General features: G+C 35.9%; 4 protein-coding genes across 13 annotated transcripts; all 4 read right to left on the bottom strand.

The window, feature by feature from the left end:
• Positions 1-7,878: 7,878 nt before the first annotated feature.
• Positions 7,879-11,643, bottom strand: LOC114267243 (uncharacterized). The gene is made up of 3 exons (XM_082890097.1): positions 9,671-11,643; positions 9,379-9,391; positions 7,879-9,193 (listed from the first exon to the last, which is right to left on the bottom strand). The coding sequence occupies exons 1-3, from the start codon at positions 11,557-11,559 to the stop codon at positions 8,339-8,341; spliced, it is 2,757 nt and encodes a 918-aa protein (XP_082746223.1). The 5' UTR covers positions 11,560-11,643; the 3' UTR covers positions 7,879-8,338.
• A 66,528-nt stretch (positions 11,644-78,171) lies between these two features.
• On the bottom strand, positions 78,172-81,539 carry LOC114305129 (uncharacterized). 2 transcript variants are annotated; one of them, XM_082891484.1, is made up of 2 exons: positions 81,259-81,539; positions 78,172-81,132 (listed from the first exon to the last, which is right to left on the bottom strand). In XM_082891484.1, exon 2 carries the CDS (start codon positions 80,717-80,719, stop codon positions 79,421-79,423), a length of 1,299 nt encoding a protein of 432 aa, XP_082747610.1. In that variant the 5' UTR covers positions 80,720-81,132; positions 81,259-81,539; the 3' UTR covers positions 78,172-79,420. The 2 variants fall into 2 exon arrangements, with proteins under 2 accessions (XP_082747610.1, XP_082747608.1); XM_082891482.1 differs by having other exon boundaries at positions 78,172-78,657; positions 79,399-81,538.
• A 5,855-nt stretch (positions 81,540-87,394) lies between these two features.
• Positions 87,395-107,235, bottom strand: LOC114286516 (uncharacterized). 3 transcript variants are annotated; one of them, XM_028229704.2, is made up of 7 exons: positions 106,802-107,235; positions 105,015-106,534; positions 90,639-90,761; positions 90,149-90,545; positions 89,344-89,444; positions 87,635-87,696; positions 87,395-87,475 (listed from the first exon to the last, which is right to left on the bottom strand). In XM_028229704.2, the coding sequence occupies exons 1-2, from the start codon at positions 106,878-106,880 to the stop codon at positions 105,033-105,035; spliced, it is 1,581 nt and encodes a 526-aa protein (XP_028085505.2). In that variant the 5' UTR covers positions 106,881-107,235; the 3' UTR covers positions 87,395-87,475; positions 87,635-87,696; positions 89,344-89,444; positions 90,149-90,545; positions 90,639-90,761; positions 105,015-105,032. The 3 variants fall into 3 exon arrangements, with proteins under 3 accessions (XP_028085505.2, XP_082747623.1, XP_028085504.2); XM_082891497.1 differs by having other exon boundaries at positions 90,149-90,264; positions 90,397-90,545; positions 105,015-107,233; XM_028229703.2 differs by having other exon boundaries at positions 105,015-107,233.
• A 3,623-nt stretch (positions 107,236-110,858) lies between these two features.
• Positions 110,859-130,322, bottom strand: LOC114262860 (uncharacterized). Of its 7 annotated transcripts, none has more exons than XM_082891501.1 (4): positions 130,155-130,322; positions 129,330-129,454; positions 127,419-128,999; positions 110,859-111,454 (listed from the first exon to the last, which is right to left on the bottom strand). In XM_082891501.1, exons 3-4 carry the CDS (start codon positions 128,246-128,248, stop codon positions 111,430-111,432), a joined length of 855 nt encoding a protein of 284 aa, XP_082747627.1. In that variant the 5' UTR covers positions 128,249-128,999; positions 129,330-129,454; positions 130,155-130,322; the 3' UTR covers positions 110,859-111,429. The 7 variants fall into 7 exon arrangements, 4 of the variants coding, with proteins under 4 accessions (XP_082747627.1, XP_082747628.1, XP_082747625.1 ...); XM_082891502.1 differs by having other exon boundaries at positions 127,380-128,999; positions 129,330-129,439; XM_082891499.1 differs by having other exon boundaries at positions 129,330-129,439.
• Between the last annotated feature and the right edge of the window lie 13,857 nt (positions 130,323-144,179).

Genomic DNA, 144,179 nt, shown 5'->3' with positions numbered 1-144,179 from the left:
CAAAAATGATATGCAAGCATACTAACAGAATTTCAGCAACAAAATATGGGGGAAAACAGTCCCGAAATGAAGCGAAATGACATGAAATGCAAGGAAATGCCCCGAAATGCAACATTAGGCACCCGAAATGGCCTATAGCTAAGCCAAACATGCACAATATGGACATGCAATGCAAAGACAGAAGCTAGACAGTCCCAAAATATGCACTTTCATAGTTATAAACATGGCCAAACAGCAAGTATAGGTATGGCAAAAATAGCATGCAAGAATAGGGGCCAAAAGAGGGGTAATGAAGCAAGTGGTATAAGAAAAACTCAAACTGAAAAATTTCCTTCTATAACATTGAAGATGAACCAAAAATATGAATATTTACAGTATATGGCAGACCTCAAATCAGTATACAAACATGCTAAAAATGTGATGCAAAACAAGGCTCAAAAGGTGCTATAACATGAAGTATATAAAATAATCACCAAACAGAAAAAAAGTGTGAATGAAACATGAAGTATAGGCCAAAATAAGACCACTCTCAGTTCGGACCAAGGTCCAAAAACAGAAGCAAAGAGGGCTAATAATTTATGCAAAAATTGGGCCAAATAGGAGATATAACTACAAGTGACATATGGAAACACCAAACAATGTTGAGCCCTTCTCCAATGTTGAAGAGGGGCTCAAAATATGCCTCATATCAGTTTACAACATGCTCGAAAATAAATTTCTCATGGGTCAAAAATAGCATGCAAAACTATGACATACAAGATGATCAATGAAGTAAGTGTATTATGGAGGGCTCAAACAGGGTTGAGCCCTTAATGAGAAGTGAAGATGAGCTCAAAATATGGCCCTTTTCAGTTAGGGCCGAAGCTTGAAACCAAAAAGAAATGAGGCTTAGAAATAGATCAAAGGAAAGGGTCAAAAGGATCAAAGTGTAACTTACCCTTGAAGATCCAAGCTTTTGTTGCTTCTTGGGTTGATTTGCAGCTTCTTTAGCCTTCAAGAATCCCTCCTAGCTGCTGGAAATGAGATGGTGGTGGTAGAGCTTGGTGGTGTAGAAGGAATGAAGGTTATGGACTTAGGGTTTTTTGAAGAATTGAAGAAGAAGACAATGGAGTTTAGGGTTTGTGCTTGGAGAGGAAATTTTCTAACCCCAAAGAAGAAGACCCTCAGCTGGTTATAAGGTCAAGAAAGGGGTGTAAAAGGGGGGTGAAATGGAGAGGAATTCTCTCTCCCAAAATATCCCCCGGATACAGAAAATATCTGGGGGATATTGCCCCACAGCTGGAAGGGGTACAGTGAGGAGAGCACGGCCGGCCGCTCACTTTTGCTGGAGGTGGCCGGCCGGCCACACCCCCTAGCCGGCCGGCTAGGGGTCAAAAGGGTCAACAAGCTTTTCTGGCCGGCCAGGTATTGGGGAGGTAGCCCTATGTGTGTACAACACAACCATGTAATTGAAATTCCAAGAAAGTGGGCCCAAGGGGTTCAACAATGGCTCGGAAAGAGGGGGTCAAAAGGGTCAAGTTGACTTACTGGCCGGCCATGAACTTTTAGGGGCCTCTCAGGTGTGTACATCACAGATATGTGGTTCAAAGTTCAAGAAAAAAGGTCCAAGGGGTTCAACATTAGCCCGGAAGAAAGGGGTCAAAAGGGTCAGGTGACCTTAATGGCCGGCCACCAACTTTTAGTGGCCTCCCAGATGTGTAGATCACAGATATGTGGTTGAAAGTTGGCAACGCTAGCTCTAAGGTATTCAACATTAGCCCGGAAGTGCGAAAAACGGGCACCGGGAGGCTCCGGAAGAGAAATAATTGGTTGCTGCAACAATTGCTGGCCTCCCACCCTTCAGTGACCTTCCCTGTGATAAAACAGAGGTACCTGCCAAAAGTGAGCGAAAACTGTTGCAAAACGAATGTTCCGGAGCCAAAACACGCAGTTCGGGGTCCCAGAAATGGGCTGTTAAGCACCGAAAATTGTATTTGACCTCGAAGTGGGTTTCTCAGCCCCCAGTGTCCCTCAAAATGGATGAAATAGGATGTATGCCAAAAATCAGAGCAATAGGAGATGGTTAAGCGGTCCCGAACCGAGGCACACGGCCTGACGGCTCCGAAAACCGGGAACCGGACTCCGAGATGGGAAAAATGGCCTACGGCCACCAAATGTAGCCTACGGACATTGAGAGATGGTCTACGAGACCTCTCCCTCCCTTCAGGAAAAGAAACAGAGAAAACCGAGTCTGGTTCGCAAACCGAGACAAGGCACAGAAAAGGGTTCGGGAGTCCGGAGGCAGGGCTCACGGCCGCGACTCTGAAACTTCTGAACAAGCACATTATGCAACATCACCAAGCGCTCAATCGGTGACGTCTGAGTCTTAAGGTCGGTCAAAAATGGGGTGTCTACAAGTGGTTGGCTGGATTAAACCAACTTTTAAGTATTCTTCAGCCGAGGTAGGGATCTCGGCTAAAGAATGGTTGGCTGGTATGGTTATAGTTAAAATGATATGACCGGGATAAAAGTATCTCGGCAACAAAAAGTACAAGCAAGAAGATCAACCGAAATAAGAGTTGAATAAAAAAAGCAGACTTCATTGAAAATTCAAAGCAAGTACAAAGGGTGGGGCCTCAGCCCGGTTACAATTTGTTTCCAAAAAAAAAGAAAGTACAGAATCAGTTGAACAGATCATCAAGATCAGCATCAATGTCAACATGAAGACCGGTTTCAGACGGTAGATCGGTCTCGGTTGGGAGCTCGGTGTCTATTGGAAGCACGGTTTCAGTCGTCAGGTCTTCAACCGTTGGCTCCAACCGAGCTGATTGATCGTTGGCTTGATCATCGACGACCGGGGTATTATTGGTCTCAGTGTCTCCATCATCATCTGAACCTTGTAGAAACTGTTATTGAACGGATGCAGCGTACTCCGCCAGTGAGCTCGGTATGAAGTACTGAGGAGGATTGTAGACCTCGGTCTCAGGTTCACAACCGAGCTGCACCACGGCTGCCCTCCAACCGCATTTAAAGAAAAGATCTTTAACGGCCTCACATTGTTGCATGTAGAGGGCCTCCCCCTCCTTGAAGCCTTCAGCATTTGCATCATTCACCTTCTTAGTTAGCTCGGCAATCTCTGCATTTTTCTTTCTTTCAAGCTTGACTAGCTCGCGAAGGTACTTGTCCTTCATCACGATCAGTGCCTTCTGTTTGTCAGCATTAGCCGAGATAACTAGTCCGGTTAGACGAGCTACCTCGGCCTCTAGCTCGGCTATCTTCTATTTGGATTCATTTAGTTCGGTGGTTTTTGCTTTAACTTCGGCCATGGCTTGCCTTGCTGTTTTACGAAGCTCCAACACACGCTTGTGCACAATTTGCCTATTTTGCATGGCCTGAAAAAGAATACAAAGAAACTAATGACAAAACCGAACAGAAAATTAGAAAAATTAGAGAGACAAGAGGAGCTACTGACCAGGATCATTGATTTTGTTGCCGACTGGATGGCCTTGAGCTCGGTCGAATGCTTGTGATGCTCCATGTCAGGAGGCAGACATACGCTCTTAGCCAGGTTGAAGGCCAGCATATGGTCTTTGTCAGCCACCACAGAGTCAGTATCACAAATAGCACGGTTTTGGAAAGTCATTCTTGGAGATCATTTGGAGGAGCTAGCTCGGTCGGCACACTCCGGTTGCGGACTTGGTAGAGGGCTTAGTGGAAGACTGACTTCATCTTCATCAGCAAGGCGTTGCTCGGTTTGGGTAGTCCGGGCGCGCTTGCTTGAGCGTGATGAAGAGGGTTGTTGAGATGGGAGGGCCACCACGGTTTCCTGAATTTGGTTCGGTGGTGGTACCTCGGCTCGGTTTATTTCGGTGAGAAGGGCCCTTACTCTGTTCCTTTTGGCCATCTCTTGTTCGGCAGTCAAAGGGACAAGATTGATCTGGGGCAAAGTGGGGTCCGGTTCAGGGGCGTCTTCTAGCAAAAAGTCCGTTACTCTGGCTTTGCGTCGGCTGCTATATCGGTATGTTGGCTCAAAATCCAGAAGCTTGGCCCAACTTCTTTCAGGGTATCGTAGTGCGGCACGAAGTGTGTCTAGGTTGGGGTAACTGTATAATGACTTAAGGTGGGCTGAATCTGCATAAAGAAGACAACTGTTAGTTCCGTTCAGAAATAGGAAACCGAAATAAAAGAGAAGCAGTCAAAGAAACCAAAGTAATTATACCGGGGGTTCCTTTCTTCCAATTTATACTACGGCCAGGGATCTGGGCTTGGTGATCTTCAAAATTTCCAGATACCCAGAAGAAGTCATCGTCGTTCAAGTCTTTATCCGGTGTGTCCTTTATTATTTTCTCTCGGCGGCGACGTATTCTAAGATAATAAACCCAGCCATCTTCTTTCGAGCCTATAGAGTATTAATGGAAGATCTCGGCTAGACCGAGGTTAATGCCAGCACGACGGTGTAGTTCGACTATACCATTTATTATACGGTATGAGTTTGTAGAAAGCTGGGTTGGGCATATTCTGGTTTGCCTAAGGAATTCACAAAGCAAGGGTTGGACAGGGAATCTTAGTCCGGTTTCTACTATGGACAGAAGGGTGAAGGGTACAAAACCTTGGTTCCCCCATGGAGTAATATCTTGCTTGGCTAAGGTGAGGTGGACATCGTCAGGGATGTTGTACTCCCTTCAGAATTTGGCCAAACCACCAGGTGTCTCTACTAAGAATCTATACTTCCCCATTTATGTCTCAAGTTATAAATAAATTAAAGCCGAGTGTTAGATCGGTCGAAGATTTATGCTGAGTAGCTCTGTTGAGCGCTCAAAGGAGTGCCTGGGCAACTTAAGTCTGCAAAAGTGAAAAAAAAAGAGAACAAAGGTGTTAAGCACAGACCGTTGGACCGTGCTAAAAAGAAATAAAGGCAAGATATATCAAGTCCTAGCCTGGCTATGTGAAACGTTACGTGTCTTAGCTCAGTTTGTGCAAAGCGCTTTGTTATCCCGGCTCAGCTCTGTGTCTGCAAGGAGAGAGAGAGAGTAATACTGTGTAGCAACTGAATACTTGCTTCTTTTGGTTTTGGTTTGATTTTTAAAAAAAAATTTCCACCTTCAAAAAATATAATATCATTTGAAATTATTATCCTTCTATATCCATTTCAGTTTGACCAATTTTTTCAAAAGCCAAATGTGCCTTCAATGTGTTCATCCTAATGTAATACTAAACCCTGATGGTGAATTTGTAGCTAAATGTGCAAATTTTCTTCCTAGTATAATGCAATATTTCTGCAGTTGATAAACCACCAATCCATGCCCTCCAATTACAGCAACAACACCACATGAACTAATAATCATCAGTCATCAGCACAAGAAAATATACATAGAATGTCAATAAATATCAACAGAATGATATGGAAATACCACAGCTTATGAATTCTTTAGAAGAACAGGAACAGTCGTAAATTCATCAGATTTTTGCTCTTGCCATTGAGTAATTCTAGCACCAAGGAATGTGAATGAGGAGAATCCAAAAATTGCAGTGAACTGAACCTTTAAAGGAGGAGAATCCAAAAATTTAAATGGCAATCATGTAAGCAAACAACTGTCATCCTAACAAGGCAATAGTTGTCTCACCCACTCCAGGCAAGACTATCAACTATTAAATTGCTTCATCTAGTCATGAATCCTTTTTTTTTCTTTCCATCTGGGACTAATGATGGCAACCTCATCTATCGATCTAGTGCTAGTATAGAGGTATATGCTACTTAGTGTAAAACCTATCAAGCTTTGTGCTAGTATAACAAAAGCCTCATGACCAACCACTATTGTAACCAATCCAACTTACTGGTACAGCAATTGTGTCTCCTCCAACGCATCATGCTAATATTCCAGAAACATTTAAGGGCAATGAATCAGATCTGGAGAACTATTTGATGCACATTGAACTAATAAAGCAATGTCTACAGACGTTACTAGTGATCATTTGTCTCAAATTCCCAAGGAAATGCCTACTAATACAGAACTTCAGTCCCCTGCACAAGAATCTACTAGAATCTGCAACATGTGAATTACAATTCTGCTAAGAGAGGTAGCAACGAGCCCATAAGAATCCAAAACATATGAGTAGCACTTTGCTAAGAGAGTTACCAACAAGTCCCGAATAATGAAAGAGAAGCATAAGCTCATGTGTATATAAGGGCTTAAGCCTCTCCCCTTCAGATTCATAGGATCTGACGCTGTCCTAAAAAATCCTAAGTATCTTATTCCTAAATATAGTGATCATGAGAATTGAGAAGAAATGCATATAAGCCTTTCAAATGGCCACATGTGTTAAAGGTGGCAAAAGCTAGGCTTTATGCCTCTTCGAGTCATTTACTGAAACAAAGCAATGGCTCTGTCTTCTAGTTCTTGCAAAGAGCAACTAATATTACAGCACTCGAGGATTTACACAAGGAATAATTCCATGAGCATTCTGGTGGTTAATATTTTAGCTTTGGTTTTTCATGTAAACATGATGATCATTCTCTAACCATTTAATTTTCACCAATTTATTAAGTTCATCCTAGTATAAGAGAAAAGGTATAATAAAGCCCAACCAATGTGGTTAATATTATACGCCGCCACTTTGTTTACCTTTTTTGTATTAGTATGGTATGCATTCAATAAAACATATTAAAGTTAGTTTTCCCATTGACAGGTAGTTTTGTGCATCATTCCAACTAAAACATATTAAAGTCAGTTTTCTGGAGTGCACACTTGGCTGCTGAGTTGGCTTAACATGCCAAGGTCTCACTTCAATAACAAATTCGTCAGAAATCTACACCAGTTTAGGCAAATATTATTGACTAGAACTTGGTTACAATCTCTACAGGGAAAAAAATAAAAATAAAAATAAAAACAGAAAAAAAACAACAGGTGATTTTATTATTAGATATGCCTCTAGTATGCCTACAATCAAAATGTCATTACTTTATATATATATATATATATTTATTTTTTTGTCCTGTTCTTGTACAAGTAGTAAATATTATTTGTCATCCTACAGGACCACAAAAAGAAAACAAATACCTGAACCTATCCTCTTTCTCTAGTGCAACATATAATGTAGGCTATTTTAAGGACATTACAATTATCTATTGAAGAATTAAGTGGAAGAAGTGATTTTTAGAGCTTGTCTTTGGTTGATCAACAGGGTCAGCCTGTACTTTATCTTCTTCCCATAGATTGCATTTGCTTCATTTTAATGAATTAAAGCTCATAATGAAAATTGTATAGCTCCTTACAGCTTTTGTGAAAAACAAGAGGTAAAATACCAAATCTGTACTTAGCTTAATAAATTCAAGCTATATATAACCGAAGCTTATCATAGTACCATATAACATTACTAGAACCCCTTAGTTGCAAACCAATCTTTCCTTCCAAAGAGTCCTTTATTGGTAACATCAAAATATGGGCTAATTAACCAAGCAAGCTACAAATCATTTTAAAAATACACTAGCAAAAAGGGTTCACTAAGTTATTTTAATCCATCTTAATCTGCATTCCATTAAAAAAGAGTGATATATGAAAAGAATTACAGATATAACTTTGAAAATGGTGACTAGCAAAAATGTATCCATGTTATAGAACTAAAGTAATTTAGGTCAAATACTTCTCAAGTTGGTTTTTCTGATTTGCACAGCGCAAAAAGAATTTAAAACCTGGTAGAAGGCAGGCTTTATGTATCCTTGAGTCATTTACTGAAACAAGACAATGGCTCTTTCTTCTATTTAAAGCAAAGAGCAACTAATGTAGCACTGTAGAAATTACACAAGGAACAATTCCACGATCAATCTTCTAGCTAATATAGATCAGTCCCAAACAAATTAATTTTTACCAATAATTTCATCCTAGTGTAAGAGAAAAGGCATAATAAAACACAACCAATGTCATTAATATCGTACCAGTCAGTGTACTGCATTTTTCATTAGTGCAGTACATACTGGTACAGGCAAGATGCAACATCCATACATATATTTAAAAGAGTTTCACCAAATAACAGACATTTTATGAGCATTAAAGGCTACACAATTTAGTATAATGTAGTTTTACCTTCACAGCTTAAGAAAAAAAAAAAAGGCCCAAATAGTACACATTAATGTGTGTTTGGGAGGAGAAAGATTAGGTACACACCTAACATTTGGCATAGTTCATAAAGGTTAAGAAATTTACTCAATATCTTGCATTCCATGACTATCTTTGGGCATGAACTTCTTTATCATTTCTTGGAGAGCAGGATCTTGTCCTTTAGTTGAGAGTATATCTACGATCAACAGAGAGTTGGATGCATTTCCTGAAAAAGCCCTTTGAACCATTTCCTCAACGAGTATTCATGCCTCATAGCACTTGTGTTGTCCAATAAATCCTCGGATAATAGTGTTGTAAGTGGCATCATTTGGCAAACAACCATTCTGCTCCATTTTAACAAACAACTCTTTGGCTTCATGCGGTAGGCCTTCTTCACAAAAACCTTGTATCATCGTAGTGTATGTCTTAACATCAAGTTGTAATCCCTTGGAAGAAAGGTTACTGAAAAGAGCCCTTGCAGTATAAAGTTTTTTATCCTTGCAAAATGCATCAATGAGAATACTGTACATAACAATATTAAGATCTAAACCATTCCTTTCCATCATATGGAATAATGACAATGCTTTGGAAATATTCTTGTTTCTGTACAGCCCATCCAACATGAAAGCATAAGTTTGAGAATTTGGAATTATGCCTGCAGCTTGCATATCATTAAAAAGTTCTTGAGCAGCTCCACATCTACCTGTTTGAAACAAACCCCGTAACATAGCACTGAAAGTTCCATTGTCGGGTTTCAACCCCCTTCGAGGCAATTCTCGAAAGAGATGCATGGCCTCATCTATTTTCATTTTCTTGCAATATCCATTGATTAGAATGGTATAGCTATAAACATTAGGGCGAAGGCCCCTCTCCACCATGGTATTCAACACTCTGATTGCTTCACCCATTTGGCCTTGCAAACAATATCCATCCATTAGACTACTGTATGTGACTACATCAGGATCCACACCTCTGTATATCATGACTTCAAGTACCCCCTCTGCCTCTTTCATCTTCCCTTTCTTGGTACATGCATCCAGCAACACACAATACGTATGAACATCCAGAGCAATACCATTATCCAACATTTCTCTGAACATTCCAGTAGCCTCCTTCCACTGGCCAAAATTACATAGGCAATGAATCAAAGAAGTATAAGTGACAACATCTAGGAAAATACCCTACTAATACCATAAATTCTCCTTTAGAGAACTAGTTGATGACCACATACCTAAGAAAGAAATCTCCAAAAGTACCACTGGCGGTCATTTATCCTAAATCCCTAAGAAATGACCACTTGTACATAATTCAGGGGACTGAAAAAGAATCTATTTGAATTGTAACATGTGAATTAAAATACTGCCGAGAGAGAGGTAACAAACAGTCTACAAGATTCTACAACATGTGAAAATAATATTGCAAAGTCATGCAACAACAAGTCCCAAATTATTGATGGAGAAGAAGTATAAACCCATGTCAATATATAACAAAAGGAAAAAAAAAAGGGAGCTTCACCTAATAATATATATTACAATATGTACGTAGCTTTACCTTCATAGTTTAAGCACTTTACTCAATCTCTTGCATTCCATGACTATTTGGGCATGAACTTCTTTATCACTTCTTGGAGAGCAGGATCTTGTCCTTTAGTTGAGATTATATCTATGACAAAGGAAGAATTGGATGCATCTGCTGAAAAACCCCTTTGAACCATTTCCTCAACCAGTATTAATGCCTCATAGCACTTTTGTTGTCCAATAAATCCTCGGATAATAGTGTTGTAAGTGACATTATTTGGCGAACAACCATTATGTTCCATTTTAACAAACAACTCTTTAGCTTCATGCAGTAGGCCTTCTTCACAAAAACCTTGTATCATCGTAGTGTATGTCTTAACATTGGGTTGTAATCCCTTGGAAGAAAGGTTATTGAAAAGGGCCCTTGCAATATCAAGCTTTTTATCCTTGCAAAATGCATCAATAAGAATATTGTACTCAACAATATCAAGATGTAAACTGCAGCTTTCCATCACGTGGAATAATGACAATGCTTTAGAAATATGCCCATTTTTGCACAACCCATCCAATAAGATACCATAAGTTTGAGAATTTGGAATTATGCTTGCAGCGTGCATATCATTAAAAAGTTTTTGAGCAGCTCCACATCTACCTATTTGAAACAAACCCCGTAACATAGCATTGAAAGTTGCATTGTCGGGTTTCAACCCCCTTCGAGGCAATTCTTGAAAGAGATGCATGGCCTTATCTATTTTCATTTTCTTGCAATATCCATTGATTAGAATGTTATAGCTAAAAACATTGGGGTGAAGGCCCCTCTCCACCATGGTATTCAACACTCTGATTGCTTTATCCATTTCGCCTTGCAAACAATATCCATCCATTAGACTACTGTATGTGACTACATCAGGATCCACACCTCTTTGTATCATGACTTCAATTACCCCCTCTGCCTCTTTCATCTTCCCTTCCTTGGTACATGCATCCAGCAACACATTATACATATGAACATTTGGAGCAATACCACTATCCAACATTTCTCTGAACAATCCAGAAGCCTCCTTCCACTGGCCAAAATTACATAGGCCATGAATCAAAGAAGTATAAGTGACAACATCTGGGAAAATACCCTTTTCATCCATTGTAGAAAAGAGTTTGAGAGCATCATCCACCATTCTATCCTTGCAAAGACTGTCAATGACCGTGGTATACACTACGACGTTAGGTTTACAACTTCCCTCTTCCATAATCCTAAGCAAACTAACAGCCCTGATAGTGTTCCCCGTTCTGCAGAGCCCATTGACAATGGTTCCATACATAACCACGTTGGGTTCAATTTCTCTACTTCTCATTAATTTCTTAAACAACTCCACAGCTTGAGGAGTTTTATCTTGCAAAATAAGTCCATTAATCAGAGTTGTGAAGGTAATTACATTGGGTGTATAGCCACGTTTGAAGAAGGTACCCAAAAGAGACAACCCAAAATCGATTCGATTAAGGTGGCAGTAACAATTAATAGCAATGTTGAAGGTGCAGATATTGACCTGAATGCCTTGGAACTGTTGCAACTTGTTATGAATAAGAGAAAGAGCAATGGCGTAATGACCCATTTTCAAAATAGAGCCTAAAGCTTTGTTGAATTGAGAAATTGGGGGCAAAGGTCGCATTCGGAGCATGCGATTGAAGGAAATTAAAGCAGAATGAAGATGATTGGGACCCAAATTGCATGGTTGTTTGGGTAAGGCTTCAGGTTTAGGTTCGCGTCCTTGAGGAGGAGAAGTAGGGTTTTTGGTGGAGTTAGAGAGAGAACGAATTAGAACAAATAAGAAACAAGAGGGATGATTAACTTGAACAAGTAGAGATGGAGATGGAGATTTGGAAGTACCTTTTAATAGCCAATGATTGTAGTAAGTTATTCTTGGTCCAATAATGGAAGAAATAGAAATTCTTCGTCTTCTGCTTGGCATCTTCTTCAAGCTCAGCTCTGTGCGTGTGCGAGGAGAGAGAGAGTAGTAGATACTGAACCGTGTAGCAAATGTATACTCGCTTCTTTCGGTTTTGGTTTGATAGAATTGGTTTTCTCAACAAAAAAAAAAAAAAAAAATTTAAAAAAAAATTATGAGTTTTATAAAAAATTTAAAAATTATTTCTACCTTAAAAAATATAATATCATATGAAATTTATGTATGCTTTTAAATTTTAAATTTTATAAAAATATTTCAAGAAAATATATTCTAAAAATTAAACCAAACAATAATATCATATCTATATAATAAAGCAAAACAGATTTTGAAAATATATAAAATGGTTCAGAAATACATTTCTTTTGAATGGCTGAGATCAATCCTAAAAATATATTAAGGGTGCAGATCAATTTGATTCCCGCTCAAACCCTCTCTGCTCTCTCTCTCTTCCACGTCTGCCCCAACACGTCTCTACAACTCTCTCTCTACACCTTCTCTCTCTCTCTCGCCACTGTCCCTCTTATCTCTCTCTCACTCTTTGTTCTTCTGCTTTAACAGAACGATCTCATCCACCCTCTTCCTCCTCAACGATAGGCGAAAGAGAAAGAGTAGCAGTAGCAGAGTCCCCAGTGGCCAATGATTCCCAACAAACAAGAAAGTTGAATCGAAAGCTAATCCGACGGCCGCACCATATGAGAAAAGTTCCCAATCCCAGACGAGAAGCTCTCTCTCTCCAAAACCCTTGCCATACTCGAAAGTAAAATCTTTCTTTCTCTCTCTCTCTCTCTCTCTGTATGTGTGTTTTGTGGATTGGATTATCATATTATATAACTCTCTCCGCAATTAATTAAGTTTTTTGGATTTGTAACAGAAGATTCAGATCTCGCTGCTGAAAAGAAATTAGCCGACCCAATTGACAGAGGTAATCTCTCTTTCTCTCTCTCTCTCTATTATATAGATATTGAGAGGGTAATTTATATGAAAATTGGGCCGAGCTGGGCCATTATGGGCCTCAGTGCGAAGGGCTGAGTAAAAAGGGCATAAAGTTGCTCCGGTCTTGAAGAGGCTTAAAGTTGCTCCGGTCTTGAAGAGGCTTAAAGTTACTCCGGTCCCAAGGGGGTTAGCTCGGTCACCATACTAAAAACTTATACCGGTTATGGCGCAGTATGGTTAGCTCGGTCTGAACCTTGCTAAAAGTTAGCTCGGTTTAGACTTACCACGGTTTGTACAGGAGGAACTGAGGTAAGGGCAGTAAAAGGACGAGCCGAACTAAGGATAGTTCGGTCTGTTCTACGGCTAAGCATAGCCGTGTGTACCTCGGCCACATTGGAGTCCGACCATGGTAAAACCATCTCACTTGGTTTAAACAGTGAGGGGGGTGTTGAAGGATAAGCATTATCTTTCAGGAGTATGAATCCTAGGAGGACTCTACATGGAGGAGTAAGAGTCCTACTTGGATTGTGCCACACGGAACCTATAAAAGCTCGCAAACATCACCTATGGAGAGGTAACACAACTTTGATTCCTAAATACACAGAGCTTTTGTCTACTTGTCTATTTTGCTGACTTAGGCATCGGAGAGGTTTCCGGCACACACCCGCCGGCTAGCTCACGTTTGTGTTTTCAGGGAGTAAAGCGACGACGTTTGGAAGAGCGCAGACTTGATCAACAGGATTATACAAGAAGATTTATTTCTTTCCCGTACAGATATATATGTACATATATAGATATATCTATGGAGTTTGGGTTTTGGGTTTGATTTTGATTTGATTGTTTTGGTTTCAAATTTTTTTTGAATGATGTTTGTGGCTAAGCGGCATAGCGGGTTCAATCGCCTCCAAACGAGCCATATAGATATACAATTCTGCCATGAACACCATTAATACAGATGATTTTCACAGAATGTCTCAAAATAGGACGGAGACCCACCTTTTGTCTCACATTTGTATCCAATTTTGTGAATTTTTCCTATGCACTTGGATTTATACGTGAGTGTTTGGTAAAAAAATTTCTGAGGCATGGTCTTTGGGTGTGTATTACCATATGTTACATTGTTCCTCAGTAGAGGAGGTCAGGGTTAGACTCTTCTCTCCCACATTGGGAGATGTTCATACATGTAATTTCTTTCTGATTTATAGAAAAAGTATCATTTTAAGAAACAAAAATTGCTCTTTTGATAACATCCTAACTTCATTTTATGCACATAGTTTTAAATTGTTGTTGAAGTGGAAGTAGATTCTAAAATTTCATTTGTAAAACAGGGGTGACAATTGACGGTCGATGCCTATTTAGAGCAGTAGCTCATGTGGCTTGCTTGGGAAATGAAGAAGCTGCTCCTGATGAGAATCATCAGAGAGAACTAGCTGATGTTCTAAAAGCTCAGGTAGGTTTTAAATACCATTACCAGCAAATTTTCTCATTTGTTTAGTGTCTTCTTTCAACAGATTGTGATTTTTAGGTTGTGGATGAACTCTTAACGAGGCGAAAAGAGACCGAATAGTGAGCTTTCTAATAAGTGTATAAGTAGTGTTATTGCACATAGTTAAATTGGAATGGAAGTGTTTATTCATTCTCTTCATGGGTTTTAGGTTTATTGAAGGAGATTTTGATGCATATATGGCACGAATTCGACAACCTTATGTATGAGGTGGAGAGCCTGAGTTGCTGATGGCATCCCATGTTCTCAAGTGAGTTCTATTCACTGTTTTAGTGAAGTATTTATGTTGTCAGTATAAAGCAATTTATGCTCAAAAAACAATATCATAGTGTTCATCAAAGTGTTTTTGCATATTGCCTCATATACAATGGTATTTATCTATTTATTAGTTTGACATAAGGGTTTATTTGCCTCATCAAAGTGTTTTTATATTAAATTGATAATCTATATAATAAGACAAAGGGGTTGGGATTACAATTATATTAAATTGATAATTGATAATTGTAATTGGTGCATGTAGCACCACCGTTGATAATTTATTAAATAGTGTTGGGATTACAATTATATTATAATCCCAATATTATTTACACCGTGCCTTCAGGCACAGGCATACGCTAGATTACTCTCAGACTGTTTAATCCAAAGGCCCAATTTTAGATTACTCTTTGCTCATATCAAATTTTGTACATTCTTTTAATTTTATTAGTTATGTCATGAATTGTAAACTCTTCTTAATTCCTCAATTTCACGTATACAATCTCATCCCTCAAAGCAAGAGAGAGAGAATTTTTCAATGTTGTCCATGAATTTTTAAATTAAGCTTTTGTGCCTAAGATTTGAAAGTTACAAAAACATGTTGTAGATTGAAATTGATGTGATAGCTGACCAGTAGATATTGGAACTTGCAAGTATATTTGTTTGGTTTCTGGTTTTCAATTTCCTTCGGTCGTTGTTGTATTCGGTCGAACTCGCACTCGCAAGGTAATTTCAACATTCTCTCCTCTCCTCCTTCGAACTCGACTGTTGTATGGCTAATGGTTATTTTTGTTTTTGGCTGGGTTTGTTTGTGACGTAACAAGCATCTTTTATGGTTGTTTAAATTCAACTCAACCAAGAGATCATCAGTTACACTTTGGGGAGAATCAGTGGTCGTCACAAATCTAAGAAGTGCGACTCTACCATTTGGCATTGCATTACACCACTATGCCTTTTCCCAATTTAACCTCTCAGGTTCGTTTTATTTAATCTACTATATTGTGCCATCTTTTATTTATTTTGAATCCTTCAATGGCTCACTCTCTGTTTCAGCTGTTTTTTACATTGTAGGAGATAGAGGTTTATTTATTTTTTATTTTTTTTAATTAAGGTGTGAATTGTTTTGTTAATGTAATGTAAATAGAAAGGAGGGTTTCTTAAGTCAGAGATTGTCATTTCTTTTTGGTAATAAGGGTATACTGAGTGATCCCAAGGGGGTCAAATGCTTCATGTGTTCTGTTTTGTTGATATCAAAATGTAATTATAGATAGAGAAAGCAGGTGAGAGAGAGTTTGTCAATAGATCACAATATTTTATTGATTTTGCAATCAAAATTTGAGGAGAAACAAATTGTAATGATAGAAGAGATGATTTTTTTAAAAGAGAGTTTTCTGTTTCAATGACTTATTGTTTGATTGATTTTGAAGAGTATACATTAGGAAATAACAGTTTCAAAATAGACTGAAGGGTTGGGCTTACAATTGTATTAAATTCATAATTGATTAAATAGTGTTAGGATAATGATTATATTCTAATCCCAACATTATTTACACCGTGCCTTCAGGCACAGGCATATGCTAGTATATCTGTATTAAGGAAAAGAGGGTTTCTAATGAGAAGATTTATGGGAGTTTCAAAATTCTATCATAAAATTGTTGATTTTTCAATTTACCTATTGGCCAATCTATTTAAATAATTTATATCTATATCTATATCTATATATTATTATAAGAAAAAATTGGTCTAAGATCCCTGCCTAACTTTTGATAGGAGAAGAGGTCCACAATAATATGTTTTGATAGCTAAGGTCCCTCAACCTTATTTTATGTTATAAAATACCTAATTTACCCTTATTTATAACATAAGTTTGTTTAGATTTTGGCAAACTGAATATTCTATTGCTGACTTTATGGTGGAGATTTTGGAAACTGACTTCGCAGTGAAGATTTCGTAGGGATTTTGCAAGTGTTGCAGTGGATTTAACGATAGAGATTGCTACGATCGTACAAGTGTTACAGTGTGTTGATCGTGTAGGTTTTTCAATGGAGTTGAATCAAGTATGTTTTCGATGGAGATTCCACATGGATTTCGATTTTTGTTTTGAATTTTATGTAAGGATTCCGATTTCATATTAGTTTTTCAAGTGTATTTTTGCATTAGGTTTTTGTTTTTAGTTTTGATTAATTTAAAAGAGAGGCTAGCTCAGTGTAATAACCCCGACCCATGATTAACATTAATCCATGATTAATTATGCCTAACAGTAATCAAGGAGGAATTTTGAATTAATTTGCATATGTGTGTTGCATTATCTGTGTTTATATCTGTTTTGCGTAGGAAGATCTGTTCGTGTCTTAGTTTCGATTTGCGAATTGAAGGCCTTATCGGCATCCGATACAAAAATTAATCTGAATTATGTGTTAATTGGAATTTATAGGATTTTATGGTAGGTTTAATTGAAATTCGCTTCGGAACGATTAAATAACATTAATTTAATCCCACTTAGTTGCCTATGACTTAATTAGGTAGGCACCATTTTTTTTTATAAACCCACTCATCTCTTTTCATCTATTATGGTTACATCTTTGAGCCTTCATTGCACACACGTAAGAGAGAGAGAGAGAGAGAGAGAGAGAGAGAGAGAGAGAAGTGTAGAGAGTGAGAATTGAGATCAAGCTTGAAGTCTTGGGGGATTGTTAGAGAATTCACCAACTAGGGCATCATTGTGAGGTTGATGTATGAATTCAACATCTAGATTGTGTAATTGTGATGTTAAAACATTAATTCACGAGGATTAAGTTGAGTAATTTAGGATGAGCAAAAAAAATGAAAGAACATGGATCATATCATACATACATGCATGTTTTCATAGCATCTTGAAGTTGATTTCCAAGAATTCCCTCATGCATGTCTTGTATTCGCTTTAATTTTGGGAAAACAATGAGTTTCATGTTGTTTGGTAACACTTGATCATGTTTTGAGAAGCTTTGGTTCAAAGAATTGCATACATGCCATGTTCTTGGGTTATTCTTGAGTTTCAAAGTTGAATTGTGTACAATTGGTATGTCATTGGGCCATGATTTCTTGAAATGATCCTTTAAACATGTTGTTTTATAAGTTTCTCAGTGTTTTCTCAAGTTTTGGCCCAGAAAAATGAAGTTTGATGCTTTAATGTTTGAGTTTGAACTTGAAGATCAAATCTGGAAATTCAAAAAATTTGATCCACGCTCAAGCGGGGAAGTTCACGCTCAAGCGAGCACTCTGAGTACGTGCACTTCTGCTCGAGCGACGTGAGTCACGCTCGAGCATGAAATGCATGTACCCAGAAGTTCTTATGTTTTGCAGTCCGCTCGAGCGAGGGAATTCACGCTCGAGCAAAGATCTGAGACTCACGCTCGAGCGGAGGTCGAGCGTCCATCAAGTGTGAAATCCATGCATCCAGCACTTTTGTTAAAATTTACAGTCCGCTTGAGTGATGGAATTCACGCTTGAGCGAACCTTCACTTCTTGTATGTCCGCTCGAGCGAGGGAAGCCACGCTCGAGTGTGAACCCTGTTTTCAGCAAGTTTTGGAAAATGCTTTTCTGGTACATTTTTGCATCCTCATTCCATCCTAGGCATTCGTAGGCCATGATTAAGACTCCTTAATAAGGTTAAAGGCTAGAAACGTACTAGAAATAAATAAGTTATGTACGTTTTGGGTGTGTGTTTCAAGTGTGTGTTTGTTAAATGTCTATGTAGGTCACGTGCCATAAACCGTTGATTAGTTTGCTCTGTCTGTCTGCACTCGAAGCCGACTGTGAGTAATAACTTAGTAAAGTTATATTCAGCTTATTTATTTTCTATATGAAGAATTAAGATCTATTTTCTGAAATGCTATGTTCTGTACAATGAATGATTGTCCAATTTCTAACATGCATTCGTGGCATTCTTAGTATCATGTGATATATGTTAGCTATTACCCGGTATCGGAGGTTCCATTATGGAACTTAATATGTATGCTCTCTGTTACCCATACCGGAGGCTCCATCATGGGGCTCAGCATGTTTATTCTCTATTACCCGGATCCGGAGGTTCCTTTATGGAACTAGTTATTTATAACCACCACATGTTCTGCATATGTTCTATATCTGCTCTGTTAGCACTAATGGATGTACCACGTATGATTAAGCACGACTTATGATTTCTGTATATGATCTGAACATGATTATGAATTTGAATCTGTAAGAACATCATTCATGAAAACCCTTTTACTCCGTTATTATTCACTGGGCTTCCGCTCACTGTTTATATTATGTATGTAGGTGAGCCAGTACGTGATCAGGGCTAGAGTTGACGACCCACGTTTCAGTTTTGTCTGCCAACCCTTGCGCCTCCCGAGAAGGTTCCTGATGAAGTTTGGTTTTGTGGCTGTTTTTGTAATCTATATTAGACTATGTTTGTTTGTTAAGTTGTGGGTGAGATTTTTGTCATGCACACCTAAGTGTATTGTGTATATATTATGTGTGTTGACCTCGCTTGCATTTTATTAAAGTTTTAAGCTATTCTGTCCCATGTATGTTATCACAGCTCATTGGACCTTGTCTATTTTGTATATTTGCTTCCGCAGCCCCTACCTATATGTTAATCTGTCATGAGGCCTTTGGTAATCCAAGGATTACTAGCCGATTGCGATACTAAACCTATAGGGGTGGGTTTGGGTCGTAACACTCAGTGAAGTTGTTTATAATTTTTGGAGTCGATTTTTCATTCTCTATTATTGATCAATTTTAGAGAGAGGCCAGCTTGATAGAGTTGATTTTGATTTTTGGAATTCATTTTTCATTTTCTGTACTCAATCTTTTCCCTCCCAAACACACATTAATGTGTACTAATTGGGCGTTGTTTTTTTTATTTTTCATTTTCTGTTTTTTGATCAATTTCAAAGAGAGTTGACAATGGAGTTGATTTTGATGTTTAGAATTCATTTTTCGTGCTCCGTTTTTCATCAACATGCTTATCAATGATAAGTTTTGTTCTCTATTTTTTTCAAACCAAAGAAATTGCTTTAAACCAGAGATAAGTGTAAATTTCTTATCATTTTTTGTTCTGTGTTTTTTTCTACACTTTTGTTGGTATAGTCTAGAGAAAATTGTAAGTTTGTTATTATAATCCTACGAAAATCACAGAGAAAATTATAAGTTCATATGGAAAAATTATTAGAAGTTTTTAATGCAGATAGAATCTCAGAGAAAATTATAAATTTGTAGTTCAGTGAAAATCACAGAAAAAAATTGTAAATTTGTAGTCCAGTGAAAATCACAGAGAAAATTATAATTTGTTATGTACATGTTATTATAAGTTTGTTATTTTTTGTTTCTTATTTTTCTCAATTGAATGTTTTGTGAGCATAACAGATCTTCTTTATGAGTTTCTCTGCGTTTGTGTGGAATAGTTAGCATTTTTGTCAATTTGATGTTAATGTGTTTTTGTTTTTGTGATCTTGAAAGTGAATATAAGTTCTTAAATTTCTTTGGACTTTTATTTGTAGTTCAGAGAAAATTATAAGTTTGTTATTCACTTTCAGTTTATAGTTCAGAGAAAATTATAAGTTCAGAGAAAATTATAAGTTCGTAGTTCAAAGTGAATATAAGTTTTTGTTTCTTTGAGCAAAAGTAATTTTTTGTGTGTTTTTTTTTTCAATTTAGATGGACAGTGCAGTATTTTTTGCTATCTTGAAGGTGTATATAAGTTTGTAAATTTCTCTGGATATTGATATGAGTGCAATATTGCACAATCACACAGAGAAAATTGTAAGCTTGTAGTTCAGTGAAAATACAGAGAAGCTTATAATTTCATAACAAATCTTCTGTGTGATTTTTGTCTATTATTGTATTTAATAGTTAGCAGTAAATTTCTCTGTGATTCTCTCTGGATTCATTAAGTTTTTTGTGATTTTGTTTTTGTTATCTTGAAGGTGAATATAAGTTTGTAAATGTCTGTGGACTTTTATTTGAGTCCAGAGAAAATTACAAGCTTGTTATTATAATCTAGAGAAAATTATAATTATTAGAAATTTCTTTGGACTTTTATGTTGTTCTTGTGAAGTGTTTTTATATTGAACAAATTATTTTTCTTATTTTTTCTTTCAGTTTTGATGGACAGTGCAGTGTTGTTGCCGTGCAAATATGGGACTGATACTATTGTTATTAATGTTTCATGTGAATTGAATTTTGAGGAATTGGTTGGCATTTTGTGTAAAACATGAGAGAATTTGAAACCTGAGACGATGTGTATTTCATATTCTATTGTGGGCTATCCGAATTGTATGGTTCGAAATAATATTGATTTTCTGAATATGTTGTGGGTTGTTTATGCACATGGTGTTGATATAGTTGATGTTTCAGTTATTAGGTGTAGTACTTCTGATCAAGAGGATGAAGTGGGGTCTAATTGGGTAGATATTGTGCACGGTGAATGTGATAGGCTGGTGGATATTGAAAGGAATTCACTCTCTAAGTTTTGTTCTCGCTAAGAAAATGTGTTGTTGTCAGCTAGTTGGCAAAATAATATTACGAGTGTTGGACAAACGTTTGAGGGTGGTGTGGTTGAGTTCTGTACTGTTTTATGCAAATATGCTATTGAGGTTGGTTTTCAGTTTAGATATGTTAAAAATGACACGCTGAGGGTTACGGCAAAATGTGCATATAAGGAATTAAGGAGATGTATATGGCGTGTACATGCTTCAGTTGAAAAAACAAATGGGTTCTTTTACATAAGAACTTTGAACAATGAACATACGTGTGGTGTGGCGGTTCGTACTAGTAAACATGCTAGGATGACTTCCAGCTTAGTTTCTGGGCTGATAGTTGAAGAGGTAAGTGCAAAACCTTTAACTCGTCCAGTGGATGTTGTCAAAGAAATGAAAGACAAGTATGGGGTCTCAATCAGTTATAACTGTGGTTGGTTGGGGGTTGAAAAAGCAACATGTAGTACATATGGGGATTTTTGTTTGTTATTCAATCAATTACGGTGGTATTTTGATGAGGCGTTGAAGAACAATCCAAGTAGTCATTTTAAGTTAGATTTTGAAGATAACAAGCGTTTCAAAAGAGTATTTGTGGCTTTTCATGCATGCATTGCTGGTTTCAAATATTGTCGGTTATTGCTGTTTCTTGATGGAACATTTTTGAAAGGACGATACAAAGGGGTTATGCTTGCTGCGATGAAGAAAGATAGAAATGAAGGTAATTGTAAATATATCTAATTTTATCTAAGTATGTGAATTTTCTATACATGTGGGGAATTGAGTGAATGTGATTTTTCTCTGACACTTTGAATTTTCTTTGGTTGTGGTCACTGTGTGAATTTTCTTTGGTTGTGGCCACTGTGTGAATTTTCCTTAGTTGTGGCCATTGTGTGAATTTTCCCTAGATTTTTGTCGGTGTGTAAATTTTCTCTGGATGTTGTCATTGTGTGGATTTTATCTGTAGTTGGTCACTAAAGTGAATTTTCTCTGGATGTTGCCAATGTGTGAATTTTCTCTGGAGTTGGTCATTAAGTGAATTTTCACTGGAGGTTGCCATTGTATGAATTTTCTCTAGATTTGGCCACTGTGTGAAGTTTCTTTGGATATTGGCAGTGTCAAATTTCTCTGGTTGTTTATTGTTCTAACTTTCTCTGCATGTGTATGTCTAATATGCTTGTTCCTATTTGTTTTGTAGGTTTTTTTCTATAGCTTCTGCTATTGTTGATGCTAGGAATAAAGACAATTGGTATTGGTTCCTTAAACATTTATGTGAAGTATTGGGATCGGAGAGGGTGATAAGTTTCATATCAGATCGACATTGTGGTATTGTGGAAGGAATTGCTAGGTTTTTCCCTAATTGCTTTCATGTATTTTGTCTTAAACATCTAAAGAGAAATTTGAGTGATAGGTTGTCATGTGGAAACACAAATTTGGATAGGGAGACGATTGTGTCCAAGTTTTCAGAATGTGCATATGTGCCAACAAAGGCATCATTCCATTTCAAGTTAAATGAATTAAAAAGTGAGGGAGGAGACATTATGAGTGTTTTCTTGAGAAGTTTACCATATGAAAATTGGAGTGATGCATATTTTGAGGGGAAACGTTATGGTGAGATGTATTCAAATGTTGCTGAGTCATTCAATTCATGGATACGAGAAGCTCGGCACTTGCCAATAACAAATTTGGTGGACATGATACGGTTGCAAATCATGAATATGAGGTCTGATAGGAGGCTGCTCTCTAGTAAATGGAACAAAGTTCTCAGTCCTCGTATGGAAAGTGTATTGGAGAAGGCTTTCATGGATGGAAGGACATGGAATGTGAGTTTATCATCTGATAATGTCTTTGAAGTGCATTGTTTTCCTTCGATTATGGTTGATCTTGGGTTGAGAACTTGTTCATGTCGAAAATGGGAAATAAATGGGTATCCATGAACATGTTGTTGCTGCAATTTTTAGGAGTGGAAAGAATTTGAATTCATTTGTTGAACCATTTTTTTATGCTGATATGTATCATCAAGCATACTCGTTTTCGATTGGCCTAGTTCTAACTGTTGAAAAACCTCTGTGCAACATTGATGATGCTATGATTTTACCTCCATTGAGTAAGAGACCAGCTGGAAGGCCAAAGAAGAACAAAATTGCTTCTACTGGAGAGTTTAAAAGAGTGATCAAGTGTAGTCAATGTGAGCGTATTGGCCATAATAAGATGACATGCAAGGAACCTTTGTTAAATAGTTGAGGATAATACATTTTATTGATTGAATAATACATTTGATGATTACTTTGTGTATTTTGTTTTGTGAAATGTATTTTTTGGACAGTGTGCATTTAATTATACCAATCAAATTCATCTAGACAAATTTTCCAATAGCAGTGAAAATTACTTTTTGTATTGTGCTTTTAGAAACATACTTTGAGAGTGCCTTTATAATACCAGCCAAATTCATTCAGAGAAATTTGCCAAAAGTAGAGAAATTTACTATGGGCATTGTTTTGGTTGAAATGCGCATTGTGTTTTGTGAGGTCAAATTCATCCAGAGAAATTTGCCAACAATAGAGAAAATTACTTTGTGCATTGTGTTTGTTGATACATACTATAGGCAGTGTGTTTACAATACCAGTCAAATTCATCCAGAGAAATTTGCCACTAGCAGAGAAAATTCTCTGTGCATTGTGTTTTGTGAGGTCAAATTCATCCAGAGAAATTTTCCAGTAGTAGAGAAAATTAATGTGTGCATTGTGTTTTTTGAATTTGATGATTGTTTTGTACCAACACAGTGCATTACAGATGACATGATCGTATAGGCACCCTCTTTACAGGAAACGAGTTAAATTTCTCTGTAAATTTCTGGTAACTTCATACCAGTCAAATTCATCCAGAGAAATTTGCCAATAGAAGAGAAATTTACTATGGGCATTGTGTTTGTTGAAATGTGCATTGTGCTTTATGAGATCAAATTCATCTAGAGAAATTTGCCAATAGCATTGAAAATTACAGTGTGCATTGTGTTTGCTGAAACATACTATAGGCAATGTATTTATAATACCAGTCAAATTCATCCAGAGAAATTTGCCACTAGCAGAGAAAAGTCTCTATGCATTGTGTTTTGTGAGGTCAAATTCATCTAGAGAAATTTTTCAATAGCTATAGCGATCCTGGGTTTACCCTTGTTGTACAGTGATCCGGACATGTGTCCGTGGATGTTGGTAGTTGTTTATTATCTAGTTTGCATCCTCTTTACTTTGTATATTGAGTTATAGGATGTGTTGGGCAGGTTTGTTACAGGTTGGTTGTATTTGGGAGCCTAGTGCTGCTGCCCAGATTTTTGGACCTTCGCTCGAGTGAGGCGTTGGTCGCTCGAGCGAGAGATGAGTTTGTGTCTGGTGGATCGAGCCAGAGTGGCTTCGCTCGAGCGAGCGATTACGTCTGGTTCTGGACCTGAGAGTTGCATTTCTTGGCTCGAGCGAGTTTTCCTTGGCTCGAGCGGTCTGGTTTGTTCTTCGCTCGAGCGAGAAGTCTGTCGCTCGAGCGTGCTGGTTGCAGACCTGAGGGTTTGAGTTGTTGGCTCGAGCGGGCATTCTTTTGCTCGAGCGCACTTTTGAGTTTTTGGCTCGAGCGAGAACTTCTTGGCTCGAGCGAGGGTTTTCTGTGTCTGGTCGCTCGAGCGACATAGGCTTCACTCGAGCGAGCGTGTTTTATATCAGCGGACAGTAGCGTTTTTGAACATCACTTTTTCACTTTCTTTTTTTGATCAAACCCTAGATCCGAGACTCTCTCTCTCTAAACTTACACTCTCTCTAAGATTTGATCTCCCTAGAGTGTGAATCTAGCCTAGGGCCTTAGTTAAAAAGATAGAGGGCATTGAGAGCTTTGTTTTAATCTGAAAAAGTTTGGATTTGGAGCACGTTGATCTTCGAGTCTTCATCTCCTTTTTGGCTCAAACTTCGAGGTAGGGATATCCTACTCCTCTCTATGGGTTTTGTCTTTAAATTTTAGTATTTTGAGATGTTGGGGTTGGTTTGGTAATTTTGTGAAAGTTTGGGGCTTTTGTGTTATTTTACAAAAGTTGGGGTTTTATTCATAATAAACCTAGATGCATGTTTGGCATAGAGAAATTGAATAAATGTAGAATCATTGATGAAAATGGGACCTAGGGGTTGAAATGTTAATTATGGGTAATGACCAAATTACATTGTTTGATTAATTGGGATAATTAATTGTGAGAAATGAGGAAATGAAATGTAGATTGAATATCCATTGTGCATTTATTTTCTGTTTAGAAATAACTGCTTTGGGCTATCGGTGGAGGATAGTCGTGATTGTTGTAGACAATGCATGATGATTAGGCAAACGGAAACTAATCAATGGAATGTGTCATGGAATTTGACGGTTGATAGAATACATTAACTGTATGTATTGAGTGTTTGTATATAGAACCAATGTGTTTGTATACGTTATGTGTAGAGGAGGAGATGGGGGATGTACTCCGCGGTTTAGGGGAAGATGGGGGATGTACCTCTAAACCGGATAGTGTTGGGAGAAGATAGGGGATGAACTCCGTAGATACAGCTCATATGCTTGTCTAGAGAAGTGAAGATAGAGCTTATATGCTTATCTTTGTGAAGTGTGGATACAGCTTATATGCTTATCTGTGAATGTGGGATATTGTTGTTATACATATCTGTTGTAGAATGTGGATATAGCTTATTTGCTTATCTGATAAAGTGGATATTGTTGTTATACATATCTGTTGAGAATGTGGGTAGAGCTTATATGCCTATCTGTTGAAAAAGGGAAAATGAAAGGTAACTTGGACTCATAAGTCGTATGACATAAATATGTGATTTATGTGAATGTATCAGTGTTGGCCATCTATCAATTGCTAATCTTTTAGTCATTGTTCATGGTTGGTTTAGTGTATTTCTACTGGGCTGTGGCTCACCCTATATGGGAATATCATTTTCAGGTACAGGTAGCATGCCACCTCCAAGGACATAGCTTGGGAGGCTAGAGGCGGACATACTTTTGTCATTTTACTTTTTGTTGTATTACATGTAATTCAAGCCAAGGGCTTAATGTGTATGAGTTAGTACTCTTTTGTTGTAACCAAGTGTTAACTTGGAAAGCTGTAAGCCCGTAGGGCATTTTGCTTTTGTTGTTAACATGTAATACTTTTGTAATGGAACTATGATAAATGGAAGAATGTGGAACTTTTTCATATCAATGCATGTCTTATTTGATGGGTTAATGTTATTTATTTTGAGGGCATTACAATAGCAAAGAAAATTAATATGCGCATTGTGTTTTTTGAATTTGATGATTGTTTCGTACCAACACAGATTACATGATCATATAGGTACCCTTTTGGCATGATACGAGTTAAATTTTTCTGTGAGTTTCTGATAACATTATACTAGAGAAATTTCTGCAGACAATTTCTCTGTGTGGATTGTGTTGACAATCACAACTTAGCATGCATTATAAAAATATATATATATATTTAACCATTGATAACTATGAAATTTACATTAGTCAAAAAAAGATATATACATATATGTCAAACATCATCATTCCTTCAATGTATGAAACAACAAATTGAAGGGTTATTCCTAATTACATTGTGTGCATTGTCTTTTTTTCACTTATGTGCTTTCACTATTATACTTTTGGTTCTTCTTCTGGTGGTATTTGAATTGGTTCTGTCCATGACCGGCCAACTTTGGTCACAAATCTCTCTATGATTTCTGCCCTCATCAACCTTACATCTTGTGTCGACAATTTTGAGCTGATAGGTTCATGGTTACTATATTGTCTCATTATGTAGTATACAAAGAGGCCACAATCCACACTGCATAGAAATTATAGGTATAGTTAGTTTTAAGAAACATTCAAATTAGATTATCTTATTTATAGATGTTGTATGAAACTTATGAATCACTGTCTTGTTGTGGAGCATTGTCGACATATTCAAAGTCATAATTTGTGTTTTGTGAGTCTATCAATTTGAAAGAGGGTTGTGATTATGCCTCTCTTTCAAGGCAAGCTTTCAAAAAATTCTCCACATAATCTTGCTGGAAAAAAATAATTTTTAAATAACAGAGAAATTTACACACAAATCAATGGGATTCTATGAAAATTATCATCACATAAACATTATCATGGATCAGAGAAATTTGCACTCATTACCAATTGTTTTGCATCTTTGATATATTTGTTTTGTGCATCATCCCTCCTTGGCCTTAGTGAGTTGTAGAACCTCCATAAATTGTCTTGTTTGTCCAAGACTAGCAAGGTCTAGTGATTTCCATTTGTTGACTTCTTATTGCCCTTGGTATTTATAGGGAATGGAGGAACCTGTAGTTCCTCCATGCTGTTTCAAGATGCTTGTCAAATAATGAGACTCGGAAAGTTTGATTTTCTGTCATCTTGATGAAGTTCTGTGGTAAGAGAAAATCAAAAAATGGTTATGAGAAAGTTAAAATGGCAGGAATTTAAGAAATATACACATAGAAAAATTTTAAATGTACACAACTTGCCAAAGAAAATTAGACTAGCGACACAACTGGTTTCAAGAAGTATCTTAACAAGAGAAAGTAGTAAGTAAATTCTAGAGAAAATCAAATAAAACAATAGTAACATACTAAGCTCATGCATGTGGAAAAAAAAATGAAGTTGGTTGTTGTCCTTTTCTCCTTTGGTCAGCAAATAGGATCTCTCCATAGCCATCAATGACCTGAAAAATATCATTTATAATTTTAACATGGGTTTATAAAGGCTGATGGAACATTGCAGAGAAATTTTGATGAAAGACTTACATTGTTGGCAATTTCTTTTTCCTTTATTAGGTTTCCAATATCTTCAAAGGTAATGAGATTGAACTCACTTGTCCAGATTAAAGCCCTACAAGATGACAAAGAAGGGATTTAGTAGTTGTTAATGCAATATAAGTTAGTAAATTGTTGTTTGTTTTCTTTTATTTTAGTTGTTGTACTTATTCGAGTTCAGACACATTTGATATGTGCTGCAAGATATCTTTTACATGTTCTTTTACCAATTTTGAAACCGGTAGAGTTTGTGGAAAAATCCAAGATTTTCTTATGCTTATTGGTTGAGGCAAGACGTACTCGTCGGCATCAAGTACTTCTTTGTCTTTGGTGGTTTGCTTTGTTTGTTTTGCAGCTTGCTTTGAATCTCTAGTCACCTTCGCAACATTGGGATATTGAAATTCTGGATCTTGCTGCTTTTCTTTCCTTTCTTTTGCCTTTAAATTCTTTATCATTGATGCAGGATCTTTTTTCACTGTAGACAGTGAAAATATCAGTAAAAGTTAAATTTCTCTGAAGTAACAAATCATATTTCAATATGTAAATTTATTTGATTCAATATTTTCTAGTTACCATAGACTTTTGTCTTTTGTTTTGGTTGTTCTTTGTGTGACACTTGTTTTTGTTGGGTTGTTGGTTGTTGTTCCACTTCTATTCCAACTATACATAGTGAAAATCAAACAAGCCCCAAAAATCAAATAAGTAAATAAACAGAAAAAATCAAATAAGCAGTAGAAATCAATAGAAATAAGCAACAGAAACTAATGTGGTCAGAGAAATTTAACCTCTAGAGAAAATTACCATTGACAGAGAAAACTGTAATAAATTGAAATTTCTCTAAGTTATGTTGACATAAGGACATACTTTTTGTGGCTCAAGATTTTAACTGACCTTGGGGTTGAACTTGTGTTGGTGTTCGGTAAGGTTGTGTTGCTAGTTGGACGGATAGTTTTTGAATTTGTTCATGCAATCTAGCATTTTCAGTTTCAAGCTCTGAAATTGAATACCTCAACTGGTGAATTGTTTTTGTATCATCTTGTTGTTGAACCTCCAACATCCTTAGTTTCATTTGGTTTGTGCTGTCTCTTTCTTGAAGTTCAAAGTTATGTGATGTCAAGGTTCTTATTGCAATGTCCTTTTCTGCAACTAATTCATTCCAATTTCTCTCTTTTTCTATTTTGGATTTTGAAAGTGCCTTTCGTCTTTGATGTAGATCAGCAATTTGAGCATCCTTTAATTTCTTAGAGTCTTGAGGCTGATGCATTGTTGAGCCACAAATGCTAATATGATGTTGGTCTATCAGCTCATTATGTTCTTCATCACTTTCCTTATTGTTTTCTTCTTTCTCTTTAGATTCAGTACCTTCATCTTCTTCTTCATTGTCTTCTTCTTTCTGTTCATTTTCGTCTTTGTCTTCTACTTCTGCTTCTTCACTTTCTTCTCTGGCTTCCGCTTCTGCACTGCTTGCTTGATCTTTTTCTCCATTGCTGGTGTAACGCCCTCAAATTAAACCCATAATGTACATAACATTAACGTGCATTATTAAAAGAAAACGAATCTTTTGAATTATTCATCAGAGTACTTTTATTAAAAGTCATTACATGGAACATCAAAATAAATGCCCTAAGGGCTTACATCTTTCCAAGCTAACACTTGGACACAAAAGAATGAGTATTAACCCATTTACAAGTTAAGCCCTTGGCTTGAATGTTTACATGTAACCTTATTTAAAATAAATAACTAAAGACAAGTCTTCAAAATCCGCATCCTTCCAAACTAAGTCCTGGGAGGTTGCTTATCACCTGAACCTGAAAATGATGTTCCCATAAAGGGTGAGCCACAGCCCAGTAGAAATATACTAAACCACATATAAGCAATGAATAAAGCAATAGTATTTGACAGATGGTTAACCAAGATAATCAACCACTTCATTTTACAGTCTCATGACACTATTGTCTAAGATACAATTTACTCTCCAATTTTATCAACATGGGTCAGAACCTGGCCAACCTACAACAGTGAATTACATATACCATATTCACATCCTTCCAATATCAACAAACAAATGAGACTCAAGCTCAATTCACAACACTTCATACTTCCAGATTGATACACATTTTAGTGCTGTATCAATAAAAACACTTCAATATAATAAGCACACATAAAAGTGATGCTAATGGAGTCCATCCCCTATCTCCTCCCAAACAAAATCCGGTTTAGAGGTCCATCCCCTATCTTCCCCTAAACCGTGGAGTACATCCCCTATCTCCTCCCACACAAAACAATGTATGCAAATGCAATGCTCAATCAATACACGTATTTTCTGTATCAATGCAATAGTCAAAGTTAATGACTTAACCAATGTGATTAGTTTCAGTTATTCCTAATCCACATGCAATGTCTACAACAATCACGACTATCCTCCACCGATAGCCCAAAACAGTTATTTCTGAACAGGAAATAAATGTATCAACTAACATAATTCCAACATTTTCATAGGTGAGTGATTAAACTAACCAACTACACCATTTAATCAATAAATTCATTAATTCCATGAATTCAACTAAATTCCCCAATTTTCCCTGAATTGATTATATAAATTAATTTATTACAATAACTGGGGTTTTCCCAAAAATTACCAAAGTAACCCAACACATCAAAATACCAAAACTTAGAGCAAAACCTATAAAATGGAGTAGGAAATCCCTACCTCAAAGAAAACAACCCAAAAAGGTGAAGAAAGAGATGAATGCCCAAAATACCAAAGTGCTCCAAATCGTCAAATGCTCAGATTAAATGGTAGCCCTTGCCTCACTCTATCTTTTTAATGAAGGATCTAGGGTAGAAACACACCCTAAGTGGATCAAATCTAAGAAAGAAGGTGAGTAGGGAGAGAGAGAAGTCGAACCTGGGGTTTTGAATCAAAAGAATATGAAAAAGACTGATCAAATCCCGCTGCTGTGTATATAAACTGGACAGGCTCGCTCGAGCGAAGACTTGGTCGCTCGAGCGACCAGACACAGAGAAACTACGCTCGAGCCAAGGAAGCCTTGCTCGAGCCAACAACTCAAATGCTCGCTCGAGCGAAAGAAAGCTCGGTCGAGCGAAGAACTCAAACCCTCAGGTCTGAACCCAGACACACGCTCGAGCGAAGGAACTATAGCTCGAGCGAAGGATGAACTAACTCGCTCGAGCGAAGAAAAGCTCGCTCGAGCCAAGAATGCACAGCTACAGGTCCAAATCAAACACTACCTCTCGCTCGAGCGAACAACTCCTCGCTCGAGCGAAGAACCAAAAACCTGGACAGCAACTCTTGGTTTCTAAACCCAACCAACCTGAAACAAACCTGCCCAACACATCCTATAATTCCAAAAGAGAAAATAAGGAATAACAACAACAACCAAATACAATGACAAAATCTACGGAACAGTCCGGATACAATAATTAAATGGGAAAAGACCAGGGTCGCTATAGCTGGCTTCTTGTTCTCCTGTGTTACCTTCTCCTTCTTCTTCAGATGAATCTTCTAATGTCTCATTGAATTTGAGAATTGTCTTTTTTGATTATTTCTTCTTCTTTTTACCAAGACAAAACTCCTTTGATGGGTTTTTAACTAGCACCTTGTTATCTATTTGTAACAGGAGGCTCTTTTATTAGAGAAATATTACAAAATTCACTGAGAGAAAAAATTCAAATAAGGCAGATAAAATTCATCTGAATCATACTAATGGGAAACAAACTTTAGAGAAAATCGTATGGGCCAGAGAAAATTACAGACAAGGAGATAATTTTATGAGTCAAAGAAAATTATGAAACAAGCAACATAATTTAGATATCAGAGAAAATCAATCAGTGCATATAAGTTAATGTTACTATAATTGTGTCAAAGAAATTTGGATTCTAGAGAAAATTCACTACAAGGGCAGAAAGAAACAGTGGTAATCAAAAAGCAACATAAATTGAAATTTCAAAGAAAATTGATCTCAATCAGTCAAGGCACATAAGTTATGGGCCAGATAAAATTCATCTAAATCATACTAATGGGATACAAATTTCAGAGAAAATTTTATGGGCTAGAGAAAATTACACACAAGGACTATTAATTTTATGTACCAGAGAAAATTATGAAACAAGCAACATAATTTAGATATCAGAGAAAATCAATCAAGACAGATAAAATAATGTCATTATAATTGTGGTCAGAGAAATTTGGATTCCAAAGAAAATTCATTACAACGGCAAAAATAAACAATGTTAATCAAAGAAGCAATATAAATTGAAATTTTAGAGAAAATTGATCTCAATCAGTCAAGGCACATGAGTTATGGGCCAAAGAAAATTACACACAAGGAGAAATAATTTTATAAGTCAGAGAAAATTATGAAACGACTAACATAATTCAAATATCAGAGAAAATCAATCAGGGCATATAAGTTAATGTGTTACAATTGTGGTCAGAGAAATTTGGATTGCAGAGAAAATTCATTACAATGGCAGAAATAAACCAGTGGTAATCAAAGAAGAAACCTAAATTGAAAGTTCAGAGAAAATTGATCTCAATCAATCAAGGCACAAGGAGAGAAACAAACCAGTGGTTAGAGAAATTTTGGAATTTCACTGAGATTTCAGTGGCGATAGAAATCTAACCTGTCGAGGTGTAAGAGAGTGGACTGGTGTCTTCTGAAGCTATTTGGTCCAGCTTTACAGATTCCACTTGGCACATCTTGGGAAGTTAGTTATGTTACTGTCTTCCGAGTCAATAATATTCGCATGTTCACATAGCCAATACTGTGATGGAAATTAAAGTAATTAAATTTTGCTAAAAAATTGTAAGTATCATAACTGTAAATTTGAATGGAAATTATACTTACCAGCAATGCAATGATACACCCTGTAACTTTTTTTTGGAGTTTTGTGCAATGCTATGATAGAATCGATCAATGTTGATATGATTGCTTCTGGCCAATCATACTGCTTCATTGATTCAAGAGGTTCCACGTACCTTATAAAAACCCATCCTATTGAATTCCCATTTGTTGCAAAAAATAGGGTGAGACACAAGTACAAGGTAACAATGATTGCTACATCTTTCAAGTCAGTTGGTTGCTTGCCTTTCATTACTTTTACCAAGGCATTGTTAGGAATAGAACCAGTGAGCCTTGTGTCCTTTAGGAATCTTCTCCTTAGGAATGCATATTTTCGTTTTTTAGAGTATCTTAATGACATGGCTCCTTTACCTCCTTGCAAACCAAAAATCAAGGTCATGTCATTGGTTGTAAAGGTCAAGTTCTGTTTACCAACTGTGAATGCTTTCATTTTTTCATTGTAATGTTGGATTATTGCAACTACATCATCATCAGATTTCCTAGATTTCCTTGGATCCATCCTTCCAGTTGTTAGAGCTTGGATCAAATACCAGAATGGGGTCTTTTGAAGCTTTTCAAGTTGGTTTGAATTGAATTTAAGTGTTTGAAAAAAGGAGATAACAGATGAGAGGTTGGATCGGTATTGAATGCTGTAACGAGCTCTCTTTCTTCGGAGTTTAACAGGTTTTTCCTCCCTTGAGCTTGAGTCTTTTGAAGTTGGGGTATTCATGTTGATGCTAGTTGCTTCATCACCTTGGACTTGGTGTTTTGGCAAAGAGTTTGTGGTGTTTTGCTACTTTTTGATCTTAGATCATAAGAAGACTGAGAGAGTTTCTGTGTCTTGCTCGGTGTTTCTAGTGTTTTGCTACTTTTACGTTTTGCCATTTCTAGACAATGATGAAAACATAAAGATGTCAACATTAAATCCCAGAGAAAATTGGACATATCAGAGAAAATTACACATAAGGAAGAAAACTAAGGTGGCCAGGGAAAATTATAAATGTCAAAGAAAATTAGACACTAAAAATTAAATGTTAGAGAAAATTACACCCAGAGAAAATTTCCATTTCAAAGAAAATTTCCAGTCCATAATATTAAAATACCAGAGAAATTTACATACACAACCAGAGAAAATTAAATATGATAGAGACACACAAGGGAGAAAAGTGATATGGCCAGAGAAAATTATAATTGCCAGAGAAACTTGGACACATACAAGAGAGTAATAATACATATAGATGTAAAATATAGCCGAAGAAAATTTAAAAAAGAAACATAAATTTAGCAGGCACAGAAAATGAAAATGCTTGAGAAAATTACATATTCCAGAGAAAAATAGACATTCCAGAGAAATTTATAGAGCATAGAAATTTACAGACAAAATCACACAAACATGTTCAAGAATAAGATCAAAACACAGAGAAATTTGCCACTAGCAGAGAAAATTCTGTGCGCATTGTGTTTTGTGAGGTTAAATTCATCCAGAGAAATTTGCCAGTAGCAGAGAAAATTCCCTGTGCATTGTGTTTTGTGAGGTCAAATTCATCCAGAGAGAATATAGCATTCCAGAGAAAAATAGACATTCTAGAGAGAATTACACATTCCGAAGAAAAATAGACATTCCAGAGAAATTTACAGAGTAGAGAAATTTACAGACAAAATCACACAAACATGTTCAAGAATAAGATCAAAACAAATAAGTAACTTTTTTCAAAATAAACATGCCAGAGAAAATTCAAAGAAGAAACATACATCAAGCAAATACCAGAGAAATTCAAATGCCAGAGAAATTTACAGATAAAATCACATAAACATGTTCAAGAATAAGATCAAAACAAAGAAATAACTTTTTTCAAAATAAACATGCCAGAGAAAATTCAAAGAAGAAACATACATCAAGCAAATACCAGAGAAATTTATAGATAAAATCACATAAACATGTTCAAGAATAAGTTCAAAACACAGAGAAATAACTTTTTTCAAATTCATGTAGCTTTTTATTACGAAATTGAAACCCTATTTAATGGAAGGTTAATATAAAATGCAATTAACTGTGTTTCCAGAGAAAAACTTGTTGGATTGTAGAAAAACTTACCAGAGTTTGGATGAAACGCTAATTACGAACTAATATGCCCTGAGATGAAGATGCAATGTGACGAAGATGAACTGAGATGACGATGAACAGTGAAAATGGGGTCAAAGAAATTTGTGAGGAAGGAATGGGAAAGATTTTTGCAGAAGATAATGAAACTCTAATGTCGATGGTGAAGATGATATTGAAATCCTAATTCTACTGTTCTCTTGCTTGTGAAGATGGTTGGATGTTTGGAATGGAACTCAGTCGTCAGAATCCAGTTCAGTTTCCATGTTTATTTGTGAAGGGTATTTTTGTCCATGAAATAATTAAAAATGCGTGCCATATAGTTGAGGGACCTGATGCATCACCCCTTTTTTCGGTGTCCTTTATCCTCTAAATTACTATTATTAGGGACCTTAAAAAAAATTCCCCTTATTATAATTGTAGAACATTGTCATCTTATTAAAGTTGAAAGTTACAATTATTTTTTCTCATTTTTTTAATTTTTTTAATATGTGTCACAATATGATTGGTTTATAAATTAATTTAATATTTTTAAAATAAAATCTTAAATTTAGATTCTACCTTAAATTATGTTACCATAATTGGAATAAGATCAATATTCAATCCTTAATTTATGCATCCTTTATTAAATTATAAAATAAAATTCTAAATTTAAATTATTCTTTAAATTATGTTACTACAATTAAAATGATATCAATATTCACATGTGTCATAATAATATTTCATAATATGTTATTAAATACACGTGTTCAAATTATTAATTGCTATAAAAAGTTATATTTTTATTTTTTGTCATTTTTGGTTTTAAATTTTATAAATTTTTGTTATATCCTTCTAAACTACATGGACTTGAAAAATAAAATTTTTAAATTAATATTTTTTTAACAAATGACAAAAATATTTTAAAAATGAATATATTTTTTTTAATACTTGCCAAACATGGTGGATTCTGTTAATTTTTTTTTTCCTCTCAATTGTCAATTTAACAAATTAAAATAAAAAATAATGTTTTTTTTTGCTTAAATAGTTAAGAAGTGACTTTTACTAAAATCAAATAGAAATAAATATTATTTTTCTATTAAAAGTGATGGTTGGTGAAACCTATTTTCTTATATAATACAAAAATGAGTGTTACACATGATAATTTATTATTCGAGCAATACTGCAGACTCACGCTTTCACCCACAATGATGTCACAAGGGAGTCGGGTCTTATGTCATTGAGTGTATAGCAAATTAAGAGTTGACACATATGATATCACATTATTATGGATACAATTGTCGAGTTTTTTTTTTATGAATCTCAAACATTTTTCATATTATTTATCTAGATTTTTTTAGCACTTGCAAAACTTGGTGAATCCTGTTTTTTTTTTTTTTAATCTCAATTCTCAATTAAACAAACTAAAATAAAAATGCTTTTTTTTTTTTTGGCTCAAATTGTTAAAAAGTGACTTTTGCCAAAACAAATATAAATAAATGTTATTTTTTTTTTATTAAAAGTGATGGTTCGAGAAATGTAACAGCCTAAAAATTTAAATTGTCTCTTATATTTTATATTATTTATAAATGAGAAAAACTCTAAATGTTTAATTAAATATTTCGTAAAATAAAATGTGACACTCTAAATATTTAATTAATATCATAATTAATTATGATAATGATAGTGATAGTAATAATAAAATTAAATAATTGATTTTATAATTAGGAGTTATTATTTTATTAATTAGAATTGATCTAATTGCTGTGGATAAGTAAAAGAAAAAAAAGAAAAAGAAAAAAAGAGAGGATAATATTGAATTTGACAAAGGTTACACGCGTCGGTACTCGGGGCTTTCCATGGGTTGTTGCCCACGGTTGTCTCCCCTATAAATGGGGAGGATTGGCTCATGATAAAGGGAACCAAAAGACAATAACAAAATAAAAAGAGAGGAAGGGAATTAGAAAGTAAGAAAAGCTTTCGACGACGGAAAGTAAAAGTGAGGTATTAATTTTAAGGTGAGTTATATTATATCTTGAGTTATCATAATACATTTTACGTATGTTTTGACTTACCATAATTTATTTTATACAAGTTGTATTTTATTAGTTATATTAATACAAGTTATGTTTTATAAATATTTCAGTTACGTGGATCAATTTCTGAACTCTGTTTGTTTAAAATGAAACCCATAGATATGTTTGTTTAAGTTTAAAAGAATATTTGACTATGACCTTATATACAATTATGTTTTGTAAGTACCACCATGGGAGTCTCATGCCTTGGGGGACTTAAATAACCATCGGCCTCTGTTTGGTCACCTTGTGGCCCTCTATTGTCATGGATCGATTGACCTCTGTTCTTTGCGGAGAAAAGTGCTGTGCGGAGATAAGTGCTACACTATTATGGGAGCCATCTCTATAATCCATACGAGCCACCTCTTGAATCCGTACCTCTGTTTTGATTGTCACTCTTGTAACCTCTATTCTGTTCTGTTCGGTACCATGGTTATGGTTATTTATTTACATAATCTCAGTTTTGCTGCTTAAATGATTATTTGTTCGGACTAAGTTATCTTAAATATTTTAGTTACATAACTATCTATGGTTATTTTGTGTCCCTTATACTCTTGGCATAATATTTCTCACTTTGCCATGTGCTTATAGCTGTTTATCAATTTTCAGGAAACAATGCAATTCAGAAATAGCTTTTGGAAAGTCTTAGACGTGGGGCTGCAGAATAGACACACACAGCACTTTTATGATATTTTTATATGTAAATATCGACCTTTTTGGTCAACAAATTTTATAATAAAAATAGAAGCTCCAATGATTATTTTGGGTTGATTCTACTTACACCACTATTTAACCTTTTTACACCCTCCATCTCATTACACCACCAAAAAAAAATGTAATTCTCATTACACATCCAATATATTACCAAAACTAACCTTAAATTAACTATTTCATCTCTTTACACCACTAATTTTGGTAATACAGTGCTAAACAATTTACATTGTTCCGGTGTTATGTTGCCGGAAAAACTAGATATCTCCAGCATTTTGTTGCTATACATTTACAGAGCCACTTTCTTCCAAACAATGATTTTTTAATTTGTGGTGGGCCTGATCAGTAACACAACGCTAATTAATTTGAATTACTGCAGTGCCTTGAATTACTGCAGTGCCATGTTACTAGACAATATTTTTTTTCCCAACATTATGTTGCCGTCCAATTAGATGATAACAAGAAATTAATTTGGGCTACTTGTGAAGTGCCTGTTCTGTGATACATTATTATACAAATGGCATTACTCTAGTGTCATGTTGCCAAACTATGATAGAGTTGTCTAGGCCCCCGTCGCTATACATTGAAAGATTACTTTTTCCTTGAAGCATCCACAAAAAAATTTATAAATCAAACAAGCATCCATAAAATCATACATAAAAAGTATCCATAAAATTATTCATAAAAACTTCAAGTGTACAAATATCCATAAAGTATCCACAAAATCTGTCATTGTTTGCATCCATCAACCAAACATGTTATCACAATTCGTCTTGGTAATTTGTAAGTAATTTTTCTCCCCTTAATAGAAATAGACATCCACACTTTTTAAAACCTGTCAATCTCAATCGTTCCCCCTTGATCTTCATGTTGTCTCTATAGTAACCACTTCTTTTACAAGCAAGTGTGAGTCTTGGTTTTCTGCCATTGCTTTCCGTATTTGATATCTTTATAACAATGGCAAATCCAGTCTTCTTCCCAACGTCAGAAGCCCATTTAATTAATGATTCACAACTACTAAAAATCTAAAGATAATAAATACATTTATACGTCAAATCATTAATAAAACTCAATACAAATTAAAAATAAGAAACAATCATATTCATAAAAAAAACTTAACAAACCTCGTCTGTAATGAATTCATGACTAGAGTCCACTAATATTGCAATACTTGCGTTGTTACAATGAGTATAAGTATAATCCTTCCAAGCAAAAAATAAAAAAATATAAAAATAAAATAAAACTGAAAATACATGGTAATGAGAAGCCGAACAAATTAAAAAAATTCGGTTTGGGGTTACCAGAAATGTATATTTTATTCGGTAGTTGGTTACCAGACTTATATCTTTTGTTCGGCAATGTGATGCCGGACTATTTTATTTTGTTCAATTTTGAACCACCGAATGAAAGTCGAACACCAGCCCAAAAAAAGAAACAAAAACCTACCAAATAATAATAAAAAAAAAACTTACCATTTCACTTTTTTGATAGTTCTTCACCACTGTTTCTTCATCCGTTGCTTTCTTTAATGATCAAAATACTATGATTCTCACTTTTTGAAAAGAAATGTGTAAGAGAAAAGAAAAATTAAGATAAGAAAAAGAGCAGTAAGGATCGAAAACTAAGGGGTGTAAGAAGATAACAAATATATTTAATTTTAGTGTTTTTTCCTTAAAGGTAATTTCACACATGAATAAAATTAGGAGAAAAAAAATATTTCATATGGAGGGCATAAAGAGGTAAAGTAGTGGTGTAAGTAGAATCACCCTTATTTTGGTACCTTACTTAACTATTATTTCCGCTCGCTTTTATTAATTTGTTCAAGAATTGGCCGTAGGTAACTTCAGTTATTGGCCATCACGATGCTTAACCTTTGGGTACGGGGAGCGGGTCGTGACAAATGGTATCAGAGCAATGGTTTATAAAAAATCATTGGAGCATAGGACACACACACATTTAAGAAGTAGGATAGCGGGTAATTAGTACCTAAATACTATATTTTGTTAGTCGATTTAATTATATTATAATTTTATATATATATATATTAAATTTTTTTTTTAGGTGCATAATTTGTGAAGGATAATAGATATAATTTATATTTGTTATAGTAAAAGAAGGAAAAAAAAAAAAAAACAAAGGATGTCAAGCTCAAGCACCCACTAAAATTATAATATAATTAAATATATATAATTTGCAGTTCAGTATTCAAAAAAAAAAATCATTTCGACTTTTTAAAAGTGTCACGCCCCAACATTTTAATTAATCGGAAACATTACCAAAGCCTGTAATTTAGGTCCCTTTATATATATATATATATATATATCTATTACCCTTGGGTGATGGAAACATAATAATACATGTTCTCTCTTTCATTGAAAACAACGATGTAATAATACATGCCAAGCTTCTGCCACGAAGCTACAAATAAATAATTACAAACCACATGATACATTTTTCATTCCTTTAACATCTTTGCTAAAATTATACACATACGGTACATGGAATCCATACTCTTCAACTAATGAATCCGAAATTCTCTTCCTGAAAAAGAATAAAACAACGAGGGGTGAGCACTAATGCCTAATAGGAATCTCATAGGTCTACAACAATAGCTAACACATAGATAGAAATGATCATACATGCAAAGTGATATCATATAGTAAGGTGACACCTTGTAAGTTCAAAATATTATACAAAAAGTATCTTTTCTTAAAATTTCACTTGAACCTTTAAGAAAACTCCCTACCATAAATATAGTCTCTCATCATTAGGAAGGCATAGATTCTCTTTGAAAACAAGTACAGTTAAGGAAGAACATCATCTTAAATTTATCAACCCAATTCCAAATTATTCCTCACTTCTTTCCATTTTAATATTCCACATTTCATTTCCATTCTAATATTACACATTTCATTTCCATTTCCAATCACCATACTCCATAACATCAAAATCCAAAGGATTAGAGTTCATGTAACGCCCTCAAAAATAAACCCATTAAATATATATAACACCAACATGCAATGTTAAAAAGGAAACAATTCATCAGAGTCTTACTAATTAAGAGCATTGCATGTAACATCAAATTAAATGCCCTACAGGCTTACATCTTTCCAAGCCAACACTTGGACACAAAAGTATGAGTTCTAACTCAAATACAAATAAAGCCCTAGGCTTGAGTGTTTACATGTACTAACAAATAAAAACAAATAACTGAAATTAGTCTTCAAAATCCAAGTCCTTCCAAGCTAAGTCCTTGGAGGTAGCTTATCACCTGAACCTGAAAATGATGTTCCCATAAAGGGTGAGCCACAGCCCAGTAGAAATATACTAAACCAAATATAAGCATTGATTAAAGCAATAGCATTCAATAGATGGTTAACCAAGATAATCAATTACATCATTTTACAGTCTCATGACACTATTGTCTAAGACACGTTTTACTTTCCAACTTTATCAATGTGGCTCAGCATCTGGCTAAACTTACAACAGTGAACTATATATATATCATATTCACATTCTTCCAATGTCAACAAACAGATGAGACTCAGGCTCAAATCAAAACACTTCATACTTCCAATTTGATACACATTTTAGTGCTGTATCAATAAAAACACTTCAATATAAATAAGCACACATAAAAGTGATGCTAATGGAGTCCATCCCCTATCTCCTCCCAAACAAAATCCGGTTTAGAGGTCCATCCCCTATCTTCCCCTAAACTGTGGAGTACATCCCCTATCTCCTCCCACACAAAACAAAGTATGTAAACACATAACATATACACCACGCAATCAATACACATAATGTCTGTATTAATTCAACAGTCAAAATTAATGACTCAACCAATGTGATTAGTTTCAGTTATCCCTAATCCACATGCAATGTCTACAACAATCACGACTATCCTCCACCGATAGCCCAAAACAGTTATTTCTCGACTTGGAAATAAATATATCAACAATTCAATAAGCGAGTGATTTAAATTATCCAACTACACCATTTAATCAATGAATTCCTCAATTTCATGAATTTAACCAAATTCCCCAATTCCCTTAAATTAATTAATTAATACAACTAGGGTTTTTCCCAAAATTATCAAAGTAACCCCAACATATCAATATACCAAAACTTAGAACAAAACTTATAAAATGGAGTAGGAAATCCCTACCTCGAAGAAAATAACCCGAATGGAGAAGACAGAGATGAATACCCAAATTCCAATGTGCTCCAAATCACTAAATATTTAGATTAAATGGAAGCCCTCGACTCACTTTATCTTTTTAATAAAGGATCTAAGGTAGAAACCCACTCTAAGTAGATCAATCCTAAGAGAGAAGGTGTGTAGAGGGAGAGAGAACTCGTAACTAGGGTTTTGGAATATGAAAGTGTATGATAAACTGATCTGAAACACGCTGCTGCCTATTTAAACCTGACAGGCTCGCTCGAGCGAAGACTTGGTCGCTCGAGCTACCAGACACACGAAAACCTCGCTCGAGCGAAGAAAAGCTCGCTCGAGCCAAGAATGCAATGCTTCAGGTCTGCAACCCTGGAGCACGCTCGAGCGACAGAATGCTCGCTCGAGCAAGGAACTTGAAAACATACACCTCGCTCACTCGAGCGAAGAAAATCTCGCTCGAGCGAATAAGCACTACCCTCAGGTCTATACCAGACGCAGTCGCTCGCTTGAGCGAAGCAAAGCGGGATCGAGCCAGAAGACACAAAATACAACCCTCGCTCGAGCGACCAATCCCTGGCTCGAGCGAACAACCCAAAAACTGGACAGCAACACTTGGTTTACGAATCCAACCAACCTGAAACAAACCTGCCCAACACATCCTATAACTCCAAATGAGAAAATAAAGGACGACAACAACAATTATACAATGGCAGAATATACGGAACCTAAGTCCGGATACAATAATCAAATGGGAAAAGACCGGGGTCGCTATAGTTCAACATAACACAAGAATCACAAACCCCCTTTTAATTCAATTTCCCAATTACTTACAAAACAAAACTCATAATCTTCCCTATTGTCACAAGCAACCCATTGAGTTCATCATCACCAGCCCTTAATCCAATTACCCACATGATGCCAATTTCAATCCTTAATCCATTTTCCTTCAGTTCATTTTCAATTCATTTATTCTTCTCAATTCATGAGTTAATTTCATTATTTCACAACAAGCAAACTAAGACTACAACTCAATAGTTTTCCCAATCATACAAAATACACATAAACACTTCAAACTGCCATTTTACAGAAATTTTGTCCGCGGGATCGACACCCATGTATAAATTTCGAGACTTTCACCCAGGACACTCCAGCCAACTTAGTTATAATGGAGTCCATCCCCTTTCTCCTCCCAAACAGTAGAGTCCATCCCCTTTCTCCTCCCAAACAAACATACATATACAATGTAATTAATCACACAATCACACATGGAGTACATCCCATTTCTCCTCCCAAACAATCATACATATACAATGTATTAAAATATACAATCATATTCAATGACAACTATTTCTCAGACTTATCATATTATTGACTCTTTTCAACTAGCACAATACATGTGATTCAAAACATGATTTTCAAAATGAAACAAGTGCACTTAAAACATAACATAAGAATTTCCAAAATCTCATTCCAAAACATACAGTTTAAATCCTCAAAATGCATTGCATGCTCCATGATAAGCATGATTTATAAATAGTCCGTTTTGCCTAGTCAACATGCAATTTCTACACCAATCATAGCTACCCTCCACCGATAGCCCAAAACAAATATATATAAACCGATACATAAATTCCTTTAAAGATATGCTTTTCCAAAATCTCAAATGGGAGTGATAGTACATATCAAGCTCCACCATCATCATTAATAATCCTCCGATTTCACATTTACAACGACAATTTTAATTATTTATACAAAATAACAATTTGATCCAATAAGGGCAAAACTCCGCTTTTTTCCAAATACCAACCCAAACTCAACACAACCCAACACAACTCAACTTGATTCAACAGAATTCAACATAATCAACGCAATTCAACATAATCAACACAATTCAACATAATTAACACTATTTAACATGATTCAATTCAACACCACTAAATGTAATTCAACATAATTCAAGGTGAAATCTTAAATCCCCATTTCATCTTTTCATCCCAAGTCTCATGCCATCCATATCATTAACAAATCTTTTTCCCCAAATTTCATTTCATATTATAGTTTGATTTACAATATCCATAATAAAGGTTCAATCGCTAATTTTTAACATAATTTTCAAACACTTCCAAAATTCAATTAAACTTGTATATATACAATTTGACCTCCCAATTTCATGATTCTACTTTCAATTTGGTCAAAATCATTAATTACTATCATGAATCAACTTAGGGTTTTCAAGAAAAATTAAGGTTTTCAAGAAGAATTGAAACTTCTCACACCACCACTTTTTATTCCAAATTTCCCATTGATTATACACCTAAAATTCATAATCCACAATCTTAACCCAACAATTGAACCCCCAACACTTCAAACCCTAAACCCCCAAATTTCATGATATAACACTATATGCTTAAAATGTAGATTTTGTATGTATATAACCAAAATACCACAAATCTATCTATTAATGCAAGTATTAAAGAAGAACTAGGACCCCTACCTCAAGATTCAAGCAAAAGAGCAAAGCTTTGATGAGATTCCTTCACAAATCCGAACTTCAATCGGTTGAAAAGTGAGATCTTCAAGCATCCTTCACTTTTTGGTAAGAGATCTTGGCCAAATCTTTGATGAATGGAAGGTATTTGGGTCAAGAGATCAAGGGTTTTCGGACCTAGGGTGAGAGGAAGGAAGAGAGAAAAGAAAAGTGGAGAGAATGATAAAAAAAAATCACTTTTTAAGTTGCTGAATTCACGCAGTTCGCTCGAGCGTTACTTTTCCCGCTCGAGCGTACCTGCTTCCAGCATAGATACTAAAACTTCAAACGAGTATAAGTCTCCCATCCGGACTCCATTTTAGGTCATTCTTGTGTCCAAATCAAAGCCCCAGAGACAAGCTTTCCAATGGTTCTAGCCTCACAACCAAATTCAAAGTGTAGAAAAAGAAAAGGACAAAAGAGTGATGGCTGTTTGTAGGAAGATTATCCGAATTAAAATTTTTGATCCAATCTTATTTTACCATCATGTTACCACTTCAATTAATGTCCCAAAATAAAATAGGGAGGCTCCAAACATAATAATAAAAGGTCAAAAACATTCCCACTAGTCTCAGAAATTCAAACTCAACCAGGCAGACCCCTCGAGTGCCCAATCTTCCGCTTGAGCTCGCAAACCAACAAAGCCTGCCGCTCAAGCGACCACTCCTGCACTCGAGCGGAAACTCACAACTCTCAAAATCTCGGGCAGACTGCAAAAGTACTAGAAGCCTCACGAGTCCGCTCGAGCGTCAACTCCTCCACTCGAGCGGAGGGAAAAATTCTAGATTGCTACAAAAAGTGGGTTCAAATTTTAAAAATACTAATTTTGAAATTATTTTTCATCAGTGGAGAGTTCACGAATAAAAGAAATGGGAGTTCATCTAAAATTCCTTCAACTCCTGCATATGATTCTGTCATTTCACTTCCAGTCGCTTGTTTAATTGTATTCTCATTTTTTTTTTTCCGGAAACAAAACTAATGAAAGGTTTTTAAAGACACTGATTGTTTCACATTTTGGCTCAAAACATTTTTTGACAAATAGACGGTGAGTTGTTTTTGGTAAAGTTTTTTTTTTTGAGGTAATATTTTATATCAGATTAATCATCAAATACATATTTATCAGAGTGCGTAGCGGATAGCTTACACATATGACAAATTTCGAGGACGAAATTTTTCAAAGGAGGGAAGATTGTAACAACCTAAAAATTTAAGTTGTCTCTTATATTTTATATTAATTATAAATGAGAAAAACTCTAAATGTTTAATTAGATATTCCGCAAAATAAAAATGTGACACTCTAAATATTTAATTAATATCATAATTAATTATGATAATAATAGTGGTAGTAATAGTAAAATTAAATAATTGATTTTATGATTAGGAGTTATTATTTTATTAATTAGAATTAATCTAATTGTTGTGGATAAGTAAAAGAAAAAAAGAAAAAAAGAAAAAAAAAGAGAGGATAATATTGAATCTGACAAAGGTTACACGCGTCGGTGCTCGGGGCTTTCCGTGGCTTGTTGCCCACGGTTGCCTCCCCTATAAATGGGAGGATTGGCTCATGATAAAGGCAACCAAAAGGCAATAACAAAATAAAAAGAGAAGAAGGGAATTAGAAAGTAAGGAAAGCTTTCGACGACGGAAAGTAAAAGTGAGGTATTAATTTTAAGGTGAGTCATATTATATCTTGAGTTATCATAATATACTTTACGTATGTTTTGATTTATCATAATTTATTTTATACAAGTTGTATTTTATTAGTTATATTAATACAAGTTATGTTTTATAAATATTTCAGTTACGTAGATCAATTTCTAAACTCTGTTTGTTTAAAATGAAACCCATAGATATGTTTGTTTAAGTTTAAAAGAATATTTGACTATGACCTTATATACAATTATGTTTTGTAAGTACCACCACGGGAGTCCCATGCCTTGGGAGACTTAAATAACCATCGGCCTGTTTTATAGCGATTCTGGTTTTCCCCTTTTGTTTTTGTTGTATTCCGGACTTGGGTTCCGTGGAGTCGGTGGTTTTATACCTCGTTGTCATCCTTTAATTCTTTATGTTTGAGTTTTGGGATGTATTGGACTTGTTTCGAGCAGGTAGGTCGAGCCTTCGTCTAAATCTTTGTTGCCAGGTTTTTGGTCGTTCCGCTCGAACGGGCCGTTTGGCGCTCGAGCGGAGATTTCACACTTCCAGTATTTCGTGTCCCTGCAAAACTTCTGCAGGTGTGTTTTCTACGCTCGAGTGGGATCCTTGCGCTCGAGCGGGTTGCGCTCGAGCGGGATCGTTGGCGCTCGAGCGGGTAGTACCTTGTTGGTGAAAGTTCTGGAGGATGGAAATCTACGCTCGAGCGGACTGATTTTCGCGCTCGAGCGGATGTGCTTTATTCTTGTGTCTTGGCACTCGAGCGGGTCCTTTTGCACTCGAGCGGACCTAGTTTTTGTTCTTGACGCTCGAGCGTTGTGTTTTCCGCTCGAGCGGGAATGTCGTATATCAGTTGGCTGTGAGGCAGTTTTAAATCACTTTTCTCATCCTTTCTCTCTCTTACTTTTCCAAAAATACCATTGTTGAGCTTCTCACTCTAGAGCTCTACCTTCTCTCTAGGTATTGATCTAGTATGAGTGATTTCCTCACCTTTGGCCTTTACAAAAAGGTTATTGATCGTCGAGGGCTATCTTTTGATCAGAAAAGTTCGTGGTTTGGAGCATTTTCATTTCCATCATCTTCTTGGTTGGGAGTCATCTTTTGAGGTAGGGATAACCTACTCCTCACTATGGGTTTTGTCTTTAAATTTTAGCATTTTGAGATGTTGGGGTTGGGTTGGTAATATTGTGAAAGTTTGGGGCTTTTGTGTAAATTTACAAAAGTTAGGGTTTTAGCTATATAAAACCTAGATGCATGTTTGGCATGGAAAAGTGAAATTAATGTTAAAACATTAATGAAAATGGAACCTAAGGGTTGTAATGTTAATTATGGAAAATGCCCTAATTACATTGGTTAATTAATTCGCATAATTAATTATGAGAAATGAGGAATTAATTTGGAAAGGTATGGAATTAAAGGGTGTAGTTGGATTATTTATCGCTCACCTAGTTGAAATGTTGATTATATATCCATTGTTGCATTTATTTTCTGTATAGAAATAACTGCTTTGGGCTATCGGTGGAGGATAGTCTTGATTGTTGTAGACAATGCATGATGATTAGGCAAACTGAAACTAATCACTGGAATGTGTCATTGAGTATGACGGTTGAAAGAATACATTAAATTTATGTATTGTGTGATGATGTGTATAATTATTGTTTATATGCATTGTGTCGTGTTGGAGAAGATAGAGGATGTACTCCACGGTTTAGGGGATGATAGGGGATAGACCTCTAAACCGGATGTTGTTGGGAGAAGATAGGGGATGGACTCCGTAGATAGAGCTCATATGCTTATCTAGAAATGTGTTGACATAGCTCATATGCTTGTCTTTGGAAGTGTGATAGTGCTCTTATGCATATCTATGGAAGTGATGATATAGCTTGTATGCTTATCTGTTGATGTGTTGATATAGCTAGTACGCTTATCTAATATGAATTGGGAAGAAGTTTAATATGAGTTACTGTCTCATCTAAGTTGTTTGGCCAGGTTCTGAGCCATGGTTATAAATTGAGAATTGAAAAGAATTGGAAAATGGATTATAACATGGACTTGTATGTCATGAAACCGTAAGGTGTGATAAGGGAAAGTATCAGTGTTGGCCATCTATCAACTGTTAATCTTTTAGTCATTGTTCATATTTGGTTTAGTGTATTTCTACTGGGCTGTGGCTCACCCTATATGGGAATATCATTTTCAGGTACAGGTAGCATGCCACCTCCAAGGACGTAGCTTGGGAGGCTAGAGGCGGGCAGACTTTTGTTGTTTAGTTTCTTTGATGTATTACATGTATATTCAAGCCAAGGGCTTAATGTGTAAATGAGTTAGCACTCTTTTGTTGTAACCAAGTGTTAACTTGGAAAGCTGTAAGCCTTTAGGGTATTTGCTTTTGTCGTTAACATGTAATACTTTTTGGTAATGGAACTCTGATGAATAGAAGGATGTGGAGCTTTTATATATCAATGCATGTCTATATTGATGGGTTTAATGTTATTATTTTGAGGGCGTTACATGTTTGGTCACCGTGTGGCCCTCTATTGTCATGGATCTATTGACCTCTGTTCTGTGTGGAGAAAAGTGCTATGCAGAGATAAGTGTTACACTACTATGGGAGCCACCTCTATAATCCATACGAACCACCTCTTGAATCTGTACCTCTGTTCTGACTGTCACTCTTGTGACCTCTATTATGTTCTGTTCTGTTCGGTACCGTGGTTATGGTTATTTATTTACATAATCTCAGTTTTGCTACTTAAATGATTATTTGTTCGGACTAAGTTATCTTAAATATTTTAGTTACATAACTATCCATGGTTATTTTGTGTCCCTTATACTCTTGGCATAATATTTCTTACTTTGCCATGTGGTTATAGCTGTTTACCGATTTTCAGGAAACAATGCAATTCAGAAATAGCTTTTGGAAAGTCTTAGACACGGGACTGCAGAATATACACACACAGCACTTTTATGATATTTTTATATGTAAATATCGGCATTTTTGGTCAATAAATTTTGTAATAAAAATAGAAGCTCCAATAATTATTTTGGTACCCTCACTTAACTATTATTTCCACTCGCGTTTATTAATTTGTTCAAGAATTGGCCATAGGTAACTTTAGTTACTGGCCATCACGATGCTTAACCCTTGGGTACGGGGAGCGGATCGTGACAAATGGTATCAGAGCAATGGTTTATAAATAAATCATCATTGGAGCATAGGACACACACACATTTAAGAAGTAAGATAACGGATAATTAGTACCTAAATATTATATTTTGTTAGTTGATTTAATTATATTATAATTTTATATGATTTTAATTATATTATAATTTTATATGATTTTATATATATATATATATATATTAATTTTTTTTTGGTGGATAATTTGTGAAGGATAATAGATATAATTTATATTTGTTATAGTAAAAGAAGGGGGAAAAAAAACAAAGGATGTCGAGCTCAAGCACCTACTAAAATTATAATATAATTAAATACATATAATTTCCAGTTCAGTATTCAAAAAAAAAAATCTTTTCGACTTTTTAAAAGTGGGTTCAAATTTTAAAAATACTAATTTTGAAACTATTTTCCATCAGTGGAAAGTTCACGGATGAAAGAAATGGGAGTTCATCTCAAATTCCTTCAACTCCTGTATATGATTCTGTCATTTCACTTCCAGCCGCTTGTTTAATTGTATTCTCATTTTATTTTATTTTTTATTTTTTTCGAAAACAAAACTAATGAAAAGTTTTTAAAGACATTGATTGTTTCACATTTTGGCTCAAAATAATTTTTGACAAATAGACGGTGAGTTATTTTTGGTAAAGTTTTTTTTTTTTTGAGGTAATATTTTATATCAGATTATTCATCAAACACCTCCTGCCTACCCGGCCTACCACGCCTACCGCGTCCTCGTCCTCGTCCTGACATCCTAATAAAGGAAACAAAGACGTTAGCACATTAATAAATGTGCCGAAGCTAAACACTCGCGTCCTAATACATTGGACAACAATAATTCATTCCACATAAGCACATAATCACATAAGCACTTACGAATTTCATTCCCGGATAATGATAGTCCCAATGCGTTACTATAGTTCCGGTTGGAAGCAGCAGTGATCAAGTGCCTTTCCAACAAGACTACTAGAAACTCAAGGGTCCAATCAACATCCTAGAAACTACATTCCATACCCACATAATCACATAAACATGTTATCACGTAAGCATATAACATTACACTAAGTCTCTATCAAACGAGACGAACCCAATGTGATACTAATCACTTCCCACGTACCCAAAGTATTCAAACCCGGTACGCTCTGATACCAAGTTGTCACGCCCTCAAAATAAACCCATTATATATATATTATTGGCATGCAATATTAAAAGAAACCAATTCATTATCTCATTCATCAGAGTATTACTAAATGAAAACATTACATGTAAAATCAAATTAAATGCCCTATGGGCTTACATCTTTCCAAGCCAACACTTGGACACAAAAAAGAAGAGTTCTAACTTAAATACAAATAAAGCCCTAGGCTTGAATGTTTATCAAATAAAAACAAATAACTAAAGATAGTCTTCAAAATCCAAATCCTTCCAAGCTAAGTCCTTGGAGGTAGCTTGTCACCTGGACCTGAAAATGATGTTCCCATAAAGGGTGAGCCACAGCCCAGTAGAAATATACTAAACCAAATATAAGCATTGATTAAAGGGATAGCATTCAATAGATGGTTAACCAAGATAATCAATTACATCATTTTACAGTCTCATGACACTATTGTCAATGACACGTTTTACTTTCCAACTTTATCAATATGGCTCAGAACCTGGCCAAACTTACAACAGTGAACTATATATATATCATATTCACATTCTTCCAAGTTCAACAAACAGATGAGACTCAAGCTCAAATCAAAACACTTCATACTTCCAGTTTGATACACATTTTAGTGTTGTATCAATAAAAACACTTCAATATAAATAAGCACACATAAAAGTGATGCTAATGGAGTCCATCCCCTATCTCCTCCCAAACAAAATCCGGTTTAGAGGTCCATCCCCTATCTTCCCCTAAACCGTGGAGTACATCCCCTATCTCCTCCCACACAAAACAATGTATGTAAACACATAACATATACAACACACAATCAATACACATAATGTCTGTATTAATTCAACAGTCAAAATTGATGACTTAATCAATGATTAGTTTCAGTTATCCCTAATCCACATGCAGTGTCTACAACAAGCACAGCTATCCTCCACCGATAGCCCAAAACAGTTATTTCTAAACTGAAAATAAATATATCAACAATTCAATAGGCGAGTGATTTAAATTATCCAACTATGCCATTTAATCAATGAATTCCCCAATTCCATGAATTTAACCATATTTCCCCAATTCCATGAATTAATTATACAAATTAATTTATTAATACAACTAGGGTTTTTCCCAAAATTACCAAAGTACCCCCAACATATCAAAATACTAAAACTTAGAACAAAACTTATAAGATGGAGTAAGAAATCCCTACCTCGAAGAAATAGCCCCAAAAGAGAAGATGGAGATGGAGACCCAAACTTCAAAGTGCTCCAAACTACCAACAATTCAGATTAAAACGAAGCCCTCGACTCACACACTCTTTTTAATGAAGGATCTAGGGTAGAAACACACCCTAAGTGGATCAAATCTAAGAGAGAAGGTGAGCAGGGTGAGAGAGAAGTCGGACTTTAGGGTTTGGAATCTGAAAAGAGGATGAAAACTGATTAAAAACCCGCTGATGTCTAATTAAACTGGACAGGCTCGCTCGAGCGAAGAATTGGTCGCTTGAGCGACCAGACACAAGAAATCCTCGCTCGAGCAAAGAAAAGCTCGCTCGAGCAAAGAATGCAATGCTACAGGTCCATACCAGACGCACACGTTCGCTTGAGCTAAGAAAACCTGGCTCGAGCCACCAAACACAAAAATAACCCTCGCTCGAGCGACCAAGTACTCGCTCGAGCGACCAACCCAAAAACTGGACAGCAACACTTGGTTTCCGAACCCAACCAACCTGAAACAAACCTGCCCAACACATCCTATAACTCCAAATAAGAAAATAAAGAATGACAACAACAATTATACAATGACAGAATCTACGGAACCTAAGTCCGGATACAATAATCAAATGGGAAAAGACCGGGGTCGCTATAACCTCCCCCCCTTAAAAGAATTTCGTCCCCGAAATTAAGCGTAAGTTTGTAAACAAAAACAAGTTTTTCTCAATTCTCAAAGATATTTTATAACAATAAACACCTTGACCCAACACTGGTCACTTCATTTCTTTATCAAGGGGTATCTCACAATATATATATAAAACAACATATATCTCAACCTGTATCATTATTATGCATTATTCCTTTCAATGTTAACAATTCCCATATCATATTCAATCGCATGATATATACCACACATTCAACAATGTACTCAACAGATGCAATGTCACACTAAACTTCTATAGTGAAGCAAGTTTCAAGATACGCCCATTTACCAATACAAACTCAATGCTTTACAACTTAAGACATATATAAAGCTCTTAAGTTCAACAATATAACAGAATCTAATTATAAGATTACAAATCAACAAACATGTCCGGATATTTCTGGCGGACTGCCAATTCACGTTCCCAAGTGGCTTCCTCCACTCCGTGATGTTTCCACAAAACTTTCACCAAAGGGATGGTTTTGCCTCGCAAAACTTGATCCCGCCTATCCAAAACCCGAACAGGTCTCTCCTCATACGAGACATCCTCGTCAACCACTAAATCAGTCCAATCCAACACATGTGATGGATCCGGCTCATACTTCCGAAGCATACTCACATGAAACACGTCATGTACTCCGGACAATTGCGGCGGCAAAGCTAAACGATAAGAAGCCTCGCCAATCCTCTCAAGGATCTCAAACGGACCAATGAACCGAGGGGACAACTTCCCGCTCTTCCCAAACCTCATCAAACCTCGCCTAGGTGATATCTTCAGAAATACATGATCACCCACCTCAAACACCAAAGGTCTCCTCCTACGGTCTGCATAAGATTTCTGACGACTCTGTGCTGTAACAAGCCTCTTACGGATAAGCTCAACTTTCTCCGTCGTTTCCCTCACCAATTCCGAACCCAACAGAGGTGCATCACCCACCTCGGCCCAACAAACAGGAGATCTACACGGTCGGCCATACAAGGCCTCAAATGGTGCCATACCGATACTAGACTGGAAACTGTTGCTGTAGGCAAACTCCACCAACGGCAAGTGCCTCTCCCATGACTCACTAAAGTCTAGAACACAACCCCGAAGCATATCCTCAAGGATCTGAATAGTACGCTCGGACTGCCCATCAGTCTGAGGATGATAAGCCGTGCTAAAGGTCAACTTAGTGCCTAAGGCACTCTGCAAACTCTGCCACAACCTGGCAGTAAAACGAGGATCTCTATCTGAGACGAACGTCACTGGGACCCCGTGCAACCTTACTATGTCCCGAATGTACAAGTCGGCAAGATGATCTACCGAATCTCTCACGCGCATAGGAATAAAGTGCGCCGACTTAGTCAACCGGTCCACAACTACCCAAATAGCATCACTACCCCGCTGAGTCCTTGGAAGACCCACAACGAAGTCCATAGTAACATGTTCCCACTTCCACTCGGCAATAGGCAAGGGTTGCAACAAACCCGCTGGCCTCTGATGTTCGGCCTTCACTTGCTGACAAGTAAGGCACTTAGATACGAAAGCTGCCACATCTCTCTTCATACCCCGCCACCAGAACTGGCGACCCAAATCCCGATACATCTTAGTGCCTCTTGGATGCACCGCAAGGCGTGAATGATGAAACTCTTAGAGTACCTCCTCTCGGCAAGACTCCGACACAAACAGACGGTCTCGGTATCTCACACTCAGGTCGGAATACACCGTCAAACCCTTCTCAACCTTCCCACCAAAAATCTTCTCACGAAGAGATTCTACCTCAAGGTCACCCCTCTGAGCCTCTAACACTCGAGTCACAAGTGTAGGTTGTGCAACAACAGAAAACAAGGCTGCAGCCTCAACGGATTCGCCCAGAAGTAAATCAAACTCCCCAAGTGCACCCAACATCTCCCATTCTCGGATGGCTATACTAGCTATGTCATCAACAGGTTTCCTGCTAAGGGCATCGGCCACCACATTGGCCTTTCCCGGATGATAATGCAACTCAAAGTCATAATCCTCTATGAATTCCATCCACCTCCTCTGCCTCAAGTTCAAGTCTTTCTGTGTAAACAAATATTTCAAACTCTTATGATCCGAGAATACCTCAAATCTCTCACCATAAAGATAATGCCTCCAAATCTTCAAGGCAAATATCACAGCTGCTAACTCTAGATCATGCGTAGGGTAATTCTGTTCGTGAATTTTCAACTGACGTGAGCCATAGGCAACTACTTTCCCTTCTTGCATTAACACACAACCCAGACCCTCTCGTGAGGCGTCACAATAGACTGCATAACCCAACCCTCTCTCTAGAATAATCAAGACTGGAGCGGTGGTCAGTCTAACTTTCAACTCCTGGAACGACTTTTCACAAGTCTCACTCCATACAAATTTGACTCCCTTCCGAGTCAATCTAGTCAAAGGCGAAGCTAATCTGGAGAAATCTTTCACAAACCGACGATAATACCCAGCTAACCCCAGAAAACTGCGGACCTCAAACACACTCTTAGGCTGTGCCCAATCTTGCACTGCCTCAGTCTTGGATGTATCAACAGACACTCCTTCCCCAGAAACTACATGGCCTAAGAACTTGACCTCTTCTAGCCAGAACTCACACTTCCCAAACTTAGCATAAAGCTTATGGGCTCTAAGTAACTCAAGCACCACTCTCAAGTGTTCCTTGTGCTTCTCCTCAGAAGGTGAATAGATAAGGATGTCGTCCATGAAGACGACTACGAAACGATCTAAAAATTCTCGGAATATCCGGTTCATCAAATCCATAAAAACTGCCGGTGCATTGGTGAGCCCAAATGGCATCACCAAAAACTCATAGTGGTCATACCGCGTACGGAATGCCGTCTTTGGAATATCCTCCACTCTGACTCTTAACTGATGATAACCCGATCTCAAATCTATCTTCGAGAAACAACGGGAACCCTTCAACTGATCGAACAGATCATCTATACGAGGCATAGGGTACTTATTCTTAACCGTAGCCCGATTTAACTTCCGATAATCTATACAAAGTCTCAAAGCACCACCATTCTTTTTAACAAAGAGGGCCGGTGCTCCCCACGGCGAAACACTAGGACGTATAAAACCCTTGTCTAGTAACTCCTGGAGCTGAATCTTCAACTCAACTAACTCGGCTGGGGCAAAATGATAAGGTGCCATAGAAATCGGCGCCGTGCCGGGCACTAGGTCAATAGAGAATTCAATCTCCTGATGCGGTGGCAAACCAACATGATCCTCGGGAAAGACGTTCGAGTACTCACAAACCACTCATGGCAACACAATCTGAGTCTCATCATCCTCACTAATCGAAAGGTTAGCAAGTAGACCACTAAGCTCACTCCGTCCTCGCGGAACATACCCCGGTGGCAACACACTACCAACCCGGTCCCCCAGAAAATGAAAACACTCTCCGCTCACGGTACAACAAGTGACCCTCTGGCGGTAGCAATCAATGACTGCCCGGTATGACGATAACCAGTCCATACCCAAAATAACATCAAAGCCCCTCATAGGCATAACTACAAAGGAAAATGGGATCCTATGATCATCAACCTCTATATCACAACCCCTAACACCTTGTTTCAAGATCAATTCACCCCCAAGAGGTGACACTACACAAATAGGAGATGCTAACTGTGCTAACTCCAACTCCAGAATAGATGCAAATGCAGCAGACACAAAGGAATGAGATGCACCCGTATCAATCAAAACACTAGCAACCGAGTTGCAAAACAAGAAGGTACCTCTCACAACTGATGGTGCCGGCACAAGATCCTGCGCGGTAACAGCATACACGCGCCCAGACGACCTCTGATCAACCTGCTCACCCCTAGGAGCATAAGATTGCTGCACCGATTGGGACGATGAAGCCCCCTGATTGGCCCTCGAGGCCTGACCCGACTGAGCTGGCTGCTGACCCTGAACCTGCCTCAAACCAGATGCACCAGGTGTGCCACCCAACTGCGGGCAATACCTCTTCATATGCCCTGGCTAACCACACTGATAACACGAGAGTGGCTGGCCTCTACCCTGACTCTGGCTCTGAGATCGAGCCGAAGATGATGCTGCTCTCTGCACTCCTCCCCTCTGAGGACAAACTGGAGACTTGTGGCCCAGCTGGCCACACTTGAAACAGGTAATGTCTCCTTGACTGCCTTTCCCCGAACTAGCACTCGGCACAGGAAAAGTCAATCTAGAAAAGCTACTCTGAGACTGCTGAGGATTAAAACCCTTCTGTCTCCTACCATCACTCTGACCATCCTGACTCCTCTTGAAGCCCTTCTGCCCTTCCTCCTCCTCCTGCATCATTATCTCCATATGGGCTGCAGCATCAACCATACGCCCAAAATCCCGAATCATAGTTCCCCCAACTCTCAGCTTGAGGCCACGCCTCAACTTCTTCTCAAACTCGATACAACGGCGTTCCTCAGACGCCACCAACTCAGGTGCAAACCTGGACAAACTAGTAAATGCAGCCTCAAACTCGGCCACTGAAGAACTCGACTGCTTAAGTTGACAAAACTGGTCTCTCAGCTTCTCCCTGACTGCTGGAGATAAGAACTTCTCCTGGAAAGCATTCACAAAAGCCTCCCATGTACCTCCTATACGACCCTTAGTGAACTTCCACCACTGACCCGCATCCCCCTTCAACTGAAAAGATGCCAAGGCCACTTTCAACCCCTCGTCTTCGATGCCAAGCATCTCAAACGTCTTCGTTGTCTGTTCGAGCCATTCATCTGCCTTAAGCGGCTCTTTAGGATCACCCACAAATTCATCCGGATTAGACCGGAAGAACTCCCTCTTCAGAAAGGAAGGTCCTGCATCTGCAACAACATCCCGAGCTTGATTCCCAGCTCTGAGAATGCCTACTGACTCCCTGAATGCCCCTGCTATGTCTCGGGCTAGAGCGCCTATAGCCTGCTGGCCTACTGGCTCGGCCACATTGGCCTGGCCAACTCCCTCCTGTACTGTCGGAATCTCCTCTGGCACAGGCACCTCCTGCCTACCCGGCCTACCACGCCTACCGCGTCCTCGTCCTCGTCCTGACATCCTAATAAAGGAAACAAAGACGTTAGCACATTAATAAATGTGCCGAAGCTAAACACTCGCGTCCTAATACATTGGACAACAATAATTCATTCCACATAAGCACATAATCACATAAGCACTTACGAATTTCATTCCCGGATAATGATAGTCCCAATGCGTTACTATAGTTCCGGTTGGAAGCAGCAGTGATCATGTGCCTTTCCAACAAGACTACTAGAAACTCAAGGGTCCAATCAACATCCTAGAAACTACATTCCATACCCACATAATCACATAAACATGTTATCACGTAAGCATATAACATTACACTAAGTCTCTATCAAACGAGACGAACCCAATGTGATACTAATCACTTCCCACGTACCCAAAGTATTCAAACCCGGTACGCTCTGATACCAAGTTGTCACGCCCTCAAAATAAACCCATTATATATATATTATTGGCATGCAATATTAAAAGAAACCAATTCATTATCTCATTCATCAGAGTATTACTAAATGAAAACATTACATGTAAAATCAAATTAAATGCCCTATGGGCTTACATCTTTCCAAGCCAACACTTGGACACAAAAAAGAAGAGTTCTAACTTAAATACAAATAAAGCCCTAGGCTTGAATGTTTATCAAATAAAAACAAATAACTAAAGATAGTCTTCAAAATCCAAATCCTTCCAAGCTAAGTCCTTGGAGGTAGCTTGTCACCTGGACCTGAAAATGATGTTCCCATAAAGGGTGAGCCACAGCCCAGTAGAAATATACTAAACCAAATATAAGCATTGATTAAAGGGATAGCATTCAATAGATGGTTAACCAAGATAATCAATTACATCATTTTACAGTCTCATGACACTATTGTCAATGACACGTTTTACTTTCCAACTTTATCAATATGGCTCAGAACCTGGCCAAACTTACAACAGTGAACTATATATATATCATATTCACATTCTTCCAAGTTCAACAAACAGATGAGACTCAAGCTCAAATCAAAACACTTCATACTTCCAGTTTGATACACATTTTAGTGCTGTATCAATAAAAACACTTCAATATAAATAAGCACACATAAAAGTGATGCTAATGGAGTCCATCCCCTATCTCCTCCCAAACAAAATCCGGTTTAGAGGTCCATCCCCTATCTTCCCCTAAACCGTGGAGTACATCCCCTATCTCCTCCCACACAAAACAATGTATGTAAACACATAACATATACAACACACAATCAATACACATAATGTCTGTATTAATTCAGCAGTCAAAATTGATGACTTAATCAATGATTAGTTTCAGTTATCCCTAATCCACATGCAGTGTCTACAACAAGCACAGCTATCCTCCACCGATAGCCCAAAACAGTTATTTCTAAACTGAAAATAAATATATCAACAATTCAATAGGCGAGTGATTTAAATTATCCAACTATGCCATTTAATCAATGAATTCCCCAATTCCATGAATTTAACCATATTTCCCCAATTCCATGAATTAATTATACAAATTAATTTATTAATACAACTAGGGTTTTTCCCAAAATTACCAAAGTACCCCCAACATATCAAAATACTAAAACTTAGAACAAAACTTATAAGATGGAGTAGGAAATCCCTACCTCGAAGAAATAGCCCCAAAAGAGAAGATGGAGATGGAGACCCAAACTTCAAAGTGCTCCAAACTACCAACAATTCAGATTAAAACGAAGCCCTCGACTCACACACTCTTTTTAATGAAGGATCTAGGGTAGAAACACACCCTAAGTGGATCAAATCTAAGAGAGAAGGTGAGCAGGGTGAGAGAGAAGTCGGACCTTAGGGTTTGGAATCTGAAAAGAGGATGAAAACTGATTAAAAACCCGCTGATGTCTAATTAAACTGGACAGGCTCGCTCGAGCGAAGAATTGGTCGCTCGAGCGACCAGACACAAGAAATCCTCGCTCGAGCAAAGAAAAGCTCGCTCGAGCAAAGAATGCAATGCTACAGGTCCATACCAGACGCAAACGTTCGCTCGAGCTAAGAAAACCTGGCTCGAGCCACCAAACACAAAAACAACCCTCGCTCGAGCGACCAAGTACTCGCTCGAGCGACCAACCCAAAAATTGGACAGCAACACTTGGTTTCCGAACCCAACCAACCTGAAACAAACCTGCCCAACATATAGCGATCCCGGTATTCCCTGTTGTTGTATATCTATAATCTGGACTTAGTTCCGTAGATTCGTTGTTGTCTTATCCTCATTTCTATCCCTTACTCTTTGTTTTAGAGTTTTGGGTTGTGTTGGGCAAGTTGGGAATTAGTTGGTTGTGTTTTAAAGCTTTGAAAATTTTGCCCAGGTTTTGGTCTCTCCGCTCGAGCGGCGGTTTTACGCTCGAGCGAGCTTTTGTTGCTGCCTTTCCGCTCGAGCGGCAGTTTGGACACTCGAGCGTGATTTTCCATCTCCCAGCACTTTACTCTGTAGTTAGTCCGCTCGAGCGGTAGTTTTTACGCTCGAGCGTGATCCTTTGATTTTTGTCCATACGCTCGAGCGGGGAGTTTTACGCTCGAGCGGAGAGTAGACTGCAAAACTTCTGGAAGTGTGCAATCAGCGCTCGAGCGGCTCTTTTCACGCTCGAGCGTGAGTCTGTGTCTTACGCTCGAGCGGGGTTTTCTACGCTCGAGCGGAGAGTCGACTACATCAGTCCGTGATTTCACTTTTTGGATCACTTTTTGACCAACTTTTCCTCTCTTAACTTTTAAAAACCGCCCCTTCAGAGTTTCTCTCTCTACTCTTACCTTCTCTCTAAGTTTTGATCTATTCCCGGTGGTCTTCTACCCTAGTTCCTTTGGAAGAAAGGTAGAGCTTCGCGAGAGCTTTGTTTTAATCTGAGAAACTTGGGATTTGGAGCACGTGGGTCTTTGGTCTTCATCTCCGTCTTCTCTATTCGAGGTAGGGATTCTCCTTGTTCTTTTTCAATACTTCGTCTATAGATAGACATGTGGTAATTTTGTATTGCATAAAAATCATATCCATGTTGGATTTGTTTGAAATCATGGGAAGGAACCTAGGGTTGGGTATTTGAAAATGGTTATGTTATCATTGAGAGTTGTTTTGGGCTAATTGGAGTGTAAATTAGCATGTTGTAGTTGATAAAGGAAAAAGGCCTAAATCATATTTTGATTGATAAATTAAAATGGAGAATAATGAACCTAAATTGTAACTCTCTATTGTTGAAGTGAGTGGGTGAAGGTGTTAATGCCTAAGGGGTTAACTTTGGTTTTGAAATGGGTTTGAAATGTATGTAGTGTACTAATGTGAGTTATGGCTTCCTTATTGGTAGAAATCGGTTTTTGTAAAATAAAAGGGATGGGTTTGGTTTTGTGACAACTAAAGAGACGGAGTTGGTTTTGTTAAAACAAAGAGGGAAGTGGAACTTGTTTTGTGAAATGGGAAAAGTGTTTTGAAATACGTATGAAAATTGGATTATTGTTTCATGAGTGTTGAACACACACATGTGTGGAATTGTATCTTGAACTACCATGTTAATGTTGTTGTCGGGTTTGTGGTCTCATAGTAATTGAGTCTTTAATAGGTGTACTAAATATTTGCATCTAGAGGTTTTATCCTTGGTCATCGGTGGAGGATGACGTGGTTGTGTTGAATTGCTGTGTATGTAATACACCATTGTTGATTGAACATTATATGTAATGAAATGCTGAATTACATTATATTTGTATACTGGTTTGGGAGAAGAGAGGGGTTGTACTCCAGTGTGTGTGAGAAGATAGGGGATGGACTCCACACACTTATGTGTTCAACGCTTATAATCAAAGGTATCATACCCTTCCAGCTAGCGCCTGGAGAACTGACGCGCTGATAATCTAAGGTACCATATCCTTCCAGCTAGCGCCTGGTAAACTGGTAGATTGTGGTGAGAAGTGTATCTTTGGCTTACTACGCATATAGCTAGTAGTGCAGTGTTGTTTTGTTATTGTTGCAGTGTATCTGGAAACATTGTGGATTGTATTTGTTACAGTGTTGGAGGGACGAGTTGACTCATTGATTGATTTTATGTATGTAGTTGAGTTGTTATCTTTTTTATAGAGGTGTGCATGGATAATTATGATATAATTGGAATTGCATTGAAATGCCAAATATGTTTTGAAAAGGCACATCTGTTGTATGTGTGGCAAATGGAAGAGTAATGAGCTTAGTGAATCTATGTTTCTAAGTAGTTGTTAATGTTATAAAAGATTGGGAACGGGGGTTAATGAAAGGAAAAAGGGAGGATAAATCGCTTATAGCGGTGAATTAAATGATTGTTTTCAAGAAAAGTTCATATATATATTTATATATATATTTTGTATAAACTGTCACATTATTATTCTAGTATGAGAATGGGTGTTCATGATCATAGCTATCTGTAATGTTGTTATTGTTAAGGAGCATGTTGAGTTCCCTACTGGACTATATGTTCATCCCACGTTGTTGAATCTTTTTCAGGTGTTGAGCAGGGTGTGCTACAAGATTTGGATCTTCTTATTTGTAGGCCACGGGGCCTTAGTTATGTTGGCGGAATGCCATTGTTGTAAAGGGTTACACCCTTCTTCTTGTACTTTTAATGATGTAAGCCCAAGGGCAATTTATTAAGTTAGTTCATGTAATGTTTACTTTGCATACGAATGAGAGTATTGTTAATCATTTCTACGGATTGAATGTATGAGTTTATTTCCGCATGTTATCTCTGAAATTGGATTAAGTTAAAGAATTTGGTAATGACTCCGAGTAATAAAAAGTGGGGCGTGACACAACACATCCTATAACTCCAAATAAGAAAATAAAGAATGACAACAACAATTATACAATGACAGAATCTACGGAACCTAAGTCCGGATACAATAATCAAATGGGAAAAGACCGGGGTCGCTATAATAAAGGCAACCAAAAGACAATAACAAAATAAAAAGAGAGGAAGGGAATTAGAAAGTAAGGAAAGCTTTCGACGACGGAAAGTAAAAGTGAGGTATTAATTTTAAGGTGAGTTATATTATATTTTGAGTTACCATAATATATTTTATGTATATTTTAACTTACCATAATTTATTTTATACAATTTTTATTTTATTAGTTATATTAATACAAGTTATGTTTTATAAATATTTCAGTTATGTGGATCAATTTCTGAACTCTATTTGTTTAAAATGAAACCCATGGATATGTTTGTTTAAGTTTAAAAGAATATTTGACTATGACCTTATACACAATTATGTTTTGTAAGTACCACCATGGGAGTCCCATGCCTTGGGAGACTTAAATAACCATCGGCCTCTGCTTGGTCACTGTGTGGCCCTCTATTGTCATGGATCTATTGACCTCTGTTCTGTGCGGAGAAAAGTGCTATGCGGAGATAAGTGCTACATTATTGTGGGAGCCACCTCTATAATCCATACGAGCCACCTCTTGAATCCGTACCTCTGTTCTGACTATCACTCTTGTGACCTTTGTTATGTTTTGTTCTGTTCGGTACCGTGGTTATGGTTATTTATTTGCATAATCTCAGTTTTGCTACTTAAATGATTATTTGTTCAGACTAAGTTATCTTAAACATTTTAGTTACGTAACTATCCATGGTTATTTTGTATCCCTTATACTCTTGGCATAATATTTCTCAATTTGTCATGTGCTTATAGTTGTTTACCAATTTTCAAGAAACAATGCGATTCAGAAATAGCTTTTGGAAAGTCTTAGACGCAGGGCTGCAGAATAAACACACACAGCACTTTTATGATATTTTTATATGTAAATATCGGCATTTTGGTCAATAAATTTTGTAATAAAAATAGAAGTTCCAATGATTATTTTGGTACCCTCACTTAACTATTATTTCCACTCGCGTTTATTAATTTGTTCAAGAATTGGCCGTAGGTAACTTCAGTTACTGGCCATCACGATACTTAACCCTTGGGTACGAGGAGCGGGTTGTGACAAGAAATTTTTTTTTTTATTAAAAAAAATTAAGGTTATAAGTGATAATTTATTGGTCATCTAGAATTATTTTCAAATAAAATGAGAATACCATTCTAAATTTTCTTCTTACCTTTTTGTTTATCCATATACTTTTATTTTGTAAGAAATTTAATTTTATTATATTTAAATTATTTTATACCATTATAAAATGTAATTTTTCAATATCAACTTATTCGATAATCCCTTTCTAAAAAGTGTATTTTTTAAACATAATAAAAAAATTTCTATTGAAAAAACTTAATGTAACGCCCTCAAAAAAGGTAACATTAAACCCATCAATGTACACATGCATTTATACATAAAAGATCCACATTCATCTAATCATCAGAGTATTTTATTACAAAAGTATTACATGTTTACAACAAAAACAAATTCCTTACGGGCTTACAGCTTTCCAAGTTAACACTTGGTTACAAAAGAGAAGTGTAACGCCCTCAAATTAAACCCATAATGTACATAACATTAACATGCATTATTAAAAGAAAACGAATCTTTTGAATTATTCATCAGAGTACTTTTATTAAAAGTCATTACATGGAACATCAAAATAAATGCCCTAAGGGCTTACATCTTTCCAAGCTAACACTTGGACACAAAAGAATGAGTATTAACCCATTTACAAGTTAAGCCCTTGGCTTGAATGTTTACATGTAATCTTATTTAAAATAAATAACTAAAGACAAGTCTTCAAAATCCGCATCCTTCCAAACTAAGTCCTGGGAGGTTGCTTATCACCTGAACCTGAAAATGATGTTCCCATAAAGGGTGAGCCACAGCCCAGTAGAAATATACTAAACCACATATAAGCAATGAATAAAGCAATAGTATTTGACAGATGGTTAACCAAGATAATCAACCACTTCATTTTACAGTCTCATGACACTATTGTCTAAGATACAATTTACTCTCCAATTTTATCAACATGGCTCAAAACCTGGCCAACCTACAACAGTGAATTACATATACCATATTCACATCCTTCCAATATCAACAAACAAATGAGACTCAAGCTCAATTCACAACACTTCATACTTCCAGATTGATACACATTTTAGTGCTGTATCAATAAAAACACTTCAATATAATAAGCACACATAAAAGTGATGCTAATGGAGTCCATCCCCTATCTCCTCCCAAACAAAATCCGGTTTAGAGGTCCATCCCCTATCTTCCCCTAAACCGTGGAGTACATCCCCTATCTCCTCCCACACAAAACAATGTATGCAAATGCAATGCTCAATCAATACACGTATTTTCTGTATCAATGCAATAGTCAAAGTTAATGACTTAACCAATGTGATTAGTTTCAGTTATTCCTAATCCACATGCAATGTCTACAACAATCACGACTATCCTCCACCGATAGCCCAAAACAGTTATTTCTAAACAGGAAATAAATGTATCAACTAACATAATTCCAACATTTTCATAGGTGAGTGATTAAACTAACCAACTACACCATTTACTCAATAATTTCTCCAATACAATGAATTTAGCCATATTCCCCAATTCCCTTAAATTAATTATACAAATTAATTTTAATATTACAACAAGAGTTTTCCCAAAAATTACCAAAGTAACCCAACACATCAAAATACCAAAACTTAGAGCAAAACCTATAAAATGGAGTAGGAAATCCCTACCTTGAAGAAAACAACCCAAAAGGAGAAGACAGAGATGATACCCCAAATGCCAAAGTGCTCCAAATCGCCAACTATTCAGATTAAATGGAAGCCCTCAACTCACTCTATCTTTTTAATGAGGGATCTAGGGTAGAAACACTCCCTAAATGGATCAAATCTAAGAGAGAAGGTGAGTAGAGAGAAAGAGAAGTCAGACCTAGGGTTTGGAATCAAAATGAGATGAAAAAGACTGATCAAATCCCGCTGCTGTGTATATAAACTGGACAAGCTCGCTCGAGCGAAGACTTGGTCACTCGAGCGACCAGACACAGAGAAACTACGCTCGAGCCAAGGAAGCCTTGCTCGAGCCAACAACTCAAATGCTCGCTCGAGCGAAAGAAAGCTCGGTCGAGCGAAGAACTCAAACCCTCAGGTCTGAACCCAGACACACGCTCGAGCGAAGGAACTATAGCACGAGCGAAGGATGAACTAACTCGCTCTAGCGAAGAAAATCTCGCTCGAGCCAAGAATGCACAGCTACAGGTCCAAATCAAACACTACCTCTCGCTCGAGCGAACAACTCCTCGCTCGAGCGAAGAACCAAAAACCTGGACAGCAACTCTTGGTTTCTAAACCCAACCAACCTGAAACAAACCTGCCCAACACATCCTATAATTCCAAAAGAGAAAATAAGGAATAACAACAACAACCATTATACAATGACAGAATCTACGGAACAGTCCGGATACAATAATTAAATGGGAAAAGACCGGGGTCGCTATAAGAAGGCTAACTCAATTACACCTTAAGCCCTAGGCTTGAAACTATATGTAATACAATCAAGTAAAATAAGACAGCCAAAGTATGTCCGCCTCTAGCATCCCAAGCTATGTCCTTAGAAGTGGCATGCTACCTGTACCTGAAAATGATGTCCCCATATAGGGTGAGCCACAGCCCAGTAGAAATATACTAAATCAACTATGAACAATGACTAAGAGATTAGCAACTGGTAGATGGTCAACACTTACACCTCCATTTACATCTTATTACAATTCCATGACGGTCAAGTCTAGGTTATAATTCACCTTCCATTTCTTATTCAACTTTGGGTTTGAAAACAAGGTTCAGTACTCTGGCCAAAACATTTGATGAGGTTATAGTTCATCACTAGAACATTTTTGAAATTCAGGGTGAATACACATTTTGGTGTTGTATCAATAACACATAAACTACTTCCATACTTCACACACGATGATGACATACTTTTTAGTGTTATATCAAATCAAACAAACTTTTCAATAGGTAAGCATATGAGCTATATCACCACTACAACAGATAAGCATATGAGCTATATCACTACTACAACAGATAAGCATATGAGCTATATCAATACTTCAACAGACAAGCATGTGAGCTATATCACTACTACAACAGATAAGCATATGAGCTATATCAACATTCTAATAGATAAGCATATGAGCTGTATCAACACTTCGATAGATAAGCATATGAGCTGTATCCCTGGGTCCATCCCCCATCTTCCCTTAACCATTAACCAGTTTAAAGGTACATCCCCCATCTTCCCCTAAACCATTAACCAGCTTAGAGGTACATCCCCCATCTTCCCCTAAACCGTGGAGTACATCCCCCATCTCCTCTCATACACAAGTAATACATATAAACACATAAACACATACGCAATCAATCATTACAAAAAGTTAATGTATTCCATCAACTGTCCACACATAATGCATATAAACACATTGGCCATATGCGCAATCAACCAACACATAAAGTTAATGTATTCTATCCACCGTCATACTCTATGGCGCATCCAATTGATTAGTTTTAGTTTGCCTAATCATCATGCATTGTCTACAACAATCAACACTACCCTCCACCGGTAGCCCAAAGCAATTATTTCTAAGCAGGAAATAAATGCACAAATGGATAATATACCCACACTTCAACTAGATGAGCGATAAAATATTCGACTAAACTCTTTAGTCCCACACATTCCCAATTTCAACATTCTCAATTCAATTCCTCGTTTTCTTCAATTAATTACATGCGTTAATTAATTAAACCAATTAGGGCAAATTACCATAATTCACAAAACAACCCTAAGGTTCCATTTCCATCAAAGTCCCAACAATAATCTCATTTCTCTATGCCTAACATGCATATAGGTTTATATATTTAAAACCCCAACTTTTGTAAAATTACACAATGGCCCAAACTTTCTCAAAATTTCCCAACAACCCCTGACATATCAAAATGCTAAAATTCAAAGACAAAGCTCATAAGATGGAGTAGGTTATCCCTACCTCGAATGATGGGGCTCAACGAAGGAGATGAAGAAACAGAAATGCTCCAAATCGCGAAATTTTCAGATCAAAAGATAGCCCTCGACGATCAACACAACTTTTGTAAAGACCAAAGGTGAGGAGAACACCCTAGCTTGATCAAACCCTAGAGAGAAGTTAGGTTTCTAGTGAGAGAAGCTCTCCAATGGAGTTTTAGAAAAGTAAGAGAGAGTGTGTGGATGTAAAAAGTGATTTAAAATAGCCTAGCTGTCAACTGATATACGACTCTCCCGCTCGAGCGAAGAACACAACGCTCGAGCGTCAAGGACAAAAGCTAGGTACGCTCGAGCGCAAGAAGGCCCGCTCGAGCGCCAAGACACAAGAATAAAGTACATCCGCTCGAGCGCGAAAACCAGTCCGCTCGAGCGTAGATTTCTCCCTCCCAGAAATTACACCAAAAAGTACCCCCCGCTCGAGCGCTAACAAGCCCGCTCGAGCGCGACCCGCTCGAGCCCAAGAAACCAGCTCGAGCGTAGAAAACACATCTGCAGAAGTTTTGCAGAGGCATGAAATACTGAAACTGTGAAAACCCCGCTCGAGCGCAAGAATACCCGCTCGAGCGGACCGTTCAAAAACTGGGCAACAACAATGGGAGCTAAAGCTCTACCAACCTGAAACAACCGAGCCCAACACATTCTAAAACTCAAACAAAAGAGTTTAAAGGTTGACAACACGATAGGTACCACTACCAACTCCACGGAATCGCGTCCGGAGAACAACAGAACAGTAAAGGGATAACCGGGATCGCTATACTTAAGCATATTGCTTTTGCTTTTATTCATTAATATTAAAATTTAATTAATCTTATTTATTATTAAAAAATAAATTAGCAAATGATTTTATATATATAATTTTGTTTCGATTGCTTAGGTCATTTGGTGTTTCTACTTAAGTCCACTCAAATTTATTCAAAATTTTAAATTTTACATAGGTCCTCACCAAATTAAAAATTATGTTGTCTAATTTTTAAAAAATTACAAGCTTGACTCGAGTTGCTTAGGTTAAACTCACCCGAGTTTACAACTCTAACAAGGGGTTGAAAGTTAATACATAAATTGTGATAAATTAAAAATTAATACATAAATTATGATAAAATTGTGAAATTTAAATTGTAAATTTTAATATTTTTTTTGTTTTCATAATTTACATACAAAAATCTAACTATTTATATTATTTTATATAAAAATATTTTATTAATTTCACATACCGTGCATAGCACGGTTTTCACTAGTATGTATATATATATAAAAGTATGGTTATCAGAATCCCGATCCCGATCCCGATCCCGATCGTAGGGATTCTACGATTCTAGTTTAGGTAAACGATCCGAATCACAATAGGATTTTAAAGTGACTAAAATCCTAGTCATAAAATCATGTAAAATCTCACTATGATCCCAATTCTATTACAATTCCGAACCTACTAAAAAACTCTTATTATTTATTTCTTATATATATGTATATATGTATATTTATACAAGAAATTTGACTATAAAATCTTTCTCCAAACATCTCCTCTAATTTATGTTGACATAAAAGATGCATTATATTAAATTTATCATTTTTCTTTAATGATTTTAAAATTATTTAAGATACATTATCATTAAGGATAATTTTTTATTTTATTTTACATTGAAAGTAGAATCTTATGATTCTCAATTCGAGTCTACAATCCGATCTATAGGTCCCTCCCAACAATCCTACCTAGGATCCCGATTTTAACAACCTTATATAAAAGTATTGTTTTTTTTCTTTCTTATGTGACATATTTCTAAAGGCTTACTTTTTACATTCTAAAGGCGTACTCTTCCCCCCCCCCTCCCCCTCCCAAAAAAAAAAAAAAACATATCAGCATGCTTTTTCCATTTACATATAAAATTTTACACAAATTCAATTTCAGTTATAATAACCAATTTCATATGGACTATATTTGAGAAAAACTTATTTTCTATATATATATATATATATATAATTATAATTTAATTAGTATGATATTTAAAAAAAAATTATCTCGATATATAAATAAATTTATATAATAGAGCATGACTATTTTTGAAAAAGTGTCAAAATATCTAAAAGATACATTTTGTGTCAATGGCTGTGATTAATTTCCAAATTCATCTTAGGGTCAAGATTTCTTTAATTTTCACCAGCCTACCCTCTTTTCCTCCTTTTTTTTGTTCACTCATGCATTCTCTCCTCTACCCACTCACTTACCATCTTTTCTTTTTTTTTTTTGTTCACTCATACATTTTCTCTCTCTTCTGCCCACTTTCCTCTCTCTTTCCTTTTTATTTATTTTTTATTTCTCCCTATTTTTTTCCCTCCTTTTTGTTCACTTATTTTATTTACACCAGGCCTTTAAGTGCACATTCATACACTAATAAATAAAAAATACAGAATATGCTTAATTGTGTACATCGCACGGATCAAATTATTATTTTATATATTTTAATTTTTGTCTATCTTATTGATGTCTCAATAGTAATTTATATTTAATTTTTTATTTAATATGAAATTACTTATTACAAAACATTTATATTTAATTTAAATTTTACATATTTTTATACAATATAAATTACACTAACACCTCCTGAGATTTCTGTTTAATACAGATTCCCCATTTATATTTGAAAAATTACATTCCCCTTCTAGAGGTTTGTAGTCTCATGACAAATTGTCCCCTGGATTGCTGATGTTATACCCTAAATTTTTTTAAATGACCATCTTGCCCTTTTTCCAACATTTCTTCGTCCTATCATCATGACTACATTTTATAACTTTTCATCATTAAATTCTACCTGAACATATTCTTCTTGAATAATCATACACAAACATAAATTTTATATAGAATTTTTAAACACAATGACATAACTTAATGGTGACCTTTCACTTTAAAACAAACACTAATAAACATGATTTATATACAACAATATCACTATCACAACATTTTTATGATATTTTTGTATAAATTTTTATATATGAATATAATTTTTCATTTTTATTTAAACCATTATATCTAGATTAGATTAATTTAATCTAGATATATTTAAAATGTATAAAATTTGCACAATTTTTTTTTAAAAAAAATCTATAGAATACAACAAAATAAGATAATGTATTGAATTTTTATATTTTTGTATATATATATATTTTTTGTATTTGGTGAATTTAAAAAAAATCACAAAATATTATACTTCATAAGTATATCTAGATTAGGTGTATCTAAAAAACAAAAAAAAAAAATTGCTTAAAATATTAAAAAATTCTATAAAAAAACACAAAAAATAAAAAAAAAATCAATTTTTTTGTATGAGTTAAACCAAAGAAGATGATTGATATTTCCCTTGAAATGACATGAACAAAATATATGTATTAATTTATTATTTTATATGTATAAAGGTTAAAGGACAAATATGTCATTTTAATCTGACAGGGAATAAGAGTAATTTTTCAAATGTGAGGGGGGATTTGTATTAAATAGAAATATTAGGGGGTGTCAGTGTAATTTACCCATTTCAAAAAGAATATTAAAGAAAAAATCAGAGTGGTGGCTAAGATGGAGAAGAGGTGATTGGGGTGAGAAATTGTCGCCGTTATTGGGCCATGAAAGCGAAACGAAGGTAGAGATGGGTTGCCGATGTTGTAAATGATGAGAGGGAGTTGGCAGTGACTCGTTTGGGATAATGGAGGTGAAGGTAGGGTTAGGGTTAGGGTTAGGGTTTGGATATGATTTTCGGAGGTTAGAGATAATAGGGATAAAGTTAAAATTTTGTATTAGGTTAAAATTGTAATAAAAAAATGAAAGAAAAGGGAAATTCTATTTCCACACACCAATTTTCCTTACTCCACACACTTGATGAATTTTTTCAAGATCACAATTTTATCCTTTAACAAAATTACCATCTCACCCACTACCATCTCACCTACACATCTCACAATTTCTCCATACACATCTCACCCACCACCATCTCCCCAGCCACTTCACCGCTTGCCATCGCTTTTCATGCCCAAACCTCAACCATACACAGCATTTCCTTTCACTTTCCCCACTCCTGTAACGCCCTCAAAATAAGACATAATCTGACCATTCAATAAATCCATAAAACATAATAGAAATATCATCTTTTCATTCATCAAAGTTTGTATTACGATGGATATTACATGTTTGCAACAAAATGAATGCCCTACAGGCTTACAGCTTTCCAAGTCATCACTTGGTTACAACAAAAAGGGGTCCTAGCTCTATACATGGAAAACCCTAGGCTTGAATATACATTTAACATCAAAACGAATAACAAAAGGGAGTCTTCAACTCCAAAACCTCCCAAGCTAAGATCTCGGAGGCGGCATATCACCTGTATCTGAAAATGTTGTCCCAAATAGGGTGAGCCAAAGCCCAGTAAAGATATGCTAAACAACATATGAGAATTAACTAAAACATTAGCATCCGATAAATGTTTAACACTTGTAAACCAACCTACATCAAACCCACTACAAATCAACATTGATATCCTAATCAATCCACTTCCCTTTATTTATCAAAATCAATATATTTACATAGCTCATTGTTATTCAAACAGTTAAAAACGAGACTACAACTCATTTATCAACACTTCAAGCATAAACATCATTCATACACTTCCATTCACTTGCCATTTTACGAAACTACGTCCGAGGGAACCGGCACCCAAACATATATAAGATTTCGGGACTTTCACCCTTGACACTTCGGTCAACTTAATTATTAATGGAGTCCATCCCCTATCTCCTCCCAAACAATAGAGTACATCCCCTATCTCTTCCTAAACAATGATATATATGCAATGTATTTAAACACGTTGTCATATACAATGACCAATTAAATCACATATTTAATGTGTTAATCCAACCGTCATATTTAATGACATAATCCAATTGATTAGTTTCAATTTACCTAATCATTATGCATTTTCAACAACAATCATGATTATCCTCCACCGATAGCCCAAAACAGTTATTTCTAAACAGATAAATAAATCTATCAAACAGATGATTTATCAACTTTACCATAGGAGTGATTTATCAATCCAACTACACCATTTAATCACATTTTTTCCCAATCTCATAATTTCCAAACCAATTTCATATTTCTACACTTGATTTCATTATCATACAAATAATTTATTTAATTTAAATTAGGACATTTTCCCCCTTTAACATACATGGTACCCAAGACCCAATTTCACCAATTATATCTAAGCAATAACATGTCCAAGACCTCTCATACCCATAGGGAACCCAAATTAGAACACCCCTCATTCAAACATTTTAATTTCAAACCCTAACATCACCCAAACTTCCCAAATCCCACCATTTATACCAAATGACAAATATCTATGTTAAAACCCATATAGGAGAGTAGAATATCCCTACCTCAAGTGTAGAAGCTCAAAGGAGAAGAGCCAAGTGCGAGATAAACTTCGAAAGTGATGAAACCAACTTTTACTCGGTTGAAAATAGAGATCTTGAAAAGCTCAATCTTTTTATCAAAGGAATGAGGGTGAAGAGATCACTAGATCTAGGTCAAAATGTAGAGAGAGAAAGTATTTTAGAGAGAGAGGCTCTCAATTTAGGGTTTTGGAAAGTTTTAGAGAGAGAAATGACAGAAAAGTGATTTAAAAAGTCACTTCCACGATTTGATATACGCACAGTCCGCTCGAGCGGAGAGTTTGATGCTCGAGCGTCAGACACATAAATTCGACCCGCTCGAGCTCAATAAAGGCCGCTTGAGCGCCAAGACACAACAGCAAGGCACTACCCGCTCGAGCATAGAATACACTCCCCAGTATTTTACAGACTTCAGACAGCCGCTCGAGCGCCAGAGGGGCTGCTCGAGCTCAGACCCGCTCGAGTGTAAGAAACTCCGCTCGAGCGTGAAAAACACTTCTGCAGTATTTTTGCAGACGCACAAAGTACTGAATGAGTGCAAACCCCGCTCGAGCGCAAGAAGACCCGCTCGAGCGTAAGACCAAAATTCTGGGCAACAAGGTTCTAGACCAATTAGCAACCAACCTGTTCTAAACACGCCCGAGACAATCAAAAACCCAAATTAAAAGGGTAAGAAGAGGAAAAGACATAAACAACAACATTAAACCACAAGACCTGAGTCCGGAACGCCATAAAAGCCAGGTTAAAAACCGGGATCGCTATAACTCCTTTCGGTCCCTAACCTTCCCATTTCGTCAATCCCTATATAGCTATAGTGACTGCAATTAGATTCTTCTTAACCAGAAAGCATTATCATATTGGTTAACTTCCTGCCAGTCTCTGTGCTTACAAGAACTCTGCAATCTCGTCAGACAAAACAAAAACAACCAAAAAAGGGGACAAAACATAACAAAACAAAACAAAAATTAAACTCAATCAGTGTGTGATATATTTTATTTACTTATTAATTTACAATCTTCTCAATTTAATTTTGTTCAGTTACGGGCATTGTAAAATAGTATTTAATCATGATGTTATATCAGCATATCATCAGACTTTATTACCGATCACATTTTACATGTATAAGCAAAAGAAGAATATATATATATATATATATAAGTTATCGGTTAGCCTCATATCCTGAGCTTGAAATCCTATTAATCAGCACACTTGATTCACATCCCATTTTTATTCCCATTCAAGATTTATGTCTAAAGGGTCGTACATGGATCTATCAGTAGTTTTAACCACAAATGCCATCTAACATCCAAAGGTGAGAAGAATCAACTTAATTAACAGAGAGACAAAAATTAGACCGAGGTGAACGTGGATCGCAGAGGTGACAGCGATTGGTGATGATAGCGATGGAGCTGATGGCGATCAGCGATGATCGCGATAGAGGTGACGGCAGCGTGAGGGCTGTGTGAGAATGGCTAAGAGGCTGGGAATGGGCGGTGGTTTATGTCGTTGCTACCGCCGTTGTCGGTAGTTGGTGTAGTTAGGGTTAAGGTTTTTGGAGTGAGAAATGATGGAAGGAGAAGTTGTGCACAGAGAAGGTGAGGGTATATTTGGAATGTGAAGTGTTGCAGACTGAAATAAAGAAGTAAAAATTAAATTACTAAATGTGTGGATTGAGAAAAGATGTACATAAAGATAATTTGGCATGTGGAAATAGAATTTTCCGAAAGAAATTGGGATCCAAAATGAAAAATGAGGTGCTAATAGTAGCACACTATATAAATTAATGATTTAAATTTTGGGCTTTTTATTGATAAATTCCATTTAGAAGTGTTCTAATTCGAGAAGTCCATGAAGGAATTTTTTAACCTACTTAGTCTCATGTATTTATACTTTTATTCCATAGTCTTTTTTTCTTGATTTACATTATTTTCGTACTCTTATGCCCTTATATTTAATATTGATATTTAATGTTGAGAGAGGAGAGAGGAGAGAGAAGGGAAAGGACCAAGGCATAGGAAATTTCATACACAAATTAAATAATATTGATGTTATTATTTTATATTATTATACAATGTGAATATATTTTTAATTGACAACACATTAAAAATAAGGGGAATTTTTTTTCAAGTCCCTGGTATTAAGACTTTACAGCATAAAGGACACTTAATATTTTCATAATGTCTAAGGTCCCTCAAGTTGATCCAGAGAAAATTGGTCCAAAGAAAATTCCTTAATATTTTCATAATTTCTTCACCTGTTTGAATTTGCAGCGTTACCACCATGGGTTTGTTGACATGGTCCAGAGAAATTCTTTGGTTTAGACTGAATTTTCTTTCGTCTGAACTGAATTTTCTCTAGACTTTCTCTGGGTTAGTCCAGAGAATTTCTCTGGTTTGGTTGGTCTGAATTTTCTCTGGGTTGTTGGACTGAAATTTGAGAAGCTGATGCATACTTACCTTGATTGAATTACCCATGAGATTTGTGATGATTTGCCGAAATCTACCTGGATCTCCATAATACTGAAATTCTTGAATTGGGAAAATTCAGTTTAAAAACCAAAGAATTTATCTGGATCAACCCTGAGAAACTTCAGTAAAACCAAAGAATTTCTCTGAACCAACCCAGAGAAAATTTAGTTAAAAAATCAAAGAATTTCTCTGGTTTCAACCTAGAGAAAATTCAGTTAAAAAACCAAAGAAAATTCAGTTGAAATCACCTCATCATGCAGAGACAATGATTCGTTTGCTCGTCCATGCTGGGCCATCCCAACTATAATTGAAGTCCAAGAAACTGTATCTCTTCGGCACATAGTATCAAAAATGGTCTTTCCTGCTAGTATGTCACTACATTTAGCATACATATCAACAAGTGCATTACTAACAAATAAACTAGATTCATAACCAAGAGATAAAACTAAGCGATGAATCTGTTTTCCAAGCTCCAATGCTGCTAAATTAGCTGAGGCCCCAACAATGCTTGAAAGAATAAAAAGGTCTACAATATCAACCCCTGCTCTTCTCATTTCAATGAAGAGATTAAACCCATCAATCCATTGTCCACTCTGTACCAACCCAGATATCAAAGCCGTCCAAGAAAACAAATTCTTCTCCGCCATACCACGCAAGAGTTCAACAGCTTCCGATTTTCATCCACTTCGGGCATACTCAGAAATCATAGCTGTCGAAGAAACTAAATTCTCCGCCAAACCAGAGAATTTCTCTGGATCAACCCAGAGAAAATTCAGTTCAAATCATAGAATTTCTCTGGACCAATCCAGAGAAAATTCACTTTAAGCCAGAAAATTTCTCCGGATCAACCCAGAGAAATTTCAGTTCAAACTAGAGAATTTCTCTGGTTTTAACCCAGAGAAAATTCAGTTCAGGTGATCGTGATTTACCATTTCTTTCTGATAATGGATCATCTGAATCAGTTTTTCACTGCCACTGCAAACCTGCCATTCCTTTGGTTCTTCATGTGAGGATTGAGCCTTAAAAGCTTCAGATACTTCTGGACCACATCCTTGGCGAAACGCTTCGACGAACCGTTCTCAGAGCTCTGCTTCCGTGAATTGCTTCTCGAACTGTTCACTCTCGCAAGCAGTGAGAAAATCGAAACTTCCTCAACCTTACATTTCTCAGTGAAACGCTTGCTCTGCTGGTGAGTCGTCGGCGACGCATCGGCGGACTCGATTTTCTCCAATTTCGGCTTCTTAAACAGCATAAACACACGAAACTTCAGCAGAGATCTCGGGAACGAAATCGGAGACAAAGGCTTGGTTCCTTTAAAAAACACATCGTTAGGAGATTCAACGAAATCGGACTCGATCACGCCGTCCTTTTTATAGCCAAATCATTGTACGAATCTTCGTCAGTGTCCGAACCATCGTCCTTGTCTTCCTTTTCGTCAGAACCTGGCACAGCAAATTCCAAATCGAAGAAAGTCTCTTCTTCCTCATCGGATTCAATCGGCTGACGGTGGTAGAGCGGAGGGAGGAGTCGGAGGAGAAGGTGTTGAGGAAGATGTCGTAGAGGATGGTGGAGAGAAAGGTGGAGGAGCAGAGAAGAGAGAGAGAGGAGAGACAAATTTCTCTGATATATGTTTAGGGACCTTAGACATCAGAAAATAATTTTGTGGATCTCTTCCATTATGAAAAGTGGGAGAGGGACCCTACACTAATTTTTCCTAAAAATAATGTGAACATTCTCTCTCATCTTATGTGAATATATTTTTAATTGACAACACATTAAAAATAATGTGAATATTCTCTCTCATCGGATGTGAACGTTCACAACATCTTTCCGAAAAAATCTTTCTCATCTAATGTAGTGATGTGAATGTTCACAACATGTGAACCTTCTTATTTTTAATTGACAACACATTCTTATTCACAACATGTAGTGAGGTGAACATTCACAACATATGAATATTCTCTCTCATCTAAAATAGTGATGTGAACGTTCACATTCGTATGTTTTTGTATGAATATTCATATCATGTAATCAACAACACAATGACAAAAATTCATTTCAAATTAATATGAATATAATGATGTGAATATTCATTTCAATTGCATGATGTGAATATTCACATCATGTAATTGACAACACAATGACAAAAATTTATTTCAAATTAATATGAATATAATGATAGTCAACATCTTGATGCATGAAAACTACCAAAACATAATGACAATTAACATTAAATATCAACATTAATAGGGGGTAGGAGAGATTGATGGTGTTTTGTTCTTCTTACCTCAAATAGGACCTAATGGAATAGTCAAAAACAATATAGATTGGATGGAATAAAACTCTTAGAAAGAGAATTTATCAAAAAAGTTTTCTTAAATTTTACCTACCTATTAACCCATTAAATAATGGGTAAGTGGATAAATTCTAAACCATTGAATAAAAAGAGAGAGGCTTCTCTCTAGACTAGAGCATATTGTTGAGCTCGTGGAACCCACTATGGGTCTCGTCGATAATTCGAAGATAATTCGAATCGTCAATGTATATAGCTCGTCGAGTATTTCATGCTTAGAAAAAATCACAATAATTAAATATCGATAACCCCTTGATCGGAACACATTTTTGTTAACAATTTATTTTTAAAATAATATTTACCATTAAGAAAAATGTGAAGGGTTCAAATCATTGAAATGTGACCCGTAGAAGGCCCCAAAGGCCCAATAGTATGCTCTAACCTACACAGTGGACTGGAGAGAAGCATCTCCCAAATAAAAAAACCAAAGTGACGCACATTTCAAACCCAGGCTGGACATCCAGCTCGGTTTTTAACAGCAAATTAATGATTTAGGGGAGAGAGGATCAGTAAAGAATTTAATCCCTTGCTGGAGACTTGCATCGCTTTGGCAACCATGCAATTCTGTCTCTCCTTTAGAGGGAGGGAAAGAAAAATTAACAATCACAAAATCCCAAACTTCACCCACAATTCTATGGTCATTATCCAGTTACTTCTCAGGAATATCAGTCAACTAAAAATACAAAAACGAATAACATACTACACAAAATACAAGCATCACAACTAGAGAAATTTCCCCTATAATGCACACTGCACAACCTCACTTACTATTTACAAATACTAATAAATCAACACAATTCTATCAAATTTAGATTTCCAGTAGAAGCGATCAACATATTCTGCAATAAAATCGGGATTTCCTCAAGCCTAATTTGGGCTGAAGGAAGATTTTCAGAGATCCAAACACACAATAGAAAGTCATCTTTAATTTGTCTTTTATGATGCAGTATAACTGGCAAGAAAATCAAGAAGTCGAAGGTGGTTCTCACATATAACAACAACAAAACCATGCTCTTATCAAGAAAGCATAACCATCATTATTACAACCCTAATTCTTAAAGTTACATTGCCTTGGAAAATTATACTACACAAAACTGAGACTGACATTATATTTTCAAGAAAGCTAAAACTGCCACCGACAGATCCTACAAGACATATATACAATCTGCTAACAGACCCAGATCATTAAAACAGGTACAAAACATTGCCATTCAGCCTTTGGATATTTATATCATTTAAGGCATGAAAATCAGAGATGTTTTCCTTCATCTGGCAATACTCTCCGATTCTGCAATTGTAGCGGCATTTCTATATCCTTGAACTAGTGTATTTCGGAGCATGCCGTGAGAGCACTATCAGACTTCTCTTCTATAATGCTGAAGAGAGTCATGAGCTTCATTAATATATTTCAAAGAGGTATGTGAGTGGGGTTGCTTAGTGCGGCAACAGCGATATGAACCTTCAAGAGGGGAATCAAAAATTTTGACAGGGTGAAAGAATTATAAGGCATTATGCACAAGATACATAAATGGAAATTATAAATCAACAATAGGCATTCGAACAAGGCGATAATTGCCTCACCCACTACTGGGAAGAGTATACTTCTAAATGGTTTATTCATCGATCTTTTTATTTTTATTTTTTTTCTTCCATTTAACAATGACAATCTTATCTATGATGTAAAGCCTCTCAAGCTTTGTATAAATCTCATAGAGCACAAAGACCAACCATTATTGTAATTTCTAACCAATTTAGCATACTACAACAGTTGTGCCTCTTCCAACAACACCACATTCAGAGATATTTAATCATCTACACTACTAATACCATAAATTCTCCTTCAGAGAACTAGTTGATGACCACATACCTAAGAAACAAATCTCCAAAAGTACCACTGGAGGTCATTTGTCCTAAATCCCTAAGAAATGACCACTTGTACATAATTCAGGGGACTGAAAAAGAATCTATTTGAATTTGTAACATGTGAATTAAAATACTGCAGAGAGAGAGGTAACAAATAGTCTACAAGAATCTACAACATGTGAAAATAATGTTACAAAGTCATGTAGCAACAAGTCCAAACTTATTGATGGAGAAGTATGAGCCCATGCCAATATACAACAAAAGAACAAACAAAAAAAAAAGAAAAAAAAGGGAGCTTCACCTAATAATATATATTATATTATGTACGTAGCTTTACCTTCACAGCTGAAGCACTTTACTCAATCTCTTGCATTTCCATGACTATCTTTGGGCATGAACTTCTTTATCAATTCTTGGAGAGCAGGATCTTGTCCTTTAGTTGAGAGTATATCTATGATCAAGGAAGAATTGGATGCATCTGCTGAAAAACCCCTTTGAACCATTTCCTCAACCCGTATTAATGCCTCATAGCACTTGTGTTGTCCAATAAATCCTCGGATAATAGTGTTGTAAGTGACATCATTTGGCAAACAACCATTATGTCCCATTTTAACAAACAACTCTTTAGCTTCAAGCAGTAGGCCTTCTTCACAAAAACCTTGTATCATTGTAGTGTATGTCTTAAGATCAGGTTGTAATCCCTTGGAAGAAAGGTTACTGAAAAGGGCCCTTGCAGTATCAAGCTTTTTATCCTTGCAGAATGCATCAATAAGAATATTGTACTTAACAATATCAGGATGTAAACTGTTGTTTTCCATCATGTGGAATAATGACAATGCTTCAGAAATATGCCCATTTTTGCACAACCCATCCAATAAGATACCATAAGTTACAGAATTAGGAATTATGCCTGCAGCTTGCATATCATTAAAAAGTTTTTGAGCAGCTCCACATCTACCTGTTTGAAACAAACCTCGTAACATAGTACCGAAAGTTCCATTGTCGGGTTTCAACCCCCTTCGAGGCAATTCTCGAAAGAGATACATGGCCTCATCTATTTTCATTTTCTTGCAATATCCATTGATTAGAATGTTATAGCTAAAAACATTGGGGTGAAGGCCCCTTTCCACCATGTTATTCAACACTCTGATTGCTTCATCCATTTGGCCTTGCAAACAATATCCATCCATTAGAGTACTGTATGTGACTACATTAGGATCCACACCTCTTTGTATCATGACTTGAATTACCCCCTCTGCCTCTTTCATCTTCCCTTCCTTGGTACATGCATCCAGCAACACATTATACGTATGAACATTTGGTGCAATACCACTATCCAACATTTCTCTGAACATTCCAGTAGCCTCCTTCCACCGGCCAAAATTACATAGGCCATGAATCAAAGAAGTATAAGTGACAACATCTGGGAAAATACCCTTTTCATCCATTTTAGAAAAAAGTTTGAGAGCATCATCCACCATTCTATCCTTGCAAAGACTGTCAATGATCGTGGTATACACTATGGTGTCAGGTTTACAACTTTTCTCTTCCATAATCCTAAGCAAACTAACAGCCCTGATAGTGTTCCCCGTTCTGCAGAGCCCATTGACAATGGTTCCATACATAACCACGTTGGGTTCAATTTCTCTACTTCTCATTAATTTCTTAAACAACTCCACAGCTTGAGGAGTGTTATCTTGCAAAATAAGTCCATTAATCAGAGTTGTGAAGGTAATTACATTGGGTGTATAGCCGCGTTTGAAGAGGGTACCCAGAAGAGACAACCCAAAATCTACTCGATTAAGGTGGCAGTAACAGTTAATGGCAATGTTGAAGGTGTAGATATCGACCTGAATGCCTTGGAGCTATTGCAACTTGTTATGAATAAGAGAAAGCGCAGTGGCGTAATGACCCATTTTCAAAATAGGGCCTAAAGCTTTGTTGAATTGAGAAATTGGGGGCAAAGGTCGCATTCGGAGCATGCGATTGAAGGAAATTAAAGCAGAATGAAGATGATTGGGACCCAAATTGCATGGTTGTTTGGGTATGGCTTCAGGTTTAGGTTCGCGTCCTTGAGGAGGAGAAGTAGGGTTTTTGGTGGTGTTAGAGAGAGAACGAAACAGAACAAATAAGAAACAAGAGGGTTGATTAACTATAACAAGTAGAGATAGAGATGGAGATGGAGATTTGGAAGTACCTTTTAATAGCCAATTATTGTAGTAAGCTATTCTTGGTCCAATAATGGAAGAAATAGAAATTCTTCCCCTTCTGCTTGACATCTTCTTCAAGCTCAGCTCTGTGCGTGCGAGGGGAGTGAGAGAGAGAGAGAGTAGATACTGAACTGTGTAGCAAATGAATTCTTGCTTCCTCTGGTTTTGGTTTGATTTATAGAAAAAAAAATGCTTTGAGCTGAAGTCTTGTAGCTCAAAAATCAGCTCTAATCAGTTGGTAGTATTTTTTTTTTTTTTTTTTTTCATGTCATTTGTGTTCTATTACATCATCGAAATTAGTATTTTAAATCATTGTTATTTATAGAATTGGTTTTCTAAGATTTTTTTGTAAGATTATAAATTAATTTGATAAAAATAAAGAAAAATTGATCTATAAATCTTATCTTGAGGAATAGTGATCTGATTAGTTTTAAGAGTTTTTTAATAAATCAATTAGTCCTATTAATTTTAAAAAGATAAATTTAATACATTATTTGAAAATTAGATTTATGATTATAATTTTATTTCTATTATGTTTTATTTTTTATTTTATTTTATTTTTTATTTTTTTGTGCTAGAAAGGTAAGATACCTAATTTATGAGAATCAAATTTGAGATGAATTTTTATATGAGATTCTTTTTTATTTGGAATGACTTGAAATGAAAGATTTTTCAAACATTTCAAAAGAATACAAAAATAACTTGAAATAGGAGATTCTTCAAACATTTAAAAGGATGCGAGATTCTTCAAATATTTCAAAAATGTACAAAAACTCCTTAATAAGGTTTGAACAAATGTATAATTTCAATATGTAATACTCCAATGTAACACTTTCAAAAAACTTCTCAGTATACATTTTTTAAATGTAATACTCTAATGTAACACTCCAAAAAAACTCATTGGTGTAACACTCCAATGTAACGCACACACACAAAAAAAATTTAGTATATATTTTTTAAATGTAATACTTCAATGTAATATTCTAAAAAAAAGATATGAGATTCTTCAAACTATTCGAAAAGGGTGTGAGATTTTTCAAACCATTCCAAAAGAAGTACAAAAATTTCTTAATAAACTTTGGATAAATGTATAATTTCAAACTAAGAGTGTTACGTTTAAAAAAAAAAATACTAATTAGTTTTTTTAGTGCTTTTATGTGTGTTATATTGGAGTGTTACATTTGAGATTACATTGATGAGAGTGTTATGTTTGGGAAAAGTACATTAAGGAGTGTTTTTAGTGTGTTACATTGGAGCATTATATTTGAGAAAAATTTGGAGCGTTACATTGTTACGTTTCAAAAAAGTACACTAAAGAATTTTTAGTGCGTTACGTTATTGGAGTTATAGCGACCCCGGTCTTTTCCCATTTGATTATTGTATCCGGACTTACGTTCCGTAGATTCCGTCATTGTATAATTGTTGTTGTCATTCATTATTTTCTTATTTTGAGTCTTGGGTTGTGTTGGGAAGATTTGGAGCAGGTTGGTTGAGCTTAGGAACCAAGTCTAGTTGCCCAGATTTTGGCTTGTCCGCTCGAGCGGGGGTTTGGACGCTCGAGCGGGGAATACACCCATCCAGTATGTCCTGTGTAGTGTTGGCCGCTCGAGCGGGGGGATTGGACGCTCGAGCTGGAGGTCGTGAGTGACGCTCGAGCGGGGAGTTGGGCGCTCGAGCGGGGACCTGTCTGCAAAAACTTCTGGGAGAGTACATTCGCCGCTCGAGCGGGAGTTTGGCCGCTCGAGCGGGAGTCTGTGTGTGGCGCTCGAGCGGGGGTTTCCACGCTCGAGCGGGGCGACTGGTATAAAAATCCGAGATCCGACTTTCAGGATCATTTTTCATCTCCTTTTTTATTTTAAAACCCTAGAACCGTCTTCTCCCTCTCCCTACACACCTTCTCTCTTAGGTTTGATCTACTTAGAGTGTATTTCTACCCTAAGCCCTTTGTTAAAAAGATAGAGTGGGTCGAGGGCTTCCGTTTAATCTGAACAATCTTGGGTTTGGAGCACTTTGGTTTTCGTCATCTTCTCCATTCGAGTTCTTCGCTTCAAGGTAGGGATTTCCTACTCCATCCTATAAGTTTTGTCCTAAGTTTTGGTATTTTGATATGTTGGGAGTACTTTGGTAATTTTGGGAAAAACCCTAGTTGTATTAATAAATTAATTTGTATAATTAATTTAAGGAAATTGGGGAAATTGGTTAAATGCATGAAATTGAGGAATTCATTGATTAAATGGTGTAGTTGGATAATTAAAATCACTCGCCTATTGAATTGTTGATACATTTATTTCCAGTCTAGAAATAACTGTTTTGGGCTATCGGTGGAGGATAGTCGTGTTTGTTGTAGACATTGCATGTGGATTAGGAATAACTGAAACTAATCACATTGGTTAAGTCATTAATTTTGACTATTGCATTAATACAGAAAATACGTGTATTGATTGAGCATTGCATTTGCATATATATTGTTTTGTGTGGGAGGAGATAGGGGATGTACTCCACGGTTTAGGGGAAGATAGGGGATGGACCTCTAAACCGGATTTTGTTTGGGAGGAGATAGGGGATGGACTCCATTAGCATCACTTTTATGTGTGCTTATTTATATTGAAGTGTTTTATTTGATACAGCACTAAAATGTGTATCAAATGGGAAGTATGAAGTGTTTTGATATGAGCATGAGTCTCATTTGTTTTGTTGATATTGGAAGTAATGTGAATATGATAAATAATTCACTGTTGTAAGTTTGGCCAGGTTCTGAGCCATGTTGATAATAATGGAAAGTGAAATGCGTCTTAGACATTAGTGTCATGAGACTGTTTAATGATAAAATTGATTATCTTGGTTAACCATCTATTGAATGCTATAGCTTTATTCAATGCTTATATTTGGTTTAGTATTTTTCTACTGGGCTGTGGCTCACCCTTTATGGGAACATCATTTTCAGGTTCAGGTGATAAGCTACCTCCACGGACTTAGCCTGGAAGGATTTGATGTTTGGGATTTTGAAGACCATCTTTAGTTATTTGTTTTATTTTTGTTATTTTTTTTGAGATTTCATGTAAACATTCAAGCCTAGGGCTTAACTTGTAATTGAGTTAGTACTCATCCCTTTTGTGTCCAAGTGTTAGCTTGGAAAGATGTAAGCCCTTAGGGCATTTATTTTGATGTTGTAGGATGTTACATGTGATGTCTTTCAATAAGAATACTCTGATGAATAACTCAAATGATTCGTTTTCTTTTATAAACGCATGTCAATGTTATGGTTATTATGGGTTTATTTTGAGGGCGTTACAGGAGTGTTATATTGAAGTGTTACATGCTTATTCGTAATCTGAGATTTGTTCTTGAATGAAAGAAAATCCAAAACCTCTATAGTGCCTATTGCCCAAATGTGTAATTTCACATTTAGATAAACTCATTTTTATCCTTCAAAAATTAAACCCAAACGTGTAAGTGACTATCTTTTGTGTAATTTCCAGTTCAATGAGACCTTTGGGTTCATGAGAAAAAAAAAAGAAAAAAAAAAAGAAGAGAGAACTAAATAATTTTCAAGATCATATTTTGAGATTTTATTGATGCTTCACTCAAAAATAAATATTATTTTTTAAAAAAATTTAAAGATTATTTCTACCTTAAGAAATATAATATCATATGAAATTTATGAATGTTTTTAAATTTTAAATTTTTATAAAAATATTTCAAAAAAATTTATATTTCAAAAAAACATATTTCAAAAATTAAACCAGACAATATCACACACACATACACACACATATATATGTAATAAAAGTAGTGTTTTTCTTTTTCTTTTGTGACACATTTTTTAAAGGCTTATTTTTTACATTCTAAAGACTTATATATATATATATATATATACATATAAAAGTGATATCAGCATGTCTTTTCTATTTTCTACACAAACTCAATTTTAATTATAATAACACAAACTCAATTTTAATTATAATAACCAATTTTGTATGGATTATATTTGAGGAATACTTATTTTTTATATATATAAAATTATAATTTAATTATTATGATATTTGAAAAAAAAATTAGCTCGACATACAAGTAAATCTATATAATAAAGCAAGACTATTTTTGAAAATGTGCCAAAATGTCTAAGAGATACATTTTTCTCAAGGTCAATATTTCTTTAATTCTCACCCACCCACCTTCTTTTCCTCCTTTTTTGTTCACTTATGCATTCTCTCTCTCCTGCCCACTTTCCTCCCTCTTTCTTTTTTTATTAATTTTTTTTTCTTTTTTTTTTTTCATCCATATTTTTTTTATTTTCTCATTTTTCCCCCTTATTTTATTTACACCATGCCTTCAGCCACACGCATACACTATTAAATAAAAAAGACAGAATGTGCATAATTATGTACATCACATGGATCAAAGTAATTTTTTTTTTTTGTATTTTTTAATTTTTGTCTATCTTATTGGTATCTTAGTATTAATTTATATTTAATTTTTTATTTAACATGAAATTATTTATATTTAATTTAAATTTTATATACATAAATACAATATCTATAAATAATTCAAAAAGAATATTAAAGAAAAAATCAAAGTGGTTGCTAAGACGGAGAAGAGGCGACTAGAGTGAGAAGTTGTTGCCGTTATTGGGTCATGAAAGCGGGACGAAGGTAGAGATGAGTCGCCGATGTTGTCAATGGTGAGGAAAAGTGTGTCAGAGTTGATAGTGACTCGTTTGGTACAATGGGGGTGAGAGTAGGATTGGGGTTAGCGTTAGGATTTGGATATGTTTTTCGGAGGTTAGAGATGATAGAAATAAAATTGAAATTTTGTATTGGATTAAAATTGTAATAAAAAAATGAAAGAAATTGGAGTCTAAAAGGAAAAAATAAGGTGCTAATAGTAGCACCCTTTGTAAATTAGTTATTTAAATTTTACTTACCTATTAACCCATTAAACAATAGATCAAATTGAGTTTGCAAGTGGGTGAATAAATTCTAAATCATTGAATAAAAATACCAAAGTGGCACACATTTGAAACCCGGACTAGACATCCAATTCAGTTCCTAATAGCAAATTCATGATTTATGGCGGAATAGTAAAGAATTTAATCCCTTGCTAGAGACTTGCATAGCTTTGGCCACCATGCAATTCTATCTCTCCTTTAGAGAGAGAGAGAGAGAGAGAAGGGGGGAAGAAAAATTAACAATCACAAAATCCCAAGCTTCATCTGCAATTCTATGGCCATTATCCTATTACTTCTTAGGAATATCAGTCAACTAGAACTACAAAAATGAATTACATATTACACAAAGTACAAACATCACAACTGGAGAAATTTCCCCTAGTGCACACTGCACAATCTCACATACTATCAACAAATACTAATAAATCAGCACAATTCTATCAAATTTAGATCTCCAGTAGAAGCGATCAACATACTTTGCAATAAAACCCGGATTTCCTAAAGTCCAATTTGGGCTAAAGGGAGATTTTTAGAGATCCAAACACACAATAGAAAGTCATCATTAATTTGTCTTTTATGATGCAGTATAACCAGCAAGAAAATCAAGAAGTCGAAGGTGGCTCTCACATATAACAATAACAACAACAACAACAAAACCATGCTCTTAAAGATCAAGAAAGCATAACCATCATTATTACAACCCCAATTCTTAAAGCTATGTTGCCTTGGCAAATTATACTACACAAAACTGAGACTGACATTATATTTTCAAGAAAGCTAAAATTGCCACCAACAGATCCTACGAGACATACATACAATCTGCTAACAGACCCAGATCAGTAAAACAGGTACAATACATTGCCATTCAGCCCAGGGATATTTATATCATTTAATGCATGACAATCAGAGGATGTTATCCTTTCATCTGGCAATACTCTCTGATTCTACAGCTGTAGCGACATTTCCATATCCTTGAACTAGTGAATTTCAGAGCATGCCACGAGAGCACTGTCAGACTTCTCATTTATAATGCTGATGAAGAAACACAGATATTCAAGTCAGATGTCAACCCAGTAACCACAAATTGGAGATCTTACTAGTTGAGGGGATTAAAGAAAGATACATACTACATGGTAGCTTATAAGTAGTGCTCAACACTACAACACAAAAGCTCATTTTTCTTGGTTCTTCATGATATTTCCTGTAGCAATTCCTACAGTTTTGGAATTGACATCACATGATGACAGGACCTCTCTCTGCAACAGTCAACGAAAATAACTTAAATTAAGAAATACACGGTCACAGCAAGCTAGAACTTCTTAGAAGAGTGATAAGCAAAATATTAAACATTAACAGTTTGCAAGAGTTGTCACGTGAAGCGTTTCACCATATCATTGAAGCAGAAGAATACTTACAATTGGCTCAAAATCAGGGCTAGACAAGTTGATGGTGAGGTTCCTCATCAGCAACAAAGCCTCTACATAGACAGAACCCAAAAAGACAAAGATGTTCAGTTGCAAAGCAATATCCTTCCAATTGAATGACATTAATAAAATCCACATTGACCCAACTGACGTCAAAACACTTCATCATGTCACTAATAAATACAAGGAAAATCATCCATAGACAAGAAGCTTAAGGTTTCATGTTAGAGATCAAAGGGGCCACTGTGCAAGTGCGAGCAATAGAGAGTGCATGCGTACCTGCCATTGCTAAGAATCATTTGCCTGTTTGGTTTTTAAATTAAAAAAACTATTTTTTGAGTCTTTTGCTTTTTGTGTTTTTATCTTTTATAATTTTTAAAATATTTTCATCAATTTTTTAAACTTATTAGATACGCTTAATCTAGATGCACCTAAAAGTAAAATATTTTTAAAAAAAGTTAATTGAAGACAGAAAAACAAAAAAACTACCACATTTTTGCTTTTTTTTTTTTTTTCTTTCCTTTTTTAGGTTAATTAGATTTTACCTCCTTGTAGTTTATCCAAAAAACACATTAGCTCCTTGAAGTTTAAAAATATACACTTAACCTCCTTATGGTCTAAGGTAAAATGCAAAGCTAAACTCTGTTAAAGAAATTTTACAAAATGTCTATACTGCCCCTTTTTTTTCCTCCAATTTTCTTATAAATGCCAGCATCCCTACAAACTCTTTCTCTCTAAAAATTGTACGGCATCACAAACCCTTTCCAAAGCCAAATCCATTACCAATTGCACTTACCAAACCCACACCTATCTTGTTCTTTCCCTTATGAAATAATCCATATAGACGCTTGTGGCATTTCCGTAAACTTCTCCAAATGGTACAATTTTGGATTTGATGGTTTTGGGTTTCTATAGATGACTTAAAATAACAAACCAAGAAAAAATTTGAATATCTAACTTCACAAATAAACAACAGCTGCCAGACTGAAAGATGCTCCAGTGTGATTAGTTAACATTCTAAAAAAAATTATTAAAAAAAAAAAAGCTCTTAGCTTTTATCTGCATTGTCAAAGAGGAAGTTATCTTCACAAGTGTGTGAAGGTACATGTGCAATTGAAAAAGTATTGGCTCCTTTGGGTTACTTGATTGAGAAAGGTGGGAGTTGTGTGTAAGTGCCTCTGTACACGTGTGTGATGACAAGGAAAAATGGTGGTTTCAGCAATGGTGGGCTTGGGTTGTTGGAGGAAGTGAGGGAGACAAGGAGATGAAAGAGAGGGGATGGAGTGTGAACTGTGCAATGGTGAAGGGGAGGAGGTGGAATGAACAAGAAAATGAAGAAAAGAAGCGAAAATAAAAGGGCAAAAGACTCGTATATCACTCATGTCCTGTCACATGCACTTAATTTAGTGGATGTTACACAAACAGTTAAGTTTGACAGAATTCATTACTTTTGCATTTTACTCTGAACTGCAAGGAGGTTATATGTATATTTCAAAAACCATAGGGAGGTAATGTGTTTCCAAGCAACCACAAGGGAATACATATCACACCCTTATTCAACCTCTCCTTAATGAAATGTCTGTCTCTAATTACTCCAAATTTGATAATAAATCAAGTATTAAACACACATCCTATGAGTAAGAGGCATCATCTACTTGAAAAATAGACAATCGAGACTGGCAAAATTTGAATTTACTCACAGTTTCAAAGTTGATAGGATCCATCTCCTTGAGCTTCTGCACATGGCCTTGTGTGTCTGGATCAAAGACACTTCCCATGACTTCAGCAAAATCTGGTATACCTAAAAAAATTTAACTGAAAAGCGTAAATGTATGAGAGGAATGACAAATGATTTATTTTATTCATGAGTTTTACGTAGTTGAATAAATGAATACTACTTCAGCGAGACAAACAGTACTCATGTTAACATAAACCAACCGGGTATGGGCATCCTTGCTAATACTCCTAAATAATGGATATTTTCAAAAAGTGGATGCACCTACGCCCAAGTCCATGTAACATAGTAGGGTGAGGAAGAAGGAGAAATTCATAATTGATATATAAATGAGCAATATAATTGCTTCACAACTTTTATAGTTTCTACCAACCATCACTATTGAAAATTTGGTTAATATAATTAAGTGGACTCATACTGATAAAAACTCACAGATCAAACTAGCCCAATAACCCAAAGAGAAACAATCCAAAACCAGAATGTTATCACCATGGAAAATTCTTTCAGAGTAGCATTTTCCAGTATTGCCAAATCTTAGGAAAAGTTCCCTATGACACATGTTGCACTACAAGTACAACAATACAAATAGAGCAAGTAAGATAGGAGAGCACTAACATACAAATTAGATAACAAGTATCTAAAGCGCAAATATAAATAGAAAAACATTGTGAAGAGAGCAAGTTGTGCCGCTTTAGTATAGAGCTGCAAGTCTAAAACTTCACCATGATTGACTAATTTAAACCAATTATCAACACAGTTGAGAAGATTACCATGAAACAGTGAACCTGGTTTCCTTTGCTTCGATAATTCAGACCTTGATATTGTTCTACACAAGCTTCCGATGCCATGAATGCCACTGTTGATAATCCTTGCTACCCCCTTCGATCTAATATCAGTTGAAGCAGTAACATTTTATGCCATAATATGTATTAGAAAGTTCTCTCAAATAAAAAATATACATATATCTATGAACAAGGGAGAAATAACACAAATAAAAACACTTATGCATGCCTTCGACTCCATGAAGATTGTATTCATCCTGGGATAGCATGATTCCACTTGATGGAGAGTGTATGAGCATGGAAGTGTCATCCCATGGAGAATATCAAGGTGCAAGGGAATTAAACGAAGAAGGATAAGCCATGAAAGCTTGTAATGGTGCTAAAACTGCCAATTTTTAAAAGAAATGCATGTCAGAATGACAAAAATTCAAATAAAATCCTCTGCCATATGTACTTTCATCGTCATCATGGGACAAACCATTTTTTGGTGCCTTTTGCAGGTAAGGATGAGCAGCTTTGTGCTTAAGTCAAGGTGGTGGCACATGCGCTATAGTCCCATTTTTTTGGACCTTCAAAAGTATTTTTGGGTATGACTTCGGATCTGCAAATGGAATTATTTAGCCCAGATATATAAAGAGCCAGAACTGATAAATTGCATAAATGAACATTCTTCAAATGATTTAAATTCAAAACAAATAAAAAGTTTAAAATTTAAATTGACAAAATTAAAAATTTTATATTTTAATAAATTACAACTGACATTACTTTAAAATATAATCAAACACCATAACAAGTCCTAACCAATTTTATTTCAATAATTTGCTTGCTCCACCACCATAATACCCCATAACCTATCACTGCAATAGTTTAAAACCAATACCAAATTGATTATAATCTACATATGGTATGTATGACAAATATTTTAGCCTGACCTTTTCAAGTATTGTGTTTGGATCATAAATTTAAGTTAAGATTTGAAAAGGAGATGAGAAATGAAAGAAAATTTTAATTTATATTTCATCCACGATTTTCCAACCTCATATTCTCTTTTCTTTTCCAAATCATTGTTTAAATCTATTATCCAAACACAGTATAGGTAGGGCAGATAATTTGCTTCCATCAACCCCACAGAGGACATAAAAAGCTTCCATCACCAATTTATTATCAAACTGACAATAAATTCATAAAAGAAAATGCTTACATAATACTTAGTAACTCCTACTATTTGCTATGGCGATATACAAAGAGAAACATGTAATGCTATGCCAGTAAGCAGATTAGTTAAAAACTTCAGCTGTACAAAGACTTTGAAGAATACCAAGTACATCTTGTTTATGCTAAGGAAAATAGTAACATATAGAATCAAAGCAAATGCAAAAGGTCTGAGTTTGGTCTGGTTAGGAATTCAATTTCATGTTGAGTTTGTCGCCGAGTTTATTTCATAGACCCTCAAAAGCTCACTTCATATGATGTGTGATCAAAAGGATAGGATACCTCCATATACCCTCTACTTGATGGTCAATTAGTTTAGTATCCAATCTTTTTCTCCTATTTCTTTACAAGACAAAGTAGTTGAAGGATGTTGCCATAAAGCTGTTATCAACATCGGTTTATATATACTAGTTACGGGGAGTCATGCGTTGCATGATGACCCGTGCCCATGGTCCAAGTCAGTGCATAATCATCAAGTCGTAGATGAATTTCAACCAATTATTTGAGCTTGAAATTAGAATTAGCCATGGCAATTGTAAGTAGTTCATTATCATGATTTTTTTTTTTTTTTTTCCAGCAGTAAGGTAATAACATTTTACAAAACGAAGGTGAAAAGAACACTTCTATTAGTCATTAAATCCAAAAGGGGGAAAACACGATTGGCTCAGACCAACTGACAAACAACATCATAAGCATTACAAAAAAACAAAGTGAACCCCAGCCTAAAATTAAATCTCCATTTTAACATTCCTCAAATTCATAAATCCGAAAGCTGCAACATCATCTAGCAACATCATCTAGCAACAAACTCTTCAATCAATCGACCATCTACTCCTCTATGCATGAGAAAACCTTTCCTATCAGCAAGTCATCCCGCTTGAAGTGCGCACATAGCAACCAAAATATGTGGAGCACTAAAGTCCAACATCATAAAACAAAATAAATTAAATTAAATTATAAATAAAAAAAAAAACAACAACACAACTTCTCAACTACACCCCAAAACAGAGCAGCATCACAAAGCCAGTTGTTCATGATCTCCAAATTAACCTTAACCCAAAAGGCCACTCTTACCTTTGATCAAATCAAATGTACCTTGGCAAAATTGGTTATTCTATTATAGTTTACAACCAAAAGGTTTGTCACTTCACATTGAGATGCAAGTCATGAAGTATAGAAAACATGATTCACTATTAAGGAAAAAGGGAAAATTCAAAAAAAAATTATGAAAAAAGAAAAGAAAATAGTGCAAGGTGAGTAAATCCTAAGACCAAATGCTATCCCAAAAGATCAGGCATTTCCGTCTCTCTGTAAGCACACTGATCTGCGTGAGGTAGCTGCTAGATAAGTAGTTTTCTGCTCATCACCTCCATTGCTGTCATATTCATATCTATATCAAAAGTTTTAGATATTTAAATGTGAAACCTAACCTTGCATCTTTGATGCAAAAAGTAACACCTAGGGTCAAGAGTTTTAGAAACAAGTAATGTAATGTCAGTACGACAAGGACTAATATGTTACAAATTAAAGAGAGAATTATTAGTAGTGGATGAAGAAATATATTTTGGAGTTAGTTTTCCAAAAAATCTGAAATCCCCAAGCTTAGTATCCCACATAGTTTGTTCTAATTCCATTCTCATTTTGATACTGAGTATGCGCCCTTCATAACTACCTGTAGATGAGTACAACTATTGAGGATCAATAATTGAATTGGGAAAAGAATGTGAAATAATATTTTCTATGGCTGAAATATATATGTATTTTTTTTTTATTGCTTTTAACCTTTTGTTGTATAATTTGTGGTTGAGGTTTTCTGTTTGTTCATTCATGTATACTTTGAGTAAGCCCTAGTATTTTACTATCTGAAAATATTTCATCATGATACATCATGAAATTATCTTGGTTTTGTTTTTGAACACCAAAAGATTTCAAATAGTACATCAAAATTTATGCCTTGTCCTTCCAACTGTTGTACCAAATTTAAAACTTGTGTCATTCAATGATTTAGCCAATTGTGAAAACCAACTCTAAAATCTATGTGCACATCCGGTGTGAACACATCAACTTTAGTTGCTACTTATCTCATGCAAAAGAAATGACAAAATTGCAACATTATTGGCCTGCAAAAATGCATGGATAAACTGTTTAGAGGAAGGTGCATCTGATTGCAACAACATAGGTACAAATGTGTCAGATAGCATTGCCAGGAAAAAGAAATTTAAGGTTGCAAGAAATCTTCTGCATCTTTACTGATAGCAAGATCCAAGGTTTAAGCATTTTGAGAATGAATAAATGTGAAGAACAAAAATGTATATACACTCTGGTGAGACTGAATAAATAATATATTTTTTATTATTAACCAGCATGTGGACAGACAAATAAAAGGAGTATTTGAAATTGAAGAGTTAATAAGAAGACAAATTTTCAGAACATTTTTTTTTTTGAAAGTGTATAAAATAATATGTGTGAGAAACCCCTGTTGAAGCTATAAATCGAAATATGTCATATTTGAAAAGATTGGGCATGGCAAAGCCCTTATAAAAAGTACAATACAAATAAAAGGGAAATATATAAACTAGCAAAAAAAATCCATGGTGGCTCTGGACTACTCCATGCATGTATATAAATATTATGCTCAGTGGACGATTCCATCAACCCCAACACCCCCTCCAAAAAAGAAAACAGGGAGTGAAATGGAAACAAAAATTGTAAAATATTGATTGAGAAAAAGAATAGACACATGGATAAGAAAAAGAATAACCACATATCTATGCACTTTGAAAACACTTCTTCCTCACATAGCTAAATAAAATTTGTAGTTTGGGCCATAACTAAAACATGTAACTTTAAAGAAAATCAAGACTCATTTACAAAGCCGCATGGATAAAAAATTCATACCCAAAGACGCCAAAAGAGCACAATATCTGCACACAAAGAACATTTATCTATAAGTATTAGCAAAACCGAAAATCAAGTAAAAATAAGAAAAAGTCAGTGGGCAATAATTTTTTTTTTTTTTTTTTTTTTTTGGGGGGGGGGGGGGGGGGGGACCAATTTCTATCTGGAAGGTTTGAAAAGGAAACTGTGTTCCTTATCCCTACTGAAGAGAATCTCAGTTGGACTCTTAACTGCTTAAAAAACTAAAAGGAAATTGAAATAATTATGTTAAATTTAAACAAAATAGTGACCTGAACTATGAATTTAATCATCTGACCACCGTTTTACCAAAAAACAAAACGACCAACATTGATCCAATTCTAGAGAATCGTGCTAAAATAGAAAAGTAAAGCAAGTATCTAACCTTTTGACGAGAATGGTGAGTGTACTCCTTCATGAGTGATGTAAAACTTTAGGATATTTGGCAAAAGATTTTGGGGATAACCAAAGTCCATGATCTTTGCAATTTTTTATGAAAAAGTATATCAAATATTAATGTAGGTAGCTAGAAAAAAGAGCCCAATCTAGCACACATTAAGCATTTCAAAAGTACAAATATCATAAAGTCCGGCTCCGAAGATGAAGAGTGTGGACCAGAAAGATCATACAACAATAGTGCATAATTTGCAATAAACGCATGGACAAAAGCAATTTTGTCTATGCATTAGTATGTACACATGTGCATATGATTATATCAAATCAGGTGGCCATCAAATGTATCATATATGGTTGAAAATATGCAGCAAAGCCCGATGAAAAAGGGCAAGACACAAATAAGAATTACAAGATAGTTCACAAACAAAAAGATAGATGCTTGTTTTGAAGATTTCATCTCAAAGGCAGGGCCATGCTTATATTGAAATAACTAATTCACCACACAAAGATACTTGACTCAACAAACACATATGCTTGATTCACCAAAATTGGGAAGAATTTAGGTTAGTTTGGTCTCACATTAGTGGCTATAAGATATCAAAATTATCTAAGAAATTTTAAAGGATACATGCAGTCCATATCTTAGATCAAGTTTAATCATATGCTTAATCATGATATCAAGTAATAATAGTAAATTTACGCAAAACCGAGACTAATTTTCTACAAAATCTATGACCAAGACGATGTGAAAGTGGCAATTTTTAAAATTACAAAGCACCTTTCATTTATTTTTTAAGAAACATTTCAAAAATCCTAACTTTGTAAATAAGAATTGATGTCAAAACCACATTTTTTGAAGCACAAAATTCAAAATAATGCTTGGCATAAAAAGAATGAAAAAGGTAAATTTATTGTTTGCAAAACACAAAATACACAAGTGATGTTTCTGCATTTCCACATTTCCTTTTTTAAGTCATTTATACTTACCATGACTTTCTGCAAACTATTAATTTAGAGTGGTTAAAAAATGATAAAATGTCAGCTTATGTTGAACAAAATTGCCATCAGGTGTACTTAAAAATCTAAAAAATGTGATGACAATTATTGAATAGTTTACTACATAAGTAGATTCCATCAGCATCTTAAATGATCATAAAAATATTTTAGGTTATACTTCAAATTGTATAGCAATTACAATGATCAATTGAGATTCATTTCAGAATGGAGGTTTGTTACAATCAACTTCTAAATTTCTCAAGACATCAATGTAAAAAAATAGTTTAACACCCAAGGATCTACATGTCTTAGATTGGATAAGATGCAACGACTATGCATTTAGTAATGCACAAGTTTGCTTCAGAAGACTCCAGGCCAATTAAAATAAGGGTAAGAGGCCATTTCAGGAACAACTTATTAAAAAACAAAAGAAGCCAATAATCAAACATTATGGGTCCTTTTCCCTTTTTAGCAGCTTTCTGAGGGAGTTCAACACAAGGCAGAAAGCCCAAAGATATTACTGGAGGATTCTAAAGATACCATTTATCATAGGTTGAACACAGAAACTATGACTCAAAAAAAAAAAAACAGTTAATCATTACAAGTGAGTGAGTAATGAGGAATCGCATTATCCTTCTACTAAAGAGGGATATTTTTGCTTTTAGGTATCTATGTGCTGCAAACTAACATATGTTCTAACTATCAGAAAAACAACAATTAAATAAAGTTATCGAACTCCAAGAAGCTATGACAAAGCTATTTTGATACAAGGTGTTTGATGGCTTCATACTCTTCCATGATATAAGATGATCACCATAGAAAGTACAAAAACCAGAAGTAGAACGCCGATCAATTCTTGATCCTGCATAATTAGCATCAGTGAAACAAGAGAGCCTAGATTGAGGAGCGGCTGTCAAGAATAATCCTAAGCCAGGAGAGGTCTTCAAATATCTCAAAATGTGATGAACCGCATCAAGATGTTCTGTATGAGGTGCATGCATGAATTGACTAACAACACTGACTGCAAATGTCAAGTCAGGTCTAGTGTTGGGCAAATAAATTAGACGTCCAACAAGACGCTGATACATGCCTGGGTCCTCTAACAACTCGCCAGACTCTAATGTGAGCTAGACATTGGGATCCATAGAAGTAGAAGCACGTTTACACCCTAACGTACCAGTATCCTGAAGTAAGTCAAGAGTGTACTTTCTTTGAGATAAGAAAATTTCCTACCGTGAGCGAGCCACCTCAATCCCAAGAAAATACTTGAGACTACCCAAATCCTTAATATCAAAGGTGTGTCCCAAATCCTTTTTTGCTTGATCAATGCCTACAAAATCATCACCTGTGAGAATAATATCCACATAAATCAACAAGACTATACACTGACCGGTTGAATTACGATGGATGAAGCAAGTATGGTCGGAGTGGCACTGAACAAACCCCATGGAGATGATAATAGAACTGAAACGACCAAACAAAACTCGTGGAGACTATTTCAAGTCATACAAAGACTTGCGCAATTGACACACTTTTTTTGAATACTCCCTCTCAGCCAAAAAATCAGGAGGAGGTGCCATATAAATCGTCTCAAGAAGATCTCCATGAAGAAAGGCATTCTTGAGATCAAGCTGATGAAGAGGTTAAGAATGGGATGCTTCAAGAGAGATGAGAAGACGAACCGAGGTAAGCTTGGCAACAGGTGCAAAAGTGGCTCCAAAATCTTTGCCAGGAACCTGGGTGAAGCCCTTGGCCACCAAGCGGGCTTTGTAATTGTCAACGGAGCCATCAGCTAGATACTTAATAGTGAATACCCATTTGCAACCCACAATACTCTCACCAAAAGGTAAAAGAACCAGATCCCAAGTATGATTCTGTTCTAAAGCTATCATCTCAACCTGCATAGCCTCTACGCATTTTGGATTTTGAAGGGCCTCTGACATAAAACGAGGAATGGCCTCGGATTCAAGCTTGCCAAGAAAAAAGCGATAGGTACGGGAGACTCTGTCTTATGAAAGATACTGGGAAATGAGATGATTAGTACTACTCAAATAACTCCAACGGTTTGGAGGATGTCGATCCCGAGGGGGATTACGATGAAGAGGTGGAGGGGATGTATGTAAAGCAGAAGAAGTACTTGACCCAAAGACCAGAGAAGCGGCAAGCGGGAGCTGAGAGCGAGGGCGACGAAAGTATACCTGCAATAGGGGAGTAAAGGAGGCAACGGTGGAGAATGAGGGAAGAGGACAACCTCATCCGTAACCTCGTCCAAAATAGGAGTAGGGCGAACACTAGAAGGAACGGGAGTGGAAGCCTGCAAAGGAGGGGTACTACCAAAAAAAAAGAGATCCTCACAAAAAGTAACATCCAAAGTGTGGTCAAAGTGACGAGACATAGGATCAAAACACCTATACCCTTTTGACATGGAAGAATACCCCAAAAAAACACAACGAATAGACCTGCCATCTAACTTGGTACGAGCGGGACTTCGATCCTGAATAAAACAAGTACACCCTAAGACACGGGGTAGGAGAGGAAATAGAGTAGTGTGGGGCATAAGAACATGAAATGGAGTAAGACCCTGCAACACACGACTACGGGTCCTATTAATAAAATAGACAGCAGTGAGGATAGCCATATGGTTATAGGACTTAGGGACACTCATAACATGAAGGAGACACTACACAACAGATATAATATGACGATCGTGGACACGTAAATTGTTGAAGAATACCAATCTGATTAAGATAAGAGCGAAAAGCATTGGAAATACATTCCACACCATTATCAGAATGGATATTTCTAACAACTGTACAAAACTGAGTCTTAACCATTTGCAAAAACTGAACAAAAATGGGAAACACGTTAGACTCACGATGGAGTAAATATACCCAAGTACATCCAATGTGGTCATTAATAAAGGTGACAAAATACCGATGGCCAGAAAAAGCAAGAACAAGAGACGGACCCTAAACATCGGAATGCATAAGGTCAGAAGCACTAGGGGCACGAGTCATATGAGGTATGTAACTGGTACAAGTATGTTTAGATAATCCGCAAACCACACAATGAAACTTAGAATCTTTGCAAGCTTTATTTAATAAAGAAAAAAGTTGACATAAGTATTGAAAATTGACATGACCCATACGTGCATGCCGCAATTCTAAAGTTTGAACATTAAAAACACAAGATATAGAAGCAGGCAAAACAAATGCCTGGAAACTAGCTAAAGTAGAAAGAGGTTGGTCTAGTGGATCCCCAAAGTAGTAGAGTCCATCGCGCTCATATCTCTTGCAAAAAATCCTCTTTGAACTCAGGTCTTGTAATAGACACGAAGAAGATAAAAAAAATAACAGCACAATTGAAGGACTTGGCAAGCCGACTAACAAATAGTAGATTATATGCAAAATTAGGAATATGCAAACAGATGATAGAGTAATATCAGGAGATAAAGACACTTGACCCTTATGACGAACTGAGGAGAAAGACCCATCAGCAAGACAAATAGATTAGTTTATAGTAGCAGGAACTAGAGATGAAAGAAGGGAAAACTTACCCGTCATATGATCATTAGCCCTAGAATCTAAAACCCATGAGGGACCAGCAGACTGAACATGAAAAGCAGTACAAGTACCTATAACGAGAGTAGCAGTAGTAGAGGAGGATGGGCTAGAAGAGCTAGTAGTCAAAGTCCCAAATTGAGTCTGAAGCTGGCCAATCTAAGTCTATAACTGCTGTAAAATAGGAATACTCGAAGACCCAAAAGCATGAGAGACCTCCACAAAAGCAGCAGTGCGAAGTGTGCCAGAACCACGAGGGCAAGAAGATCGTTGCCTTAACTCAAGATGAAGTTTGAAGCAGCGAGCCTTGACATGACCAGGAGCCCCACAATGATGACAGGTAACTGAACCAGTAGAACCCCGGGAACTAGAGTTTGTGGCAATGGCCATTTGGTCAGATAAAACAATAGTCACTAGAGTAGTGGTGTGCAGAACCAGACGCCGACGACGCTCATCACTATCAATGGTGGCAAAGGCCTCATAGAGGGATGGCATGGGCGATGTGTTTAAAATTTGAGTTCGAAGAGATTCAATTTCAGAGTTTAAGCCCATCAGAAACTGGTAAGTGTGCTGGTTGGCAAGGCGGCTGGACACAATAGCAACGACATCTACTGGTAACTCAATCAAGGGTTCATATTGAGCCAATTCCTCCCAACGAGCTTGAAGGTATCCAAAGAACTCTGACACAGAGAAACCCAAAGCAGACTAGGAGGCACGGACAATGTCTTGATAGAGCTCAAAGATGCGAGCATCATTATGAGCATGGGCATACATCAGAGACAAGGCACACCAAAGACTCGAAACAGTGTCACAATAAAGAAACATGTGGTAAATATGGTCATCCATAAAGTTAAACATCCATCATAGAATAGTGCAATTATCTATATCCCACAGGGCACGTGTAGGATCAGCAAAATTTTTCCCATTTAACACCACGCTCGTAATACAATGAACAAGAGTGTGATGAGAAAGAGAGAAATCAGAAGTCACTGGTACAAGTTTGGTGGGCATATTGGAATCAACATGAGATGGGTCAGTCATGGTGGATTAATAATGGCTAGAAAACACAAAATCACAACAACGCAGTCTAGAAAAATACAAGAAGCCGGAAAAAACTTAACTGCTAGTCCAAATAAATGTTGCCGAACAAATATGGTAGTCCACTAAATAAAATAGGTCAAAAAGTGCTTAAACATCAACACCACACCCTAGAAAGGGAAAAAGCAGGGACTGAACTGCCCTAGAAGAGTTGTCGAAGCATCTATGGCCAGGAAACACCCTGGTCGGCAGCCAACAAGACCCTCGGCAGCGCTAGGGCAGCTTGTTGAGGGGTGTAGAGGGTTGGGTAGGTGGTTTTGGGGGGTCTAGGCTGGCTAGGTGGGGCTGTCGGGTGAAATGAAGGGCAGAAAGGGGACTGTCGACACTCAAGGAGGAAGAAAGAAGATGAGACAGTGGCTGGGTAGAGAACTAGGGTTTCTGTGCTCTGACTCTGATACCAAAAAGGATGAAAAGAATGATTTGGCTTACCTACGAATGAGGTAGAGGCCATGTATATATAATAGATTCATGATACAATTTAGGAAATGATTGATATAAATAAGGAAACAATACTAAATTAGTGATTGACACAATCACAAATTATATACATAATATTAAAAATAAAAAAGATTTTATGTACTTTAATTTCTATATTCAACAAACAACACCTCCTAACAGATTTATTGGGGGAAAGAAAAAAAAACCACCACCACCAAGAATCTATTGAACCTAGATTTAAATGTAATATCAAAAGGAATCAAGCTATTGCTTAAAAGTAGCCCTTTTGACCATAACAATGAGAGAAAGTGAGTACCTCAATCACTACCCAAAAAAGCCAAAAAATCCCATAATGATGAAATTATTAATTATCCATATGAAATTACAAACTCAAAAACTTTGTAAATCTATCATTCAAAAGCCAACAAAAAGTTAGCCCACAAATATAACAAATTCAACCACCAAACTAATGCAATCCTAAACATTTAAAAATAAAAAAGATTAGAAAGCATCCATCAATACTTGCACACAAAAATAAAACATATATTTAAAAAATACACAAAGAAAGAAATTACAATAATAAGAAATAAAGGGTTACCCATGAAAGAAGAGAAACTATTTTTATTTATTTATTTTGGGAAAAAGATATTCAATAAAATAATATTAAAAAAAAAAAAACCCATACAAACAGTGAAGAGGTGGTCACAACCGAGATTGCAAAAAAGATCTAACTATCACATTAGCATTAAAAAGGCTGTATGTTTAGAAACTACTTGAATTGTGTGGTTGGCTTCATAAATACCTAATTTGCAAAGTTCACTGAAAAGATTAAAGCGGCCTTCCCTTGGTTCTAATTACTTGATAAAAAGTAACCAAGAGTGAAACTTCTGAACGTTCATAAGTTCTATCTATATCCATTGTATAACATTGAAGCTAAAAAAACATGAAACCAAAATATATAAATATATATATATATGGAAAACAAATTTGTGGGCAAAAGAAAGCAAAATCCGGGACTTCGGTTTACTTCCCTTGAAAAAAAATAAATAAATAAAATAGAGCAAGGAATAACAAACCAAAGAAATAAAAGTAGAGAAAAAAGATAACAGAAGTAAGAACAAGAAAGAAAACTCCACAAAGAAAGAAGAATCAATGATAATATTTATTTAGCTCTTAAAAAATAAGATTGTTAGTTATTCTAGTTGTGTTTCAACTTCGAAGATTGACCCTTGGAAATCAGAAGGAAAAAAGAAACATTAAGTTACAACAAATTAAAACAGAAAAGGAAACCCACAAAAAAAAAAAAAAAGAAATACCCAAACAAGAGCTTTGGTTGAAGATGATGACCTTCAATGTGGGAACAATGGCTCGAAAACAAAGGCCTTGTTTGGTTTGTGTTTCTCAAAAAATTTTGAGAAAAATTCTCTACAAATAAGTTTTCAAAAGTAATCAAACCAAACAAATTTTTCCAAAATTTTTTTCCAAAACTTGTTTGGTTTACAAATTTTCCAAACAAATCTCTCTCTCATACATATCAAATCAATCATTTTTTCCAAAACTCACCCTCAAAATAATTTTTCAAAACATCTTTTGAAAAAAAGCCAAACCAAACAAATTTTCGTACTTTTTATCTCAAAACATGTTTCTCAAATACAAACCAAACAAGGCCAAAGGCTCTTTGATACCTCATTTGACATTGGTTGAACGCATAGTTAAACCCATAGATCTGGTCCAACACAGCTTCGAGATTGTCGTACAAATCACAAACCCATCGTCATCCAAATCGCCTACATTTAACCCATCTCTAGTACAATTTTCAGATCATCATCGTGAGCCATTGACCGTCGTCCATAATGTGATCTCACTGTCATTGTCGAGAGATAGAAAGAGAGATGTAAGGACTGAGAGAAAGAGAAATGCAGGGAGTGAGAGAAAGAGAGTGAGACGACATAATGAGAGAGAAGAGGCAGACGGTAGACGTGGTTAGCAAGAGGGAGATGTGCTGGTTCTCCTACACACACAGTGAGTAATCTGTGCATTTACCAATTAATCTAAAACTCTTCAATAAAACAAAAGCTGAACAGAATAAAGGAGGACAAAAATGGAAAGCAAAAAGAGAGCCATGTTTATTGGAGCAACTACTAACTCCCTCTTATGTATAAGTGCACAGATATATATATATATATATACCAATCTCCTAGAAAAGAATGAAGAAGACTGATATTTGCAATCATAAATAAATATACAAGAGCCTAGTGCTAAGTCAAAGCTAATAAAGATCACACTTCATTTCATGTTTTTAATGAAATTTTTACTTTACTGATAAAAAAACTAGGTGAAAAATGAAAGGGTGACAATATTTTTTTTGGAAATGTGACTATAAAATAAACAGCCAAGATTTATTTTAACTTTTTTTCCATTGACAGGTAGTTTTGTGCATTGTTTAAGCTAAAACAAATTAAAGCTGGTTTCTGGAGTCCACACATGGTTGCAGAGATGGCTTAACATGCCAAGATCGCACTTCAACAACAAATTCATCACGAATGAGCATATGTTATATCATAGAGTAGAACTTGATTTCAAAACAAATGATTTTATTATTAGATATGCCTCTAGTGTAGCTAGAATCAATATGTCATTACTATATTTTTTTTCCTTATTCTGTTCTTGCAGAAGTAGCCAATATCATTTACCATAGCTACAGGACCAAGGAAAGAAAACAAATACCTAAACCCACCCTCTCTCTTGAATGCCACATACATTGTAGGATGTTCTTACCAACATTACAATTATCTTTTGAAGAATCAAGTGGAAGAAGTGATTTTTAGAGCTGGCTATCGGTTGATCAACAAGGTGAGCCTGTACTTCTTCCCATTTTCCCTTTTTGGTGGTGATTGTCTCCACACACAGGTGAAGGTAATGTTAAGGGGTTGGGGCGGGGGTGTTTCAGGTCAAATATATTCGCAAGAATTATCCAAAAACAACTATAAAATGGGCATACTAAGGCACAACCCCAACACATAAATCCAGTGTAGAGCTCTTTAATTGCTACCTCGATCTTTGCAACGACTGAGCTTCGTCTGCATTGGACTTCAGTTCTTGTACAACTTTGTTCCTGAAAAATGCTTCTAGCTTTATTGGTAGCTATGCCTCAGTAATTAGCTTCTCACCGCGTGCATTAGAGGTCAAACGGCTAACCATGAAACTGTATTTACAATCTCATATAGAAAACAGTGGTTTGTTTAGATGGAAAAATCCTTAATACTAATTTGTCAACCACTATCAAGTAAGCAGCCAGCCATTGCTTTTCGAGAAGTCGTTTCTCTGTTCTTACCAGCAAGAGAGAGAGAGAGAGAGAGAGAGAGAGAGAGATTTCCTAGATACATGGACTTTATTCTTATACCACACAAAATTGAAAGGTTGACAAGTAGAATTATTCTCAAATACTACAGGTAAATTGCTGGGTGTTGGCTCAACTCAACATCCATCAAGAAAAGAGCACCATTTAGGCCACTTCAACCTAAAAAATATCCATCGGGCTGCATTTGGTGATGTGAACAAAAGATATAGAAATCAGCAGCATAGATCACTTTTGCCTCATTTTAACAAATTTAGCCCATAGACAAAATTGTATAGTTTAGCTCCTTTACCTTGTTCATCAAAAACAACAGGTAAATATATTCAAACATTGATAATAAGTACTCAATTAGTGAGCAACATCATAAGAGAATCTATAAGTTATTAGCAGTATCTAACTATTAATAAAACTCAAAAATTCTCGAAAACATAAATGATGCTTACCTTGCTGAAAAGGCTGCTACGACACTATAGTAGTGAACATTCAGCAACATCTAGTTATTACGCAACATGTTGTTAATAAAACTTTTAATTTTATTATTGTTATTATTATTATTATTTTATGTAAACGCAGTGATCATTCCCTAAGCATTTAATTTTTACCATTTTTTTTCAAATGACAATTCAATAAGTTCATCCTAGTGTAAGAGAAGAGGTATAATAAAACCCAACCAATTTTGTTAATATCATACCACTTCGTGTACCATTTTTGTAATAAGTTTGGTACATATCGGTACGAGAAAGAATATCATAATGCAACATCTATAAATGAGTTTCACCTAATAACACACTTTTTGTGAGCATAGGCCTATACGAGGACGTGCTAGTATAAATATATTTATTTGGGATAAAATACACGTTTTAGTATAATGTAGAATTACCTTCACAGCTTAAAAAATTTACTCAATATCATGCATTCCATGATTATCTTTTGGCATGAACTTCTTTATCACTTCTCGAAGAGCGGGATCTTGTCCTTTAGTTGAGAGTATATCCACAATCAAGGGAAAAGTGGATGCATCTGCTGAGAAACCCCTTTGAACCATTTCCTCAACAAGTATTAATGCCTCATAGCACTTGTGTTGCCCAATAAATCCTCGGATAATAGTGTTGTAAGTGACATCATCTGCCAAGCAACCATTCTGTTCCATTTTAACAAACAACTCTTTAGCTTCATGTAGTAGGCCTTCTTCACAAAGACCTTGTATCATGATAGTGTATGTCTTAACATCAGGTTGTAATCCCTTGGAAGAAAGGTAACTGAAAATGGCCCTTGCAGTGTCAAACTTTTTATCCTTGCAGAATGCATCAATGAGGATATTATACTTAACAATATCAAGAAGTAAACCGTTGCTTTCCATCATGTGGAATAATGACAATGCTTCAGAAATATGCCCATTTTTGCACAACCCGTCCAATAAGATACCATAAGTTCGAGAATCTGGATTTATGCCTGCAGCTTGCATATCGTCAAAAAGTTTTTGAGCAGCTCCACATCTACCTGTTTGAAACAAACCCCATAAAATAGCGTTGAAAGTTCCACTGTCGGGTTTCAGCCCCCTTCGAGGCAATTCTCGAAAGAGAAGCATGGCTTCATCTATTTTCATTTTCTTGCAATATCCATTGATTAGAATGTTATAGCTAAACACATTAGGTTGAAGGCCCCTCTCCACCATGGCATTGAACACTCTAATTGCTTCATCCATGTGGCCTTGCAGACAATATCCATCCATTAGAGTACTGTATGTGACTACATTAGGATCCACACCTCTTTGTATCATGACTTCAAGTACCCCCTCTGCCTCTTTCATCTTCCCTTCCTTGGTACATGCATCTAGCAACACACTATACGTATGAACATTCGGAGCAATATCACTATCCAACATTTCTCTAAACATTCCGGTAGCCTCCTTCCACCAACCAAAATTACATAGACCATGAATCAAGGAGGTATAAGTGACAACATCTCGATGAATGCCTTGTTGATTCATCTTAGAAAAGAGTTTCATAGCATCATCCACCATTCTATCCTTGCAAAGACTGTCAATGATTGTGTTATACACTATGGTGTCAGGTTTACAGCTTCCCTCTTCCATTATCCTAAGCAAACTAACAGCCCTGATAGTGTTCCCCGTTCTGCAGAGCCCATTAACAATGGTTCCATACATAACCACATCGGGTTCAATTTCTCTCATTCTCATTAATTTCTTAAATAACTCTACAGCTTCAGGGGTTTTCTCATCCAAAATAAGTCCATTTAACAGAGTGTTGAAGGTAGTTACATCAGGTGTATAACCGCGTTTGAAGAGGGTACCCAAAAGAGAGAACCCAAAATGGACTTGATTCAGGCGGCAATAACAGTTAATAGCAATGTTGAAGGTGCAGATATCGACCTGAATGCCTAGAAAATGCAATTTCCCAATAAGAGGAAGTGCAAGGTCGTAATGACCCATTTTCAAAAGAGGACCTACAGCTTTGTTGAATTGAGAAATGGAGGGGAAAGGTCGCATTTGGATCATGCGATTGAACGAATTTACAGCGTCTTGGAGATCATTGCATCGCAGTGTTGGTAAAGTTTTAGGGTTTCGGGTAGTAGTAGAGAGAGAACAACGAAACAGAACAAATAAGAAAGAAGAGGGATGATTAATTAGAGAGGGAAATATTGTACCTTTTTGACAATTATGATCGGCAATTCTTCTTCTTCTTCGTCCAATAATCGAAGAAACAGAAACTCTTCTTCTTAACATCTTCTTCAAACTCTGTCACTGTGTGTCTGAGAGGAGAGATCGAGAGAGATAGAGAGTGAGTGAGTGAGAGGAAGAGAGGAGTACAGACTGTAGTAGTACACAATTATTTTTGAAAACATACACTCATTTGTAATTTTTCCAAACAGAATTGAGAAAATTAATGAAAATAATAATAAATTTAACTTTTATAAATCTTTAATTTTAGTTCTAGGAAAATTGATCAAACATCTTTCTCCAACTTTTACTAATGGGAAAGATTTATAATTTTTTTCGCCTAAGATCTCTCACTCACACCCGTCTATCACACCTACTTTCTCTTTTCACTCTCTCCTCTCTCTTCTCTTTTCTCTCTCTCCTCTCTTCCGTCATAGCCTTTCTCGCCGCGGTGACTCTCTCTCTAAATTGAGAACAATAACAAAATTAAAGCAAATAATAATGGCTTCTTCAATCTTAGGATTCTCTTCTTTGAATTTGATTTGATTTTCGCTAATTAGTTTCTTTCATGTGATGAATTTTCTCTAGAATTTGAATTTTTTCTAACCACAATTATAATCACATTACCTTATGTACCTTGATTGATTTTCTCTAGCATCTAAATTTTTCCTGACCCATCCAATTATGTTTCTTGTTTGATTTTCACTGGTTAATTGTCTCATTGTGTATATTTTTCCTATTGAAATGAATTTTCTCTGGCATCACAATTTTCTCTAAACACATTAGATTCACTTTACTCTATGTGCTTGCTTGATCTTATTGAAGCTAGTAGTTTGGTTGAGATTGATTTTCTCTGCAACTTCTTTTTTTCTTTGAGCTTGAGACTTTTAGAGTTGGTGTCTTCTTGATGCTAGTTGCCTGTTGAGTTTGGCCTTTCTATTTTTGTTTATGGTGTTTTGCTGATGCTTTTAGGTCTCAGCTCATTACTAGTAGTGACAGAGACTTTTTGTTTTGTTTGCGGTGTTTCTGGTGTTTTGCTATTGTTACATTTTGATCTTAGCCCATAACTAGAAGACTCAACAACTTTCTGTTTCTTTTGTGGTGCTTCAGGTGTTTTGCTACTACTGCGTTTTGCTATTTTTAGACAATGAAAACATAAAGATGTCAATAGGAAATTCAGCACAATGATAAAAAATTCATCATTAAAGATGTCAAATCCTTGATATTTTTTCAAACAGAGAAAATTACATACCTAAGCACACAACTAGACAGAGAAAATCAAGAAGCCACAAAAAAAATTGGACTTCATTGTAGTCAGAGAAAATACAGATGCTAGAGAAAATTCAGCATAAGGAGGCAAAAAACTAATGAAAATCAAAAAAGCAGCATAAATTAGTGGGAGTTTAATGTGGGCAAAGAAAATTCTAATACTAGAGAAAATTTGAGAGAAAATCAAGCAAGGCACAGAGAAAAAAGGAAGACCAGTGTTTTCAGAGAAAATTAATCTAAAAGGGATATATTAGTACTAGAGAAAATTCATCTCAAAGAAAAATTATACACAAGGAGACAACAAATCAGTGAAAATCAAACAAGTAACCTAAATTAGTAACCTAATTGTGAGCAAACTAGAGAAATTTCAAACCAGAGAAAATTTGAAAATATAGAGAAATTGAGCAAACTAGAAAAATTTCAAATTAGAGAAATTTAAAACTGACAAATTTCAGACAAATTTCTGTGTGTTGAAATTTCTTTGGATCGAAATTTCTCTTTAAAAATTGAGGGACCCTAATTACTATGAAAATATTTTATATCCTTTATGCTATAAAATCTTAATATGAGGGACCTTAAAAAAAATTCCTTTTTAGTTTTATCAATTAAATTCTTAATCTTTTAATTTATTTTTACTATAAATGATTTGTACATTTTGATAAAGTAAAATCTGAAGAAAAATAATATTTTAATATATATAAAATGTCTAAAGTCCAAGCCCAATAACTACTAATCACCTACAACCCCATAATAATGGGGAACAAATAAATATCACCACAAAAGATATAAAATTCTTTTCCACTATACAACCATTAGGCTAAATGCCTGATTCTTTTCATTCAGTTTAATGATTAAATACTTTTTTGTTTCATGAAAATAAGCAAATGATTTAAATTCAAAACAAATCAAAATTTAGAATTTAAATTGATGAAATTAAAAAAAAAAAGTTTTATTTTGGTACAAAAGTCAAACCTTAATTTTATTTTATTTTATACTAACAAAATTTTAGATAAGAAAAGCGAAATTTTTGTAAAAATATAATATTAAGTAATTAACTCATTGTTAAATTAAATTTGTTATGTCTTGTTAGAATGTTGGACTATGTTCTAATGTTGGATTATGTTCTAAAATAATTCTGGTTACATCCAATTGTAGTGAGAGGCATGTTATGGTTTAAATTAATATTTAGTATAATGGTGTTTGGTTACATTTTATTATAGTGATTGAAATAATAAATTATCAAATCAATGATTATTATGTCTCATTTCTTATTATGTTGTGTGATCATAGATACTCTTATATAAATCATAATTAGTATTACTTTTACGACGTAACATGTAAATAAGAAATATTTTTATTGTAACTAAAGGTATTGTAATGAGTTATAACAAACATCATTTTAAAATATAACCAAACACATAATAAGTTCTAATCACTTTTATCTTAATAGCTTGCTTGCTCCACCACCATAATCCCTCGTAATCACTTTAAAATATAATCAAACAACATAATAAGTATTAAATCCTAACCAATTTTATTTAATAATTTACTTGCTCCACCACCATAATACCCTGTAACCTAGCACTGTAATAGTTTGAAACGAATACCAATTTTGATTATAATCTACATATGGTACTTATGACAAGTATTGTAGCCTAACCTTTTCAAGTATTGTATTTGCATCATAAATTTCTGTAGAGATTTGAAAAGGAAATGAGAAATGAATAAAAAGTAAATTTATATTTCATTCACAATTTATTTTTTTTTATATTTATTTTCCTCCACCAGAGGACATAAAAGCTTCCATTGCCAGTTTAATTATCAAAATGACAATAAATTCATAAAATAAAAAATAAATTCATAAAATAAAAAAAAATTCTTATATAATATTCAATGACTCCAACAATCATCACTCATAAAAATATAAGAGAGAGAATGTCTATCAAGTATTTGAGATCATAATTTGTAACAGTGATCTATAAAGAGAAACATGTAATGCTATGCCCAGTAAACAGATTAGTTAAAGACTTCAGTTGTACAAAGACTCTTAAGAATACCAAGTACATCTTGTCTATGCTAAGGAAAATAGTAACGTATAGAATCAAAGCAAATGCAAAAAGTCTGAGTTTGGTCTGCCTAGGAATTTAACTTCATGCTGAGTTTGTCGCCGAGTATATTTCACAGGCCCTTCAAAGCTTGCTTCAAATGATGTGTGATCAAAAGGATAGGATACCTCCACACACCCTCTGATTGATGGTCAATTAGTTTAGCATCCAAAATTGTTCTCCTATTTCATTATAAGACAGAACAGTTGAAGGACGTTGCCATAAAGTTTTTATCAACATCGGTTTTGTTTTTACTTGAACAAAATAGATAGATATATATACTAGTTGCGGGACGTCGTGCATTGCACGATGATCTGTGCCCATGGTTCAAGTCAATGCATAATAATCAAGACATAGATAACCTTCAACCAATTATTTGACCTTGAAATTAGAGTTAGCCATGGCAATTGTAAGTAGTTCATTATCATGATTTTTCTTTCAGTAGTAAGGTAATAATAACATTTTATAGAATGAAGTTGAAAAGAACACTTCTATTAAGCATTCAATCCAAAAGGAGGAAAACATGATTGGCCCAGACAAACAGCATGAACATTACAAGAATACAAAGTGAACCCCAACCTAAAAATAAACCTCCATCTTAACCAAGAACCACTGCGATTGTAACATAATTTACCACAATGGAAACATAACAAAATATGAGAAGTTTTAACCAACTTTAATTTGATAGTTTGGTAGCCCGACACCACCACAATGGCCCATTGTCTAATGCTACAATAGTTCATAACCATCACTAATTTTGATCGTAACTTGCATATGGCACACATGACACCTTGTTTGAGAGCAATGAAGGACAAGATGAATAACATATAGTAGTCTTGAAATTAATTAAAAATGACTGGCTCAAAAGACAGCTTCAAATATAGGCTTGCTCAACCACCACATTACAGTGTAGACATCAAATAGCCATTGTATTAACAAGCTCTGGAAATCTAAACAACCATGTCAATGAGCCAACTCGGAATTCAGATTTACACGAAAATTTGTGTGCAACTTTATGGTATTCCACAGCAAGACAAGTAAAGCTTCCCAGGAATGGAATTCTGCTGTTAAATGCTGTTTCTCAGCTGCTGGGAGTAAAACTGATCTGAGCTTCATCAGCATTGGACTTTAGTTGCTTGTGCAGCTTTGTTCCTGAAAATGCTTCAAAGCTTTCTTGTAGATATGTCTTGGCAATTAGCTTCTTTTCACTGTGTGTATCAGGACAACAACCTTTGCTTTTCTTAAAATTTATTCTCTCTTCTTAACCTGCACATAAAGAGAATGAAATCAATTTTCCAAATATAGACTTTATTCTTGTTACATTGTTTGTTTCATTTTTCCTTTTTTTCTTTAATTCTAATATTTTTCCTTGTATGTTTGGAGTTATTCAAAGCTGGAAGTTTCTACAGCCTTGCAACTCCAGAACACCATAATGGTTGTAGAAAATCTACTTAGGTCAATTCAAAGCACTGTCAAAGCTCTAATATTCTGATCTTGTCATGAAGAGACTCCCAGGGATAGAACTTAGAAACTAACAATGATTATGAGGTATGGACAGCGTACATGTTTATGAGCACAAGGGGCATCCAAATAATAAAAATTGACTAGCATACTGATGGTCTATTGTTCCAGATGAATGCACCGTTAAGTACAAGAGGAAAGCCAAAATGGACATAGAATGAATTTACAAGATATACATTAAACTATAATATAACAGGACTCTTAAAATGGTTTATTGGAAATTATTTCACATATGAGAGATAGGGTAGGTTTAGGAAGTGATCAATCCAAACGGTTGTCTTGTCAGTGGAAAAAACATAACCCTTCAAGGGGTTGCACCTATTTTGAATGGTTGTGATTATTTACAAAAGGATATGAACAACACCTATTCATACTTTACCAATGCAAGAGGCTTTGTGCATTTCAAAGCATTGATTCTACACCCAACCGCATCTTTTCTATCTCACATCCTCTTGGGGGATACCTAGTCTAAGGACAATACCACCAAGGTTTTTCATTCTCTTTCATCAACATTATCAAAACAAGGCTTTAGACATTATAATCAACAAAAGGCACTTTCTAAACTTTGTTTTATAATGATACTCGAAGCCTATGCCTAGAGGCGCTTTCAACAATTTTTTTTTTGATACCACAAGCTCTAGAGAACTCAATTAAAATAAATCAATTTAAAATGATAACAATTTCACTCCAATTTAAAACTTCACGCATAAGAAGTTGAAATAGCAAATTAAGTTTTGCAAACTTCAGAATTAAAATTCAAATAGCAAATTTTAGAAATAAAAATGTTATTGTGTTCAACATAAGCAAAGATACACATGTCAAAACAACACACGTGGTAATGTTTTTAAATTAGTATCACAATTGGGTAAGCCTTTCGCTTTAGCAAATTTCAATCCCTTCGAGAAATGGTAACTAAATATTTTGGTAAAAAAGAATAATCATCCTAGCTTGTTTGAAAGAAGAAGATGAAGAAGAAGAAGAAGACTAATCATCCAATTTAGAATGAAACAGCCAACCACCATCAACACACATTTCTAATGCGGATCAATCACCTGCGACAAAACCACTCAAACGCTTGAATTCGTTTTAAAAAATCAGCTAAAAGAAATCATAACAGAAAAAATAACATCAAAATACTTATGAGAAACAAGAAAACCAATAACTATGAATTAAGAGGAATAGAACATAATAAAATTCTAACATAACTCTTCTTGATAAAAAGCACCAGTGTGTCTCTCAATTTACTTGCAATTACCAAACTAAATACCAACAATTATCACATTCACACTTTTTTCGTGATCAAAATACATTTGATTCCTCATAGAAGGCTAAAGAAAAAAACCGTTAAAAAGATCAATTTTATCATATAAAAAAAAGGTCACACTTGAGAAAATCCAAACAGACTATTGGCAACAAAAATTAAAAGGCAAAACAAACTTCAAAACAATTTTCCTCAAGTTGTAATGAAGTATTTTAGAACTAAACAGGAAAAGCAACATAAAGTCCTGGCAAAGTAAATAATGAACTACTATCAGATTTACAATCACAACTTATCAGTGATGAGACTGTTCAAATATTTAAAATCTAAGATATAACACAATCATTAGTAGTACATTATCTCCTCGTTTCTCACTTATCCCATCAAAAGAAATAAGCTTAGAAATTACGAATGCATTTAAACCAATAAAAAAATCCACGAGATCCACGGCCATCAAGTCCACCATCCAGCTGTGCCCTTGGGTCAGTCAATATTCACTTATCCATCTTTTCAATGGAAGAAAAATTCTAAACAAGCAAACAAAAAGAAATGAAAAAAAAATCCCATATGTAGGAACAAGGTTGTTAAGATCGGGATCCTACATAGGATCGTTTTGGGGTCTGTCGGATCGGATCGTAGGATCGGATTGAGGATCGTAAGATCCTACTAAAATGATAAAAAAATGCAATAATTTTTATATGACTAAGTAATACTATCAAAATATATATAGAATAAGCCCCAAAAAAATAAATATAGCAATTCAAGGTACCTTTCAAACATATTTTTCCAAAAAAAGAAGTCAAAAACATAATAAAAACAAATATCACTTGCACACCATTGTCATTGTTTCTTAATGAAAACAAGCCAAACTAAATAAAGGAAGAACAAATAAAAGACTAAATAAAGTCATCATGGTCGCCGAAATTATCATCATTATTGTCACAATCAACATTAATCATTGCGGCATCATCATCCTCATCATCATATATATTTTACAAAAATATATTTTAAAGAGAACAAAATATATATTTTACAGAAAAAAAATGAGAACAATTAATATATAGAGAAAAAAAAAAAGAGAACAAAAAACAGCAAAGAGTTTGATTATTTTTACAGAAAAAAGAGAACAAAAAAAAAAAGACACAGAAAAAAAAGAGAACAAAAAACATAAACATATATATAAAGAGAACAAAATGAGAACCAAAAAAAAAAAAACAATTAATATATATAATATACACTAATATATATTTTATAGAAAAAAAAAAAAAAGTTTGATTCCAACCACAAAATGAGAGCAGCTCAAAAAGAAGCGAAGCAGCTCAGTGAAGGGCAAGAAAGAGAACTGAGCAACGAAGAAAGTGAGGAAGAGAAGATTCGAAGAGAACGGCAGCAGAAGAACAACGAAAAGAGTAGTGAAGAGAGAGGAAGAAACAGCAAAGAAAGCAACGAAGAGAGAGGAAGAGAGGATTCGAAGAAGAAGGAAGAAGCGTACCTGGTGGATTGTGGCTTCAAATTCAGAAATTTGCTGCTGAAATTTGCCCTAATCGCAAGGTATGCTTCTCTGCGTCGCTGTCTGTGTTCTCCCGATTTTGCTTTTAAGTTGCGAAAAATAGCTTCAAATCTGGATCGCACAGAGTCGCGATCCAGAAACGATCCCACCGATCCCAACGACTCTATTACGATCCCACCACGATCTTGACCTGGAGTCGATCCAAAGTGCGAATCGGATCGAATGCTGTATATTGGGTCATAGGATCGTACGATCCTACGATCCGGATCACGATCTTAACAACCTTGTGTAGGAATGAATTTGACATCTCACTAAATTTAAATTATTTGTTTTTGATGAACATAATAAATCTAGTAGTCTATGGCTAAATTGATATTACACCTATTACTACATTTCTAAGCATGTATCAATGTCAAAATTAAGAAAACACCACAATGTTGCATTCAATTATTCAAACACGAGGAGCTTTCGGCACAATTAGAAACATAACAATATAAACTTGACATAACTTAACCTACATGTACCATCAAACAAAAGTTTAACAAAAATACTAATATTGTGAAGTATTAAGTTCTTTGCAGTTTTGAATCATACTAATGTTTTAATTGTTAAAATCATGCTAATACTTTAATTGTTAAAAGATTAAAATAAATAAAAATGCTTCAAAAACCATACCAGTTGATAAGAATTTTACTCAAGAACCATCTTGGGACTAAAATAAGCTGCGATGTAAACATTTTGAAGGTTGTTGAACCTCTTTTAAAAAAGGGGCAATTACACCCCAGTGTAATTTAAAAAAAATAATTACACAGGTGAAAAATTTTATGATTTTAATTATTGATATTTATAAAGTTTATCACTAATTTGTAATTATTTTTGTCAATATAAAAGCAAGATATCAACTTGACAGAATGAATCAAACCAATATAATCCAAAACAACAACAACAAAAAAAGAACATTCTTGAATCAACCTTGGAATAGAATAAGAAATTACAGGTTATCAGGCATGAAAGTAAAAGTAAGGGAATTCCAAAAGCAAAATAGTTTTTGAAGAACAATTATTATCGAAATCCAAATTAAAAAAAAAGAAGAAAAACTACAATTGACACTAGCTTTGGCGCTAAATCACAACAACATGAATAAAAGACACGGTGCTTTCATGGATACACACAGCTAATCATCCTAATATAGACGACCTTAACAGATTCACAATTCATCATCATCATCATCAACGTAGATGCTCATACTCTGTGGATTGAAGCATCTTCAAAATAAGCGAATCACACCTCGAAATAGGGGTGTTCGTGGTTTGGTTGCGGCCGGAGAACCTCCAATCCGCCATCCGTCCACTGGATTGGTGGATTGGAAAAAAATCAATCCACATCCATCCACTAGATTGGCGGATGCGGATTGAGCGGATTAATGGATGGATAATATTTGGTTTGGCGGTTTAAACTTTTACAAATTTTGAACATAATACAAATAATTTATCGACATTTTTTTTTGGATAACAATCCAACTTAACATAATCAAAAGATTATCAAGTAAATTGTCAAATACCAATAATAAAAACATATAAGAAAGCCATTTTCATTACTGTTTTTGATTCGAAAACTATTTAATTTGATTTTTTTTTAAAATGACAAAATTAAGCCTTATATTTTCCACACAAAAATATCAAATATCAACACTTGCCATTTAATAAAAAGATTTTCAAATTGAAAACACAACAGAATATCTAAACTCTTTTTTAATTGAAAACACAAACAGAATATCTAAACAAATTGAAAACGCAAAGTCTTATAAATTACGAGGGGTGCTGGCGGTTTGGCAGTTCGGTTACGGCCAAAGGAATTTCAAATCCGCCATCCGTCCAAAACTAGGCAGATTGGAAAAAATCAATCCGCAACCGTCCGCTCGTCATCATGCATCCGTCCAAAATGTGGGATCGATTTAGTTTGGTCGGTTTAGGCGGATCGGAATATCCGCTGAACATCCCTACCTTGAAATATAAAGATAAAAATAAATCTCAAATCCAAATTTTTTTTTCAAATTTCAAACTAAAAAAATTATGAAAAATATAATCAATACACATTTGCCACTGCAGCAAGATGGAAAGGCAAGATACCTTGCAATGTTCTACCTAAAACAAATTAATCATCAAACAAACAATAACAACCAGTGAAAAAAACCCTTTGGAAGTCTTACCACTCTCTTCCTTTGGAAGTACTTTTTCATCTTAATCAACCATTTGATCTTTTAAATAATCATTTTCAAAAAAATTAATAATAATAACTTGAAGGGAAATTCTATTAAGTGTACTACTAAAAAAGGCACAACGTAAGAAAGTTAGGATTTTTTTTTTATTTTTTATTTTTTTTTTAAAGTTATGCTATGTTAATTTGTGGTAAAAGTTACACATATTGAATTTATAGTGCGCACCCTAAAGTGAAAGATATACTTTTGTGGTGAGAAAAGCCACGTCATTTTATGATTTATGTTACAAAATTTGTAATAGTGCGTTATGAAAGACATACCATATGCACATTTTTACGTAGCTTCTCCCTAATTTGAAACTAATGAAATACTACAAAAAGGATTTTTATTTGAGAGTACTTTAGGAAGCTTCGTACTGTTTTCATAAGTTATGACCTATTCAATTGAGTGTTGTTGATCATTACAACCTTTTTCCATCATGATTGAACCCAATGAGTTAAATCCTAGCTATTGAATGGCAATGGTTCCTATAGTAAGCTATAGTAAAGCATCAAATTGAAGCATTGTTTCCACTGCAGTTTACCAAAAATTAAGGAATATCTATTCAGAACAATGAAGGCATATTAATATAAGATTCCTGAAAGCTTTTCTGTATATTCAATTGTATATGTTTACAAAGAGTGCATTAGTTATATAGCCCTAATCTATGACAGAAAAAGGAAATACAAGAAAAAGGAATTGCCTAAAATTGCTTAATTCCTAATATACAATATTTATAATATATATTCTCACACCCCCACTCAAACTCAAGGTGTTTTAGAAGAAAACATTGAGAGTTTGCTAAGAAGAAACTGAAATCGAGCGGTAGTGTGAGTCTTGGTGAAGAAGTGCGCAAGTTGCAAAGCCGAGGAGACAAAAGGAAGCGAGATAGAGCGAGACTGCAAATGTTGTCGTACAAAGTGACAATCAATCTCAATGTGTTTCGTCCATTCATGGAAGACAGTATTATGGGCAATCTGAATAGCACTGCAGTTGCCACAATAAAGGGAGGTCGGAGAAGACTGAGGGACACCCAAATCAAAGAGAAGACAACGAAGCCAAACAAGCTCAGCAGTAGCATAAGCCATAGCATGGTACTCAGCTTCCGCAACAGTTTGTTTCTTGCTTTTCCAAGAGATCAAGGAATCGCCAAGAAATATACAGAAACCAGAGGTGGACTTGCGATCAATAACATCACCAACCCAATCAGAATCAGCATAGGCCACCAAGTCTAAAGAGGAAGTAGACGACAACAGCAAGCCCTGAAAGATGGTACCCCAGAGATAATGAAGAATGTGAACCAAAGCAGCCCAATGGGTAGAGCAAGGAGCAGAAACGAACTGACTAACCACATGAACATCATAAGTAAGATCAGGGCGCGTGATAGTCAAATAAACTAAACAACCCACCAGCTCGCGATAAACCGTGGGATCATTCAGAAGGACACCATCAGTAGAGTTGAGCTTCACATTAAGCTCAATAGGTGTATCAGAAACCTTAGTATCAGTAAGACCGGCACGGTGAATAACCTCATTAGCATACTTACCCTGAGACAGAAAATAACCCTTTGGAGAAGAGGCAATCTCAATACCAAGAAAATACCGCAATGGACCCAGATCTTTTATTTCAAAGGTGCGGAAGAGATGTTGCTTGACCTCAGAGATAGCAGAAGAGTCAAAGCCAGTGATGATCATATTATCCATATAGAATAGGAGAGCAACAAAACTAGCCGAGGTATATCTCAGAAATAAAGCAGAGTCGGAAGCAGAAGGACGAAACCCAAGCTCGATAACGGCAGTCTGAAAGTGATCATACCAAGCACGAGGAGACTGTTTCAAACCATACAAAGCACGCCAAAGACGACAAACCTGCCCAGAGGAGTGGACAAGACCAGGGGGATAACGTATGTAGACCTTCTCAATGAGATAACCATTAAGAAAAGCATTCTTAACGTTCATCTGATAGAAAGGCCAATGTCGAACAGCAACAACAGAAATCAAGGTACAGACAGTAGTCATCTTGGCAATAAGGGCAAAGGTCTCGTCATAATCAATACCATACTCCTGTGAGAAACCCTTGGCAACCAAACGAGCTTTGTAGCGCTCGAGAAAACCATCAGAATGAGTCTTGACTTTATACACCCATTTGCAACCAACCAGATTCTTGACAGTAGGCAAAGGAACTAACTCTTAAGTGTTAGTCTTTTGTAAGGCAAACAACTCATCCCCTATAGCTTGAACCCAATTAGGATCCTGACAGGCCTCTGTATAAGACTGTGGTTCTGAAAAAGAATGAATAACAAACAAAAAAGTACGATAGGAAGCAGAAAAACATGTATCAGACCAACCCAACCTATTTGGAGGACGACACCTACGAGTAGGATATCGGTGTGCAGCAGGATCAGAGTCGTCAGAAGCAGAAGGAGCATCAACAGGAGTAGAGACAACTAGTGGTGAGGGAGCCTGACAACAAGAATAGACCAACAACGGAGGGGAAAAAGAAGCTGAAGGAGGAGAAGAAGGCATAGGTGACGCAGACGGAGAAGTTGGAATGGGCTCAAGAGGAACAGTGGAGATGTACCCATCAGATGGGACCTCAAAAGAAAAAGGGTCAATGTGAACCAAATCCTCTTTGGAAACTGGAGCAGTGAGAGGGGGAAGCTAAAAGTATGACAAACGTTCGAGAAAGGCAACATGACGGGAGACATAAAGGCGACGAGAGATAGGATCATAATAGCGGTAGCCTTTCTGAGCAAGACTGCAACCCAAAAAGACACAGAGGACAGACCAGGCACTAAGTTTGGTCCTATCGGATAATCATAGAGTAGTAATCATAGACTGAAAGGTACGGTATATCGGATAGAAATCGGACTTATGAGTCATAAGATAAACCCAAGTGTAACGGGTGCAATCATCAACAAATGATACATAGTTTGCAGAACCCCCGTTAGTGAGAAAAGGAAAAGGGCCCCCGACATCAGTATGAACTAAATAAAACAGTGTAGCAGATATAGAAGTCCTGTTACGGAAATGTAAGGCTGTCATTTTGGCAAGTTTACACCCACGACACTCGGTAAGTTGACTAGGAGAAACTTTACCCAATATACCTGACTGAGCTAAAGACCATAAGCAATCAGCAGACAAATGATCGAGAATGCCACAAATAGAAAGGACTGGATAGAGAATCTAACTGAAAAGAAGAAAAGGCAGTCGGAGAGGTAGTTATAGACAGATGCAAGCTCTCCACCATATAAAGGTCTCCAACTCTTCGGCCAATCCCAAATTGTTGCTTGGACATCCGATCCTGCACAAAACAGATAGAAGAAGAAAAGATAACATCAAAACTCGAGGCATCAAGTTGACTAATAGATAATAAACTGATAGATAACTGAGGAACATATAAGACAGATGGAATAGAGACTGCAGACATAGCAGACGGTAGGACAGACCCACCGAATATAATTGACATACTAGACCCATTAGCAGTATTAACAGTAATAGGAAAGGGAGGGAGAGTACAATTTTGAAGTAAAGAGAGATGAGGAGTCATATGATGAGAGGCACCAGAGTCAAAAAGCCGGACAGATGAAGAGATACCTGAAGAAGACCCACGCAAACCTGAATGATGGAGATGGCTGGGAGGTAGGCAATATATGCTGAAGTTGACTAATCTGAGCAGTCAAGGAAGCCAAGTCAGGATCAGGAGCTGGAGTAGATGTAGTAGAACTAGCGAGAGGCCAAATAGTACTCAGAGGAGGAGCGCAGAACTTGATTGGAAATTGCTGAGAAGACGAGGCAGACACAGGCAAAGCAGACAAACATCCTTTCTTGGGACAATGATACTTCCAATGACCTCTCTGATGGCAGAAGGCACACTCATCTGAAGCCAATGGCCGTTTCTTGAACTTTGTAGAAGGTTAAAGCTGATGGGTATTTGACATTGAAATAAACCAAAACAAAAAAGATAACTGATGGAGCAAAGCGTGATAAACAAAGATTGGATAGGCCAAACTATAATAAAGCCAAACTGTAATAAACCAAAATTGTACCAAATGTGATCAAACTAACCACGAAGCAATACAGAACTCCAGATGAGAGAGACCCAAGTCGAATCAATGACTGAAGCTAAGAACCTAAAGTCGAAGTCAAGGAAGAGAGGCCTCTAGAGAGAGAGAGACCTTTGCAAGATAGTTGCGAATCAAACAGAGATTGCGAGAAAGAGAGAGACAAAGTAGACCTCATGAAACCAAATGGAGACGACCAGGATTTCCGTGAATCAGATGGTTACAGTTGATAGGCCATGACTCGGACTCAGATGGGTCATGATGAACACAGATGGGTCGACCACCAGAGAACTCGATCGAGTCCAAAACCATAATCAGAACCAGAACTCAACCTCGTGAGCCAAAAGTTGAGTTCGACGAGTCAGAGGGGGTTATTCAATCACGAATTAGAGGAGTTTTGAACTAGGTGGGATGGGTCGCGATTCTAGTGCTCGAGGGGTTGTGATTTCAACGAAGGCAGATTCTATACCAAATGAAACTTTCAATGAAGAAGGAACTTCGATTAATCAGAAGCCATAATGAACGATAGCTTTGATACCATGTAAGATTCCTGAAAGCTTTTCTGTATATTCAATTGTATATGTTTACAAAGAGTGCATCAGTTATATAGCCCTAATCTATGACAGAAAAAGGAAATACAAAGCAAAGGGAATTGCCTAAAATTGCCTAATTCCTAATATACCATATTTACAATATATATTCTCACAATTAACTCACTTCAATTGTTAGAAATAGTATAGAAATAATTACAAATAATTGGTTTTCTTTAAAGAACTATCAAAAAATTATAAACCTTAAACCTATATGGCACATATACATAAAGACAAAAGAAAAATTAAATGCATAAATGTACAAGCAAAATCATACTAAAAACAAAGAGATCTCTACAACATTCATAACAATGAAAAGGAAAAAGCTTAATCATAAAGTATTTATCCGACTTCAACCCAAAAAAATTTGCCGTTAGTACGGGTCATTGGTAATTAGCAAAAAAATTGATGTACAATCTATAGCAATCTAATAGAAAAGGCAAGAAGATAATTTGCAGACCCAAAACTTGCAATCTAATAGCAACATGGAAAACCCCAAAAAACACACTAAAATAGGATTTATGTTGATCAAACATGGAGAGAGATACTTTGCAATCTGATAGTATACCCAAAATTCTCAATCTAATAGAATTATCCCAAAACTCACAAAAAAATATAATTAAGACTGAAAGCACTTCGAATACCTAAAAAGCAATCAATGCCATCAATGGACACAATGGCCTTGTTTGGTTTGTGTTTCTGAAAAAATTTTGAGAAAATTTCTCTACAAATAAGTTTTCAAAAGTAATCAAACCAAACAAATTTTTTCAATTTTTTTTTCCAAAACTTGTTTGATTTACAAGTTTTCCAAACAAATCTCTCTCTTATACACATCAAATCAATCACTTTTTCCAAAACTCTCTCTCAAAATAATTTTTCAAAACATCTTTTAAAAAAAAACCAAACCAAACAAATTTTCATACTTTTTATCTCAAAACATGTTTCTCAAATACAAACCAAACAAGTCCAATAGCTCTAGAAAAAACTTCAAGTACCATCAACACTATCTAGTTGTAGACCGCAAGTACCATGAACAATAACTTTGCGAGAGAGAGAGAGAGAGAGAGAGAGGAAAGAGTAAAATTCCTTAATTGAACAATAACCAAATAATAAAGAATTAGTAACCAAAATAATAACCCTACATATTTCATTATCCACTATCTAACACAAATATGCCAAAGATATTCTCATGGACCCACTAAACATAGCTAGGTGAATAGAAGCAAAAACAAGGGAGAATGAGCAAAAGAATCAATAAATAGCATGAAAAATAGGTGCGCTTACTCTATGGATGTTGCTCCTCTATGACTTAAGCTAAAAGAATCAAACAATGATGGGTTTTTATACTTGCAAAGTACAAACAATGATAGCAAAAACCAAAAATTATTGACCTGCAGGAAGAAACAAAAATTAAATATCAGAAACTAATTCAGAAGAAATCCATTACTATGACCTTGAATTCAAACTTCGACTTCGATTTGCGACCTCTATCTTGACCCAGATTCACCATTATACGAACTAAAGAACCAAGGGATTCTACAAAATTGTAAGAAATCTATGGTGGAGCAAGGTGGCGCTCCGGTAAGAAAAATGATGGGTCTTGGGTGTGATGAGATTGGTGGTGGTTGATTAGCAGTGGTAGTTGAAAATTTGGGGCTTCAAATCAATGGATTCGAGTGGTTGTTGACACGTGGTTGGCTGTTGAAAGCAATTAGAGAGAGTGAAATGGGCAAGAGATTGGAGGGTTTGAAAGCGATGAACCAACTGAGTCTAATCCAAAACCTTTTGATTATTGAACCATAAAAGAGAAAGAGAATGAAGGAAGAAGGGTAGGAGAGAAGCAAAGAGTGAGACTGGGAGAAGGTGTGTTTGAAATTTGAAATTCAAATGAGAGAAAGAGCTTAACAACCACTATTGTAACCAATCCAACTTACTAGTACAGCAATTGTGTCTCCTCCAACACATCATGCTAATATTCCAGAGACATTTAAGGGCCAATGAATTTGGCCTGGAGAACTATTTGATGCCCATTGAACTACTAAAGCAATGTCTACAGACGTTACTGGTGGTCATTTGTCTCAAATTCCCAAGGAAATGCCTACTAATACAAAACTTCAGTCCCCTGCACAAGAATCTACTAGAATCTGCAACATGTGAATTACAATTCTGCTAAGAGAGGTAGCAACGAGCCCATAAGAATCCAAAACATGTGAGTAGCATTTTGCTAAGAGAGTTACCAACAAGTCCCGAATAAATGAAAGAGAAGCAAAAGCCCATGTGTATATAAGGGCTTAAGCCTCTCCCTTTTAGATTCATAGGATTTGACGCTGTCCTAAAAAATCCTAAATATCTTATTCCTAAATATAGTGATCATAAGCATTGAGAAGAAATGCATATAAGCCTTTCAAATGGCCACGTGTTAAAGGTGGCAAAAGCTAGGCTTTATGCCTCTTCGAGTCATTTACTGAAACAAGGCAATGGCTCTGTCTTCTATTTCTTGCAAAGAGCAACTAATATTACAACACTCGAGGATTTACACAAGGAATAATTCCATGAGCATTCTAGTGGTTAATATTTTAGCTTTGGTTTTTCATGTAAACATGATGATCATTCTCTAACCATTTAATTTTTGGGAAATTTATTAGAAAGTCCCACTATAGGAACATGTGATCCATTTGGTCCCACGTAATTACTATTTGATTCTAAAGTCGTCCATATGTGGGATTTGTTACCAACAGGTCCTTTTTTAAATGTTGATGGTGTTTGTTTGCAAAAATATCCTCACACGTTTGTTAGGATGTTTTGATTATATTTTGAATCTATAATCCCACGTTTTTGGGACGGAGGAGAATCAGTACACAAAGATTTTGCAGTGAGGGGTAGGGTTGTGTGGTTCAGTCTATTGTGTGTGGAGGACGAGAGTTGTTCCAGCCAACGTGAAGGCTCCCGATAGCGCTCCAATACGGAACGCATTACCACTCTCATGAACATTGAACAACCGTTGCTTATGGCATATATATTTACATTGAGTTGTTACATCGTTCGGAGTGGCGAACGCATGCGACTAATGTAAGGTCTGGGTGTCGAATGTTGCTTGCAACGTGGGATGCAATCACAGTATTTTCCAAATTTCAAAGAAATAAATAGTAGTTGGAGTGGAGTAAGACCCTTTTCCATGAGTTTGGGATGTTGCATATAGGCCATGAGGCCACTAGCACTGGAAGTGTTGAAAAAACATCAGGGATGCTGCCCAGTTCTTGAGCTTCTTTCAAAGTGAACCCCATTACAACATCTGAAACTACACACGCAAGTCTTCAGAGGGTTGAGTTTGGCGAGTAGGACTCTGAAGGGATCTAAGAAGTTGTGCAAAATGGAGGCCGTCGGGAATGGTTTTGAAACGGAAGGAGGAGGTATCGGAGAGGGAGTGGTGGCCCTGAGATTTGAGGAGGGGGCGGTGATTGAATTTGGTGTTGACGAAGGTGGTGTGGAAGCCCTTATGGTGCAGGAGCTTTGCTAGTTTCAGCATTGGGTTGATGTGGCCTTGTGTTGGGCATGGTATGCACACTGCATGAGGACATGGGCTCGATGGTTTTTGTTGTGACTGAGAACTCATCTCTCTCGTAGGCATCTTGTTAAGATTCAAAAGAGCTCTTCTGAAGAATTTTTGTATGGCTAGTTATGCCAAGCATACAAATTCCACTCAGTCTATTTAAGCAAAAACACTTTTTGACTGTTGGTTTTTGGGTTGAGTTAAACACAATCGTCATGTTTCGAATCACAAATTTGTTTAAACACAACTCATAGAATGCTGCTTGCAACGTGGGATGCAATCACGGTATTTTTTGAATCACCAACGCGGGATGCAATCGTAGTATTTTTCAAATTTCAAACACCACATATGATAGTCGAACACATCTATGGTTTTTGTCGACTTCCTCAAACGGAATTTGTTTCCAATTTGGGGATGTACCACCCAATATGGATCCCCTGTTTCGAGGTTGTGCGTGACAACCCACAAACCCACGGGTTCAATCATTATTCTTCTTCACAATTGGGGTCGCCAATCCGGGTTGGTTGGGTGGGTCACGCTGTGACGTCACTTGTTGATGACGTTTCTGCATCCCACATTTTGGGCATGTCACACAAAAACAAAAATCATACTAGTGTACTTTTTGAATTAACGTGAAACACACACACCCGTATTCCCATAAATGAACACTCAATACGTCTCAAAAAAAACAACCAATGGCAAAACAGTCCATAATTAGGCAAAAGTACTACACAATCTATAAGAAAACATTTAGGACTACATGGATAACAAGATCACAAAATGGGATTTATTGGTCAATCCCCCTTAATTTTTACCAATTTATTAAGTTCATCCTAGTATACGAGAAAAGGTATAATAAAACCCAACCAATGTGGTTAATATTATACACCACCAGTTAGTTTACCTTTTTTGTATTAGTATGGTATGTATCAATAAAACATATTAAAGTTAGTTTTCCCGTTGACAAGTAGTTTTGTGCATCATTCCAATTAAAACATATTAAAGTTAGTTTTCTGGAGTGCACACTTGGCTGCAGAGTTGGCTTAACATGCCAAGGTCTCACTTCAATAACAAATTCATTAGGAATCTACATCAGTTTAAGCTAATATTATAGACTAGAACTTGGTTACAATCTCTACAGGGAAAAAAATAAAAATAAAAATAAAAAATTTCAAAAAAAAAAAAAGGTGGTTTTATTATTAGATATGACTCTAGTATGTCTACAATCAAAATGCATTACTTTATATATATATATATATATTTTGTTATGTTCTTGTACAAGTAGTAAATATTATTTGTCATGCTACAAGACCACAGAAAGAAAACAAATACCTGAACGTATCCTCTTTCTCTAGCGCAACATATAATGTAGGATATTTTAAGGACATTACAATTATCTCTTGAAGAATAAAGTGGAAGAAGTGATTTTTAGAGCTTGTCTTTGGTTGATCAATAGGGTCAGCCTGTACTTTATCGTCTTCCCATAAATTGCATTTGCTTCATTTTAATGAATTAAAGCTCATAATCAAAATTGTATAGCTCCTTACAGCTTTTGTGAAAAACAAGAGGGAAAATACCAAATTTGTACTTAGCTTAATAAATTCAAGCTATATATAACCGAATCTTATCATAGTACCATATAACATTACTAGAACCCCTTAGTTGCAAACCAATCTTTCCTTCCAAAGAGTCCTTTATTGGTAACATCAAAATATGGGTTAATTAACCAAGCAAGCCACAAATCATTTTAAAAATACACTTGCAAAAAGGGTTCACTAATTATTTTAATCCATCTTAATCCGCATTCCATTAAAAAAGAGTGATGTATGAAAAGAATTAAAGATATAACTTTGAAAATGGTGACTACCAAAAATGTATCCATGTTATAGACCTAAAGTAATTTAGGTCAAATGCTTCTCAAGTTGGTTTTTCTGATTTGCACAGTGCAAAAAGAATTCAAAACCTGGTAGAAGGCAGGCTTTATGTATCTTTGAGTCATTTACTGAAACAAGACAATGGCTATTTCTTCTATTTAACGCAAAGAGCAACTAATGTAGCACTGTAGAAATTACACAAGGGACAATTCCACGATCAATCTTCTTGCTAATATAGATCAGTCCCAAACAAATTAATTTTTACCAATAATTTCATCCTAGTGTAAGAGAAGAGGCATAATAAAACATAACCAATGTCATTAATATCGTACCAGTCAATATACTGCATTTGCCATTAGTGTAGTACATACTGGTACAGGTAAGATGCAATATCCATACATATATTTAAAAGAGCTTCACCAAATAACAGGCATTTTATGAGCATAAAAGGCTACACATTTCAATATAATGTAGTTTTACCTTCACAGCATAAGGGACCCAAAAAAAAAAAAAGGCCCAAATAGTGCATATTAATGTGTGTTTGGGAAGAGAAAGAATGGGTACACACCTAACATTTGGCATAATGCACAAAAGTTAAGAAATTTACTCAATATCTTGCATTCCATGACTATCTTTGGGCATGAACTTCTTTATCACTTCTTGGAGAGCAGGATTTTGTCCTTTAGTTGAGAGTATATCTACAATCAAGGGAAAAGTGGATGCATCTGCTGAAAAACCCCTTTGAACCATATCCTCAACGAGTATTAATGCCTCATAGCACTTGTGTTGTCCAATAAATCCTTGGATAATAGTGTTGTAAGTGACATCATTTGGCAAACAACCGTTCTGTTCCATTTTAACAAACAACTCTTTGGCATCATGCAATAGACCTTCTTCACAAAGACCTTGTATCATCGTAGTGTATGTCTTAACATCAGGTTGTAATCCCCTGGAAGAAAGGTTACTGAAAAAAGCCCTTGCATTATCAAGCTTTTTATCCTGGCAAAATGCATCAATGAGAATATTGTGCATAACAATATTAAGATCTAAACCATTCCTTTCCATCATGTGGAATAATGACAATGCTTTGGAAATATTCTTGTTTCTGCACAGCCCATCCAACATGATAGCATAAATTTGAGAATTTGGAATTATGCCTGCAGCTTGCATATCATTAAAAAGTTCTTGAGCAGCTCCACATCTACCTGTTTGAAACAAACCCCGTAACATAGCACTGAAAGTTCCATTGTCGGGTTTCAACCCCCTTCGAGGCAATTCTCGAAAGAGATGCACGGCCTCGTCAATTTTCATTTTCTTGCAATATCCATTGATTAGAATGGTATAGCTAAAAACATTAGGGTGAAGGCCCCTCTCCACCATGTTATTCAAAACTCTGATTGCTTCATCCATTTGGCCTTGCAAACAATATCCATCCATTAAAGCATTTTATGTGACTACATTAGGATCCACATTTCTTCGTATCATGACTTCAAGTACCCCCTTTGCCTCTTTAATCTTCCCTTCCTTGGTACATGCATCCAGCAACACACTAATACGGATGAACATCCAAAGCAATACCACTATCCAACATTTCTCTAAACATTCCGGTAGCCTCCTTCCACCTACCAAAATTACGTAGGCCATGAATCAAAGAAGTATAGGTGACAACATTAGGGAAAATACCCTTTTCATCCATTGTAGAAAAGAGTTTGAGAGCATCATCCACCATTCTATCCTTGCAAAGACTGTCAAGGATCGTGCTACACACTACGGTTTTAGGTTTACAACTTCCCTCTTCCATTATCCTAAGCAAACTAACAGCCCTGATAGCGTTCCCCGTTCTGCAGAGCCCATTGACAATCGTTCCATACATAACCACGTCGGGTTCAATTTCTCGAAAGAGGTGTCCATGCTTCATAGCTCCAATCTAAATTATTGACAGCCTTCCTTTTCTCCTAACAATACCTTCACCTTGAATTAAGTCAACACCGTGTATGGGCAGCCATTGGTTTTGTTTCACTTGGTAAAATGCAAATCATATTAGATGCTTCAACACATTTTTTCTCCACCTGCTACAAGTGATAACTACCATTCCTCATTAATGATAGTTTCTCATCTTCAATTCGGTCTGGAATAATCATTTTAGCAACACCATTTTCTTCAAGCTCTTTCTTTACTGACCAAAAACCTATGTCACAGCATTGCTACTAGTTTAAAAAATATTTCACCTCATTTAACGTGAGGTACAACAACAATACTCCAGAATGAATCTTCCCATTTCATCCAAAACCATCAATCAGGTCCTGTTTTATACCCCATCCTTATAGATGATTTATTAGTTATGTCATTTTTTCAACCACATTGGCTTGTTTTGAGACAATAGCCACTTATGTACAGATGCTATCACTAATTACTCCTAATTTGATAATAAATTGTATTAACACACATCCTATGACTAAGAGGCAACATCTGCTTGAAAAATAGACAATCGAGACTGGCAAAATTTGAATTTACTCACAGTTTCAAAGTTGATAGGATCCATCTCCTTGAGCTTCTGAACATGGCCTTGTGTGTCTGCATCAAAGACAATTCCCATGAAGCTATAGACTTTAGCAAAATCAGGTATACCTAAAAAAAATTTAACTGAAAAGCATAAGTGTTAGAGAGGAATAACAAATGAGTTACTTTATTCATGAGTTTTTCGTAGTTGAATAAATGAGTACTACTTCAGCCAGGCAAACAGTACTCATGTTAACATAAACCAAACAGGTATGGGCATGCTTGCTAATACTCCAAAATAATGGATATTTTCAAAAAGTGGATGCACCTGCACCCAAGTCCATGTAACATAGTAGGGTGAGGAAGAAGAAGAAATTCATAATTGATATATAAATGAGCAATATAATTGCTTCACAACTTTTATAGTTTCTATCAACCATCTTTATTGAAATTTTGGTTAGGCGATTAAGTGGACTCATACTGATAAAAACTCACAGATCAAACTAACCCAATAACCCAAAGAGAAACAATCCAGAACCAGTATGTTTTCACCATGGAAAATTCTTTCAGAGTAACATTTTCCAGTATTGCCAAATATTAGGAACTGGAAAAAAAAGTTCCCTATGACATATGTTGCACTACAAGTACAATAATAGAAATAGGGCAAGTAAGATAGAAGAGAACTAACATACAAATTAGATAACAAGTATCTAAAGCGCATAATATAAATAGAAAAACATTGTGAAAAGGGCAAGTTGTGCCACTTTAGTATAGAGCTGCAAGTCTAAAACTTCACCATGATTGACTAATTTAAACCAATCATCAATACAGTTGAGAAGATTACCATGAAACAATGAACCTGGTTTCCCTTGCTTTGATAATTCAGAACTTGATATTGTTCTACTCAAGCTTCTGATGCCATCAATGCCTGCTGTTACTAATCCTTGCTACCCCCTTCGATCCAATATCGGCTGAACCAGTAACATTGTATGCCATAATAAGTACAAGAAAGTTCTCTCAAATAAAAAACATACATATATCTATGAACAAGGGAGAAATAACACAAATAAAAAAACTTATGCATGCCTTCAACTCCATGAAGATTGTATTCATCCTGGGATAGCATGATTCCACCTGAGGGAGAGTGTATGAGCATGGAAGTGTCATCCCATGGAGAATATCCAGGTGCAAGGGAATTCAACGAAGTAGGATAAGCCATGAAAGTTTGTAATGGTGCTAAAACTGCCAATTTTTAAAAGAAATAGCATGTCAGAATGACCAAAATTCAAATAAAATCCTCTGCCATATGTACTTTCATCGTCATCACGGGCCAAACCATTTTTTGGTGCCTTTTGAGGGTAAGGATGAGCAGCTTTGTGCTTAGGTCAAGGTGGTGGCACATGTGCTAGAGTATCATTTTTTTGGATGTTCAAAGGTATTTTGGGCACGACTTCGGATCTGCAAATGGAATTATTTAGCCAAGATATATAAAGAGACTGCACTGATAAATTGCATAAATGAACATTCTTTAGATGTTGGAATTGGAAATATCCAAAAGCTAATAACAGATGTTAGGCAACAAAAAGAATAAGTGGTTATACAGAACAATGACACAGAAAAAAAAAAAAAAAAAAGACAGGGAGAAGAACAATAACATCCAACCACAAAAGAGTAGAAGAAAGAAAGTAATGAAGTTCCTCATCGAGGATAATTAAGTTTTAGGGACTTGATAAGTTCTGAAAATCAAATGATTTAAAAGCAATTTCAGATCATTTGGTCATGCTGATTCTTGGACTAAAACTTCCCACTTAAGAACTAATCAGTTGATGGACAGAAGAAGTTTAAATTGGGTGGATCTATCAGATAAATGGGAATTAGAGAAAGTAATTGCAAATCAGTTTGCACTGGGCATATTTCTCACTTGCACTCACTTGCATTCCATACATTTACAATTACTTTTCCCATTTCCCATTTCTCCGATATTTACTCTTAAATGTGTCTTATCTATAACACTGTAATTAGAATGCAAAAGCCACCCTCAACCGAACAACACAGCATGGTGGCAACTATTTACTTTATTGCCCAGACTGTCCAGTAGACCCATGCAACAATAAGCTACCACAACTTGCACCATGCTAAGGTACCATCGTCTTACCCTATGTCGGGACAGGCCATAACTGGTTGCCTAATACCTACATAAGTTGTTAATAATCCAGAACGGCAAGGAAACACCTAAACTGTACCAGAGGCAACACACAAGCATAGACTAAAATTCACTGAGTGAACTCCATAGTAAAAGAGAAACAACTAAATTACTAATGTGAGGTGTTTTATTGCATGACATAAAACCACTTACATGTGCAGCCTATTCAAAGTTGTTAAGGACATAAATAAATAATACTGTAAGGTCTGTAAAGATAAACAAGTGCAAAGTACCAAACACAAATAAATAAACAAAGAAAATGCACTAATGGTGGCATGAGGCAATAGATGAAATATAATAGAGAAACCGCAATCACTGACTGTCTAGCTTGAATGGAAGGCTGTCAATATTGGTTAAGCTCATGCATAGGAATAAGAAATACAAGGTAAAGATAAAGATAGTCAATGAAGCTTAGTTCCATGAATATAGAAGATGCCATGTAAGTCGATAAAGATTAGAAGAAAAAATAATCAAATTAACGTAAGGATGATGCGAACTAAACGTGCAATGTATTGAGTGTACCAATTACCTAAAAGAAAACAGAAAAAAAAAAGAAACAGATAAAAAGAACCCCAGAACATTTCAAAGAGAGTCATGAGCTTCATTAATACTCAATCAAACCCCGACAATTTTTACATTAACCGGTTAATCAACAAATTCATATAATGACATCTTCAATTTAAAAATAAGAAAGTCATTATAGACTTCACAACATGATGATATAAGCACCTGAATCACTGTCTTTGAACCAACAAAATCTTCAATTTTTTTCCAGTCACGGTCAAACCTGAATAACCCAAACGATATGTCAAATAATTGAATTCAAAACATAATTTATGTAGTAAAGGTTCTAATAGCCCAAGAAAAACAAAGGACATATAGGTCATGTTTCTTTCAAGTTCCCACAAAGTATAAAACAGCAACCATTCACCCCATTATAATCATAACAACAATGGCCAAAGTAAAGGAGAAATTGGAATTGAACCTTGCAGTACAACGGTTCCCAACAGAACTAATCAACCAAATCCATGCCTCATGTACCAATTAGTTCAAATAATATTGTGCTAGACTTTTGTGAGTTGTGTGACAATCAACTTTTAATTTATTCAAAGCCACGACCACTTGGCGACATTTTATTCAATTTCTAATGACCTAATAAAATTTATCTCTGATTCAAAACTATGAACAATATGAATGCAATATTTTATTCAATTTCTAATGACACAGGCGACATTATTTAGCTAAGACATCCAAACCAAATTTACTGAACAATCTGTACCAAAGTCACAAAATTGATGTTCAAACAATCCAAATTAGAGTGGTGAAGACTAAAATCATCTACACCACTCATCATTTAATCCCTCTCAATGTACAAACAACCAAACAGAACAACTAAATTATGAAATCAACCAAAAGAAACATATATATCTATACTAATATATAAAGCATAGACCTCATTTTGAAGCTATGTCATGCTAAAAATGAATCCATATTAATTACTTTGGAAAAATTAATATCATCCTGAAATTTACACCCACTCATAATTCTCTAACGTCTCATATAACTCCTTCCAATTACACTGTCTAAAAAAATAAAAATAAAAAACTCCTTTCAGTTATGACATCTCTCATGAACCAAAGCCACAGGAATTCACCGTACGGTATTCTCCATGCATTTCCATAACGGTAACTATTCAATAAAGTACGAGCATGGATAATCTTTGCTTCGAGGTGAAAATTCAATGGGTGCCTTCATAGATCTCCTACATTGGGGTCGGGGTACCTCTACTGTAAGCATTGCAGGGGCAAGCATCTTGAAGGAATCCAACAGACAATATGTGTGTAGTGTGGCAAATGGTAGTTGAATGATGTGCCTCATGTCAATAGTGAGTTTAGTCTTTGGACTAAAATAGGTCAGTGTCTTTTCTTCATCCTCTCTTCCTCAACTACATTTCTTTTTCTCTTCCCTGATCACACGTCTATACCTATCCTACACATGCATGTAAAAATGTATGTGTATGATTTCTCATTATTACATTCAAATTCAATATATTTATATATTAGTACAATATATTTTGTGTAAATTTTTATTATTTATTTCTTCACCTTCACTTCAATCTTTCTTTGATATTGGTAACTTGCTATCTTAGACAAGAGGGGTGTCCATCTTTGCTATTGAGATAATTGGCCTCACTGATAAGTGATTAGTGACCAATGTTTGTTTGAGAGAAAACTTAGAGAATGATTAGACAATCCCTCCCCCCCCTCCCTTTATATTGATAATAGGTAGCTTACAATGGAAGCCTTGGAGGCACAAAATAAGGAAATAACAGAATAAAAAAATAACAGATAAAAGAATAAGAAAGTCCTAAGGCACTAATTAAGAAATCAAAATATAATCTAAATAACAAAACAAATAATAGAATGATCTCAACATATATTCTAACACTCCCTCTCAAGCTGGTACAAAGATATCTCGCATGCCCAGCTTGCTAAGAATATCATGAAATGGTTTACTTCCAACTCCCTTGGTGAGGATATCTGCAAGTTGCTCACCAGACTTCAAAATGCAGTACATATTATGCCACTTGTGAGCTTCTCTTTGATGAAGTGACGATCAATCTCAACATGCTTTGTTCTGTTATGTTGAACCGGATTGTGAGCTATGTTGATGGTAGCCTTATTATCACAATATAGCCGCATGGAGTCTTTATGGTCAATTCCCAGATCACGCAATAACAACTTGATCCAGAAGAGCTCACACACACCTTGTGCCATAGCTCTAAACTCAACTTCTGCACTAGACCTGGCAACTACATTCTGTTTCTTACTTGTCCAAGTAACCAAATTGCCTCCAACAAAGGTATAATACCCTGAAGTGAACCTCTTATCAGTTACTGATCCTGCCCAATCAATATCCGTATAAGCTTCCACACTAAGATGATCATACTTGGAAAAATAAAGACCTTTTTTAGGACAAGATTTCAAGTATTTCAAAATTCTCATAACTGCCGCCAAATGTATTTCATGAGGAGCATGCATAAACTAGCTAACCACATTAACGGCAACAACAATATCAGGATGAGAATGGGATAAGTAAATAAGCTTACCCACTAGTCTCTGATAACTCCCCCTATCAACGGCTGCTCCCTCACTATCATCACAAAATTTCTGATTAGGTTCTAGTGGTGTGTCACAGGCTTTACTTCCAAGCATCCCTGTTTCCTTTAACAAGTCAAGGACATATTTTCTCTGACAAATGAAAATCCCATCTTTGGACCTAGCCACTTCAATCTCCAGAAAGTACTTCAAGTTTCCCAAGTCTTTGATTTCAAACTCACAGGCCAAATACTGCTTCAACAAAGGGATTTCCTCAAGATCATCTCCTGTAAGTACTATGTCATCCACATATACAATGAGAGTTGTAGCCTTATCATGAAAGGAATGTTTAACAAACAAAGTATGATCAGCCTGACACTGTTTGAAGCCATATTTTAGCATTGCTTGAGTGAATCTCTCAAACCAAGCCCTAGGGGGTTGTTTGAGGCCATATAATGACTTCCGAAGTCAACACACCTTACCCTTAGTTTGAAAAGTTTCAAAGCCGAGAGGAATGTTCATATACACCTCCTCTTCTAGGTCACCATGTAGGAAAGCATTCTTCACATCAAACTGAGGAAGTGGCCAATCCAAATTAGCTGCTAGAGAGGGAAATACTCTGACTAAATTCATCTTTGCAACATGAGCAAATGTCTCTTGGTAATCCACCCCATAGGTCTGAGTGAAATCCTTTGCCACAAGTCGAGCCTTATACCACTCAATCGAACCATCTGCCTTGTGCTTCACAGTATACACCCATTTGCATCCCACAGTTCGTTTGCCCTTAGGTAACTCAGTCAAATCCCAAGTGCCATTTTTATGAAGTGCTTTCATTTCCTCCACCATGGCCAGTTTCCACTCAGGTCAGGAATAGTACGAGCATCTTTAAAATGATTAGGTATACTAACAGAGGAAATTTTTAACACAAAGGCTTTATATGAAGAGGACAAATGAGAATAAGACACAAAATTAGAAATAGGATGATGAATACAAGATCTCACACCCTTTCTCTTGGCAATGGGTATATCAAGATCAGTAGGCTCAGACTCAAAGGTAGTAATATCTAGAGTTTCAGGGTTACCTAGACCTTCATCAAGAGAAGGAGATGGTAGTGATTGATCAGAAATGGTTTCTTGTATCCAAGTAACTTTCTACCTTTCTTTATCCCTGACATAGACTTGCCCTTCTCTGTTATTGGCAACATCGGATTCTGTATTGCTAGTAATAGGTACCACTGGAGGAGGTACTGGGCCAAGAACAATAAGAGCAAGAACAAGTACCGCTGGTGGCGAGATTGGGTCAAGAATAATAGAAGCAACAAGACTCTCTTTACTTCAAGACTCCCCCTGAAGAGATGACTAGGACACTGGACGGGACAAGAAATAGGATTAAGACTCAAAGAAAGTGATATCCATGGACACAAACCATTTACGAGAGGGAGGATGATAACATTTGTACCCCTTTTGAGTAGGAGAATAACCTAAGAACACACACTTAAGAGAATGAGAATCCAACTTATCCCGAGAAGGAAAATGATTGTGAACAAAACACACAGCCAAAGATTTTTAGAGGAATGGAAAACAGAGACTCAGAATCTAAGAGAATTTGAAGAGGTACCCTTTTTTGTAAAACTTGTGTAAGAAGATGGTTAATGAGATATGCAGCAGTGAGAACAACCTCGGCCCAATAGGCCAGAGGTACACCCATAGAAAAGCACATACAACAAGCCATATCAAGCAGATAACGATTCTTGCGCTTGGCAACCCCATTCTGTTGAGGAGTGTTAGTGCAAGATATTTGATGGATAATGCCATGAGTGGAAAAATATTTTGCCAACCTATAATCAATGTACTCATCCCTCATTATCAGAACGCAATACTTTGACAACTACCCCAAATTAGGTACTAACCATCTTATGGAAGTTTTGAAACACAGAGAAAACACATTAACATCAAACCATTCTTTCATTTTTGGGGACATTGCATCTAATCAACTACTGTCCCCATTAGTTAATATAATACAAGGAATTCCTTCTCTAATAGTGAGATCTGGTTGGAACTTAACAAATACATGAAAATCTCTCTGGCAGCCTACTAAATTCTTCATTAATTCGGTAGGGACTGTCGAGTATTTGATGTCGTCTATGACATTGTAGATGACGTCTTGGTCGTAGTCCTTGAAGCTTATTCTGCCGGAGAAGTAATTGTGTCGTCCAAGGCTTCTGGCCCAGGCAGTTTTGCCTGTTCTTGAGGGTCCTTCGAGGTAGAAGGAGATTGGGCGGATGGGCCTTTGTTCTGGCTCCTGTTATCAGAAGAGGAGAGTTCTTCGTCAATATATAAATTGTTGATATTATTTTTGTGTATCCCTAATCTAAGGAAGTCGTCTTCCCTCCAAACGGAGAGACAACAATTTTGACATAACTCGTACTAAATGAAATTTCGACTTACAAACAAAATATTATCTTCTGCCTATTTTTTTATTTCTTCGTTAAAGAAAGGAAATGAATTAAAAGGGCTAGTATATAGCGGCCTCTCTCTTTTGTAATGATCCCTCGAAAATGTTTTTAATTTGGGATATTTTGTGACGTAATCGGTGGGACATCTTTCTTTACAGAGTGCAAAGAATTGTTCCTCCGTTTCTGCTTCTCCAAGTATTCCCCTCCAGAGTTCGTCTCTGTTTTTCGAAGGACTTTTCCCCTTAGATGAAATTCTCCCCATTCGACGAACTCGCCCCCTTTCTGTATATACTGTCGACTTGTTGTTGGCGAGTGGAGTTTTTCTATATTTGGATGATAGATTCTGCCATTGGTTCCAGTGAGATCGAAAAATCTCGGGTTGGAGGTTTGGATCTTCTTCGTGCATTGAACCATGGCATGGAGGTGAGGGTTTCCGTCTTCGTGGAGCTCTCTTGCGACAAATATGTAGTATGGCTGATAGGCTAGTTGGAGAAGGGATTGGAGGAGTTCTAAGAGTTGTTCTTTCGGGCATGGACATTGTGGATAGGTAAGGAAAACATTCTTGACATAAAAACGGAAAGAGGCTTGGTGAGCCATTTTGTAATGGTAAACAGTGAACTCACACCAGCCATACAAGGCCTCCCTATTAGTTAAAAAACCTAGTCTGAATGGTGTGAGTGGTGTGACTAGGGGGCGCTGTATTAATATTACCAGCGCCACCCGTCCCGCTGATCTGGGCCGTCCATTGATGTACTTATGGACACGTGTATGGATGTGGTTAAAAGGAAGTCACACCCGGGCTCAGGTGTGAGTGATATGAGTACTTTTGATTCCTTTGCCAAATAGTGCTATACACGTGTCGCTTTTCTGGTGGTTTACGTGATTGTAAAGATAAGATGTTGTCAGAATGATAAACATAAAGCAAAGGCGGGAAAATAAATGTGTTTGAATTATTTTGAATGAGAAATCTTCGTCCTTACACACGGGCCAGTTTTGCTATATATTTGGTACCAAAAAATATTTTATGGCAGAGAGGAATATGCTTTTGCAGTGGGATAGCTATTGTGGTGAAGTTACTTTCTGGTACCTTGTTTCGTCCCTCTTTTTCTTTTTGTTTGTTTTGTTGATGTATTTGGTATATAATGTTGTACTCCTTAGAAGAGTATCCCGAAAATTACGGGCAGTTCACTCAAATGTGTGTAGATCGCTTTTTGACGTTCTAAGAGTTGTTCTTTGCTAGAGGTTCTCTTTGCTAACACCAGCCTCTGAAATCGACAGACCAGGATCAACATCACTAGTGTCATCACCACCTTTGCGTACATCAATCTCTGACAAACTCAGACGACCTTTGCGTTCATGAATAACTGAACCACTTTCCCCAAAACCTTCTAACAATAAATCTCTTCGCCTCTCCGGTAAACCAACAGACTTGGTCCGTGTCAAAATCGGAATGGCCTTCGTTGGAGGACAATGCCAAACATCAACATTATCATTAGTATATTTTTTAGATAACACAACAATAGAGAGGGCCATCATTTGCGAATCTTCTGGCATGTCACTCGTAGAATATTTCAGATACCCCTTCATTTTACAATATGTATCCCCCTTTTAATATTCGAATTTTCAAGTCGATACTTCACCATCCATGGCACCTGTTTGTCGTTAATTGAACAATAACCATTCCCATAATAGACTAACTCGCATTGACAATCCATTGGGAAAATAAGCCACGCCTACAGACTGTCATTACCGTCTAACCTCCGATCATAAACATTTATTCTAACCAATCCACTGGCATTGGGTGCGCAAAGGGGGGAATATTTTATCAATATTTTATCAATCTTAATACTTTTTTGTTAGTATCTTAACCTCAATTGAGAAAATAAATTAGAAAACGCAAGTTCAATACAACTGAAATCACTTGCTGAAACACCTTCAACAACACCATTTTTTATATCGTCCACCTCCATTAACCTGAACATTAGAAATAAAAATAGACTTAGAAAATACAATTTTAAACAGTTTTAAAATATATTTGACTCCTTAAAGTAATTTTGCATTCTTTTCCACTAACAGTAGTAGCTACTAAATATATGGTACCCTTTTGAATACTTCCAACATTTCTCAACAGCGTATCTTTGTAGTCCATCCAAACATCAACTGGGAAGAACCGGTCCACAACTTCTATCCCGTGACGAACGTACTCTTTGTCTTTGCCACCAACGAGCTTGAATCTCATTTTCTTTAGCATCCGAAACCGGTCGGACTAGTCAGGATCAACAATCCAGGTCTCAGGATTACCTTCGCCAACTCCAATAAATATCTTGTCAGGTGTGGGAACGGAATCTGACGGACTATTATCACTTATGATGAAAAACAATATGTGGTGGACCACAGCTTCGTCTTTGGCATCTTGTCCCAATTGAACATTCCCAATTAATTTTATACCCTTAACCACGATCTTGTCTGATTGACGGTCACATCTCTTATTACCCAACTCAATATCATTAAGCAATCTCGCCACACCTTTATTATCAAATTTAACGTTCCTTAATTGTTCGTCGTACAGCTGCAACTTCCTTACTCCACTCTTAGTCTTCTTAATATAACGCGGAATATTCTGAACGTACCGTCGGCAAACATACGCCGCCTTAAAAGGTGCACGACCACCGTAACTCCGCTTATATCCACTTACCGCCAGTGTCCTTGACATTCGGTACGCAAGGGGGTCTGATACTGGCTGCTTCCTATTCCTTCCATTTTTTATAAAACACTCCAAATCTTTTATCCTACAAATTCTGCAGATTCTCTTACCTCTGCTAACCCTTATATTCAGACACCTTAGCTTTGATATATTTGCCCTCTGCTCCTCGTACATCGGAACAAACTTCGCCAGAGCTGACCGCTGGCTCTCTTTCCACAGTCCTATTTGCCACGTCAAAAAGCGATCTACACACATTTGAGTGAACTGCCCGTAATTCTCGGGATACTCTTCTAAGGAGTACAACATTGTATACCAAATAAATCAACAAAAAAAAGAAAAGAAAACGAGGGACGAAACAAGGTACCAGAAAGAAGCTTCACCATAATAGCTATCTTTTTTCTTTCATGAGGTACACCCAAGTAGCACAAGAGCAACCATCTATAAAAGTAACAAACCATCAATAACCTTTCATCGACATTACACAAGAGGGACCCCAAACATTTGAATAAACAAAAAAGAACTGAACTTTTATTATTACTAGGAGCAAAAGAGGCTCAATGTTGTTTGCCAAGTAGGCAGGACTCACAATAAAACTCAAAGACTTTATTTTTGATAAAAACAAAAGAAAATAAATGTCTAAGTAATAAAAAAGGTGGATGTCCTAGACGTCGATGCCACAACCAAAAATCTTTCTTGGTAGATGGAGACTAGATGGAACGATGAGCCTACTGGTCAGTCTGATCTAGGATATAGAGACCATTTTCTATTCTACCACTGCCAATCGTCTTCTTCGTGATAAGGTCTTGAAAAAAACAAGAATCAACGAAAAAAGTTACACTACAATTCAAATCTCTAGTAAGATGACTTAATGACAATAGGTTAACAAAAAAATTAGGAACATGTAAAACAAAAGACAAAGGCAAAGAAGGGGTGGTATGGACTAAGCCTTTTCCGGAGACAAGAAATAGTATCATCAGCAATCCTAACTCTATCCTGACCAGAGGCTGGTGTATAGTCTAAGAAGAGATCAGAAGACCTAGACATATGATCTGAGACACCAGAATCAATAATCCATGGCAAGGCCTTATGGGATGAAAAGGCACTAGAAGATGAAGCTAAGTTACCTGAACGGGCAAACGAAAGAGAAGCAAAAGATGCACCTTGAGGAATAGGAGACCGACAATCAAGCAGATTGCACAGAGCATCTTCAAACTCAAAAAGATGACATACCAGAGACGAGATCAGAAGTCTGCATGACCAGAGCTAAATCATGTGTCTCTACGCACTAGACTGATGAGCATGAGAGTGAGACCCACGTCCTCTCGACTGACTAGAATGCCCGCCTCTACGACCAGAGCGATCTCCTCGACCCCCTGATGGAGTCCCATGAAGCTTCCAACAAGTCTCACGGGTATGCCTTGGCTAGCAACAGTAATCACAGAATAAATTATCCTTCCTGGAAGGATGAGAAGAAGGAAGTGACAAACCAGTCCTATCCCGAGAAGGTGCAAAAAGTAATGCTGAACGGTCTATAGAAGTCGGTGGTAACATAGCACAACGATGACTCTCTTCATTCTGGACATAAGCAAAGGCCTCCTGAAGAGATGGAAGAACATCCATGCCAAGGACACGACTCCGGACCGGGTCAAACTCCACATTGAGGCCTTCCAGGAACTTGAAGACTCTCTCCTGAGCAACAAACTTCCGGTAACCAACTGAGTCAACTGTGCAAATAGGCTTGTAATCCAAGAGATGATCTAGCCGTTTCCAACCATTAGTCAGAAAGGTGTACTATTGAAGAACTGTTTGCTCCCCCTATACTGAGTGCTCAATAGACTGGCAAAACTCAAATGACTGAGAAAAATTCCCCTTCCGGGAACATGTAACAGCTACTGGCTCCCAAACATCCTGGGCAGTCTCTATGGATAAATAACATTCACCAATCTCAGGGACTATGGAATAAATGAGCCACCCCATGATCAAAGACTTGGTAATCTCCCATTGATCATAGCCAGGATCAATAATATCTTGTGCTTGAATTCACCCATCAACATATCTCATCTTCCCCCTACTCTTCAGAAAAAGTGTCAAGACACTGAGACCATGCAAGGTAATTCTGACCATTAAACAGAGAGGAGAGGTCGTGATTTTGAGGCTAGGGTTCAGGTTCTTAGAAATAGTAGTTATAACTAGAATAGGACTCTCCCCTTTGAATGGGTGAGAAGTAGTGGATTCACTAGATGGGTCAGCCATGTTTATGCTACTATCTTAACCAAAAACACAGCACTAATCACAATAATGGAAAGAGGGAATGGAATGGGCAAGCAATCTCAAACACAAACTACTATGGGAGCATAACACTTAGATTAATGGGGTCATTTACCACTCCAAACAATAAATAAAATGGTAAAAAAAAAAAGGTAAAACTTCAATCAAAATAGTAGTCTTAGGTTCAACCACAATGAAAAATAACACAGTAGTAATAAAGAGGATGAACCAAAGAGTGTTATCAGGATATATGATGTCAAGAAACACTTAGACGTTATCGCAGAGAGTTCGAAACACATAGGAGAAGACCAGAGGGAAGTCCAAAGCAGCTACCAGACCATGGAAGAAGCCTGAAGATACCCAGAAGGCTGTCGGTTTGAACCGAAAAAACCTTAGGATGGGTGTCGGCTGGTCCGAAACCACCTAGAGAAATGTTGGAAGAGCTCAATAGGTCTGGAACAGCAGCTGGAGGCCTTCTGCTGGAGCCGATAGGGTCTGGAACAGGTTAAGTATTGACGGGTGGTGGTCGGGTGGTGTATTGATGGTGGTGGGTGGCTGTGTGGGTGATGGGTTTAGGGTTTTGGCTGAGAGAAAACTAACTTAGAGAATGATTAGACAATCGCTTCCTTTTATATTGATAATAGGTAGCTTACAATGGAAGCCTTGGAGGCACAAAATAAGAAAATAAGAAAATAAGGAAATAACAGCTAATAGAATAAGCAAGTCCTAAGGCACTAATTAAGGAATCAAAATAAAATCTAAATAAAGAAACAAATATTAGAATGATCCTAACATATATTCTAACAACCAATGGCTGAAAAAATTTCAATGAGGATTCCAGAGAAGAATGCATAGAACAAGGAGTTATTGATTGGTATTGTTTAAGGGGTTAAGCATATATGTGTATATGTATATTTTTTGGGTGTTGTGTTGCATTTACAACAACTAATCAGAGAAGAAAAAACACTATAGCACCTCAACCCTAAAGCAACTTACATGCTTGACCAAGGCCCCGAGTAAAAAAAAAGCCCTATTTTTTTATATACATTTTATACAGTGTACACATCAAAACAAAATCAGCAGTTGAAATAAAATTGATAAACTCGAAGTAATGAGATAGGAGTAGTTTTCGCAATTGCAAATATACGGATATTTTTGGTTTTCTATATAACTTCAAAAAGTAAATCACTAAATGATGATAATTTGAAAAAATATTGTCTTAACCTCGAATGTCATCCTGAACATTACTCTTTTTGATATAGTAATGTGGTCACCACATTAATGATCACATATAGTAATGTTATAGTAATGACACCTCACACATTAACCATATCATGTGATGAACTCTACAAAATATTAGTAATGGTGCTTTCTAAATGAAAGATGGGACCCATCAGATGCTTAATTAGTGTCATGTGAGGTGTCACAATAGATGGTACCCTGCGAGGTGTCACAATAGATGGTACCCAAATGTGGTTACTCTTGCACTATTCTTTCTAATATTGATGGTTTACATTTATTTTAAAAATTAAAGGTTTTAAAATAAGTTTTGCAAATAGAAGAATATACCTTTAATTGATGTAACGAATCATATAAAAAGTATAAATCATTTCCTAAATGCAGGCATTAGTAACATAATATTATTGACAATTATAACATTCACTTTTAAAACAGAAGTTTCTTAAAATTAAAACTGTAAAATTACATCTAAAAATCGTTGCTAAAAATAATTTTTTATGACAATTTTTTGCACGACACTAAAAATTGACAATTAGTGTTTTTTTGTCACGGTTTTATAAATTGTCGCAAAAACTTACAATAGTGACACTTTTCTGTGACGAATTTTTCAAACTGTAGCTGAAAGTTGAAAATTTAGTAACTAATGAATTTACAAGATATCCATCAAACTATAACAAAACAAGACTCATACTATAGTTTCAAATATATATCTATGTACACATACATATAGATTTAGGAATTCAAACAAATAGATGAAACAAAGCTTTTCCGAGTTTGTGATGGATGGCTTTGGCTGATAAATTGAGTGAGACATTCAAGGCATATTTGTCTTCTCAAAATTTATTGAATTTGACGATAAAAATGAATTTTATATAACATTATGTCTACAAGCAAAATAGTTA

Source organism: Camellia sinensis, chromosome 10, assembly GCF_055761805.1.
Source record: "Camellia sinensis isolate YWXY chromosome 10, ASM5576180v1, whole genome shotgun sequence".
Taxonomy (NCBI): domain Eukaryota; kingdom Viridiplantae; phylum Streptophyta; class Magnoliopsida; order Ericales; family Theaceae; genus Camellia; species Camellia sinensis.
This window is presented reverse-complemented; position numbering and strand designations above follow the sequence as displayed.

Coding starts and splice junctions, on each gene's coding strand:
- LOC114305129 (XM_082891484.1), bottom strand. CDS start 80,719: ATGAGAAGTAGAGAAATTGAACCCAACGTGGTTATGTATGGAACCATT.
- LOC114262860 (XM_082891501.1), bottom strand. CDS start 128,248: ATGGATGGATATTGTTTGCAAGGCCAAATGGATGAAGCAATCAGAGTT. Junction 111,455..127,418: donor CATGGAATGCAAGATATTGA/GTAAATTTCTTA, acceptor CTTTATGTGCAG/GTTAAGAAGAGAGAATAAAT.
- LOC114286516 (XM_028229703.2), bottom strand. CDS start 106,880: ATGTTAAGAAGAAGAGTTTCTGTTTCTTCGATTATTGGACGAAGAAGA.
- LOC114267243 (XM_082890097.1), bottom strand. CDS start 11,559: ATGCCAAGCAGAAGACGAAGAATTTCTATTTCTTCCATTATTGGACCA.